This window comes from Globicephala melas, chromosome 5 (genome assembly GCF_963455315.2).
Source record: "Globicephala melas chromosome 5, mGloMel1.2, whole genome shotgun sequence".
Lineage (NCBI taxonomy): Eukaryota > Metazoa > Chordata > Mammalia > Artiodactyla > Delphinidae > Globicephala > Globicephala melas.
Window position 1 is genome coordinate 33,902,055 of NC_083318.1, and position 125,987 is coordinate 34,028,041.

Consider the following 125,987-nt stretch of genomic DNA (forward strand, 5'->3'; position numbering starts at 1 on the left):
ACCCAAGTTCCCAAAAAGATCTCTAGGAGATATCATCACTAGTTAGTTAGACTCCCTCCTTAGATCGTAGATCCTAAGATGTTTTTGTCAACAGTAGTGGCTTTGTAATGTGTCAACCTGATTAGGCTACAAACTATAAGGCAGACTCTCCCATAAAAAAGAGGGAAATTTCTTTTGTGCATATACCATGATGGTTGTATCATTTTATTGTTTCCTGACGTAGAAAAAAAGCTTAATTGTTCTTTTAACCTTTGAAATTCAGATGTTTCAACAAGACAAAATCCTATTAAGATAAAGTTGTGGGCTAATTTCTAATGATCTATATATTCTTAGGATGAGACCAAACATTCCAGGTGTCTGATTCTTAGACATATTATTGCTCCATAGCATTAAACACAATGACTTTCTTCTTTAAAATAAAAAAATTGAGGTATAGTTGATGTACAATATTATATAATTTTCAGTTGTACAACATAGTGATTCACAATCTTTAAAGGATATAGTCCATTTGTAGTTACTATGAACTATTGGCTATAGTCCCTGTGTTGTACAATACATCCTTGTAGCTTATTTATTTTATACATAGTAGTTTGCATCGCCTAATCCCCTACCCCTAACATGCCCTTCCCGCCTTCCCCCTTCCCGCTGGTAACGACAAATTTGTTTTCTAGATCTGTGAGTTTCTTTTTTGCTATATTCACTAGTTTGTTGTATATTTTAGACTCCACGTATAAGTGATATCATACAGTATTTGTCTTTCTCTGTCTGACTTATTTCACTTAGCGTAATGCCCTCCAAGTCCATCCATGTTGTTGCAAATGGCAAAATGTCATTCTTTTTTATGGCTGAGTAGTGTTAAACGATGGCTTTCTTTAGTAAATGATGAAGAGAAGAATTTTCCCCAGAGAATTCTTCCTCAAATTAACACCATAAAGTTTCCTAATACTTGTAGTTACCCATTGGGAGAATCCAGCATATAGTTCTAAGGGCCCTCTTGCCAATGGCTTTCCTTAACTCTGGCAACAGATTTATTCATAACTGCCAACAAGTTATGTGCATCCTGATTTGAGTAAACCGGCAAACGTATTAAGCCTTTTTAGAATACGAAATGTTTACTCAAAATGAAATATTGACACTCGTTATTTTGTAAATTACATTTTAGAGTGTTACCTAGTTTATCTTGCATTCAGAAAAGTAAGTAAGGCATTTTATTAAATAAGTTTTCACTTATTGTTAATCATTTAAATCCTCATCTTTCATTCCCTACAATTTACTGAAGTATTAAAGAATCAGAATTAAGAGTGTGTTATAGCAATAAGAAGAAATAATAGGTAAACCAGGTTAAAGTTCTTTAAAGATTTTCAATATGCATTTCTGAAGGTAATATTTATTACATAATATTTAATTATTTCTAATTTAGCCCAACGATGGGCTTGCATCATTGACATCCCCTGCTATTGTCAGGCAGCAAGTCTCAATTCTAGGAGTTTACAAGTTGGAGAGTAAAGACAAATACACACGAAACCATTAAATAACATTGCCAGAGTTTATATTGATAAAACACGCCAGAGGTTCTTGAATAGAGGATTGATTCTATAAACTGATGGTTTAGGAAAACGTTTAGAATAGCACGCAGGAGGAACCAGAATAGGAAGTAAAAGACAAGGGGTGTCTAGATATTGACAATGACGCAAATATCAGGTGATAAGGACCCAGACGTTCCTCCTGGCAGTGGATATAGAAAGGAATGTTGGATTCGAAAAAATTTACAAAATTTGATGCCTGATTGGAAGTAATGGAATAATGAGAGAAGAGTCAAAAAAATCACTCAATTTTCTCTACAGAAGAACAACAACAGCAACAAAAGAAAACAACATGTGATGTTATTCTCAGATAAAAGGAAAGAAAAGTGGGAGATTAACTTGGAGATAAAATGATAAATTTGCCTTGGGACATGTTGAGTTTGAAACAGTGCAGACAGCTCTTATTGAAGATGGAATGCTTTTCACTGGTTGGATTCTCTGAAGAGCAGACTTTGAGATCAAGTGTGGTATGTACAGTGTTTACTAGGTTGCACCCTTGGGACTGGTACGTGGAAGTGAAGGCAAGAAAGTGATACTGGGTAGAGGGAGAAGTTGAGCTGTGATGCAGGCCCAGCAACAAGTTCAGCTGACCCTGCAGGACACCCTAGAGCATAAAAGGCCAGTTAGATTCGCCCAGTGTAGGGTCAAAATCATCGAGCTTTATAACCCCAATGATTGGATGGGCTTCCCTGGAGAGGGGCATGACTTGGACAAAGCAGCTAAGGCTGTTCCTGGAGAGGCTGACAGCCAAAGCAAATAGCCCTTCATTAAAGGGGGCACATCCCAGTAACTCCCACAATTACAAAACTGTGGTGGAGATGAGAGTTGGAGCTAAAGCAAAGTTAGTTAATTAGTGAATCCAGTTCTGTTTCTGCTTCTAACGTTGGTAAACGTAACACAAAATCTACCATGGTTGTAGTTGTCATTTTCTGAAATGCTGGATTATCCTAGCAGGAAATAAAAGAATTTTAGAATTGTGGAGTAGTCATTCATGTGTTGACTTTTATAAAAGCACATATGTCTCTAAAATGAATGATTATCCTTACCTACAACATAATAAATAAGCAAATTTAAAAACTGCTAATTACCGTTGCTCATGCTTGCTAGCCAATAGCTAGCTTCGGGGGCTGGGCCATGAAATACAGCAGTAGTCAATAAAAGGAATGAGAATGTTAAAACAATTCTGAACATTTCCTAACTTATCTGTTTAGGGACACATAGACTGTGATATTTCACTGGTTTTTGAACACTTTATCTAAAGGGGTAACTTTAAAAATATTTTTATGTTACCAAATGTTTAAATTTTTGTCATATTAATGACAAATAAATGTTCACATATATTTCTAGATATTATCTAGAGTACATGTTCATCCACTATTTGTCAGCCACACTTTTTCCTTCTAAATACATGTCAAAGTTCTGTATCATTTCTCACTTAAATACTATTATTCTATTGAGAGACAAGGTTATCACCATGACAACACAGAAACTTTGTGGAGCAGAGCTGCCATACTTATCTAGTATACATACCTTTGGATCTTTACATGAGAGAGAAATAAGCATCTATTTTATTTAAGCCACTAATATTCTTGTTTCGGTTTTTGTTTTCTGGTTCTCCCAGCTGAACTTATTCTAATCTTAATTTTTTTCTTCTTGCATAAGAAAATATTTTAGGGTAAGTTTTGACTAACTTAAGGCCCCCTCTTTACTACCTATACAATTTTATTCAAAAATGCTGTAAAAATGTTACATGACCTATCATTATGATGTATTTAAAGTAAGAAGTTATTTGTACTTGAAAGAAAAAAAATGTAATATGTTCAACTCTAAAAACCGACTAAGATAATACTAAAATGGAAGTTAAGTTGAAATCTTAAGCAGACCGGCAGAAAATCTTTGCAAAACACACATCTAATATATGACTGGTATGTAAAATATGCAAAGAACTCTAAAACCTCAACAATAAGAAAATAAGCAACCCCATTAAAAAATGTGGAAAAGATCTGAACAGATGCCTGACCAAAGATATACAGATGGCAAATAAGCATATGAAAAGATGTTCAAAGTTCATATGTCATTAGGGTATTGCAAATTAAAACAACAATGAGATACCACTGCACACCTATTAGAATGGCTAAACTTCAAAGCACGGACAGCAACAAATTCTTCAAGAATGGAAAGCAACAGGAACTCTCATGAATTGCTGATGGGAGTGGAAAATGCTAAAGCCACTTTGGAAGACAGTTTGGTGGTTTCTTATAAGACTAAACTACTATTACCATATGATTCAGCAATCATGCTTCTTGGTACTTACCAAATGAATGAAAAACAGGTCCACACAAAAACCTGCACATGGATGTTTATAACAACTTTATTCAAAATTTCCAAAACTGAGAAGCAACCAAGATGTCCTTTAGCAGGTGAATGAACAAATAAATGGACTATTACTCAGTGCTCAAATGGAAAAGAGCCATCAAGGCATGAAAAGACATGGAGGAAACTTAATTGCATATTACTAAGTGAAAGAAGTCAATCTGAAAGGCTACATACTGTATATTCCAACTATATGAATTCAGGAAAAGATAAAACTGTGGAGAGAGTAAAAAGATGAGTGGTTGCCTTGGTTTGGGGATGAGGGAGGGTTGAATAGGATACCAGTCCTTTATTAGATGTGTGTTTTGCAAAGATTTTCTACCAGTCTACTTAAGATTTCTAAATAGAATAATAGTATTTAAGTGAGAAATGATACAGAACTTTGACATGTATTTAGAAGGAAAAAGTGTGGCTGACAAATAGTGGATGAACATGTACTCTAGATAATATCTAGAAATATATGTGAACATTTATTTGTCATTAATATGACAAAAATTTAAACATTTGGTAACATAAAAATATTTTTAAAGTTACCCCTTTAGATAAAGTGTTCAAAAACCAGTGAAATATCACAGTCTATGTGTCCCTAAACAGATAAGTTAGGAAATGTTCAGAATTGTTTTAACATTCTCATTCCTTTTATTGACTACTGCTGTATTTCATGGCCCAGCCCCCGAAGCTAGCTATTGGCTAGCAAGCATGAGCAACGGTAATTAGCAGTTTTTAAATTTGCTTATTTATTATGTTGTAGGTAAGGATAATCATTCATTTTAGAGACATATGTGCTTTTATAAAAGTCAACACATGAATGACTACTCCACAATTCTAAAATTCTTTTATTTCCTGCTAGGATAATCCAGCATTTCAGAAAATGACAACTACAACCATGGTAGATTTTGTGTTACGTTTACCAACGTTAGAAGCAGAAACAGAACTGGATTCACTAATTAACTAACTTTGCTTTAGCTCCAACTCTCATCTCCACCACAGTTTTGTAATTGTGGGAGTTACTGGGATGTGCCCCCTTTAATGAAGGGCTATTTGCTTTGGCTGTCAGCCTCTCCAGGAACAGCCTTAGCTGCTTTGTCCAAGTCATGCCCCTCTCCAGGGAAGCCCATCCAATCATTGGGGTTATAAAGCTCGATGATTTTGACCCTACACTGGGCGAATCTAACTGGCCTTTTATGCTCTAGGGTGTCCTGCAGGGTCAGCTGAACTTGTTGCTGGGCCTGCATCACAGCTCAACTTCTCCCTCTACCCAGTATCACTTTCTTGCCTTCACTTCCACGTACCAGTCCCAAGGGTGCAACCTAGTAAACACTGTACATACCACACTTGATCTCAAAGTCTGCTCTTCAGAGAATCCAACCAGTGAAAAGCATTCCATCTTCAATAAGAGCTGTCTGCACTGTTTCAAACTCAACATGTCCCAAGGCAAATTTATCATTTTATCTCCAAGTTAATCTCCCACTTTTCTTTCCTTTTATCTGAGAATAACATCACATGTTGTTTTCTTTTGTTGCTGTTGTTGTTCTTCTGTAGAGAAAATTGAGTGATTTTTTTGACTCTTCTCTCATTATTCCATTACTTCCAATCAGGCATCAAATTTTGTAAATTTTTTCGAATCCAACATTCCTTTCTATATCCACTGCCAGGAGGAACGTCTGGGTCCTTATCACCTGATATTTGCGTCATTGTCAATATCTAGACACCCCTTGTCTTTTACTTCCTATTCTGGTTCCTCCTGCGTGCTATTCTAAACGTTTTCCTAAACCATCAGTTTATAGAATCAATCCTCTATTCAAGAACCTCTGGCGTGTTTTATCAATATAAACTCTGGCAATGTTATTTAATGGTTTCGTGTGTATTTGTCTTTACTCTCCAACTTGTAAACTCCTAGAATTGAGACTTGCTGCCTGACAATAGCAGGGGATGTCAATGATGCAAGCCCATCGTTGGGCTAAATTAGAAATAATTAAATATTATGTAATAAATATTACCTTCAGAAATGCATATTGAAAATCTTTAAAGAACTTTAACCTGGTTTACCTATTATTTCTTCTTATTGCTATAACACACTCTTAATTCTGATTCTTTAATACTTCAGTAAATTGTAGGGAATGAAAGATGAGGATTTAAATGATTAACAATAAGTGAAAACTTATTTAATAAAATGCCTTACTTACTTTTCTGAATGCAAGATAAACTAGGTAACACTCTAAAATGTAATTTACAAAATAACGAGTGTCAATATTTCATTTTGAGTAAACATTTCGTATTCTAAAAAGGCTTAATACGTTTGCCGGTTTACTCAAATCAGGATGCACATAACTTGTTGGCAGTTATGAATAAATCTGTTGCCAGAGTTAAGGAAAGCCATTGGCAAGAGGGCCCTTAGAACTATATGCTGGATTCTCCCAATGGGTAACTACAAGTATTAGGAAACTTTATGGTGTTAATTTGAGGAAGAATTCTCTGGGGAAAATTCTTCTCTTCATCATTTACTAAAGAAAGCCATCGTTTAACACTACTCAGCCATAAAAAAGAATGACATTTTGCCATTTGCAACAACATGGATGGACTTGGAGGGCATTACGCTAAGTGAAATAAGTCAGACAGAGAAAGACAAATACTGTATGATATCACTTATACGTGGAGTCTAAAATATACAACAAACTAGTGAATATAGCAAAAAAGAAACTCACAGATCTAGAAAACAAATTTGTCGTTACCAGCGGGAAGGGGGAAGGCGGGAAGGGCATGTTAGGGGTAGGGGATTAGGCGATGCAAACTACTATGTATAAAATAAATAAGCTACAAGGATGTATTGTACAACACAGGGACTATAGCCAATAGTTCATAGTAACTACAAATGGACTATATCCTTTAAAGATTGTGAATCACTATGTTGTACAACTGAAAATTATATAATATTGTACATCAACTATACCTCAATTTTTTTATTTTAAAGAAGAAAGTCATTGTGTTTAATGCTATGGAGCAATAATATGTCTAAGAATCAGACACCTGGAATGTTTGGTCTCATCCTAAGAATATATAGATCATTAGAAATTAGCCCACAACTTTATCTTAATAGGATTTTGTCTTGTTGAAACATCTGAATTTCAAAGGTTAAAAGAACAATTAAGCTTTTTTTCTACGTCAGGAAACAATAAAATGATACAACCATCATGGTATATGCACAAAAGAAATTTCCCTCTTTTTTATGGGAGCGTCTGCCTTATAGTTTGTAGCCTAATCAGGTTGACACATTACAAAGCCACTACTGTTGACAAAAACATCTTAGGATCTACGATCTAAGGAGGGAGTCTAACTAACTAGTGATGATATCTCCTAGAGATCTTTTTGGGAACTTGGGTAGACCAGTCTCCTAATTTTAACTGTCATGAAATAATTGGAGATGCTGAAAGAACTCAGGTGCCCCACAATGTGAACCTTGTTCACAACTGGAGTAGAAATATGTAAACCTTTCACTGACATTTCCAGGGAAGTTGGATATAGGAAAAGAAAATGACATTTATGGCAGACTGCTGGTTATTCTCCAATATTCAGTTTCCATTTTTTCTGTAGTAGTATGGTTCCTAATATTCATCTGGGCTTATGACCACCCTGAAAAAAGACTGCTAGTTTATAGTTAGTTCTGGACAGTCAACTAAGTGCTGCTCAATGGGACGCAAGTATATGTGGTGTATGCAATTTCTGGGATGTGTTGTTAAGAGAAGGATACATCCTTCTTTTATTTCTTCTTTCTTGCTAGGTAGATTGAAGATGCCATGCTTGGAGCTGTAGCAGTCACTTTGAACTGTGAAGGTTACCTCAGCAATGGAGATCGAATACATCAGAGCAACAGGATAGAAATAAGGTGGCTCCCTCATACAGGAAAGCCCTGTATCACTTACCTCCAGACATTGGTGTTGATCAAAATCCTGACCACTGCCTAGGTAGGTGTAAGTACTATCCTCTCTAAATAAAGTTACATGATGACTATAGAGTCATCTTGGTAAGATTTCTGCTTTCAGATTTTTGTGAGTAAAAGCTTGTTTCCACCAATTGTTAAAAATCTTGTCTATCTTGTTAACATTAATAACCAGAGGATGTTGTTTGTAGCCATGGAACAGAGAGAGGTTAACTAGTTTGAATTGGATCAGATCTTGTAACTGTGACTTAATTACTATAAATTAATTGACATAATTTACATAAAGATGTTTGTCTTCTCTTGCAAGGGCCAGAATTTTAAGTTAGAATTATATTTTTCATGAATTTGTGTATTCATTGTGCTTTTAACATTTCATTTATTCGTTACTTTTTATTACCGTAGTTTATTATTTTAAAAATGGCTTCTCTTTTAATTAAAACTCTTTCACTTAGTTTTTGCAAAGATCATAAGTGAACTTTTTTGCCACTTCTTGTAAAATTGCTACTCTTCTCTTTTTATTTTTCAATCTATTTTTAATTAAAACATGTATTGAGGTATTGTTTCAGGTGTACAACATAAAATTACTACTCTTCTTGCTTGCACTTTTACAGATGAAACAACTGAAATATTTGATTTTCTTTAAAAGTTTTAATTTCTAATTAAAAAGTGTCTTATTTAATGCTCTCTTCTGGATTCTCTCATTCTGATTTGTTATGAGAATTGACCTTCATATTTGACAAGGAGGTCATCGACAACCCTGTGAAGGTGGAGGAAGCCGTTTGGAGTGAGATGAGGGAAGAATATGAAAAAGTGGAGATAGTGCCTGTAGAAGATGTTTTCATAAGTGTTTCGGAAAAGCCGATAAGTAGAATTTCATAGGCTCATGAGAAAGATCTGGTAGAGAAGGAGTTCCAGGAACAATTTAACTCAACACAAAGGAGCCATTATCTATGCAAGACATGATGGATGTTCCATTCTTCAAAAATCTCAAGTGCTTGGCACGTAGACAATCCAGTGGGCCGGTCAGGGTGAAATGGGGAATAAGATAAGCTCACAAACATATAGGCACAGTACCCAGTGCCATTGTAGGAATGAAAATGTAAGAAAAAGGAAGGATAAATCACCTCTACTTGGGTTAAACAGAAAAAGGCTTCGTGGAGGAGAAGGCATTTGAGGAAGTTACCGTTTTTTGGCTCTATAAGTCACGTCAAGGTCAATTCCTCACAAGGAGGCCTGATCATTATGTCTCAAAGTGATGTTTTCACGTGCGTGCATGCTTTTCTCCTACATTGGACAGGATCTAGAGCAGTGCTTGGCACAGAGTAACCATTCAATATTAAATCACTATAATAAAAACAATATTATGATAGTAAATACTGTCTGGATGAGTAAAGGAGTGAATGCATGTATGCATTAATAAGTGGCAGTGAGCTCCTCAGGGGCGGTGGACCTTGTTTTGATTATCTCTGAACCCCGATCTCGCTGCGTGTACCGTGTGTATTACTGGCAGTTCACCGGACGCTCTAATTTCAAAGAGCAGTCTCCAGGGCCAGCCTGGCTGGGGCGGGTTCCAAGCCCCGGGCCGGGAGCGACGACTCCGGGCGGTAGGGGGCGCCGGCGTGCGGCTGGGCCGGTCCCCCGGCACCACCCGCGCGAAACCGGACCCGGGTCTACGCCATGCGCGTGCGGCTACCACTGCTGCGCACCAGCTGGGCCTGGCGCTTGGGCGCCCCGGCTGCCGCTGCCGCCGCCCGCCTGCCGCGGGGAGCGAGCGCAGGGCCCGGGCCGCGCCGCGCCATGGCTTTTTACCGCACAGAGGAGCGCGGCCAGCCCCACTCTCCCGGTTACCGCCTCTTTTTCAGTAAGTAGCTCGAGGGGGTCCCACCGCGCGCCGCGCCGGAGGCTCGGGATGGGAGCGCGGCCTCCATCCCTCCCTCTTTCGGGCCCGCCGCGATCGCCGCGCGGTTCTGGTCACTTTCCCGCACGCGGGGGCCAGCGCCGAGCCATGGGAGCTGCCAGAGATGGGGGCGGCGGACTAAGTCCCCAAACGCGGAGCGCGAGACGCAGGGCGGCCGGCTGGGCCGCGCCCGGGTCACCCTGGGCGCGGCCAACCGCCCTCCCCGAGCCGCGGGCGGAGCGCGCGTGGGAGTGCGCCCGGTCACCTGGCCGGGTCGGCAGCCGTTAGCCCAGCCCGCGTCACTGTTCTGGGTTCGCGATAGCTCCCAACGCGAGGAGCAGAGTCCAGTGGTTAGCCGACCTCCCTTACCCTCCCCCTACCCTCCCGTCCCCCTCCCCTCCCCTCCTTTCCCCTCCCCTCCCCTCCCCTCCCCGTCCCCTCCCCTCCCCTCCCCGTCCCCTCCCCTCCCCGTCCCCTCCTTTCCCCTCCCCTCCCCTCCCCCTCCCAGTGGATGTAACAAAACTCCTGCTGAGGGCCGCCCATGAGGCGGGACTTCGGAGATGACAGGTCCAGTGGTTCTTTTTCAGGGCAGGGACTCTGATGAAGGGCCTCCCAGCAGCGTGAATTTATACTCACGAGTTTGCACCTTGAATGCGATCCACGATCAAGAGCCTCGCTGGTTGCAAAGTAGCTCATTCAACTCCGCAAATTGAGCAAACCCAGAGGGCGAAGCGACTTGGGGCACTGACCTGGCCGACTAAGATGGGAAAACACCCAGGTCTCCATTATTCTCATTTTTCTTTGCATCCCGATATTTCACTGTGTAGGTTAGCTATGATGTGAAATAGCCAGGTTGGTTGAGTTGCTTTCATGCCTCACTGATTTCAGAGCCCCGAGGGGAGTAGTACCTTTTTTTCTGTAAAGTCGACCTTGCCTTATCGCCCACCTGTTAGGAACACCAGCTCTAGAGAATTTCCCATCTCAGCTCGAATCCTGGATTCTTTAGCTCTTAGCTCTGGGACCCTGGACGAGTTTCCTAACTTGCTGAGCCTTAGTTCTTCTCATCTGTAAAATAGGGCTGTAAGACTTACATGGCATAGTGTATGCAAATGATTAGTCACCAGGTCTAGAATATAAATTCTATTGTTAATAATACTTGTGATCATTATTGATACCTGTAATTTATAAAATGTTTATATGTATGCTATCTGAGCTTAGGGTCGAGGAGTATTTTATGGAAGAGAAAGCTGAATTTGAATAGTTTTGTGGTTATAATGCAGTTGATACTAAAATTCCCATTTTCTTCAGAATTGACTCCATATTCTTTTCCATCCTAATTTGGTCAAGACTGGTCAGGTAGAAGGGGACCATTAACAAGAAGACCCAAATTTCTGAATGGATTGTTCCAAAAGGTTACAAAGCAATGGTTTGAGGAACAACTTTCCATAGAAACAGTGTTACAAAATGGCAGTTAGGTTTTTAAGTAGATAAAAGCTGTCTAACTCATAAAATGGTGAAAGTAATACAGTAATAAATGATTGACCAAAAAGTCAATAAATATTTATAAAATGTGCTGGACACTGTTAGATGTGGCACTGAGGAAATTTTAGTTATGGGCCCTGACCTCAAGAGATTGGTGATATCAATATAATTAATTAAGGAAAGTATAAAAACACTAAAAAATTCAAATAAAATTATTTGAATGTTGGCTGAGAAAAAATAGCCTTGAGGCTCCTAGAGCATATGGTGTAACCCACTGAGCACTGACTTTGGCATGGGGAGTCCTAGGCCTTGGTTCTCACTCTGCTGTAACTCACTGTGTGCTGATTGGCCAGGTGATGGCTTCATTTCTTACATGTTCAGTTTCTTTAGCTGTAAAATGAAGCAGTTGACCTACCAGTGATCTTAAAGGTCCTTCTTAGTGATGATAGTCCTTGGAGACATTGGATGAATAATAGATACTCTTAACATTATGTATTGGGGCCAGGCCTCTGTTAGGTATTTTTGAGGCTATATTGGCCTCTCGCTGTGGTTTGTTTCTTTAGCTGCAAGTGTATTTCAGACTCACGATTTTCTTTAACTGGAATGCCACAAATAAAATACATATATATTTTTTTCACTCAGTTGGAACAAATGACAGAAAAGAAGAAAAAAGGTTTTACTGAGGTAAATGGGCAAAAATTGGAAGAAAGGAGAATGTGGTTTGGGGGAGGGGCCAGGTGGTGAGATAGTCATTGGAAGGTATTGTTGGGTTGAACAATTCCTGAACTAAACGCCAGATGGCATCCTTGGCCCAAGACTGTTTACTGCCTGCTGGAAGGGGTAGGACAAAGTGAAAGGAAGCCCCTTTAGGATTAAGGGGTAAGGGGTAACAATGAACAATTTGCTCTTTATAAAGGTGGTCACAAATTGTATATTTTATACTCTGGCAGTATCTATGTGCAGTAGTATGGTGCAGTTCGCTCCCTTCAAAGAAGAACATGAATATAGCACTACTTGGCTGAAAAGTATTTAGCGTTATTACAGTGGAATCATTTCCCACATTTCCAAATATATCCCAAGCCTCTGAAATATGAGTGCAGTTGGGAGGTAGACTTTTTGGCATTTCATTTCTGTAAATGGTTCTCTTTACCATCATTCAGAAAAATTAGAATAAATGATAGATGCAGTACTTTTCTTTTCCTTTTAATTGGTGTTGAACTTTGTGGGAACAGTATTGAAGTGAGACAGGGTGATAGAGGAGAAAAAACATCCTGGTGGGAATCATGAGGCGTCCTGGCCCTGTAATGAACTTTTTGTGTGGCGTTGCATGAGTAATTGAACCTCTCTGTACCTCATTTTATTAAACCACGGAAAGAGGAGATTGGACTTGATCATTTCCAAACTGCTTAGTTGAGCACAAACATCCCATGGTATGTTACTAGGCTTTCTTTAAAGGAAGAGCTTCATGATTTAATAAATTAGCAAAACACTTCTCATTTTGTCACCTTGGGGAGTCACAATGTGCATATTAAAGTTGTTGGAAATTCTTATGTAAAGTAACTTGTCCCAACTTTTCAATCCAAGAGCCCCTGTTTCTCAGAACATTTGTTGACATCTAAGTAACTCTAGAGTTTGATGGAATTCTATTTGAGAAGCATTGGGTTCTACACTAATAGTCAAAACAGTTAGGTTGTAGCCCTGGCTTGACTATTTTAGGCATCGCTTGACATCCCCTAGCTCTGTTTCTCCATCTGTAAAACGGGGATAGCACTGATGATTTTATAGAATTGCTGTGGCAGTTAAATGAGACCATGTTTGTAAAGACTATCACTGTCTCACACATGGCACATGGTTAATGTTTAATATGAATTATTTCTTTTTCCCTTTTGACTTTAAGACCAAAATTCTTGTTACGTTTTGTGAAGGATGAGAACAATGGGATATGGATAGAATTGCATACTTTGAGTAAGTCCTGATTTATTAATTCCAAGTCTTACAGTTTTCATGGGTACCAACTTGCAGTCTTTTGAATTAGTTGTGAAATCATAACGAAGTAAGACTTGTTCATATGGGACCAAAGACATAGCACTGCATGCCAATATTCTTTGGTAGTCTACATGTTTTTGTTTTGTTAATAACTTGAAAATTCATTATTTTAGATTTTTTAACTTTTCCTAAAGGATGAGGAGAAGCTACACTTTGCATAGTTTGGATTTTTTTTTTTTACTATGGGATAGGTGACTGGTTCACTTAGAGAAATAGTGCTGTAGATAATTCAGATTGCTTTTATTTAGTGTGAGAACGAATCATGCAGTTCTTTAACAATGAATTTATCATTTTAGTAAGACTATGCTTATGTTGAAATTACTATATGTTTTGTTTTTTAAGTATGTCATTTGAGTAGAAGGAGGAATCTGCCATTGAATGTACCACACATTTGGACTTCATAAAATTTACTGAATTACATGAAACGTGTGTTTGAGTCTTAAATATGAGTTCCTGTAACTTTTTTTTTTATTTGGCCCATATCATAAAACTTGACACAGTAGATGATAATGGTTATTGTGTGGATATAGAAATGTGAGTTATATTTACTTGGTTTTTGCCATTGCTACAGCTTCCAATAAGAATCTCTATAAATGCTTTTAGTAATGATACGTAATAGTATGTTGGTACTTAGCATACATGTAACTATTTGATGTGTATAACATATATAATCAGGTATAAGTTTTGCAGTCCACTCAGTTTCCTCACTTGCTAATACAAGTAATAAACTTTCATCCTGATACAACTTGCTGTTATAAGAGAAAAACACATAGATTACTTACAAAATGATAGAATAAAATCTCATTTCGGTCCAGTTGAAGGGAAAGTTTTGACTCTGTTTGGCAATGTCTAATGTATATTGATGGGCCTGATAGAATTCATTAGCTTATGCCCAGTAGGTGTATAGTCTGATTTTCGACAAAGTGAAATACCAAAACAAGATGGTAGGGTGACTACAGTTGTTTGTCTTATCTCCCTCCTCATAAATATCCTATTAAAGTGATAGTAGGTGGATAAAAAAGGATAACCCTGAAACAACAAATAAGAAGGAGCCATCAGAGCTGGTGATTTCAAGATATTTATAAAGGAAGAAAAGCAGATGGAGATGTGGTTATTGATGAAGCAGCACGGAGGCAGTCCCAGCTGAAGTCTGTGTGCTGAGGGGGCTGTAGTTTCGGAAGAAGCTGAACTGCTTTGCAGAACCTTAGAGAGTTTGTGGACATGTTGATGTCAGACTGGAGAGAGAGTAAGAGACATGTGGAGCCTGACACAAGGGGGAGCAGTTTAAGTTTTATCATGGAATAGCACACAGATGTTTACCATGCAGGCCTGGGGCTTAGGCGATGTGCTGGTTCCTTCTGCAGAAATTGAAGAAGGTGTTTGGAGGTCAGTAGCCCAACCTGATGGTGTCGCTGCTCAGCGGAGCTCTGGGCTCTGTGACATTTAGGGAACGCCCCAGTGTCACAGCCAGCTTCTTACCCACACATCTCCGAGGGAAGCTGGCCGTTCAACAAGCCTCGCTGCATGCACATCAGTCTTTTCTAGCCTCTTATTAAATATAAGCCAAATTGTCAGGGATCACTTTCAGCCAGGGTTTCATCCTCTGTCTGCCAAACTGCTTTGCCAAAAGGTGTCCTCGGCCTGGTGCCATGGCGGCTCCTGATGCCTGCGGTCTCCGCGGAAGAGGGAAGATGGCGCTTGATGGACCAGAACAGATGGAGCTGGAAGAGAGGAAGGCAGGCAGTGGACTCCGCCAATATTATCTGTCCAAGATTGAAGAACTCCAGCTGATTGTGAATGATAAGAGCCAAAATCTCTGGAGGCTGCAGGCACAGAGGAATGAGATTAATGCAAAAGTTCGCCTGTTGCAGGAAGAGCTACAGCTGCTGCAGGAAAAGGGCTCCTATGTGGGGGAGGTAGTCGGGACCATGGATAAGAAGAAAGTGTTGGTTAAGGTACATCCTGAGGGCAAGTTTGTCGTCGACGTGGACAAGAACATCAACATCAGTGATGTGACACCCAGTTGCTGGGTGGCTCTCAGAAATGACAGCTACACTCTGCACAAGATCCTACCCAACAAGGTAGACCCACTGGTGTCACTGATGATGGTGGAAAAGGTGCCAGATTCAACTTAAGAGATGATTGGTGGACAGGCAGATCAAGGAGATCAAAGAAGTGATCGAGCTGCCCGTTAAGGGCATCGCGTAGCCCAAGGGAGTGCTGCCGTAGGGACCCGCAGGCACTGGGAAGACACTGTTGGCCCGGGCTGTGACTCATCATACAGACTATACCTTCATTCGTGTCTCTGGCTGTGAATTGGTATGGAAATTCCTTGCGGAAGGAGCAAGAATGGTGAGGGAGCTGTTTGTTATGGCCCGAGAACACGCTCCATCTATCACCTTCATGGATGAAATTGACTCCATCGGCTCCTCACGGCTGGAGGGAGGCTCCAGAGAGGACAGTGAAGTCCAGCGCACGAAGCTGGAGCTGCTCAACCAGCTGGATGGCTTCGAGGCCACCAAGAATATCAAGGTCATCATGGCAACTAATAGGATTGATATCCTGGGCTCGGCACTGCAACGCCCAGGGTGCATCTACAGAAAAATTGAATTCCCACCCCCAACGAGGAGGCCCGGCTGGATATTTTGAAGATCCATTCTTGGAAAATGAACCTGACCTGGGGGATCAACCTGAGAAAAATTGCTGAGCTCATGCCAGGAGCATCAGGGGCTGAAGTGAAGGGTGTGTGCACTGAAGCCAGCTTGTACTCACTACGGGAGTGGTGAGTCCATGTCACCCAGGAGGACTTTGAGATGGCAGTAGCCAAGGTCATGCAGAAGGAGAGTGAGCAAAGCATGCCCATCAAGAAGCTATGGAAGTGAGGCAGATACCCTTTGTGTGGATCCCTCAAAGCTCTGTAGGACAGGAAAAGAAAAAAAAGGTGACCTCTATGTGGCAAATTTAATGATCAATTTAAAATTCTCATCTCATGTGAATTCTCAACAGTATTTTCACAATAAAGCCCTCTTTCTTCCTTGAAATGTTTTCTTTTTCCTTCTGGGACAGTGCTTTTATCTTCTTTTGATGGCTTCTCCTTCAGCAGTCTCCCTTGCTGGATCCTCTGATCTGAACTCTAACCTTTGAAACGGCTCAGGACTCAGTTCTTAGCCCACTTATCTATCTGTTCTCTCTCTAGAGCAGGGGTTGGCAAGCCCTTTCTGAAAAGGGCCAGATAGTAAATAGTTTAGGCTTTGCAAAACCTGTGGTTTCTTACAACTACTTATCTCTGCGTTGCAGGGCAAAAGCAACCAGAGAGTAAAAGTATGGGTATGGCTTTTGTTCCAACAAAAGGTTATTTATAAAAATAACAACAGGCCATGTGCTGGCTTTGGCCCGTGGTCTGGAGTTTCTGTTATTGCTTTTGCTGTAGATGATCCCATCCAGTCCTGTAGCTTGAGATAGCATCTATGCCTCCCAGATGTGTAACATTAGCCCTAGTCTCTTCTTGAGCTCAAGATTTACAGATGCAGTAAATGTACTCTGTATTTCCACTGAAACGTCTAAGAAGCATCTAAAGGATAACGTATACAAAACAGAGCTCCTGGTCCCCTACCCCCACCCAACTATTTCTTTCTGTCTTCTCACCTATAAGCAGTAACTTAGGAATCACTGTTGTGGCCACCACTGCTCTTAGCCCATATCTAGTTCATTAGTTTCTCTTCAGTCCAGCTTTTTTTTTTTTTTTTTTTTTTTTTTGCGATATGCGGGCCTCTCACTGTCGTGGCCTCTCCCGTTGCGGAGCACAGGCTCCGGACGTGCAGGCCCAGTGGCCATGGCTCACGGGCCCAGCCGCTCTGCAGCACGTGGGATCTTCCCAGACCGGGGCACGAACCCATGTCCCCTGCATCGGCAGGTGGACTCTCAACCACTGCGCCACCAGGGAAGCCCCAGTCCAGCTTTTGAAATGTATGCAGAAGACAATTCTTTCCACTCCCACCCTTGCTACTATATCCATGTCACCATTGTCTTTCACTTGACCAATTGCAGTAACCTCCTGATTCTTCACCTTGCCTCCACCATTGTCCCCTGAAGTCTGCTTTCCACCAGAAGTCATCTTGATTCTTTAAGATGTCCGTCTGATCATGCCAGGTTCTGCTCCTCGTATACAAGTTCCTGTGTGGCCTGGTACTGGGCTTCCCCTCTGAATTCATTGCTTACCACTCTTCCTTTTGATCACTGTGCTCCAGCCATCCTGGCCTCCTGACTGTTTCTCAGACACGCCGTGCATATTCTTGCCTCTGAGCTTGCTCTGCATGCAGTGTTCCTGTCTAGATGTCTGCTTGACTCACGTCCTCACTTCATTCAGCTCTGTGCTGAAGTGTTACCTATCAGAGAGATCTTCCCTGGCATTTCCATATTTCTCTTTTTCCCTCCTTTCTTGCCCTGTACCTGCTAGAGTTAAAAACATCTTCATTGCTCCTATGCATCGCCTCCCCCACCGGAGTATAAGTTCCGTAAAAGCAAGGAATTTGTATACCTAGTACCTAAAACAGTGCTTGGGATACCGTATGTGTTCAGTAAATATTTACTGAATGAATGATTTTAAGAAAACCTCATAAGCTAAATGGGAAAAAAAGAAAGTAGAAAGAGAACTTGAATTTTTCAAAGTCGCATGGGTGTCCTCTGAGATTTCAGAAGCGATGGCGTCCATTAAGAAGGAAGAGGAGGCTGTGAAGAAAAGGCAATCAAAGAACAAGAACTCTTGGAAATTAAAACTGTGATTGTTAAGACAAAGAAGTCAGTGGACGGTGTAGTGGGTTGAATGGTGTTCTGTTGTTTTAAGCCACCAGGTGTGTGCTAATTTGGTATAGCAGTCCTAGAAGGCCGATACAGAGAAGTTAGAACATAAGGTACATAAATCTACCAGAAAGTAAACAAAATGTCTGAGACAGCAAAAAAATGAGGAAGAAAGAAGAGACATAGAGATTTAATCTAGGAAGCCTAACATTTGGCTAATATGAGTTCCAGAAAAAAAAGAACAGACAAAACGAAGAAGAATTTTCTAAGGAATAGTGGAAGAGATCTAAGAATTTAAGTACCCAAGTGTTCTGAGTCCCAGACACTTTCTTGTGAAATCTCTGAAAACTGACGCTTTTATAAAGAAGACGCTAAAAGTCCCTGGGGTTGGTGTCGGGGGTGGGGAGGGAGAACAGGTCACCTGCAGAGGACTGAGAATCAAACTGGTATCTGACTGACTCAGCAGTGCTGAAAACTCAGCAACTGGAGTAATGCCTTTGAAGTTCTGAGAAAATGATTTTCCTCCTAGAATTTACCCAGGCAACCATTAATCTAGGGTAAAGACTGAATCCAGACGTTTCAGACGTTTAAGGACTTGGGAAATTTACCTCCCATGCATCCTTTCTTACACAACACAAGTTAGGGATATGCTTCTGCAAAACATGTAAGTAAACCAAAAAAGGTGAATGCATGGGATCCAGAAAATAGATCTAAGCTGGAAACCAACAAAGCAGAGTCTAAGGGTGCCAAGAAAGCTTCCAATCCAGATTGCAACAGGAAGAATGAGATTTCCAAAGGGAGCCGCTTGGATAGAGAGAGAATTCCATAGTTTTTATGGAAGCTGTGAGACATTTGAATAATTGATAGATATGATTATGACTGACAATGGAAGGAAGAAAATTAGAAGCACAAGTCATAGAAGCTGAACAAGAAAGGAAATTTATTTATGACATTCTACCTGGCCAAAAAGTCAACACACAGACAGTGTTTCTTAAACTTGCCTGACTATATGAATTATTTGGGGGTGCTTGCTAATAATACAGATATCCAGATTTCTCTCCTTAAGATTTTGATTAGATATGGGGGTCCAGCGATCTGTTTAACAAGTAATTCAGATTTTTCTTAATCTTAGGAAATATACTAACAGGAAAAGCATAGAAAACTCAGTGTGATTATAGAACATTTCATGAGCCTTGAAAAAATAAAAGTGCAGAAGATAAAATTAGAAGAGAGAAGGATGAAGAAAGAGAGGTTAAAAAGCCAGTTAGCTGAGTCAAGAAATACTGTATATGTTTGGTGGAGCAAGGAGTAAAGCTGTGAAGTATTAAGATTGGCCAATAGAGAACTTAAAGGGAAAGGTTGGGGTCAAATAAACTAAACTTACCTCTCAGAGCTGAAATCAGTAGACAATATTCTAAAATTGTAAATTAAAAACTAACCATATAAATATATTATTTAGGGAGATGAAGATAACATCTAGATCTAAAGTAAGTTAAGGAGGCCTACGTGGGTTGCTCTAGAGTGGAGCTGGATTGGAGAGAGGTGGGGACTTTTTTTAACCATGCACACGCATTGCTTTGTTTAAACAACAACAAAATAGATATTTATAAAAGTAAGTTGGCAACGACTTGGTTTCAGTTGTAAAGAAGCAACCAGTCTGAGCTATAGATAATGAAGTTCAAACTTAAGATTTATTGCTAGTTTTCTCTGAGGCTCTAAGAAAGGGCTGTTTCTAATCTGTGCTTCAGTTGTATCTTTACAGGGTGATTACCACAGTGCTTGCTGCATGTACCGTGTCTCTCTGTCTATGCCTCATAGGTATAATGTGGATTACCCTGTTCATTTTATAGTTGATCAGCATAGGTAGTACAGGTTTCTCCACTATCCAGAAAGGGAGCAGTCCTGTGAAACCATTCGTAAGCCGAAATGGCATAAAGCAAAGAAGCAATACCTTAGGATACATCTTGCTAATGAATGCACAAAATAAATGGAGAGAAAGCACAGGTGCTCACAGACACAGTTCAAAGCTATGGCAGCTTGCTGCTGAGATGATGAGTGTATGGTTCCCAGGGAAGGAGCTTGGCTGGCCACTCTCACTGTTCAGGGGTGCTCGCTGCCTCTATAAGAGCTGCTGAAAAACACACCGAATGCTGTTTTCGATTTTTGCCTTTTTTTGTAAAAGTGAAAATCCTCTTAGGATTTCTTTCTGTTAGCAAAAACAGGTACTAATGTAGGTCTTTTGTAAAAGTGAAGTGGCATAGAGCAAACTTTTCAAAAAGCAGGGGATACCTGTACCTATCTTTAAATCCACCTTTAGAGAATCTTAATACCCTTTAAGTGGAGCCTAATAGCATCCTTATATCACTGACTCTAGAAAACTTTGAATGGGTTCTCAGCCTTCCTTTGTGTGTTAGGTCAATGGTTAGCTCTCTAATTGTGCCAAGAGGACTCCTTTATTTTTTAAATTTACAGGATGATGCTGATCCTGATAACATGTAGTACTCGCCCTGTCTTATCTGTGGGCATTGCTCACATTTTAGCACTTTTGTATCCTGGCATCTAGTATGTTGCCTTTTACATAGTACTAAATTGTATCTTGCTTAATTGAAGAAAATTGAGAAAATTAAGTTTCAGAGAAATCGAGTGACTTAATCAAGCTCAGCAAATAACGTGGCAGATTCTTGGCCTCTGTGTTCGTTGCTCCTGTGCCGATTTATTGGCATGTTGCTCATCAAAGCAGTATGATTATCAGATATCTAAGGCCCTATTTTATTTTCCCAGAAATTATTCTTTTTTTTCTTTATTATTATGTTTTTATTTAAACTATTTCATGATCCAAATGGCTTCTAGTAGGTTTGGTTATCTGAGTCAGACCATTCACTTACATTTATATATTTTTTACCTTCCAAAATGGCAGTTAGAAAACAATTTTAACGTATATATTGGCATTACCTTAGTGTTTGAATATATTTAGATCCCAATTTAAAGAAAGAGATATCTAAGCATGCTTCTCCCAGATCTTTAGATTTTAGTGATCACAGCCTAGTCTAGTCCTGTTTTTCCTCATACTTGAGTAGCATGTGCTCCTCTTAACATCTTAATAAGTTTGTTGGGGCTTGTCCCCAGTTAACGAGAGCTTTAGGGAAACTTAACACAAAATCAGTGTGCCAAAGGTATCATTTACCCTTAATTACAAAGGCAGCCTAGCTATTCTGTCAAGTTTCCTGTACTTCATTAATTTTAATAACAAACTTTCCTGGTTTGTACAACTTCCTGAATTCTTAGAGCTGAGATTATTGTCAATTTCCGTCACAATGATAGGTTCCAAATGTAACAACTGAAGTAATATGCTAAAGATTACATCTTTCTTCTCTTCAAAATTCTACCTTATCTTTGTGACTTAAAGTGGAGAAAAGGATCACAGATGGTTGATTGTTATTTGGAATAAGTGTTTCTATTTATATGTTAATATACTATATTTTTCTTAATTGCCATCTTTTTTTTATTTGCTCCATATATACTTATTTTAAAAATTACATAGGATAAAATACACTCTTCTTTTTGGTGAACAGTTCTGAGTTTTAGTAGAAATATAGATTCATTTAAATATCATCACAATCATGATACAGAACAGTCTATCACTCCCCAAAATTTCCTGTGGCCCCTCTTTCAAGTCAACTCCACCCTCTACCCTCATCCTCTGGCAACCACTGGTCTGGTCTTTATCCCTATAGTTTTGCCTTTTCCAGATGTCATCTAAATGGAGTTGTTTGAGTCTAGCTTCTTTCACTTAGCACGTTACATTTTAGATTTTTTCATTTTCTTGTGTGTATCAATAGTTCACTCCTTTTTATTATGGACTAATATACTATTCTGTAAAGTGCCATTGTGTGGGTGTAACAGTTTGTTTATCCATTTACCAGTTGGACATTGGGGTTACTTCCAGTTTTTGTGGTTATTGAGTAAAGCCACTATAAACATACACTTAGAAGATTTTGTGCAAACATAAGTTTTCATTTTTTCCTGGTTAAGTACTTAATAGTAGGATTTCTGGGTCATATGTTTAACTTTATAAGAAACTGCCAAACTCTTTTCCAAAGTTGCTGTACCATTTTCATTTCCTGCCACTACATTTTATTTTAATAAAAAATATGTAAATGTGACCCACTTAAGTACCATTGTTATTTATAGAAAAGTAAATAATCAAGCAACAAACTGATAATTTTGTTCTTTCTGTTCTTGTGTTGCTCATAGAAGACTTTAAAATCAGGCACAGAATTTGAAATTTGATGTGGTATGCAAAAGAGAAGATTTTTTTTTTTCGAGATGCATCCTTTTTAACTGATGGAAAAGAGCTTTACAGATCATAGTGAGTTTTATACCCTTTGCCACTTGTGTGCTTTTTCTCATCTTTATCCTGCTTTGTGCACCGGGGTCCTTCCTGAGTTAGCTTGTTGCTAGGGTGGGAAGAGAAAAATTACATTAACAGCTTGTACAGAAAAATGAAATAGTAATAGAGGTATTTGCTCAGCAAATATTTACTGAATGCCTACTAAGTGCTGGAAACTTTTCTGGATGCTGGGGATCTAGTAGAGAGCATAACAGAGCAAACAGCAACAAACAACAACAACAGAAATCTTCAAGAATTTAGTCTATTGATAAGTGCTAAGGAAAACTCACACAGCATGAGAAGAGGAAATAAAATTTTGGTGGAGTGGAGGCCATTATTAAGTTATATGCTTCTGATTTTATTGGACTGAAGCCATGGCTTATTTTCCGTTTGTTTATTTAAATAAACTTTATTTTGGAATAGTTTTAGATCTGGCAAGGTTGCAACAGTAGTACAGAATTCCAGTATATCTCTTACCACGTTTTCCCTAACGTTAACATCTTTCATTACCACTGTACATTTGTCAAAGCTAAGAAACCAACGTTGGTACATACTATTAACTCAACTCCACGTTCTATTTGGGTGTCACTGGTTTTTCCACTAATGTCACTTTTCTGTCCCATGATCCAATTCAGGGTACCACATTGCATTTAGTCATTATATTTCCTTAGTCTCCTCTAATCTGACAACTTCTCAGTCGTTCCTTGTTTTTTGTTTTCTAATGACCTTGAAATTTATGAACAGTATTGGTTAGGTATTTTGTAGAATGTCCCTCAGTTTGGGTGTGTCTGATGTCTTTCTCACGATGAGACTGGAGTTCTGGGTTTGGGGGAAGTGTGCGACAGAAGTGAAGTACCCTTCTCATCGTGGCATATCAGGAGGTACATGCTATGAACATGACTGGTGATATTAACCTTGATCACTTGGTTAAGGGTACTGCTTGTCAAGCGTTCTGCACTGAAATGTTTTTCCCCTTCCATACTCTATTCTTTGGAAGTGAGCCACTAAGTCCAGTCCACAATTGGGGGGGCAGGGTAAGCTTTACTTCTTGGAGGGGAGGACATCTACATATATTGTTTAGAATTTTTCTGAAAGTAAGATTTGTCTCTTACCCCTCATTTATTTATTTATACAATCATTTGTATTACTGTGGACTCACGTATATTTATTGTATACTTTGGGTTATGATTCAATACAGGCATACCTTATTTTATTGCACTTTGTTGTACTTCGAAGATATTGTGTTATTTACAAATAGTTTTGTGGCAACACTGTGTTGTACAAGTCTGTTGGTGCCACTTCCCAGTGGCATTTGCTCATTCGGTGTCTCTGTGTCACATTTTCATAGTTCTTGCAATATTTGTTATGGTGATATGTGATCAATGATCTTTGGTTTTACCAGTACGACTCACTGAAGGCTCAGATGATGGTTGGTGTTTTTTTAGCAATAAAGTATTTTTTAATTAAGGTATATATATTGTTTTTTAAGATATAATATTGTTGCACACTTAGAAGACTACAGTGTAATGTAAACATAACTTTTATATGCACTGTGAAACCAAAAATTTGTGTGACTTGCCTCATTGTGATATTCACTTTATTACAGTGGTCTGAAACCAAGCCCACAGTATCTCCAAGGTTTGCCCATACCCATTATTTATTTTGTCACTCAACTTGTTCCAGCTTTGGCCTTTGGGAACTCTTTCAGGTTGGCTCCATTTCCCTTTGACATACCTCCAGCCTTTTGTTTTGAGCACTTGGTTCGTTTCTGGTAGTACAGGATATTCCAGGCTCATCTTGTATATTCTTTGCCCCAGCCTTAGAATCAGCCCATTCTTCAAGAAGCCCTAGTTCTTTTCATTGGAGAATGGTATTTAGAAGCCAAGATTTGGGTGCTAGGTATACTCATTGCTACTGGAGTGTCAGCCAGTCCTCATTTTATTTATTAAGATATTTTTAAAGTCTGAATTTGAAAATTATACCAAAGAAGTAGCAGGCCAGAGGTAAAACATACCCTGACTTAAGAAATTGCAAGTGAAAATTTTCTATGGCTGTATTAAGCCCAGCTTTTAGAAACATTCATTCCAGCAAAAGTATGCATTGGGTTATTGTATTTTGTTTAAATAATATATACTTTTAAAGGTATTTTATATATACATTTCAGTATGCAATGAGGATAAAATAGTTTCTGTTATTGAAATTTTTGTTTTAAGCTTACCTTAATATTAGCATCCTTATCAATTTGAGTGGAACAAATGATTCGTTTCTTTTAATTTGGTAGGACCTTTAATCCTTTGTTCATGTAAATTGTAGGTGGAAATTAGGAATTCTATTGCTAAGTTTCTCTTGGGAAAATTGACATCAGTTTTAGTCCATTTCACTTATTAATCAGTCTCTTTTCGGAAGTAAGATTTTTCATATTTGGGGTTTTTGTCTAATTTAGACATATTTTGCTTTGGATGTTTAAGCCACAGGAATAAGTAAATGGTTTCAGCAACTCAAATATGGTTGATTTGGTGTGTACAGCAGTCCCACTTGTCTGTGGTTTTGCTTTTCACAGTTTCAATTACCCTTGGTCATATGTGGTCTGAATATATTAAATGGAAAATTCCAGAAGTAAATATTTCATAAGTTTTAAATTGTGTGCCACACTGTTCTGAGTAGTGGAAATCTGGTGCTGTTCTGTTTTGTCCTGCCTTGTCCCTGTCCTGGGCATGAGTCATACCTTTGTCCAGCCTTAGTAGATATCTCGGTTGTCAGACCCACTGCCCAGGTACCACAGAGCTTGTGTTCAGGTAACCCTTATTTTCCTTAATAATGGCCCCAAAGCGCAAGAGTAGTGATGCTGGCAATTCGGATATTCTCTTACTGTGCCTAATTTATAAATTAAACTTTATCATAGGTATGTGTGTATAGGAAAAAAAAAAAAAACATGTAGGGTTACTATCCACAGCTTCAGGCATCCATTGGGGTCTTGGAATGTATCCCCCGAAGATAAGGGGGGACTACTGTTTTTCTCTTTCGTCATCAGATTGGAGCAAGTTTTAAAAGTTGAATTAAACTTTAAATTGGGAGTTAAGGTTAATTTTGAAAAAAAACATTAAAAACGTGTTTAAAATTTAAAAGTGGGTAAGAGCATAATTGCTCTAAAGAACAAGGTAGTCCATTGCTTTAATTCTGTGTTTTTGTTTATTTTCCTTTGCAGAGAATGTAGCTGGTCACTACATTTCCCCCTTTCATGATATTCCTCTGAAGGCGGACTCTGAAGAGGTATTGTTTTAACTTGTTTGGGGCATGAAAATATGTACTTCTTGTATCACCATAAAATGCTTTTTGGAAGCATCTTGAAAGGAAAGAATGTGGTCGGAAGCTGAGAAGGGCAACAGAGTTATCATAACAGGATTATAAGCCTCCTTCGTGAATTCGAATTTGGATAAGAATAGGATTCTTCCAGGAGGACTTGAGGAGAAAGAGATGTTAGTAGTCGATAAAGCTTAGAATTTGGTCAGAAATAAAGATTTAAGGTATAGAATTTAAGAGGTTAACAAGAGGCTTATTTTAAGTAGTAGTAACAGTAGTAGTAGAAGTAATAACATTTGTGAATTATTTTGTTTGCTAGCCACCATGTGAACATATGACATTTTATTTAATCCTTATGAGTTGCTATTATCATCTCTAAGGACACCGGAGCCGAAGGCATGTTATTGACTTGTCTAAGGTCATGCAGCTGGTAAGTGCCAGAACCAGGTTTTGAACTAGCATTTCTGACCACAGAGTTCATGCTCTTTAACTACTCTACGAGACAGATGCTAGAAAGATAAAGTTGGGAAGATTGTAGTCTTTGAATAGTTATTCTTTTAGAACCTAAAATTACTTGACAGGTGTGAGGGTGGAAGGGATGTAAGTCAGGTCAGAGGGAGATCTGCTGCTGAAGGTGGAACTAAGAGGGGCTCGGAATATTGGAGCCTTCCGAGGACTCTCCTGACTAGCTGGCGAGATGGCATAATTGGCAGTGGATGTTAGTAGTCACCATGACGTTGGAAGTTCTTTTCTTGAAATCTGAGTAGTTACAACAATTGGCTGACTTCATCTGTTAAGTAAGTTAACCAGGACTATGTTCCTGGTTGAGATTATATGGGGCTAGTTAGTGGGGTGGAGTTTTCTAGAACTGTGGGGAGATGAGTGTGAGGGCAGAGGCCAGTGAAGAAGTGGGAAGCTGCTTCAGATGCAAGGCTGGTTTGACCTTTTTGGTGTTACCTCAGGGGCTGAATTTCAGGCATCATCCAAAGGTTCTGGAACTCTGGAGTAGGACTTATGCTGTCTTGCAGCCCTTCACAGGGCTGGACTGTCCATAACAGTGGCAGCGGGGAGAATAATAGCAAAGATTTATTGAGTGTTTGTAGTGCTTAGGCAAGCACTGTGCCCAGAGCTTGACTTGCATTATTTCAAAATGTGCCGGGCTACTATTATCATCCTTATTTTGTTAATGAGGTTAAGTACCTTGCGCATGGTCACAAATCTAGTTTGCTGTGGAGGTGAGATTTGAACTTAGGTGCTCTAACTCCACAGACTGTATCTTTTTTTTTTTTTTTTAAACATTTCTTCAGGCTTTATTTTAAATGATAGCAGGTTTGAGGTCAAGAAGACAATAGGTGATGGTGACTTGATATAGTAAAAAAAAAAAAAAAGCAAAAGGAAAGGTATTTTATTCTAAACTATTATTTACAAACACATTTAAAACTATAGTCATTTCCTATAATGTCTATAGAATTTTCTATAAATAATTTTCCCAGAAAGAGCGAGGAAAAGAATGCTCGGCAACAGGGGTACCCTTTTCTACAAAGCCTGTATCTTAACTGCTCTTGTGTAATTCTTCTAGCTCATTACTTCCGAGGAGAATTCAGCTACAGGACAAGGAGTCATGTAATCTGGAGAGAGAAAGAAACCAATGAGAGGGCAGAAAGAACTCCACAGTACTGTGTGTGTGTGTGAATGTGTGTATGTGTATGTGTGTGTGTCCATGTGTTTTGTTTTGTTGTGGCCAGTGAGCTGTCCAACCTAGATATCTCACGTCTCCCAAAAATTCTCTTTGATTTTGGCCAAAAGTGCGTGCATTCATCTATTTATTTATTCATAGACTTATTCATTCAGTAAACAGTTATTGCATGCTTATTAGGAGCCTGACAGTATTCCAAGCACTAGAGTTGCAGTGGTAAATAAGGTGAATATAGTTCCCACTCAGCCGGAGGAGACTAACAACCGGAAAATAAACAAGTCAATCCGATAATGTTATGTGCTCGAAAACTAGAATAGGGTAAGGAGGGTAGGAGTGACTGGTGGGTGCTGCTTCAGGTGTACTGTGACAAAATCTTTATACCTGATCACAGTAACAATGACAATAATAATATTTGGAGGAATCATGTAGTAGGTAGGGGTGGAGGTGGAACAAAGAGTGGGCTTTAAACATCCCAGTGGGCATAATATTCTGCCTAAGGAGGATGGGTTTTGGGGAACATGAGATTTGGGGTTATGAAAAATTGAGGATAGGGCAGGACAAAGTATAACAGGCTATACTGGTGAATTCTGGGCCTTTTGGAGACTGGTACACACAGTGGTTATGTAAATAGGTTTCCCTGGTTCCCAGTCCTAGTGGGTAGAATGGTTGCACCTTATACTTTGGGTGGTGGTATTTTAGGAACAGGAATAATGTTTCCGGGCCGGCTTGGAATAATTGTTTTTCTGTTAGTTTTTGTTTCCTCCACTAGTTGTTTTGGTGTGTAAAAGTTACATATAATGTGTGAGCATTTGTGACTGGCATAATTTTTCTTCTCAACCCACCATACACTCTTAATTTAAAAGTGCTTGATGGAGGCATAGTAATCACACCTTGGTGGAAATCACAGGCAGGAGGTGCAGCCGGGTACTTTCATGGCTTGTTAGTCGTACTCCCTGAAGTTTCATTTCAATAATGAAATGACTGTTTTAAGCATAGTCACTGGAAACTGCCAGTCTTTCCTTAAAGACTGAACAGAGCCTTTGCTTGTTTTATAAAAACTAGGAAAGTATACTTGAAAGAGATGTAGCTTTTCTGGTAATTTGTTTTGTGAAACACTCTGATGCTCATGCACTGGGGATGCAAATGCTGAGAGAAAAATGAAGTGGGCATTTGGTGGATTCTCTGTTGAATCAGGTTCCTGGAAGCCTCTGTAGTGGAGTGTTTATTCAATAGGCATATTTTCATTGCTCTGCAGTCAATGCAGCTGTATTCTTTCGTGAAATATCACAATCATAAATACTTTCTTTTTTAAATTGAAGTATAGTTAATTTACAGTGATTCAGGTGTACAGCAAAGTGATTCAGTTTTATATGTATACACACACACAAACACACAATATATATATATTCTTTTTCAGATTCTGTTCCATTATAGGTTATTACAAGATATTGAATATAGTTCCCTGTGCTATAGAGTAGGTCCTTGTTGTTTATCTATTTTATGTATAGTAGTGTGTATCTGTTAATCCCAAATTCCCAATTTATCCCTCCTCCTCTTTCCCTTGTGGTAGCCATAAGTTTGTTTTCTATCACTGTGAGTCTACTTCTGTTTTGTAAATAAGTTCTTTTGTATCATTTTTTTAGATGCCACATGTAAGTGATACCATATGGTATTTGTCTCTCTCTGTCTGTCTGTCTTCACTTAGTATCATGATCTCTCGTTCCATCCATGTTGCTGCAAATGGTATTATTTCATTCTTTTTTATGGCTGAGTAACATTCCATTATATGTATATACCACATCTTCTTTATCCATTCATCTGTTGATGAACATTTAGGTTGCTTCCATGTCTTGGCTATTGTAAATAGTGCCGCTATGAACATTGGGGTGCATGTATCTTTTCGAATTAGAGTTTTTGTCTTTTCTGTATATATGCCCAGGAATAGGATTGCTGGATCGTATGGCAGCTCTATTTTTAGTTTTTTAAGGCACCTCCATACTGTCCTCCATATTGGCTGCATCAATTTACATTCCCACCAACAGTGTAGGAGGGTTCCCATTTTTCCACACTCTCTCTAGCATTTATTATTTGTAGGCTTTATGATGATGGCCATTCTGACCAGTGTGAGGTGGTACCTCATTGTATTTTTGAATTGAATTTCTCTGATAACCATCTTTTCTTTTATAGGAAAATGGCATTCCTACAAAGAGAGCACGAAATGATGAATATGAGGTATATCTAAAGGTTTTTATTTGTGTGTCTCACATTGTCTTTTAAAGACCTTGATGATAGTTTGCATTTGTAAAATGATTCTGAATTATTCTCCCTTGCAAAACTTTTGTGTGCATTCTGATGTTTTTCTGCTTCTAGTAACTCTTTAAGGCAGCTAGGGACAATATTACCATTTTACTTTTTTTCCCTTGTGGTAAAATATACGTAACATAACACTTAGCATTTTATTTATTGTACACTTTTTAAGTATACTTTAAGTGACATTACACTTAGCATTTTATTTATTGTACACTTTTTAAGTATACTTTAAGTGACATTAAGTACTTTAGCATGTTGTGCAACCATCACCACCATCCATCTCCAGAACTTTTTCATCCTCCCAGACTGAAACTCTGTACCCATTACGCAAAAGCTCTCCATTCCCGCTTCCATGCAGCCCCTAACCACTATTCTACTTTATGTTTATGAATCTGACTATTCTAGGATCCAGGAACAACTCTTTTGGGGGTAGAGAAGAAAAAAAAAAAGTTATACCAACTATATGCTAAAATAAATACATTCTAAATCAATCTTTCAAGTATGTGACTGTCAAGCTTTTAATATTTCTGGGCTTAGGATCAGCACATTTGACATATTTCTTGACTTACGATCATCCCATTTCTTGCTGTTGATACCTTTATATCTTGCTGTTTCCAGGCAGCTTTTCCTGCCACTTCCTTAGCCTTCTTTTCCCTTTCCAACCTTACTGCTATCTAGTCTCTCATCTGGCTGAAACTTATGACCCCAGCCTTTGAATCCACTTCCAAACATAGCTGTGGGGCTGTTGAATTCCTGTCACCTTTGCCTGCCCTCCATCTTGTATTTTCCTAAACTGGCGTTTGTCAAAATGGTCCTAAGCCATCTGCATTGGAACTGCTTAGGGCCCTTGTTAAAATTTCTGATTCCTGGTGCATTCCATATCTACTAAATGAGAATCTCTGCTTGCTGGGGACTGGCTAGTCTACATGTTTAACAAGTGTTCCAGGGCATCCTATGCACCTGAAGTTTGAGAACCATTGCTCTAGATGTTGGGTGAATAGACATTCAGGGGCTCAAGTCTTTATAGATTCCTAGAGACTTCAAATGTTAAACTGGAAACAGTTGTTTCAGTGGGAGAAATGTATTCTGAGTACACACAGCCAACTTAACATTTAATTCTTAGTTACATAGTTTGTGTGTCAGAGACTACCTGATTTGAGGGTTTTTTTGTATTTTGTTTTTTTAAATTCTCTCGTATTTCCCCCACCCCCTAGGCCCTGGCAACCACTTTTCTACTCTCTTTATATGAATTCGGCTTTAAAAAATTTTTAAGATCCCACATATAAGTGATGCCATGCAGTATTTGTCTTTCTCCTTCTGGCTTATTTCAGTGAGCATAATACCTTCCAGGTTCATCCCTCCTGTCACAAAGGGCAAGATTTCCTTCTCATGGTTGAATAATATTCCCTTGTATGTATACAACATCTTTATTCATTCATTCGTTGACAGGCATTTAGGTTGTTTCCGTGTCTTGACTATTGTGAATAATGCTGTAATGGGCACAGGAGTGTAAATAGCTGCTCAGTATCCTGTTTTCATTTTTTTTTTGGATATATATCCCAAAGTGGGATTTCTGGGTTATATGGTAGTTCTATTTTCAATTTTTTGAGGAACCTCCATACTGTTTTCCATTGAGGCTGCACCAATTTACATTCCCACCAACAGTGCACAAGTGTTCCCTTTTCTCCACATCCTTGCCAATACTTGTTATTTCTTGTCTTTTTGATGATAGTCATTCTAACAGGCAATGAGCATCTATCTCATAGTGGGTTTGATTTGCATTTCCCTGATGGTTAGTGATGCTGGCCATCTGTATGTCTTCTTTGGAAAAGTGTCTATTCAAGACCTGTGCCCATTTTTTAATCGGATTGGTTTTTTGCTGTTGAGTTACATGATTTCTTTATGTATTTTGTATATTAACCCCTTAACAGATTTACGACTTATTTTCTTCCATTCCATTGGTTGCCTTTTCATTTTGTTGATGGTTTTCTTTGCTGTGCAGGATTTTTAGTTTAATGTATTCCCATTTATTTATTTTTGCTTTTGTTGCCTTTGCTTTTAGTGTCAAATCCAAAGTTTATTTGATATTTTAAGAGAAAGAGGATAGAAGGGTGATTTCCTCTCATTTTTGTCCCCAAGTATATAAAATCTACTGACTGCTTTTTCATCTTTTTTTTTTCCCCCTGCAATAAAAATAGAAGGGAATAATAGAAAGAAAAGAACTGAAGGAGGAAGTAAATGCCCCTGACCCATACTCAACTTTCTGAATTTGAAATGTGTCCCCTTGTATCCTTGTGATTTTCTAATAAATTGCAGCAGGCCATTTTTGGTTTGTAATTAACACTAATCCTAGGATAACCAGACTAACATTGGCTTTAAAAAATTACAGGTCGTATGCATTTTAGCCAGAGAGAAGAAAAACAGGCTGGAAATACACTCCTAGTGATCAGAAACAAATGATGAGGGAGAGTGTAGTTTGTAGGCGTAAAATTCAAACCTGATCCATTGTTCTTTTGGTGTAATTCAAGTCTCCGTGAGTGCTTTTGGTAGGTGTCCTTGTGTAAAAGGATTGTCACTAGCTTTGTCTTCTCTGTCACCTCTGAGTATTCATCTGCATGCATTTGTTCTCTTATAGCCAGACTTTCAGGGATGAATAAATTATGTGAACATCTGTCATTTCCTTAGGTTTTTCTTTTTAACAGCTACTTCAGACATATTTAAACAGGTGCTGGGGTACCTCATGAAAGAGCATAGAAAATGAAACATAACAGCAGGCCTGTGTATAAGGTTGCTAAGATAGGTATGAGACATACTTCTAAGGAGCAATTGTTGAGAATTCATTCTCAGCTTTGTTCCTTATCTCGTTATGAGTATGCAGTTTTGTCACTGGTAAACTTTAGTCTTATCTAGAAGAACTTAAAAACCATCATTATTTTTGTGGCTTGATTTATATTTAATTGTATAAATGGCATTCTTTGAATTAATAGCATTCATGTTTCACTAAGGAAGCTCCAGATATTGTTTACCAGTGCTTTAAACCAGAGGTTCTCAACTCTGGCTGCATATGAAAATTGCTTGGAATGCTTTTAAAAATAAGCAGTGCCCTGGCTCCACCTGCGAACCATTGAATTCAAATATGTAGGAGATGGGGCTCTAAAAATCTTTTTCTTTTTTTTTTACTCGGTTACAGCTCTCCAGGTGATTTTGCTGTGTGACACAGTTGAGAATAAGTATATTTAATCACTGCTTCTCAAATGATCTGTGGTGAAGGACAGTTTTTTTGTTTACTTCTAATCTGTTGTGAACTGATACTTTAAAAAAATACAATCAAAATGAATTATTAGAAAAGTGTAATTCAAGTGCCAAATTTTTATTATTAGGTTCAACAGTCATAAAAAGTACTCTGTCAGATTGTTATAAATGTTTCTAAATGAACCAGTAACAGTCAGATTACAGATTAGCCCTGGTCCGTGACCACACTTGGAGTAGGACTGTTTTAAACCATTGCTTTGATAAGTTGTTGGTTACTGATATCAGAATGGCATACAAGTCAACTTTACCTGTAAGACTTTCTCTTTGTGAGGCCGTTACTGTAGGAAATTATTTTTACCCATCACTGATGTAGAGTCTCCTTTGTTTTAAGTACTGTGCAAAGTTCAGAAATGCTAAAAAGAAGCAGTGGTCCTTTTATAACTTTAGGGAACCAGAGATCACTAGATATGCAAGCTAAGCTTTAAAACTCTTTGTAAGCTTTACAACTACCTATACCAGTAGCCTTAATTTTATATTATATCATAATAACTTGGATTTAAATATTGTTTTATAATTTTAAAAATACTTCATAATTGTCTGTATTTTCATTTAAAATATGTAATTCATCTTCACAACAACCTTGTGTGGGGTGAGGAAGGAGATTATCACACTTACTTTGTAGACTGGAAAAGTGACACATTCAGCTCTCACTCCTATTTTAGCTGGAAAATAAAAGTTTCCTGGCTCCATTCTGGTTCTTTCACTACCCTGCAAAGGTATTTCCAGAAATGTAGCAACTCCTAACACTGTACAGTAGTGGGCAAGTGACACGATCAGGTTTAAATTCTGTTGTGTTTTAAACAACTTCTATAATTTTTTAGAAGGAATTTAAGGCATAGGCAGACATATGATGCAGACGCTTGACATTTTTTGTGGGAAAAAGACTAAAGCATTCTCATGCAGGAGATAAGTGAAAAGATAAAGGAAGGCAAAATTTTAAATGTTTTTTCTTTGTTGTTTTTTTAAATTGCAGAATTTGTTTAATATGGTTGTAGAAGTACCTCGGTGGACAAATGCTAAAATGGAGGTATGGATATATCCTATTAATATCAAATGGAAATGATAATAATGATATAAAAACTTGGTTTCAAGTTGTTTGCCATAATATTTTGAAATTGGGATGGTTGACAAACTTCTTTATAATTAAAGCAATGGAAAACATTCTTGTGAACTTATTTTGAATCTAATTTCAAAAAGGAAAATATTATTCAAAGCTGAATTTATACTTTAAAGAAAATGTTTTCCATTTTTGCCTCCCTAGTTTGTTATACACGTATTTATTTAATTTTCCTTGACTCCTCTGTCTTTGAAAATGACAAATATTTTCAAGATTTTCTTAAATAGATTCTGAGATGTATTTTGTTCATAGACACAACTGAAACATATTATCTGGGGCTGATGATAATTTTGGTTTCTAAGGACTTAATTTTCCTTTAGATTTTATTTTAGTCTACTAGGAATGAAAGCATTTTGCTGGCCAACTTGGTTTCTGAGCACTTTCTAAGAGCATCTGCTCTTCCCCTGGTTAGCTTTTTTTTTTTTTTTTTTAAGTTTTTCCATGAGACATGAACCTATCAAGAACTTCCCTTTTGCTTTTCAGAATTTTATGATTTCATCTTCAGTTAGGTAAGATCCTTTATAGTTCCGAATGAAATTTGATTTATGGTACTTAGTTTGTTTAGTTATTTAAGCCTTCCCCTACAACTTTGGATGTGATGGCAAGTATTATTTCAAGTGTTTAAGGATTGTTACGTCAGTATATATTTCTGAGATTTTATATTTGGAGGATTGTCAGTAACTTCACCAAGTCCTGGTAGTATTTTGTTGTTGTTGTTAATATTTTAATAGGAAAAAGTAAAGATATTAGATTCTTCTTTTGTTCTTGCTTTAAATACAATGTTTTATCATTCTGGCTACTCTCTACCTCACTTGGGTATAGGATCAAGATTCTGTGAGATTCTGCCTAATTTAAGCAGTGTTTATTCATTCAAACATGGCTTCAGTTATTTTTTATTTACTTTATAGGATAGTTTTTTTTTTTCTTTTTGCATGGCAATTTGGATATGTTTGATTGAAAGGTAACTTTGAAATGAAATCACTTGGTGAAAATCTTTAGGTTAACTTTATTATAAGATTGATGGTAGAAAGTCCGAGATTAGTAACAAAGAGGAAGTTGATTAATCCTTATCCTCTTGCCGTTTCAATAAGCTTTCTTATTTGTGTTAGAAATAATGAGTTCATAAGTAATAGAGTGCCTAAAAATATAGTCTGATGTTTCTTTTCCAGACAGTTTTTTTTAATACAGAACAGTAAATTAGAAACAAGAACTGGCTTAATTTATTTTAAAGTGTCTTTGATCAGTAAGTTGGATTATGAATACTTAGTCTGATAATGGCAGATTTAAAAAATACTATTTGAATATAGGATTAATCGTTTCTTATTCCCCACCCCTCTTTTTTCCATGACCTGCTTAGATTGCCACGGAGGAGCCATTGAATCCCATTAAGCAAGATGTAAAGGATGGCAAGCTTCGCTACGTGGCAAATATCTTTCCTCACAAGGGTTATATATGGAATTACGGTGCCCTCCCTCAGGTAACATTTTTGTTATAATGGTAAAACTTCTCTGTCTTCTGAAAAAATTGCCTTGTAAATCCTGTGAACTACTAGAATTTAAATTGGTTCTGAGGACATGTCAGTGTGAGAGATTTGTGAATATAAATTTTTTTAATGTGGAGTTTTGTTGTATCAGTAAATTTTTTTTTCAAAGTATATATATGTCTGTACTCAAGTTCTTAGAGTTAGGTATATAGAACAATCACATTTGGCATTTTGAATGTTATTTCTTTTTCTGGGCTTGGCTATTAAGAGTCGTGAAAAATGTTTTATCTCCTTTATCTGCAGTCATTTCTTTGGATATGACAAGTTATGCTTTTATATGCATTCATATATGACAGCATGAATTTTGTTTTTTAAATTTTAACAGATGAACCTTTTAAATTGTTACCTCTTTCAGAACTCATTGTGAATTGAGTAAAGCAACTTAATTATATACTATTATGAATTTATAATTTTTAAGTGGGAAGCAATGGAAACAATGACTAAGTAATGGTAAAGCAGCATTCCTATTAGAGAGTAACACTATTTGCTTTTCTTCCTTTCTTCTCCCTTTTTGTTTTCTTCTCATGTTTCCTCACTCCTGGGAAGTGGTAACTCCTTCCAGATAATTTAGTGAGTAAAACTCAGAATATGCAGATTCAGAAGTCTAGGTTTGGGGACACAGAGAAGCATCTGCCTTTATGTTTATAAAAGCCATTAGAGCATCTGTCTATCTGAATGTTTAATTTTGATTATTTAAATTTTATTTATTAATTTTAATATTTTGCATGAAATTCCAAGATGCTTTTTGGAAATTATCTGAGAAAAGGAGGTCTTGCTTTATCCAACTCAGAAAAACAGCTGCCCATGTAGAATAAACATTCACAGGAAAAGAAAAAAGAAAAATGTTTTCTAAAGAGTCAGGCTGTCTTTGATGCAGTTAGACCACCCAAGTAGATACATTCTTGGTTAAAACAGGCATTTCTAACATGGTGTGCTAAGAATGAGGATGTCTGTTGAAACCAAGAAGGCAGGTTTTCTGACTCCCCAGGTGCCTAAGTAGAGACCCTGTTTGACCTAGCAGTGAAAGAGCAAGAATATTTTTGTTAAGCTTGGGGGATAGGTCTGTACGAGAAGACATAGATGAGGGGAAGGCCAAAGAAGCCGTTGAATTAGAGAAAGACAAAAACAGAGCCATAAAAAGTATGTATTTGTTTATTTCATTAAACATTTATTAAGGATTTATGTGCTATGCTGTGTATTAGGTGTTGGGAAAACAAAGAAAAATGAGAGATACGTATAAGGTCAAGGCAGCATAATCGGTGACTAAGAATGTTGATTTTGGAGCCAGCTTGCCACTTCCTAGTAATGTGACCTTGGGCAAGTTCCTTTGTCTTTCGGTACCTCACCCTCTTTATATGTAAAATAGAGATAATAAAGTACCTACTGCACATGGTCCTGTTGAGGGTAAATGAGTTATTGCACGTTTATGTTAGAATAGCGCCTAATAGATAGTGATCCCATTATTATTACTGTTGGTACTTTTATTATTATATGGTCTTTATATAGACTCTTGGGGGTGGGGTGATCATCAACCAACTAGTGGTTACAGTGGAGCATAATAGATGCTACTAACTCATCTTTTGTAGTTTATCTATTTAAAGTCCTGACAAATTTTTGTGCTCCTCTGCATGTGTTTGAATGTGCAAGATGCTCTTGCTGCTATTATATTGGTCTGTTAGGTGCAGTGGTTCTTATATTAGAGCAGAGTTCGACTGCCGCTGGCTCTTTGCCCCCTGCCTTCACCACTGCCTACCAAGATTTCATACTCCACCTAGTATCCAAAATACCATTTTGCCCATAAGAGAACCTTTTAATGGTCTCTTGTTGCTAAAAGGATAAAATAAAAAGTTCCTAATATGGCTCCCCAACCCTTCATGATGTGGCCCTGCTTCTCCAGCCTCGTTTTGCAGCCTTCGTCTTTCCTCACTTCCATCCCACCACAGCAGCTTCTTCAGTGTTTCGAGTGTCCCTTGGCGTTTCCACACCAGCCCTTCCTTCACAGAGCTGTTTATTCATTCTGTACACATTTTTTGAGTATCTAACGTTTGCCAGGCCATGTTCTAAGTACTGGAGGTAAAGCAGTGATAAAAGGGACAAAAATTCTTCTGGGACTTGTATTCTGGGCAGAGAGACAGACAAAAAAAAAAGTAAAAATGTACAGTACATCAGATAGTGGTAAGCGTGTTAGAGAAAATAAATGAGGGAATGGGGCAGGGGTGTGTTGGGATTGTTGCGGCTTACACGGGGAGAAGGCCTCAGTGAGGTGGTATTATCTGGGGGGAGACCTGAAGAAAATGGGAAGGTGTTTATCTTAGTAAAGACCTGAGGAAGTGAGGGCCATCTAGGGGAATTCATCAAGAAACAAGTATAAAGGTTCCGAGGTAGAAGGAGGCTTCTAGTGCCTGAGTAACAGAAAGGAGGCCAGTGTGGCTAGAATGGAAGTGAGGAAGAGGAAATCGACCTGTATTCTCTCTGCTGTTTTCAACCAGAGATCTTTAGTATCTTTTTATACCCAAACTGACGTTGTAGTGTGTGTGTGTATGTGTGTGAGAGTCTTCAGCAGAAGAATGTACTATAGACTGCGTAGAGGTGAAACACCAAACAAAAATAGCTACATAGATTCATGTTTATAAAAAGTTGAAATTAGGCCAGTTGATGGGCAAGGTACCGTACCCAGTATCTCTTTGCTTCAGGTTGATGTTAAGACAGAGTGAGCCTGTTAAAATGCAAGCCAGCCCCCGGTTCCATTTATGTTTTTGGTCTCGTGTCTAGCTTCTCTTCCTGCTCTCTCACCTCCACACTGGCCTTCTCACGACTGCTCTATGCTCCAGGCACACTCCTGCCTCAGGCCATCACACTTACTGTGTCCTCCAGCCCGGGACACTCTCTCCCAGTGGTCACATGTCCTGCCTTCTTAAATGTTTGCTGGTCGGTTACCTCCTTCACGGTGTCTGCCCAGAACATCCTTTACAGCTTTAACCCATGTACTCCCATTCCTCCTTCCATACTTGTTTTTTTTTTCCCTTTTCCATTACACCTACCAACTTCTGACATGCTACATAATTTAGTTATTTAGTATGTTTATTTTTAATATCTTTTAGCTAGAATGCAGTCTCCATAAGGGCAGGGATTCTGTCTGTTTTGTTCACTGATGTCTTCCAACTGCCCAGCTTAGTGTCTGGCACCAAGTAGGTGATCAGTAAATATTTGGGGATGAATGAATCCATGAATGCACGGTGTATGTTGCATTTGCTTCGTAGGCATGTGTGGGTAATTGGATTTTGCTGTTCTCTTACGATTTGTCTTGTAACAGCCGGAAGTTTGTCCAGAGCGGTTACCAAGCCAACCACGCTTGGAAGAACATTTAAGCAGCAGAATACTGTTGAAGTAGCAGCCTCTCCATTTAGCTTGTAATCCGTCTGTGTGCCCTCATTTCAGACCTTCATCTGCCTAGACTGTTTAACCTTAATAACTTCCCTTGCAACAGCAATAACGCCTTCCTCAGAGTTTGAGTTTGGACTGGGCAAGAATCATCTTTGTCTTCCCCCTTATTGTGCATATTTCCCACATATTATTCAAGTGTAATAACTTTCTGTGTAAATATTTAGAGGACCTGTCTGAATAATGTTAAAGGACTAGAATCACTAACTTCAAGATTTCTTCAGTCTTAATGTAATATCATCGTATTTATTACTTTGAACTTCATTATAAATTTGGTTCAGTGACCCCAAGTTTCATTTAGTACCGCTTCTTAGCTTTATAACGTGGGACCAGTGACTAAATGTCTCTAGGCCTATTTGTTCATCTGTATCATCCTGCCACCTACCCCACAAGGTTATTGTGGATATTGAATGAGATGATCAAAGCAAGTTTAGCCCCGTAGTGAGTGTTCAATAGTATTATCTCGATGATGACACTGTTGCCACTGATTGATATTAGCGGCTAATAGTAAATAGCTTTTGCTCCAGATTGAAGCTGGTGAACTTCAGGTAGTGGTTGAGTAGATCTTACTTCCTTTGACTTGATTATAGGAATTCTGATTGATCAGGAAGTAGTTCTCAAGAAGCATCTGTATACCCAGCTCTGTACCATTCAGTGATTTTTTTGAAGAGACTGAAGTACAAGATCATGGTGATTACAGATGTATTGGTTAATATTTATAAGATTGTAAGGTAATGATCTCAAAACCTTCATGAGGGTGAGTAAGGTTTGTTTTAGGCTAGATCAATAATCTATGTATTCTGATTTTTTTTCATAGCTTTATAGCCATCCTTTATATGAGTTTAGCATTATTTGTATTCTTCTTGATAGGTTTTTAAACTCTTTTTAAAGCTTTTCGTGGGTCCCTGCTAAAATTTTTCTATATACTTAACATATATACGTATATACTACTAAGTATATGCCTATGAGTCAGATTGCTAAGTTCTGAGTTACACACCTATTTACTTTACTAGGTATTCACAAGTTGTTTACAAAAGAAGTTGTGATAATATATACTCCTACCAGTAGTAGTAGGGTTCCAGGTTTCTTACATCATTACCAGTATTTAGCATTATCAGATTTTTAAGTTTTTGAAATAGCATCTCATTTTGGTTTTAATTTGTATTTCTCTGATCAGACTGGGTATCTTTTCATATATTTGTAAGTCATTCACGTTTCCTCTTTGAATTACCTGTTCCTGTCTTTGACCCATTTTGTATTGCATTGCTCTTTTTCTTATTTAACTGTAGAAGTTATTTCTAAATTCTGGATCTAATCTTTTGTCACTTTTGTGAAACAATTATTAAGATTTGGAATTTCCTCTTCTGGATATTTCTTTTCTAGCCTGACTGTGCTTTTCTAGTTGTTTCTCTGCCTAGTTAGATACTTAAAGCTACACTCGAGGGCATAAAGTTTTAAATTTGTCAAGATTTCCTCTCCTAGTGATTGTTTGAAATTATACTGTATTTTCAAGTTAAGTTAGAAGTCATTTAGTATGACTCTCTTTTTGTAGTAAAAAACTGAGCCCTGAAGGTATAGAGTGTTAAAGGCAGGACTAGAGATAGAAAGAACTCGTATGGTCTTTTTTTCTGGTGAGGGAAATCATGAACCACTCACTCGCCCTAAAATTGACAGCATTGTTATAGCTTAAGAATTTTGCCTGTATGTACTTATTTTCTCAAGAGAAGGAACTAAATTGATAGGTAATGTTGAAAGTGGAGTTTCTGAAGGGAATGTAGACCAATGAACCAATCAACAAACAGAAACACTCACAAAAACCAAATGGAATACCACTTATATGAAGACAGTTTTTGTGTCAGTACCAGAAAGGACTTTTGTAAATATTAAATCCGACCAAAATGGGCTAAGTTATCTCATGAATTTGTGAGCTTCCTGTTCACTGGTAGTATTTATGTAGATTATGAATGACCACTAACAACCATAGAATTCGGGGCTGGGATGTATCTAGCAATTGTCTTATTTAAGCCATTCTTTTTGTAGGTGAGGAAACTGAGGTCTGGATGTTTTGGCCAAGGTAGTTTGTGGCTAAAGTAGGACTAGAATCTAGGTATCTTCCTTCAGGCCGGAGTGACTTCTAGCTTATCACGTTTGTTCCCTTCTGAGAGTGGGAGTGAGGTTAAGGAAGGTTCAAGAAAGGATTCCTGCATTAGGAAGGAAGAACCTCTCAGATATTTTCTGATTCTGCCTCTGGGTTTTCTAATTCCACTTATACTTCACTTCCATCTTGGCTTCTCCAGCACATTAAGATTAATTTTGTAGCATTTGTGACAAATGCTACACCATTTATCAGCATGGTGTTCTTCAGGGTGTTGACTGTGTCCTGTTGGTTTCTGTTCCTAACTCCTGGTCAAGAGTAGGTAATCAATAAATATTAACTCAATGAATGGATGCCTGGTAATAGAAAACAAGAAGCAGTAAGGTCAACCGTAGGAAAATATACTTAGGAGATTCTGAGAGTAAGAGAACTTAAAAGAAGAGAGTCATGAATAAGGTTATATCTGAAAGTAATTGCCATTCAATTACCAAATATTTGTTATCAAAATCTGGGCATCATAACATAATTTTTAATAGCATGTGTTCTAATCTCATTGCCACCATTTAGAATCTGAGCTTGGCAAGTTTAAACTCTGTGCTGCAGTTTACTTATCTGTACAATGGGGTTAATAGTGGTACATTCTTCATGGGATACATGTATGTATATGTGTGTGTATATCACTGGGAAGGTATCTCTCACCTATAACCAATATGTAAGGTTAACAGTTATTTTTATTATCCTTATATTTTATTAGTAATGCTAGTATTGGGGGTAGTGAAATGTTAGTCGTGGTTTACTGATTTTGCTTTCTGGTAAGGGTGGGTCAGTTTATTCCTGAATATGCTATAATTATGATCAGAAGGGAAATACTAGAGTTTATCTAGGGTTTAGCTGTAAATAGGGTTCATTTTAAATTATCTACATAAAATTAGAGGAGCCAGTCTTGGATAATCTGAAGTTCTAGGTAACATTCTTGAGATGACACAGTCTCTGCACATCTTATAAATCTGAGAGAAATAATTTCACGGAACTTCTCCAGTTCCGCTTAGAATCAGCTGATTATGGAGCTTTTGGGGAAGGATGGTGCCTAAGGGATATTGAAGCTTGATAACAAATTTCCGTTATGCTGTTCATTTATAAAAATACTCAGTGTGTATAGTTTATAGCCGACGGGGTATAATCTTTTCAGTAAACTGAAGAGTTGACACCTTTTCCTGGTTTTGTCAAATTTTCAAGATTTGATGACAAATGTAGAGGATTTTTAAAATGGAATGAAATGGGACAAAAATGGGTTTTTCTTTCGTAGATACTTGCTCTTTGGTTTATGAAGGGAAAACTGGGTTTGTTCTAGTAGAAGTTACTTAGAGTATAGGAAGTTTATTTTCAAACCTGGAAAGCCAGACCCAATGCTGTTCCATGTCAAAGGAAGCAGTGAGTAGTGGAAACAGCAGTCCAGACAGTTAGTGGAAACAAGGGCACAGACAACGGGAACACCTGAACTGAAGCTCTAAATAAAAGTGAGCGTGATTTTAGACACTGACTAAACTTGGAAGAAGAGTGTATTTGTAAATACCACCCACTTTCAGATGTGATTATACAGACAAATGAAAGACAGAAGGGAGGAAATAGTATGAATCTGTTTTAATTATTATGATGCTTAAGGATGTACTGGCATGTTGGCATTGAGCCTACTTAATTTCTGAGAATTTTCCCCTCGGATTATGGCTATCTGTAAAACTTCATGGACATGTGGAAAGATTAAGATACATTATAGAGAGTATTAACCCATATTCCACCCCCGCCCTTCTGTTTTTTAGACTTGGGAAGATCCCCATCGAAAAGATAAGAGCACAGACTGCTGTGGAGATAATGATCCTATTGATGTTTGTGAAATAGGCTCAAAGGTTTGTTGCATAGACTGTTATTCTAACATATGTTCAACTTTATTCATGCCATAAAATTTCAGTTCTCTTTGGAAGGCACCGATTCTTCAACTCTTCAAAGTTCTAGCCTATTCATCCCTCTGATATCAGTGTTTTTTTGTATCTTTACTTCCTTCTCTTAAACTAGGGGTTGGTAAACTACAGCTGGTGGCCGGTCAGATCCAGCTCGCCACCTGTTTTTATAAATGACACAACTCCAGCCGTTCATTTACATATGGTCTACGGCTGCTTTTGCACCACAGCAGCAGTTGAGGAGTGTAGCAGAGACCGTACAGTCTGCGATGTCTAAATATTTGCTATCTGACCTTTTACAGAATAAGTTTGCTGAGTCCTGTCTTCATCGTCCTTGCCCATTATCCAGACAGGAAGTTCAACACTGATGAAAGCCAGCTGGTACTCTTTTTTTTTTGTGCCTGTTTCCAGGGTGCAGGGTCCCACTGGGGACAAACAAAACCTGAGCTTTCATAGGTTACTGCTACCCATAGAATACTGTGTGTCTTTGTGCACATTCTTCCTTTCTCCTATTTTCTACTGCATTTATTGCCAATATTTATTGTTCTCTGCAGACATTAAACTCCTTGTACTTTGTTCTCACTCCCAGCAGAACATGTTGTCTTTAATTTTGTAGAGCTCGTAGAAACCAGCATGTAGGAACCCCCTAACTTTCCCCGTTAGAGCACCAGACACCTGTGCCTGCAGACACTCCTTCTTCCCTTCCTTCTGTTACTCTGAGACCAGGGCTTCCCCCTGTGCTCTAGATCATGTCCCTTCTTGCCTCTTGAGTGACACTATTTTCTTAGCTCTTCTCTGTCCTGTATTTACAACTTCTCTTTCTTTATTGGCTTCCTCCCATATGCCTCCTGTCTTTTTCCTTTTCATAGGAAGACTTGTAAAAAGAGTCAACACTGACCTCTATCTCCTCCTTCCCGCTTAATCTTCAACCTATTTCAAAATTGTTTCCGTCCCCCCATTATTTCAGTGAAACTGCTCTTACTAAGGTTACTGGTAACTTTCTTTTAGCCAAATCCAACTGGCCTGTTTCACAGGTTTTGTCTAACTTGAATTTACCTTAGTATTTTATACCTTTAACCTCATCTTCCTTCTTCAAACAGTCTCTTTGCTTGGCTTTGATTATATCATAGTATCTTGGATAGCCTCTAGTTCTCATTCCTCCTGGGTTTCTTTTGCAAGCTCCTTTCTGCTACCTGCTCCTTAAGCATTGCTTCGCTTGAGGGTTGTGCCCTGGTTCACCACTTCTTCACTTGGTGTCGCGACTCCCTTGGTGATCCAGTCCCAAGCATTCATGGTTTTGCTCTCAAATTAATGTCCAGCTCAGACCTACATTCTCAACTACTACACCTACACTTGAGTGTCTCCCAGGCGCCTCAAACTCATTGTGTCCGAAACTGAACTCATTGTTTCCTCCTGTCCACATGAAGGACGTCTCTCCTCCTTCCCTCCTCACCTCCAGGTTCTTGAGCCAGAAACTGACGGGACATCCTTGATCGTCCTTTGCTTCTCTTTATCCTATTAGTCATGAAATACTGATTCTATTGTTCTAAATGGCCTTTAAATCTCTTTCTTTCCATTATCACTGCAGCCAGCTTTGTCTAGTCCTCAATTATATTGCACTTGAATTATTCCTACTACTGACCAGTTTCCTTGCCGAGTCTTATTTTCCCTCCCGATTCCAGATTCTTTTCCGGCTCTACTCTTTTTGAGTCCCTGTCCCCTCCTTTTCTGACTTCCTCTCCGGCCACTGTTCGTCTGCAGCTGTACCGAACTTCCAATTCCTATAATGTATCTGCCGTCACTCGTGTACAGGCCTTCACACAAACTGTTCCCTTTATGTAGAATGGAATATTCTCTTCCTTCACTTTATTTGACTTTCCCCTTCTTTTCACTTTACCTCCCCCTGCTCATCCTTCGGATCTCAGCTGTAATATCACTTCCTCTCAGAAGTCTCCCTTTGCCCTCTGTACACTAACATACTTGCTCTCTGGTCTGTGCTTCCTCAGTACCAATAGTGCTGTGTTTTTGGTCTAATTGTCTCCTCCGAGATGGCAGTGAGCTCTGTGAGGATGGGACTCACCGTTACAGCGTGTAACTCAGTGCCTGGCACAGGGCATATGCTTAATGTAAGATGTTCCAAATGCAATAATTACTTGAGTCATATTCTTCTAGCTGAGGTTAAATCGGTTTTCTTTGGAAACTCATATTAGCACTTTTAGGCTTCCAGAATGTTATTCAGTGAATAGTGTCCTCTGATTCTTTGTCACTTTGTTTATTTACTGTATTCTTCTGTTACTCTTCTTTTTTCTTTCTCGTCTTCTTCCTCATTCTCCTTTCTTATTCCTCCTCCTTTCCTCCTCTTCTTCATCCTCTTCTTTGACTTTCTATTCCTTCTCTTTTTGCTTTTTCTCCTTCTATTCTTCTACTTCCTTCTTTTTTTCTTCCTTGTACTTTTATTCTCTTCCACCACCCCGCCCTTCCCCCACCCCTCCCCCAGCTTCTTTTCCTTCCCTCTGTCTCTTACTCCTTTCCTGCAGGGGAGATTCCCATCCAACTTAGATTTCTAGTTTACACTAGAGTTCATGCTTATGTTACTCTATAATTCCTTTATCTCTCCAGCAGAAATATGGCCAAATTGTTTGTTTTATTTCAAATTTAAGCTATAGTTTACAAATTTATTTTTTGGCCTTTTTTCTCCAGAGGGGGTAGTGAAGTGTGTATAAAATGAATAGATTAGAAGGAAGAATATAAATATTTCAATGAGTACCTCCTTTGTTCCAGATGCTATGCTATATACATTGGGTCAGTTTCCTGTGTCTTATTTTATGATAAGAAGAGTCACTAAATTAAATAACATTACATCGATGGAAAGGTTATATAGTAGAAAACCCTAATTGTTTTTATTTTATTGAAGTATAGTTGATTTACAATATTTTGTGTTAGTTTCTGCTGTACAGCAAAGTGATTCAGCTATACACATATACACATTCTTTTTCATATTCTTTTCCATTATGGTTTATCACGTATATTGAATATAGTTCCCAATGCTATGCAGTAGGACCTTGTTGTTTATCCATTCTATATATAATAGCTTACATCTGCTAATCCCCAAATCCCTATCCATCCCTCCCTACCACCCCTACCCCTTGGCAACCACAAGTATGTTCTCTGTGTCTGTGAGTCTGTTTCTGTTTCGTAGGTAAGTTCATTTGTGTCATATTTTAGATCCCACATATAATAGATCATATGGTATTTGTCTTTCTCTTTCTGACTTACTTCATTTAGTATGATAATCTCTAAGTCCATCCATGTTGTTGCAAATGACATTATTTTGTTCTTTTTTATGGCTGAGTAATATTCCATTGTATATATGTGCCACATCTTCTTTATCCATTCATCTGTCAGTAGACATTTTGGTTGCTTCCATGTCTTGGCTATTGTAAATAGTGCTGCCATGAACATAAGGGTGCATGTATCTTTTGGAAATTACAGTTTCGTCTGGGTATATGCCCAGGAGTGGGATTGCTGGATCATGTGGCAACTCTATTTTTAGCTTTTTGAGGAACCTGTGTACTGTTTTCCATAGTAGCTGCATCAACGAACATTCCCACCAACAATGTAGGAAGGTTCCTTAGAAAACTCTTACTCTGAAGGTGTAATCCTTGGGGCCACTCAGTTTATATTAAGTGCAGATTATTAAGTTAATTTAAATCCTTGTGCCAGATATTAAGTGTAAGCAAAAAGATTAAATGAAAGTATCTTATTTTCACTGATGTAAAAATTCGTCAGTGAGCACGTAATTAATGAGATTGGTAACTGGAAATCATGAAAATCTCCGTACCTGATAAACTGATTTGACTTAGTAACACTAAGTCATTATTGACAAAACAAGGAAATCTAAGAAAACTTGATATACAGGCTTTTAAATAAACGTATCAAAGTCACTAAATATGTGGAATAAAATTAAAGGTTTTAAATGTAAGTGATTTGTAACAAGGTATACATCATTAATCTTGAAAGCATACTTTTGTATGCAGAGAGCAGTCCCTGGTTGACAGCCAGCAAATTTAGGGGGACCTCAGTCCTACAATTGCAAAGAATTGCATTTAAATGGGTTCTTTCTTAGAACCTTCAGATCAGAGCCTAGCCTGGCCAACACCTTGATTTTGGCCTTGTCAGGCCATGAGCAGAGAATCTAGCTGTGTTGTGCCTAAACTCCTGACCCATGGAAACTGTGAGATAATGTACACTATTTTACGCCTTTTGATTTATAATAACTTGTTACACTACAGTAAAAACCTAATACACAGGATAACAGGCTTTAAGCAGTTTTACTTTCCATAGTTTTTTATATTGATTGGGTCCAGTTGAAGTTTCACCCCTCATTCTTCAAATTCTAAATCAGCACAGAAGTTTTGTTGTAGACCACTATTACATTTTGCCCATTCCAGGTTCCCAGGAGTTAGCAGTTGACAGGTGTGAGCGGATAAGTACAGGTAGAGCCCAGAGAGAAAAAATATTAATATCTGCGGAAGACCTCTTGTGTTCTAGTTCATGCATCTGTTGTTTCCTTTGCTCTTTATCTTTACATCAAGGAGTAAGTCATGTGATCTCCATTTTACTGTGGCGAAACCAAGTCCTAAAATATTGTGTGAAGTAGTTGGCCTCAGTCACCTCTAGGAATGGTGGAGGAAGAATTTGACCCCATATATTTGTGACTTAAAAATCCTGTCTTTTGAAGTATTGTTATAATAGCTAGAAAAGTCTGTAATAACCCTAGTCTGATTCTGCCTGAAATCTTTGAGGCATACCTACATTCTTGTTTCGTAGTGTCGACTCATTTTTGAAACATGGTCAACTGTATGATTCCCAAGGAATTAGTAACAGAATCTTCTGTGTACATTAATTTCCTCGCAGGGTAGACTGAGAGTTTTATAATGGAACTGAGGCAATAGGATTTATCTTATATCCAAAGCAATTTATTCTTTTAGTTAATGAGGCGCGAAAAAATATTTAGTAAACATGAAGTAAGTACTTAATTGCCATCTAAACAATAGGCCTTTGTTGGGACTACAGCTCCTTTATCTTGCTTCGGGCTATGCCTGGCTAGTCCTTAAATCATCTATAAGGAACATCATAGAAGAAGGCCTCTTTTAACACCACATATGTAAATGGGCAAAGGAAAAGGAGCAGAGTCCTGGAAGTTGTTAATAGACTTAGAATCACAGATACAGAAATTTTTAAGTTAAGTTCTTTGAGAAGTGTTATTCATTTGGTATCTAACATTATGTGTTCTGCAAAATTTGTTGAATTGCTTTAGACTGAATTGAATTGTGGGGTATTCAGAAGAATTTTACCATCTGTTTTTAAGCATCTTATCCTGAGTTTTTGGTTTGATTGAGAGAATTTCCTCTCCAGTTTTTAAAGTGTTATTGCAAGGCAGTGGTTTGTCTAATCCCTTTCTGTTGCTTATGAGATCAGAGGGCATTTATCATTCTGATGAAACTTGGTAATTCCCAGACATGCTTCCTGCTTGCCCTTGTAACCATAGAAGTCTCAAATCTGCTCTTACGTTGTATGAAATTTCAAAGTAAATTAATTCTTGTGAATAAAAATAAAACAATTTAGAAGGTGCCTTTAAAAACTATATATGATTCCCAGTAATTCTGATAGACACCCCTGTCACCAAAGTCTGCTGCAGGCTCCTCAGCTTTGGCACTATTGACATTTTGGGTGGATGATACTGTAATAGGAGACTGTCCTGTGCAGCATCCCTGGCCTCTTCCCCGCTAATGTGCTAATAATACCCCCCCCAGTTGTGACAACCCCAAATGTCCCCAGCATTGCCACATGTCCTCTAGAGGGCAAAATTGCCTCTGGCTGAGAAGCAGGGATGCAGTTCATCACTGAGTTAACCAATGGAGCCACCTTTCATTGATGATTATGTGATAACTTTGAACATTTTTGTTTTATAAAGGACCTCCTGGCATGAGGTGTGTAAGTCTCCCCAACAAGATTGTAAACCTTTAAGAAAGGGGATGCTTTCTTTTTGTATACATAGTGTCTAATGTAGTGCTGGGCACTAAATAGAGCCCAAACATGTGAGAGTCTGGCTAATATAATTGTGCATATTCTCCTAAAAGTGGTATTTCAGTTTAGTTTATACAGTCACATTAATCTGTTGGATAAACTAATTTCACTTTCATGCAGATTTATATTAAGATTTCAGATTCATTTCGCAAATGTTCTGAAAGGATTTATTTGACTTTTTGGTTTAAGATCTGTTTTTTTCTCTCAAATAATTTCAAGATACAACAGTGACTTTCCTTTGCATACCTTGATTTCCAGATGTAAAGCTGAATTTTGAAACATGAAGGAATTATTCTGAAGCATGTGTTCAGATTTCAGCTTACAGTGAAATTCTATAGCCGACTAAACCTTTAAAAATAAAAGGCTATAGAAAGAATGCATGCATATAAACTTGGCATTGGCAACTTGAGGGAACCACTGAAATAACTTTCTTTAGTACAAGGAACATCTGCTTCAACATCATGCTGTTTCTTGGTTTCACTTAAAATCTTTTTAAAGCATTTTATGAAACCTGCTTTGTCTCTGTCTTTAACATTTTAATAATTCTTTCATTGTCATTCATTATCTTAAGGCTGTATTCAGATATGATAAAAATTTACTTTTCACTAGTAACTGATAAATACAGTTTTCAAAAAAGGTACTATAAAGCAGTTTCAAAGGATTCTCATGTCTTTTTACCCCCAAGTTTCAAAGGATTCTCATGTCTTTTTACCCCCAAGCAGCAGAAGCCAGATTTATATTATAACATGATATACATGACTTTATTTTCTGCTTATTAGTATGAGTTTCTAGGCCTAGTACATTAAATTTTAAGATCTATAAATAATTTCAGTTTCCAGAAAGGGATCAAGACATCTATTCTAAGAAGGATATCATAAAAGGCTTTAGGACCGTGTTTACAATAATTTTAATTATTAAGTTTCAGTCTATAGTGCTTTTAATCTTTCATATAGATTTTTATGATATATGAGTAAATTTCTCCAAAGCCTGGTCAATGCTGAATTTCTTTTCTCTTTAAAGGTTCTTTCTCGTGGAGATGTTGTTCATGTGAAGATCCTTGGAATTTTGGCTCTTATTGATCAGGGTGAAACAGATTGGAAATTAATTGCTATCAATGTGAATGATCCTGAAGCCTCGAAGTTTCATGGTAAGTCTGTAACTTTCCAGAAACAGAAGTAAATCAGTGTGTCCTTGGAATTCTTAGAATTTAAAAGAGGCTCATGTAGAACACAGTGTATATTTTGGGAGTTAAACTCATACGTTTTGTTTTCTAATTCTCTCTCCATGGACTATAAAGGGCAATTCAATGTGATTGTGTCTGAGTTATGTCGTACTGCTGGGAGGAGCAAGAGAACGAAAAGGAGTGCAGACAGACAGACGATACTTCAGATTAAGAAAGTACAATCTATGGGTTCCCTTCCCCCTCACCTCCGTCCCTCTCGCCCTTCATTCTTTTCTTTCTTAAGTCTCTCTTTTATTCATTTGAGTAACAGGAAAAATAAAAAAACAAAAAGGGGAGTGTTCATCAAAGACATAAGCTGTCTTTGTGGTACCCGGGCCTCTCACTGTTGTGGCCTCTCCCCTTGCAGAGCACAGGCTCCGGACGTGCAGGTTCAGCGGCCATGGCTCACGGGCCCAGCCGCTCCGCGGCATGTGGGATCTTCCCGGACCGGGGCACGAACCCACGTCCCCTGCATCGGCAGGCGGACTCTCAACCACTGCACCACCAGGGAAGCCCCATAAGCTGGTTTTATACCTAGTTTTTTTTCTGTCTTGTACAGGTGAAGGGAAAGATAACGGCCCTCTAACAAAATTTTGATGTCCCAGAAATTTAAGTTCCAGAAGTTTGGTATGATAAAGAGTTAACTTTCTTTGGTGTCGGACGGACTTCAGTTTGCGTTCTGGCTGTGCTACTTTCTACTTGAGTGACTTTGGATAGATCATTTAACCTTTCTGAATTTCAGTTTGCTCATCTAATAATGTAGGTAATTATACCTACTTGTGAGCTTGTTGGCAGTATAAGAGATGATTTACTTAAGCATCTGGCTGTCATATGAAGTGTTGGGTATATGGCCACTATTATTATTCTGGGACCAATTTTTTCCCCTAGTTTTCTAACCTTTTTCCTTTCAGTTTCATCCTTATTTGGGATCCTGGTCTTTTCTAGACCTCAATTCTTATCTCAATTTGAAAATATACCATTTCTGAATTGACTGAAACTCGTTAACACTTACATTTTAAACTGTCTTAATTTATGTGCATTTAAAACCTTTTCTTCACCATGGAGCAGGAAGAAGTACAGAGAGGGAAACTCCTGATGCAGAAAACATACTTTGCAGACTTTCTAGTTTTTACACAGAGCTGCACTAGCGAGAGGGATGTGTAAAAGCTGTTCTTAGGGATTTTTTTCCATTATAATTGTGCATGCTCAATTTAACATAAGCATTACCACTGATCAACATTGCTTTTTGAAATGCACCAAAATGTAAACATAGCTGCATTTAATAAAGGAAGTGTTTTCTTAAAAAAAACAAAAAAACAAAAAACTTTTCTTGCACATGGAACAACAAGAGAGATTTATGCCATTCTTGCTTGTAATTGAGAAAGGGAGGGGTCTGATCGGGTGAAGTACATATAACCTCAAGGTCAAAGCTAAAACATGAAAACTACAATTAAAATATGAGACTCAAGCCCATAAACCATATATTTTTCTTACCTATTTCATTATTTTGCACTGGATTTCTTTATTATTGTATTTCTCACATATATATGTATGCGTGTATATATGTATACATATGTAACAAGAGTAAATCAATACCCAGTTTAAAAGTTTTTTAATACATAAGCTGCTCCTCAGATGAGAACTGATAATATAATGATACAACAGCCAGCAAAAGCAAACTGTTCAACTAATTCATTTGTGATGCGGCACACTAAAGTCACGAAACTCTACTGAGGGATGTCCCTTTAAACTGGAGAGGCTGAGAGTCTAAGGAAACTAGTCTTTAGCTCAGTACTGTTGGAGATGTGATTTAACACCTCAAATTCCCTAACATATGTCAAACACTGGTTGCCTGTCCTAGTACATATTATTATTCTTAATTTAGAAGAATCTCAAAGGATTTAAATAAATTGCCTAGGGACTTCCCTGGTGGCACAGTGGTTAAGAATCCACCTGCCAGTGCAGGGGACACGGGTTCGATCCCTGGTCCGGGAAGATCCCATGTGCCGCGGAGCAGCTAAGCCCGTGCGCCACAACTAACTGAGCCTGCGCTCTAGAGCCCGCGAGCCACGACTACTGAAGCCCGCGCGCCCAGAGCCTGTGCTCCGCAAGAAGAGAAGCCGCCACCATGAGAAGCCCGCGTACCGCGAAGAAGAGTAGCCCCTGCTCGCCGCAACCAGAGAAAGCCTGTGCAGCAACGAAGACCCAACGCAGCCAAAAATAAATAAATTTTAAAATAAATAAATAAATAACTTGTCTAAGTTTGCACATTTAGTAAATAGTGGAACCATGATTTGAACTCATTTCAGTCTGATGAGAAAGTCCATTGTCCCATCTACCATGCTGTACTGCACAATTCATATTTGTGTAATTTACAGTATTTGTAACTAGCAGTATTGAAACCAGATTACACAGTATAAAATACCTTACTCCTACAGTTTCCTAAGGGTTAGAATGAAAAAATATAACTGTATTTTCACTTTTTTTCTGTTTATACCCCAAATGGAGACGGCTTGCACTTTGGGCATCCTCTTCTAAATTCTTGTTGTGTATGCTTATACAGAGAGACATGCAGAAATACTGAAACCATGACATGCAGAAATATTGAAGCTTATTTTGGTTGAGATGAAATTATCAGACTAGAATAATTAAAATTATTGTTTTGAAAGGCAAAAAGTACTTTTTTTTCCGTTACACTAAAAGGGAACACATACATTATCTTCATCTTAAGAAATACAGCAGTGCTTCTTTATAATAACTTTTTTAAATCTTAAAAGACTAGATGAGTAATTATTGATATATTTTGCTCTGAAATGGTAGCTGACATTGTGCTTTGTGTTTATTTCCAGAATGAATAAGGTATACAGGGGAAAATGGATTATTTAAGGATATTTGCATATTATTTACACTGAGTAGTTCCAATACTTAAGTACTCTTATATATCTAGATTTTGTAAGATAAGTTCTGTAGTTTTAAGAGTTATAAGTGTTTTCTTTTGTGACTTCTCATTTCTTTTACCTCCACGTTACTGTACATACTCCACATATTCCACGTTTCTTCTCTCCTCTTTTATTCGATAGAGACTCAAGAAAAAGAATAGATGTAGGCGCAAATTGAAAGGCTGAAGAGTCTGCAGTATAAATTTTTTTTTTTAATCCTAAATCATGGAATACTAGGTAACCCTATGTAGCAGCTTTTATTTTTCATTGAAACTGAAGTTTGGTTTATATTTATCATATCTAACATCATCCAGCTCTCCTCTGAAACGATTTCAGACAAAAGACAGAGTTTCTGTTGTCCTGCTGCTCAAGCAAATATTAATGGACAGAAATCATTCCTAACCTTACTTTTTTTCTTCACTACTTAGCCTGGTGTGTTGTTTGTGTTTTCATTAGCACCTGTAAACGGGGGAATTGGAGGGGATGAGAACTGAAAGATGCTCACTAATCACAGGGGTTGAAAGCTTCCTAAATGTGTGAAGGAAATTTTACAAAATTAGTTTCTATGAAAAGTTTGGTACTATTCTCTATCTACTATAAATCTTTAAAAATTAATCAACAGTATTTAATCTGAAACCAAGCAACTTTTAAACGTTTTATTGTGTCCCTCCCACGTGTACCTTCTGAAATCACAAACAGAAGACTTTGGATGGCATTTTTTTAATTATAAAAAATAGTCATATATTTGGAAATAAAAACTCAGAAGTATAAAAAGCGTATATTAAAAAAAAAAAAAAAGCGTATATAAAATGAAAAGTAATGTTCTCCTTCCTACTTTTTCATCCCCAGCCCCCTAGTCTTACTTCTCATATCTTCTTCCCCATATGTTTTTAGTTCTCAAGTGGTTGCTTCTGTTCTGTAATCAGTGTGCTCACACCTCTGTTTCTTTTCCCTGTTAACTTAAGTTGCTGCTTTCAAAGATTAGGAATTTAACATCTTATACATCTCTCAATTTTGTTGCCATATTTCTTCTTCTGTTATCTTAATAACTCTAGGTATTACACTTTGAGCTGTATTTATTGCTTCATTAATTTTGAACGGTAACTCGTGGCTGCCCAGTGTAAAACCAGGGCATTCAGGTTTCTGTACTTCTTTCCTTCTCTGCCCCTTACAACCCAGCTTCCCTCAGCTACACTATGAGTTCTACAGTGTAAACATTTGTATTGCATAGGTTCTGTTCTTTAACCATAACTGTTTTTCATGTTTTGTCTCTTGAATCTGAAAGTTGAAAACTAATAAATAACATTTACAGTATTTATGTAACTATCATTCACTTCATTTATCATACTGTTTATCGAATGACTGGTTTTAGACAGGCTGTACCCTTGAGCCTGCTGCATAGCTATTATCATGGGGTTTCTTTTCATTGCCTTTCTGGGTTATTAGTTCATTGCCTTTCTGGGTTATTAGTTCTATTCTTTCTTAGATTCTTTGATGCCCTCTACTTTCCTTTCCTTTCCTTTTTCATTGTTGGCTGGTGTACATTTTCCAAAAATTTTTACAGAAAATGCATGGGAGATTGATTTCATATGTGTCAGAGTCCATACATGTCAGAAATGGTTTGTTTTGGTGGTCAACTTCTCCTTAAATAACTTTAAAATATCGAATGCAGTAACTTTAAATATAAATTACTGTATATCAGTTGAAATTTCTATCACAACGGAGTGATTTTTTAACAGTTTAAACATTTGTCATCTATACTTGACATTTTTATTCAATGGGAAGAAGAATTAAAAACATGTAGGGAAGGGTAACTATCTGGACATTCTTTAAAATTCTGTAGTTTTCTGAGGATGTGTGTAATACAGAAATTTATAGAGAATTTTTTTATTATTTCCTATATATAATTGTTATTTAGACATTTAAAAAATAAGTCCCTCCTATTAATTTCTACTGCCTTAAGAAAAAGAAGCTGTTTTTGACATGGTCAGTACCTGTTTCTTCTTTTCTGAAAACAAAAAAGTGTGTTTTAATTTATAGACAGTATGTTTTATCTATCTATCTATATATTTTTTGGTGTATTCAGACACATTTGTATTTCTGTAAGGAAGTTCTGGGGTTGTGGGGTTTTTTTAAGCAATTTTTATTACTCTTTAATTTTTATACATGTAGTTCTAGATGTATCATGCTTGAAGCGTGATACCAATATTTTAAAATTTATTTATTTATTTTTGGTTGTGTTGGGTCTTTGTTGCTGTGTGCAGGCTTTCTCTAGTTGCGTGAGCGGGGGCTACTCTTCCTTGCTGTGAGTGAGCTTCTCATTGAGGTGGCTTCTCTTGTTGCAGAGCACAGGCTCTAGGCACGCGGGCTCAGCAGTTGTGGCACGTGGGCTCAGTAGTTGTGGTGCGCGGGCTGTAGGGTACACGGGCTCAGTAGTTGTGACTCGCGGGCTCTAGAGCGCAGGCTCACTAGTTGTGGTGCACGGGCTTAGTTGCTCCGCGGCATGTGGGATCTTCCTGCACCAGGGCTCGAACCCGTGTCCCCTGCATTGGCGGTTGGATTCTTAACCACTGCGCCACCAGGGAAGCCCTGTGGTTGTTTTATTTGTTAGGAAATAACTTCTTTGATCCTAATGAACATGTACAGACTTTGGTAGACTGTAATATCCTGTTTTAATGTTTATAGTTTTTTAAACTTTGACTTGACTGAACTAAAACTAGCCATTGCATCAGAGAATACATTTCAGTTGGAAGGAAACTGTGGTTGCTGGCTATATTTCTGTAATTTTAACATTATTATTTAAATATTCAAGTTTTGCCTTCTGAAAGTTGAGTAGCAACTTTGAAAATCTAAAAAATGTCTAAACAGCATTTGAAAACAAATTCCTCATACGCCCTGATAGAAAATTGGTCACTTTGGCTGGCTCATTAACACTTGGTGAGCACTAAGACCATTTAATGCACTGTAATTAGGTTCCAGCCCCTAATGCTCTTAATGGTACCTTAATGACCTGAAAGAGTTAATAAGACTCCCAGGGCACCTAAATTGTTACTAGAGAATGCCTTGGCTGTTCGGGATAATAGCGCTTGGTTCTGAAATAACCAAGTTCAGAGCTTTTTAAGAAGATGGAAATGCTAGGGCATATGTAATTTCTCTCTTGGTTAAACTAACCACCTTCTATAATATCGAGCTTCAGATATTCACCAAACAGATGTTTGAGCCTCTTCAGGACCACCAACGATGCCTAAGGCCCTTATGTCAGGAGAAGTAATGTCATGAGGTAATTTAAGCCTAGAAGCTATGTCAACTTGCAGAGCAATAAAGATTTCTTTTGATTGGTATTAAATAAATGAAAACTCTTGTCTGATGTCCTGTAATAAATATTGCCTGTGCAGTGATGTTAAAGTTTTCAAAAATTGAAAATCAGAACAAGTATATTGATGTAGATACATTCTGGGATGAATAACTTACATGAGTAATAAGGGAATTATTTTAAATGAGGCAGTTGGGACTTTTTCAAAGGCCAGCATTGCACTTGTCCTGAAATTATCAGAATTTATATGTATTTCATATTTGTAGAATTTCAACTTACATTTAAAGAAATTTGAAAGTCAAATAAAACTATGTAGTTTCTTTTATTTTCTTTCAAGGCAGGAACAAACACATGGAAACCAAATCTATTTGACTTAAATTTTCATGTGCTAAATAAACAATTCTAGTGCCCCTGCAATTATTATTTTAAAAATAAGCCAAATTAATAAGGTATTTAATTTCCTTACTTCCTAAAACACAAGTTAACCTTATCATTTAGGGAAAAAATAGGGCACAGTATATTAATCTTAAGGGAAAATATTCACATTAACCTTTGTAACAGGAAAGAATGGTGTTCTCTTTGCTTTCCTTTGCGTGTATTCTTTGGCACAGAAAGGGGCCGGCATGTCACCATTGTTGTCCTAAAAGCTATAACATTTCTGGAACAATTACTGTATGTCGAGGAACTATGCTGAGTGCTTCTTTTGGAATATCTGTTGAATGTTTACCTAAGTTCAAGCAAGATGTGCTAGTGTTCCCTTTTTTGTTTCAGATTGGGAACCTGAGGCACTGGTGGTTGAGGGTGGGCATTGGTCAGTGACTTCCCTAAAGGCTGTGGGAGCCACTGCATCGCATTGATGCTCGGAAAAGTATTTGTGGCCTTGGACTATCTTGCTTTCTGGGAGCGCTGACCACTTGCTCTTCAATAGTTGAGGCATCAGTGGGATAATTATGATTAGAAGTCCCAGTAAAAGATGGCTCTTTTGATCTTCGTTCCTTTAATTTCATTAATAGGTATGGCTTAATAGGCGTGGGTGGGTAGGGATGGGATGTGGGAGGAGGCAGTTGAGGGACGGGGACAAATCAAGTAAAATGTACTATAATTAAGAATAGAATTAAATTACTGGGAATCATTTGCCTCTTTTTTTAACAAAATTTATTTATTTATTTATGGCTGTGTTGGGTCTTCGTTTCTGTGCGTGGGCTTTCTCTAGTTGTGGCAAGCGGGGGCCACTCTTCATCACAGTGCGTGGGCCTCTCACTATCACGGCCTCTGTTGTTGCGGAGCACAGGCTCCAGATGCGCAGGCTCAGTAATTGTGGCTCACGGGCCCAGTTGCTCTGCATCATGTGGGATCCTCCCGGACCAGGGCTCGAACCCGTGTCCCCTGCATTGGCAGGCAAGCTTTCAATCACCGCGCCACCAGGGAAGGCCCATTTGCCTCTTTTTTGAACCTTGACCTCTTCCAGTGTTTTTTCAGGCTTCAGTCATATTCCTACGATGTGAAGAGTAGGGGAGGCCTAAATTCTAAAATCCTCTCTTGTATGTATTAGTTATCTGACCTTGGGAAAGTCACGTAACCTCCTTTTTTTTTTTTTTAATTTCCTTTTTCCCTCCAGCACATGTTCCCAATACATGAATAAGCTTTTTCTTTTTTTTTACAAATGTATTTTTAATTTTTTTATTATTTATTTATTTATTTTCAGCTGAGTTGGGTCTTTGTTACTGCACGCGGGCTGTCTCTAGTTGCTGCGCACGGGCTTCTCATTGTGGTGGCTTCTCTTGTTGCAGAGCACAGGCTCTAGGGCGTGCGGGCTTCAGTAGTTGTGGCTCGCGGGCTCAGTAGTTGTGGTTCGCAGGCTCTAGAGTGCAGGCTTAGTAGTTGTGGCTCACGGGCTTAATTGCTCCGTGGCATGTGGGATCTTCCCGGACCAGGGATTGAACCTGTGTCCCCTGCATTGGCAGGCGGATTCTTAACCACTGCGCCACCAGGGAAGTCCCTCACATAACCTCTTGAAGCTTTCTTCATTTCTAAAGTTGTGGGATTGATCTTCTAATCAGTAAATGACCCCTAGAGCTTTTCTTCTCTAACTTTTGGTTGTTTTAGGAATATTTCAATCCATTATTTAGACAGGCTAAAGCCTGTCTTCTTCTAAAATAGAAAGACCTAAATTATCTTCAGAGTTAGTGCTGAATGAAACACAGTTTAAGTTAAAGATCATGAGATAGATTTCTTGGGGACATTGGCACATTTTTAGGTACTTTAGGGAAGCTGTTCAGTGGTGGAGCTGAAACTTCAGTGAAAGTCTGGCTGATCCAAAGCCTTAGCTTTTAGCTACTTGGTTACATGGTTCTAGTTAAAATTAGATTAGAAAACCATTTGGATTTCTGTGTTACAAGGCACCTGGATGGTTTTCATTTTACTGGTCATGTAAAATTTCTTGTGAAATGGTAAAAAATATTTATATTTTGGGAAAGAAATCTACCAAGTCTTTTCCAAGAAGTTTTTCTGATACAATACAAATAGGCTTCTATCTTTGTTTGGTTTTAACTTATTTTGAAGTATATTTCCATTTTTCATGATGTTAACATATATTTTTAGTATAGATGTTGATAAGAGTAGAATTTGTGGAAAAGGAGAATAGAGAAAGAAAAGACAACTAAAATGAAGGATACTATTCATTAGTCTGTGTGCTATTAAGCATAGATATGCAGAACAGCGTGGAAAACATGAGAACCTTTTAGGGATCCCACGTAAGTGTAGCTATTAAAGCATTTCTCTGAGCTGGAACCTCTATTTGTGATGATACAGTAAATATTATGGAACAGAACTGTTACTTCTTGTGAATGTTTATAAAATGTCATTAAAAACGTATGTTCTCACTTCCCACAGACTTTGTTTGGAGGCTGGTCTTGCACACATTTAGCTCTGTGAGAGCAGCATCTACAGCATTGGAACGAGAGCTTTGTGCATTTATGTCACTTCCTTTGGTGGCATCCCTTAGAATTGGAAACTCCTTTTTTACTTTTTTTTTACTCTCTTTGGACAGAATTTCAAACATGAGCACATTTTCTAGTATCTTTTTTTTTCTTTTAAATAATATGGGCAAGGAGATATGGCACTACATTTGTGTTACTGCTTTTTATCTAAAAATAAAAACAAAAATCCTCAGCTGATTATATGCTTTCCTTACTTCCTGTTGTGGTCTGGTGGAGATAATGCCAGTGAAAACAGCATTTTCATTTTTTTTTTCCCCCTCTGGATCATTTTCATGGAAGTACAGGTGGTTCTCTATATGGGGATGTGGATGGGAAGTTAATGATGTGACTGTATATATAGTTTGATAAATATCCCTGGGTGACCCTGATGGGTTCCTCCAAGTTGAGAACCATTCTGTTAATCTATTCTTCTTTGCTGGTTGGATAATCCAGTCTTGGAACTAGAATAATTGATAACAATTTTGATATATGTTCAGTTAGGAGATGTAATCACCTAATCAAATTTGATGATGTTCTTCTCCCCACACATACCCCTGCCACCCCATATTTAAAGGTAGCACAGGTGACCCTTGAACAACGTGGTGGTTAGGGGCGCCAACCTGGCACAGTCAGAAATCCACATGTAACTTTACAGTTGGCCCTCCATATCTGCAGTGCAGGCATCCTCAGATTCAGCCATCCATGGATCACTAGTACTGCAGTACACACATTGGAACGAATCCATGGATAAGTGGACCTGCACAGTTCAAACCCATGTTGTTCAAGGGTCAACTCTACATTGAGGTTACTCTATTCCCTTTAAGATCTTGAGCCAATTACTTAACCTCATGGAGTCCCAGTTTCCTAATTTACATAAAGGAAATAAATAATGCCTAATTTACAGGTTTTGAAGCTTCAATGACATACTATTACTGAGCCTTTAAAAGGTTTTTTTTTGCCAATCTAATAGATGAAAATGGTATTTTGTTTTAATTTTACATTTTTCTGCTTAATGCTTGGATGGAGCATCTTTTTCATATATTTATTGGCTAGTTGTATCTTCCCTTCTGTGAATTGCCTATGCATGGTGCCCTCCATTCTTCTATTGAGTTGCCATATTCTTTTGATATTTGGGAGTTGCTTAGATATTCTTTATTATTTAGGTTGCAGATATTTTCTCCCTATCTTCAGAGAAGCTGTGTTGCCTTTTGTCTTACAGGCATTTTAAATTCTGACGTATTGCATTTTGTCAATCATTTTTATATGTGACTTTAGCATTTTGATTCTTATGTAAGGATTTCTTACCCCATAGTCACAAAGTTGTTTTTCCTTATTTTTTTTATTCTTTTATGTTTTAATTTTTTTACACTTGGATCTTTAATCCATGTGGAATTTATTTTTTCCATATAAATAATTTTTTCATCACCTCTTAACAGAAAAATCTTTTCTCTTCCCCCTTTTTTGAAATGTCTCCTTTATCGTATATTGCATTCTTATTTATACAGATAGTCTGCTTCTGGATTCTCTTTGGTGTCAGTGATCTATTTCTGTGCTAGTGCCACATTATTTTAATTACAACAGCCTCATAATAAAACATATAGAAGGCAAATCCTCCTTTTGTTCTACATTTTCCAAGTTGTTTGGTTTTTTTCTAATGCATATATTCTTCTGGGCAAATTTTTGGAATTAATTGTCAGGGATTTCTGCTCTCTTTAAAATATTAAATTTTGCAATAATGAGCATGATATGTTTATATATTTCTCCAGTTATTCAGGTTTTCTTGTTTATCTTTTAGAAAATTGATGTAGATTTACTAATGAAGGTTTTACATTTTATGTTCGGTTTGTTTCTAGGTATTTAATTTTTCCACTACAAAAGCTTTGTTCAGTGTCTGGCATGTTATAGGTGCTTGGTAATTTTTTTTAAATTGATGAATAAATGAATGTATGCATATATATATTGATAAAAACTGAATGTTTTGAGCAAAGTTTGAAAATACCTTCAAAATGGTGCATTTTCACTTATTTTAAAGTGAGAAAACATTTGTACTTAAATTTTTGGCATTTTTAACAATTGTAGTTATGTTTCTTTGGAGTTACCTGTACATTGCTAAGGACAGGTATTTTTTGGTATTTGCAGTGCTGTAGGGATTCATGCATATTGTGTGTGATCAGTGTAGTTTGTTCTATTTTGTCGCTGAATAGTTTCCATTGTGTAGATACACTGCAGTTTATCCATCCACCTGTTGACAGAAATTTGGGTTTTGAGTTTGGGGCTAATACAAATAAAGCTGCTATGAACATTCAAATATATAGGTCTTTGTGTGAACCTATGTTTTCATTTCTCTTGAGGAAATACCTGAGAATAGGGTTATAGGTCAGTGGGTAATTATATGCTTAACATTGTAAGAAACTGTCAAACTTTACTAAAGTGACTTTATATACCATTTTGCATTTCCACCAGCAAGTTGTATGAGAGATCCAGTTGGTCCCAGAACCTCCATCCATTGTGCTTTGGTTTCATATTGTCTTAAACAATAAAATGCCTTTTAAAAAAATTAAGAGGAAAAACACACACACACATGTATTCTATTATATTTACCCATGTTTTGCCATTTTTTTACCCATATATTTTATTACCTCCTGAAGATCTGTAGTTTCCATCTGGTGTTATTTCCCTTCAACTTCAGCATTTTTTGTAGTGCAGTTCTTTTGGTGATGAATTCTCTCCATTTTCATTGATCTGTCTTTTCTTGTCTTTTCTTGCCTTTGTTTTGGAAGTATACTTTCACTGGATATAGAATTTTGAGTTACAGGGGTTTTTTGTAAAGATTTTCCATTTTCTTTTGGCCTGCATTGTTTTTGATAAGTCAACAGTGTGTTGTTAAGTTAGTGTATAATATATTGTTTTTATTAGACTGTTTTAAAGGTTTTCTCCTCATTTTTGGATTTCAGCAATTTTTCTGTGATATGCTAAGGTGGTCTTTCCTTTATATTTATTTGTCCTCCTTAGGATATCCTGAACTTTGCAGATCTGTAAGTTCATGTTTTTGCCACATTTGGGAAATTATTTACCGTTATATTTTCACATTGTTTTCAGGCCATATTTTCTACCTTCATTCTGAGACTTATAACATATTTTAGACCACTTTAAAAATTATTATTATATAAATTTCAGGTGTACATCATTATAATTTGACATCTGTATTCACTACAAAGTGATCACCATGACAAGTCCAGTTGCCATCCACCACCAAACCATTGACCCCCTTCACCCACTTCAGTCACCCCTCAACCCCTTCCCCTCTGGTAACCGTTAACCTAATCTCTGTATCTATGAGTTTGTTTTTGTTTTATTTGTTTTGTTTTGTTTTGTTTAGATTCCACATGTCAGTGAAATTATACAGTATTTGTCTTTCTCCCTCTGACTTATTTACTTAGCATAATACCTTTGAGGTCCATCCATGTTGTTGCAAATGGCAGGATTTCATTCATTTTTATTTACAAGTAGTATTATGTTTATGTTTATATATGACATCTTCTTTATCCATTCATCTGTTGATGGACACTTGAGTTGTTTCCATATCTTGGCTATTGTAAATAATGCTGCAGTGAACGTAGGGGTGTATATGTCTCTTCAAATTAGTGTTTTCATATTTTTGGGGTAAATACCCATAAGTGGATTAGCTAGATCATATGGCTTTTCTATTCTTAATTTTTTCAGAAATCTCCATACTGTTTTCCATAGTGCCTACACCAAATTACAGTCCTACCAACAGTGCACAAGGGCTCCCTTTTCTCTACATTCTCTCCAACATTTGTTATTTCTTGTCTTTTTGAGAATAGCCATTCTAACAGGTGTGAGGTGATATCTCATTGTGGCTTTGATTTGCATTTCCCTGATAATTAGTGATGTTGAACATGTTTTCATGTGCCTGTTGACCATCTGTATGTCTTCTTTGGGAAAATGTCTATTCAGATCCTCTGTCCAGTTTTGAATTGGGTTTGTTGTTGTTGTTGAGTTTTATGAGTTATTGATATATTTTGGATATTAGCCCATTATCAGATATATGACTAGCAAATATCTTCTCCCATTCTTTAGGTTGCCTTTTCATTTTGATGATGGTTTCCTTTGCTGCACAAAAAAGCTTTTTAGTTTGATGTAGTCCCATTTATTTATTTTTGCTTTTGTTTCCCTTGCCTTTGGAGTTAAATCCACAAAAACATCATTAAGGCTGATGTCAGTGAGGTTACAGCCTATGTTTTCCTCTAGGAAGTTTAAGATTTCAGATGTTATATTCAAGTATTTAATCCATTTCGAGTTAATTTTTGTGTATGCTGTATTTAGACCACTCTTAATTGTCTCACAGGTCACTGAAACTCTCATGTCTTTTCAGTCTTTCTTCCTTACTGTTCTTTAGACTCCATGATTTCTATTGATCTGACTTCTACTTACCTGATTTCTGCCATATCCAAGTTCTGCTATTAAATTCATGATTTTTCATTTCAGATACTCCCTCATTTGTTTTTTGTTGTTGTTGTTTTTGATAGTTCCATAGTTTTTATTCCTCAACTGAGATTTCCACATGTTCATGCATTGTGACCATATTTTCCTGAACGTCCTTGAACATATTCATAATAACTACTTTAAAATCCTTGTTTGTAGGGGTCCTCTCAGGATTGATTTCTTTTGATTTTCTTTTGTACCAAGAAGTTATTTATTAATAAGTAAGAGTGCGTTTTTCCTTTATTGTTTGTTTTTAATATCCAATATTTAATTATATCAAAAGTTGGGGGGACTTGGCATGGTTCTTTCTGGGTAGGCAAGAGAGTAATTTAAAATATTTAATATTAATTAATTAGAATATTAATATATATTATTAATATATAATATAATAATATCAATAAATATCTTAAAGGTATTTATTATAGAATGTGTTAAGATTTTCTCATGATTAAAATTTCTTATTTTTTTTTGTTTTTGGTAAATAATTACTTTTAAAGTTCATTGTGTCTTTGATAAGTCTCCAGAGTAAAAATATGTCATAGGTTAGATTTGTCTCTCTCTCTCTCTCTCTTTCTCTCTCATATTGTTCATGGGCTGTATGTATAAAATGAGCCTTATCAACTGAATTTTTTACCTCATTTACATCATTACTGTTTGCTTATTTGGCAAAAATAGAGTATTAAAGTGTGTTTAAGTCTGAAATCTGGGTAAAATGGAAGTCTTGACAAATACCTGTGATTAGAAGCTACTCCTGGCATAAGAGAATGTATTTTTTTATAATAAATATTAGAAAGAAAGTCAATTATCAAACCTTTTTTTTTTCTTAATAGATTACAGTTTGTGATATTCAGTTACGTTTTAGAAACAAGTGAATTGGTTTATACTGAAAAGAAACTTGATTACATGTTGAAAGGTATACAGTATCTCTAAAGAAAGAAAAAGATAAGTCATAAAGATTGCTTTTAAAAAGTGAAAAGTGTTATGATCCTCTCACATCTACAGAGATAAAGTGGTAGGTTTTGACTAAGATATTTTAGCTTAATTTCTCTGCTTTTATAAATTTCTAAATCAAAATTAGTTAAGACAAACTAAATTAAAATGGAGAGCTCTGGATTTTGAAAAGCCAAATTGAACTTTAAATTTTGTTATATTGCATCATTATTTTCTGTTTTGCTTTTTACCTAGCATTTAATAAAGAAATTTACAAAATTTCCAGTGGTTTTATATAGAACTATGGTTATTTATAAATCATGTATTTTTAGTTTTAATATAAAAATTCCCTTAAGGATACTGTATATAATCTTTGTTAATTAAACTTTCAAATTTGGAAGCAGCTCTTTTATAAAGTAAATCATGGCTGTACACTATTTGTCAGAAGTTATGACACCTTTTATGAAACTAAAAAAATAGGGTAATATAAGGTGACTGCATTTAGTTGTATTATAATTTAAACTGCTACTTAATGTTACAGACTAGTCCTTTTTAGCTCTTTGATACTTTAAATTTTACGTAAGTCTGATCTTTACTGGGTTTTGTTGTTTTTAATTTTTTCTTTAACTGGTAATTCGTCTCAGTTCTGCTTTCTAATAATATCCAAAACTGACCATTTGTCACCACGTCCATACAACTACAATAATCAAAGCCCTCATCACATTTCGCCTCATATTGGATTTCCTGCTTCCACTTCTTCCTCTCCACGGTCTTTTCCCTACACGGCAGCTAGAATTCTTCATGCAACACATACTCTGCCCAGAATCCTGTAGTGGCTTCTCATCGCAAAGCCAAGTCCCTAGTCTGGCCCTTAGACTCCTATGTGACTGCTTCTATAATCTCATCTCCTAATACTCTTACTTCATCCTGCTCTAAACGCAGGGTTTTCTTGTCTTCCTCAAACGTTTGATGCACACTCGTACCTCAGAGTATTGATTGGCACAGTCTTCCTCCCAGAACTCCTCTTCTGCCTATGTGAATGAGCTGCTCCCACACTTCATCTGAGAATTTACTAAAATACTTTTTGTCAGAGGCTGTCCCTGATCTCTCATATCTAAAATCCTCTTCCCCACCTCATTTGCAGATCAAGCAACATGTTTAATTGTAAATTTTTACATCTTTATCTCATCTTTAACTGACCCAGGCCTACTTTGACAGCAGATTTTTTTTTTTTTTTTTTTTTTTTGCGGTACGCGGGCCTCTCACTGTTGTGGCCTCTCCCGTTGCGGAGCACAGGCTCCAGACGCGCAGCCTCAGTGGCCATGGCTCACGGGCCCAGCCGCTCCGTGGCATGTGGGATCTTCCCTGACTGGGGCACAAACCCGTGTCCCCTGCATCGGCAGGAGGACTCTTAACCACTGCGCAACCAGGGAAGCCCCGACAGCAGATATTTTTAGCAGTCTCTTTTATTGAATTCTTTTAAAAACATTCAAGTTACTTTCATAGAAACAAAATCTCATTTTTTTGTACTGATAAAGTCACTGCCTTATATAATTTTTATTAAATCTCATAATTATAACAACAGATGCAGTTGGCATGAATGTTTTGGGAATAAACATACCTGCTTGCTAAGGCTAAAACTTAACTGGTGGGAGCCAAGTGTGGGCTTCATTCTAGAGCTGTCTATAAGACTCAGCAGACAGACCACTGTGGACATCAGGCAGAATATTTACAGAAGTGGAGAGTGTTTGTTAATCGTCTGGCTAATTGATCAAGTAGATCTCGATTAAGAGAGTTTAATTGTAGTTAAAAACTGAAACTGAAATAAGCTTAGCTTGATTATATAAAAGAGCTCTTCTAGATTATTCTGACTTTTATTGTTGGATTAGTTCATCTTGAAAATAAATTATATAATTATCTCTAGTAGAAACTTTCGTATAAAATTAATTCCAAGAGTGGAAATAAATGACTACTAGAGAATCGCTGCTTTTCTTAAAATAACATATATTATAAAAAATATATCTAATGAAAAAATTCTGGAGTTAGGTAATAATGATGGTTGTGCAACATTGTGGAGGTACTTAATGCCCTTGAATCAAACACTTAAAAATGGTAAATTTTATGTTATGTATATTTTCCCGCAATAAAACCAAAATAAAAATACATCTACACATAAAAACTAATATAAATAAACCTGTGGCAAATTATTAATGTGCAATATAGAAGAAAAGTCAGAATTCATGGAATTAGAGGACTTGTATTTATATAATACTAGTTCTACCATGAATGAGTTGGCAACATTTTGACAAATCTTTTACATTTTCTTTTTTTAAAAATTAATTAATTAATTTTTGGCTGCATTGGGTCTTCGTTGCTGCACATGGGCTTTCTCAAGTTGCGGCGAGCAGGGACTACTCTTCGTTGTGGTGTGCGGGCTTCTCATTGCAGTGGCTTCTCTTGTTGCGAAGCATGAGCTCTAGGTGTGCGGGCTTCAATTGTGGCACGCAGGCTCAGTAGTTGTGGCTCACAGGCTCTAGAGCGCAGGTCAGTAGTTGTGACTCACCGGCTTAGTTGCTCCGTGGCTTGTGGGATCTTCCTGGACCAGGGCTTGAACCCATGTCACCTGCATCGGCAGGTGGATTCTTAACCACTGCGCCACCAGGGAAGTCCCTTTTACCTTTCCTTAGCTGTAGTTTTCTTAAGTTTAATGTGAATTTACTTACTCCTCACAACTCTCAGGAGTTTTATGAGGAAGAAATGAGGTTATTTATATAAAAATCTTTTATGAACTGTGTAAGTCAGTTTATAGACTTCAGGTGGAATTTTTCATATTTTTGGTAATTCATTGAACTGACTGTTGGTATTGCATATAAGGTTTTGGCTTGAGGCATTTGCTACTGAGGTTTTAAAAATATTTAAATTGCGTATTTAAAATGTTTTTTTTTGTGAAAATGCAGCTGTTTATTCCCCAGGGTTTAATTAATTGAGAATGGAAAAGTTTAGCTTATATTTGTAGAGTTACACTTCTTATTGGCATTGTTAAATGTTCAGGTTTTTTATTATTGATGTCTTTTCTTAACAGGTTCCCTTCATAACTTCTGAAGGGAAAACCTTGCCAGCTGAGGTAGATACTGGATAACTTAGTTTTTCCTTTCTTATTTGAAATCAGTGTGTTAAAAAGCAATTATCAAAAAAAAAAAAAGGTTTATGCAGTGGAACAGGAAATGGTAGACTGGGCAAATATAATGATGTCATAAATCAGATTTAAGTAATAGAAAATTATTTATTTTGGACATTGATTAAAGTGCATTTCTGGTTGCTCACCTTCAGTGGACTAAGAGATATTTTTTTCCTCTGAGTAAGAAAACAGTGAATTGGATGAACTCAGTTAATTTCAGAGATTTATTTTTGTAAAAATGAGATAAGATGTCAGAAGATGGTCAATAGAAAGCTCACTTTAGAAGGAAGCTCTTTTTATAAGGTAAAGAGGAAAAATAATCAGAATTTAATTAGCTGAAATCTTTATTGAATGTTCCATTTGGGGCGTAACAAAGAACTCTGTACTGAGGATACAGTGTATAATATTAAAAAGATGTGATCTTAATCTTTAGAATTCACTGTTTTAAACATCTTCCATCACTTACTTAACCTGTGTTCAGTTTCAAGTGATTCTTTTTTCTTAGTTAGTTGTAACATTTCTGCAGTTTGCTCCAGAATTACTTTAGATAGATGTGTGGCCCATTGACATATTTTAAAATTTTAGATTTGCGTGCCTTTAGGCCGCATACTCAGTCTTTTATTTGCCATAGTCTCTGCCATTTCTATGGTCTCTGCCTTACCACACTTATTTCACTTATGTGAAACACCTGGCCTTTGGAGACATCTGTCACTCTTGCTAAACCTTTACCTAACAGGCACAAGGCAAGGATAAAAAGGAAAAGGATAATTCCTGTCTGTTCAACCCATGCCTGCAAAGTTCTTACCTTTTCCTGTCATGCCTAGTGAGTGGGGATTCCCACAAGGCTTGCATGAGCATGTCTGAAACCAAGTGATCTTTAAATTATCCCTATGCTTGGTGTCATCTCCTGGTTTTAGTTATAGCTTTCTAATGCTCCAAGTGGTGCTAAGTCTGTTTGTCATTTGCCGTAATATACTGTGAATAAAGGACTATGCTAAATTTCCCTTAAGCCACAGTCTAGTGGAGAGTAAAGACTTCTAGTTTTATCTAGTTATTTCTCATACTTTTTGAAATGATATTTTTGGAAATGATACATTCGTTGGGGACCTCTTTGGGGGGAGGGGCCTATTACTAATACAGTAGTATTTCCAATTATATTTAAATGAATGTCTTCAAAATGTAATGGTTAAGGTGTTTACGTGGTAATAGAACTTAAAAGTAAATCCTATAAATCATTACTAATTTGAAATGAAAAACTCTGAACCATCCAGTTAACACTGTTTAAAATTGCCCTGACCACATTCTCTGTCTTCCTTACTCTGATTTATTTTTCTTCATCAGACTTTTCACCGCTTAAATTGTGTATTTGTGTCTTTGTTTGTTGTCTGTCTCTTCCTACTATGTAAGCATGTGAGCAGGGACTTGTTTCTGATTCCTGTTCTATTTCACTGCTTACAACAGTGTCGGATACATAATGAGAAACTTACTAAATATTTGGTCTAGGAGTGCATGAAACCCTTCTCATCCACCTGTAGTGTGTTCTCTTCTGGGTGCTGCCCTCTCCATTCTACTGTCAGCATCCTTTGGCTTAGTACATATAAAACACGGATCCTGATGCTGTAACTCTCCCTACTCGAAGCCCCCCATTGTCCTCAGAATGACATCAGTCCTTAAGTATATCTCACTTAATCTTCTCACTTCAATACAATTTGTTGTCTATCTGCCTGTTGTTTTGTATGTTTGTTTTTTTGATTAAACCTTTGAGCTCCTTGAGGAAAAGAACTTTGTTGTCTTCATCGACTCATCCCCTACTCCTTACATGGTATCTGAAGGTGCTCAAGAAATGTTTGTAGAATGAAGGAGTAACATTTTACATGGGGAAGAAAAGGCAAGTCCGGAGGTGATACGGTACATGCTGACGAGTATGCAGCTAGTGAGCAGCAGGGTTGGACTGACTCCCTCAGGCCAGTGCTCTACCACTAATAGGAGTAGGTTTTGATTTTTAACAAAAAGTATTTTTGTTTCTTCACTTACAGATATTGAAGATGTTAAGAAGTACAAACCTGGTTACTTAGAAGCTACGCTTAATTGGTTTAGATTTTATAAGATACCAGAGGGAAAACCAGAAAACCAGTTTGCTTTTAATGGAGAATTCAAGAACAAGGTGAAGTTCATAATCTTTATTTTAAAATATGCCTGTGATACCTGTACAATATTTCTTTCACTTTGGGGGATTTCATATGTGAACATTTGTATATAGTATGATAACAAAAGTGCTTTTTACTGACTTTCATATTTAAGGACATTATTTTATCATTTTTGTTTTTAAAAAAGTTTTAGGAGATCTCTCTAAGTAAATCAGTAAGGCTGATAAATACCTATATGCATCTGTTTATCTGTCAATAAATCCTTCGTCTCAGAAAATGAAGGATTTCCATGATCAGTCTAAGTCTGCACATTGTATATGAAGAAAAGCCTTCCATTTACTTACTCCAGAGAAGGGAAAGTTACTTACCATTAATGCAGATCCAAAGGGGCTTCCCTCCTAAGTGTTCATCCTACCATGGCTGAATTAAGCTGCTTAACAATTAAGACAGCACTTGAATTCTCTTACTGTCAGAGGATTTTTCTATTAGAAAACCACAAAGTTACCAGAAAGTGGCTCTAATATGACACATATGGAGGAAATAGACCAAAGAGTTAAAGTCAAAAACATGGACTATGTCTTTTAAACTTACTGCCACTATATAAACTTCACATAATAAACCAACCTTTAAGTGGTACTAATAAATAAAGTATGTTTTGCAGGTAAAGTAAGCCATGGTCGTGAAAACTTTAAAATTATAATAAGTATTTTGTTATACAAGAGTTTATTTCTGAACCCAGTATTTTTTAAAAGTACATTAAAAGAACACTTAAGATCTTGAGGGCTTTGTCTAGGATTTTTAAATATAAAACTATTATTTTAGACTGTAATCTCTCACAAGGAAAATTAGGAACATTTGGGGGGAAAAATATAAAGAATTTTCTGCTTTGGAAAAATAAAGCAAGTTTTCCTTAGATGGTATTACTAGATCTATATCTATTGTTGATTTTGCATTTTTAGACGCTATATGAATTCATACTAAGAAAAAAAATTAGAAGATGTTGAGGTTTACTACCTTCAGACAGTGGATAATCTAAAACGACTATGCAGTTGGACTACTTACGCCTTTGATGAGGTGAAATTAATAGGTATATGCTTATTTACAAGCAAGATACTGATAGTAGGCTAACCGCTTTACATTCAACATCTTATTTATTCTTTCAACAACTCTATGATTTAAATCAGGGGTTGGCAAACTTTTTTGTGTAAAGGACCAGAAAGTAAATATTACAGACTTTGTAGGCCATATGGTCTCTGTCACAACTACTCAACTCTTACATTGTAGCACTAACGCAGTCAGAGGCCATGCACAGATGAATGGGCATGACTGTGCTCAGTAAAAACTTTATTTACAAAAACACATGGTGAGCTGGATTTGGCCCACAGGCCCAAGTTTGCCAACCCTTGATTTAGATGATCTTCATTACATTTCATATTATAGATGAAGAAATTAATACAATGAGATGAAGTAATCTGCATAAAGTCACACAGCTGGTAAATAAGGATGTGAGAATTTATACTCAGGTTTGCCTGACTACAGAGCTCATGTTCTTAATAATTAACTGTCATACTATGACTAGTTCCATGTTAGTATAATGATGTGATTTCTGTGTCTGTTTTTGGTTTTTAACTAGGCTTTTGCTCTTGAAGTTATTAAATCTACTCATGAATGTTGGAAAGCATTGCTTATGGAGAAGTGTGCTGGAGGGGCTATAAATTGGTAAGGACTTGTCTTTTCTATGTAGAGTTATTTTATTTTATTACTAACTGGTACTAAAGAGCCATATGATACTGCTCAGATCTGATTTTTTTTTTAAGAGAATTGAAATGTTTTTTCATTTAAAAAATGTTTGCAGAGCACCTATTTGGAAGACATTACCAAGTGCTGGGCACTATGAAATTAGGAATTGACATGACCCCTTTTCCCAAGGAATTTATAATTTAGTGCGGTATACTGTCAAGTAAAGAGGCATTTCATTATAATGCACTGTGAATATATGCAAAGGTGGATTTTCAGCGACTTTTCAACATGCAGACATATGATTAATTTATGTAATAAATACCACATCATTTCTTGGTAAGAACCTTTAAAAGCCTTCTTATCCAACATGATCTGGGTCACCAGCTAATTGTTTAAGGGGAATCAAACAATAGTAATATATAACTCAAGCGTTTTAATTTTTACTTTAAAACATTTAAATGTACATTCATTTATCAATCTGTGGATATAGGGCTAAGACATTTTCTGTATAGATTACATATAGATTATATATAGCCTAACAATATATAACAGAAAGTAAAGATCAAATCCTGTAATCTTTAAACTCCTTACACTTAAAAACCCTTATAAATTTTTAGGGTTCTTTTTTTCTAACCTTTTACAGTTGTCTTACCACACCTAATTTGATACCAAGTTTTTATAGTGATTCACCTTTATGGAGGCTTTTTAGAGCCTCGATAGTGTGTACAGCCTCAGTGGTTTTAGAGCCTACTTGGTGTTCATAGAAACAGTTCTCTTTCCATACTCCCTTCATTGATGGGCATAATTACAGCTTTAATTATGAAATTGTAATACCAAAGACCACTGACATAAAAAAAGTTTGGAAACAAAAACAACTGACTCTTGGTAAGCCTAACTAGGAAGCAAAAGTACACAGTCTTTCTGGAGAGCAGAGTCCTACCCATCTTCATTGTCCTCTTTGAATCAGGAGAAAGTGGGAAGCCATTTACTCTTCAGCAAATACTGATTGAGGGTCTACTGCCAAGTACTGTGCTGATGGGACGGTTGCTGCCGTGAATACAATAAATAGAGTCCCTGTCCTTCTGGGGCATAAAGTCTGGGCATCAAGAGAGACATTAAAGAAATCATTAGAATAAAGTAATATGGAGTAAAGAATTAGGCAGTCTCAAGGAATATTTTATCCAAGTCATCAGAGGCTCATCTTGGAAATGCTTGGGCATTATAGCTTCCGATTCTGTTTCTCCTGAGTCTAGAGTAACACTGTGGACTCCATCTTCTCCTCCCGTTTTTCTTACCTCTTATGTATTGATAGAATACTCTGTTTTTTCAGCATAGTCTTAAAATTTAGGTAATTGTTTCTAACATAAATAGTACAACTTACTAACAAGAAAACTGGGTGTAATGAAATGTCATCTAGCCCTCACTATCCTAGTAACTAATAGACTGAATTCTTCTTTATGGTCAGATATTCTAAGTCAGATATTAATGTGGTGGGCTCCTCTAAAAAGAGGGGCCTCTGATTGTCCAAAGAGGTATTTGCTTGCTGTTTGCTTTCCTCTCCTTCCTAATGGTACTTTCAGAAAAGCTTTTGCCGTCTTTAACGGGACTTGTATGGTTCCCAGGTTTCCTGAGCTGCACAGCTAGAGAGCATCTCTGGTTAGATTTTCTATAGCTTGATAGCATTCCTTCTATGTTGATTCTAATTATCTTTACTGTGAAGGTAGCTTTATTTCTATGCTCTGTGGAGTCATTTTGCTGTAGCCTCCTAGGTAATGATAAGGATTACATTAGCAATAAGAATTGACATTTATTGAACTCTAGTAGTTTTCAGGTTCTAAGAGTTTTATATGTATTATCTAATTAATATTCACCAGAACCCTATAAGATGTGTATCATTACTATATCCATTTTACATATGAGGAAATTGAGGCCACGTAGAGATTGTGACCTATCGAAGGTCTCACTGTGTGATGGATTTAAGCCAGACTTCAAACCTACTCTCTCAACAGCTTTACTCTTCCTCTGTGTTTTCAAAGAATACAACAAAATTAATTTTTTTAGCTTGAAAATTTTTAGGATATAAGTTTCTGGTTATGAATTTTACACATCTAGATAATTTCAAGTCAAAATATTCCAAATTTTAACTCATTTTTGTCCATATTTTCTTTATTTTTTGTCACTACTTGATTTATAAAATATATTTATATTAATAAAATTTTTCTTTCCTTTGTCTTTACCTAATGAATTGCTTCTCTCTCTCAGTTCCTTACAGTGTACTCTGTTATTGATTACCAAACCATCCCCCCCTTCCTTTTTAACCTGTTCTCCCCACGCAAATCAGTTTAGGTCTGACCTGAAGACATTATCACAGCAGTTCTCTCAAACAACGTATAGTACAGCACAATTACCCAGGGAAACCATTAGAAAATTCAAATGTGTTGTCCTTTTCTTTAAACCTGGCGAATTAGGATCTCTGAGGAGTAGGGTCTAAGCATCTGTATGTTTTAAAAGCTCCCTGGCTTCTGATGAGCTTCTCTGCTTAGAACCATTAAATCCAAACTTCTCTTAGAAGAACAAACAGGGCCTTCCAGGATTTGACACTTGCTACCCGTCCAGCCTCATTTTCCGTCACTTCTCGCCTCTTTTTTCATGTTCCAACAACTTAGAACCACTTGTCACTCCTCACAAACACCATGTTCTTATTGACCTCTGGGCCATACTCATTTTGTTTTCCTTTGCCATGATTTTCTTCTCACTTCTTGAAATGGATGACTTACTTATCTTTTAGGACTTGGTTTTGACTTTGCTTTCTCTAGGAAACTTTCCCTCATCCTAGCCTTGTGCTTGCTAAGGTGCCATTACACTCTATTCCTTGCCCCCCTGTGTAGTCCTATCACTGCATTTATTAATTAACTGCTTGTTTTATGAGTTTGTCTTCTCCTCTAGAGTATAAGTTCCTCAAAAGTAGATGAATAGGGCTTCCCTGGTGGTGCAGTGGTTGAGAGTCCGCCTGCCGATGCAGGGGACACGGGTTCGTGCCCTGGTCCGGGAAGATCCCGTGAGCCATGGCCGCTGAGCCTGCGCGTCCGGAGCCTGTGCTTGCAACGGGAGAGGCCACAACAGTCAGAGGCCAGTGTACCGCAAAAAAAAAAAAAAAAAGTAGATGAATAAAGATGTTGTGTTCATCTTTATATTCCTTATCCCTGACATGTAGTAGTCACTCAATAAATACTTGTTGGAGTAATTGCTGAATAATATTTTCAAGCCAACAAATAGATGTTTCTTTTTAAATAAATTTATTTATTTATTTATTTATTTATTGACTGCCTTGGGTCTTTGTTGCCGCGCGCGGGCTTTCTCTAGTTGTGACGAGTGGGGGCTACTCTTTGTTGCAGTGTGCGGGCTTCTCATTACAGTGGCTTCTCTTGTTGCGGAGCACGGGCTCTAGGCGCATGGGTTTCAGTAGTTGTGGCACACGGGCTCGGTAGTTGTGGTGCACAGGCTTAGTTGCTCCGCGGTACGTGGAATCTTCCTGGACCAGGGCTCGAACCCATGTCCCCTTCATTGGCAGGCGGATTCTTAACTCCTACTGTGCCACCTGGCAAGTCCCTAGATGTTGTTTTTTAAATCCAGTAGTGACTCTACTGTTTCCAGGAACCCTGCATTTATTAAATTATTTAATTGATAATCCTCTTTATCACAATAAGTTTTGTCATTGTTATTTTTATTCCTTTTCCCCACTGCTTAATGTTTACTCTGGAAGCTACGTATTTTTTTTAGCAGGGATAATTTTGTTATTTCTGTTTTTACCAAAAACAACTTTAAATTCCTTGTAGGAGAAATACAACTTCAACTCCTCTTCAACTCCTCTCACCCTTTCTTCATCATGGTTTATTTCAAATATATATATATATTTCCATATATATATTCTTCCAAACTGTTTATGTCTTGAAGTTGTTTCCTTTACCTTTCTAGAGGAAGGTGTATCTGATCCATATATGGATAGCTCCAGTTCTTTTAGCTTTGTATAGATTTACTTCAAAGTCAGTTTTCTTTGACAAACTCTGGAGGTTATGGACCCAAATCATCATTCTTACCTCTTTAAATTTTCTCTCTCCTTTTCTCTTGAGTACTTTGCTTTAGAATGAAAAGCCTTGAGCAATCTGAATCCTGAGCACTGTCTTTGAGGATTCTCATGAGTGTGGGCCTTTGTCTGATTTGAAATTGTCTTGAAGAAAATAATCTTCTCTTTACTAAAATTTCATATTGCTGGCCCTGTAACTTTCATCTTTTAGGTATATGTTTATTATTTGCAGGTAATTTTCTATTTCTGTTTCTTTTTTTTTTTTTTTTTTGCGGTACGCGAGCCTCTCACTGTTGTGGCCTCTCCCGTTGTGGAGCACAGGCTCCGGACGCGCAGGCTCAGCGGCCATGGCTCACGGGCCCAGCTGCTCCGCGGCATGTGGGATCTTCCCGGACCGGGGCACGAACCCGTGTCCCCTGCATTGGCAGGCGGACTCTCAGCCACTGTGCCACCAGGGAAGCCCCTGTTTCTTTTTATTTAATCACTTATTTTGCTCTTTATATAGCTATTAATATATCTTTATTATTTGTAAATGAAATTTGGTTTGTTGTGCATAGAAATTTTGGTATTGTTGATCTTTTGTTCTAATGTCGTATCTGCTTATTTTGATCATCAAGATTGTGTGTAGGGTACACAATGTTTATAAATTTAGAACAAAATATTTAATATCTTATTATAAAAAGGAAAGCAGCACATTCTTCCCAGTCAGTATTTTTAATCTCATTTATAGTAGGCACCATCATCTTTAAGTGGTTATACTGCTTCTCCTTTTGTATGCTATAGTCATAGTTTGAAAGCTAGAAAGAACCCTAAATATTACAATGTTCATGGGGGCTCCATGGTTCAACATTGTATCCCCAGCATCTAGAAATGTCCCTAACACATGGCATAAGAATAATTTTTTTGAATCAATAAATAATATGAGTCAGTGTTAACTATTTTTGTATAAGGGACAATTCAGATAAAATTAAAATGTTTCTTGATAACATGCCTTTTATTACACCTTCAAACATTCAAAGTAAAAATCACTTCCTTAAATCCTGAGGAAAGTATATTGCAACCCAGATTGCATTCTTTAATAACTAAAAGAATATTAGTGAGGAGGATGGCACTGTTTGTAGAAATAAAATGCTATAAAAAAGGGGGGGGCTACTGGAGAAATAGTAATAAGGGGTTTTGTAATCTCTCCTCTTTTATATTTTATATATCATTCAAGAATCTCCTAAGTCCATTTGTATATACCTTTCATTTAATTCTTGAAACAGCCATACTAATAATTTGTCCAAGGTGAAAAATGGTAGAGCTTGTTGGCTTCCTAGATTCTAGCTGGTTACTTGTCAAGATATTTTATTGGGGATATTTTAAAAGTTACTCAGTTTTTTTAAATTCACAGAATATTTTAAAAGTTATTAGTTTTTGAAATTTACAGTGCTGGCTTTAATATTTTCTTTCTTTTCTAATATTTCTGCTGATGGTTTTGCTTTGTTGTGGAAATAGAGGATTACTTTAGAGATAGTTTATTAGATTTAACAGGTAAAAATAGAGAACACCCCCTTAAATCTAAATTTCAGATTTTAATGTAAATGTCTCGTGGCACGTACTTATACTAAAAAAAATAGTTTGCTTGGGACATACTTATACTAAAAAATAATTTGCTGTTTATCTGAAGTTCAAATTTAACTGGGTGTTCTATGTTTTATCTGACAACCCTATTTACAGGACTCCCTGTTCTCTCATCACCATTTTCCTAGAATTCCCAAGGAATGTTTCACTTTGGTGTAGTTTTAATGTTAAAAACATTGTGTGTAGCAGGGGCCCCCAACCCCCAGGCCACGGACCAGTACCTGTCCGTGGCCAGTTAGGAACTGGGCCGCACAGCAGGAGGTGAGCGGTGGGCGAGTGAGCGAAGCTTCATCTGTATTTACAGCCACTCCCCATCGCTCGCATTACTGTCTGAGCTCCGCCTCCTGTCAGCATTATGGTGAGTTGTATAATTATTTCATTATATATTACAAAGTAATAATAATAGAAATAAAGTGCACAATAAATGTAATGTGCTTGAATCATCCCCAAACCATCCACCCCCACCCCCCATCTCCAGTCCATGGAAAGACTGTCTTCCACAAAACTGGTCCCTGGTGCCAAAAAGGTTGGGGACCGCTGGTGTATAGCATATTTAGTATTATACACCATGTTTGCTTCAGAAGAGTAGCACTTAAGACTTTTCAGTATCTGTTTTTTTGCCTTGTTCCTTTTAAATTTAGTTTTGACTTTCTTTAGAGAAACATCTAACTTATAAAGCCTTACCTTTTTCAGTTTTTAGCTTACTTAAACGTGGAGTATGAAGAAGAGAGTATAACATAGTTTAGTCTTAAAGATGATAATGCCACCTTTCATCAAACATCATCACTTATGCCAAGAATGAAAACAAATTCCACATTTTGAGTCTGGATAGAGAGCAAAATGACCACTTTCATAATGCTATGTACCCAGTGTCTGATTACGGGCAGATGTAGCTGAAAAGATAAATAAATAACTACAGATCTTTTTATCATATATATCCCAGCATATTTCACAAAGCCATTGCCAAAATAAATTTGATAATGTACATCCCTTAGAACCACTTGGAGAGCACACATGCGTGTGTGTGGGTGTGTGTGTGCATGTGTGTGTTTCATCTGTTAATTATCTCCTTTAGAGATCTGCTAATCAATTATTTCTTCAATTCTGAAAAATTAATTTGGCTTTAATGCCCTTCTCTACTACCTTTTTCTATATCCATTTTAATCTGATTTCTTTGATGAAATTTTTAAAAATCAGACTTAATACATTTGAGGGGAATGATGCATTTGCTTTCATCTAGGAGGTGAGAACTACGTGGTGGGCAGCATGTTTGTGGAGATGGCATGTTAGTCCCCACTGTGTGGGAAGACTTTGGACTTTATAGAGCCTTTACTGGTCATGGGAGGAGCTGCTGTCTATGCCTTGCTAAACTTCCTTAGTTGTACAAAAACTGAGCTTTCATGTTGCTGTGGTTTCCTCTCACCACTGTTAGCTTAGTTCCATACCTGTCTGAGAAAGAGATTGTACAGCATCTTTCAGCAGCCAATTACAGTGTTTATCACCTCACTTGGAGGAAAATTCTTCCTCGTGGTCGTTGTTCTATGGGTCAAATTTGTTTTTTCTTTTCTTCAGTAAAGGTGAAGAGTAGTGGAATAGCCTTTTATGTACCAGGAGATTATTTAAATTTGTATACTATCATTTGATTTTTTTTTTTTTTAATTCTGGAGGGTGCAATGCTATGGAGCACTTTATATTTATAACTTTGCCTGAAAGAATGTACAAGACCCCAGTTGTTCTAATTTATATTCATCCAGGTCCTTTTTCAGGGTATCTTAATCACATTTCTGCAGTGCTCTAGCATTCTGCATTAGAAGGTCTCTTGTCTCCTTTTGAGTGAGTGAGTGAGAGAGAGAGAGTGTGTGTGTATGTGTTATTATCCACTGAGATCCAAAGACTCAGCAACTGTTGGTTGGGATCATACACTCAAATGTAAAGCATTTGAGAGCTGGTTTTCTTTTTGGTAATTGCTCCTTTTTTATCCTGTTTAATAATAATGTTCTGTTTTCCTTTCCAGCACAAATGTGCAGGTATGTGATAGCCCTTTCCATTGCTCTCAAGAGGAAGCAAGATCATTAGTTGAATCGGTAAGGAACAAATGTCCAAGGCATCCTTTATTCTTATAAATGTCATGGGGAAGTCTAGCAGAAATTCTGAAAAATCTAGCAGTGAAATGTATCAAGACTTTTGGGGAGCATAAAGTTTAAAAACAACATTAAAATTATTTTTTCATGCAGGGAATTTAGATTAAAAACCTTAAAACCTTTTAGTTGTATTTCTGTTTTCTAAAGTACATTAACCACTTAACTTGATTTCATATGATACTATTTTTCACCAGTTTATTGTTGTGTGAATGCATTTGCCATCCTCTGTACTGACCTGTTCCCATGAGTTATACACAATCCAGTGTCTAAATTGTGACTGGCTGCTGGCACAGGTGCATTTCGGCTCAAAAAAAATGAAATAAATACATCTCTTTTCCTTTTTTTTTTTTTTTCCATTTAGTTTGGTTACCTCACAAGCTTTCCTTCTCTTAACTAAGAAGATACCCTCAGATTTTTACATGTCTTAGTGATAATACTGCCTGGAGGCAACTGAATTTATTAGCAAAGTAATGCTTGATTTGGAAACCACTAAATAAGGAAATTCACATTCAGATAATCAAGTAATGCTGCTGTGTAAAGTGTGTTCAGGAGTGATCTTAGGCTAGAAATCCCATTTATAAATTGAGGGGTTTGGGTTTTTTTTTCTCTTAATTATCGGATAGAAACTAGTGAATTTAGATCTTAAGGAACAACAAAAATGTTTGCTCACAATGGCTGCTTTGAATTTTTTTTCCATTAATTAATCAGTTATTTAATTATTGCCTGCTGCGTGTGGTTAGAATCTAGGTGCTGGGGATGCAGTATTAAAAGACACAAAAACCTCTTTCCTCGTATAGCTAACATTCTAGTTGGGGTGATGGATAATAAATACACAAGTGAAATATATAGTGTTTGTGAATGCGATAAATGCTATGATGAAAAATGAATGAGGGAAGAGGGGGTAAAGTGCCAGGAGTGGGATGGGAGTTGTAGTGATTGAAAAGTAGTAGGGAACAGCCCCACTGAGGGGAGAACGGACCTGAGTCAAGATTTGTAGAAGGTAAGGGACTGAGCCAAGTGACTTGTAAAGGAAGAGAATTCCATGCTGCAACCCAAAGGCCATGAGGCAAGTGGGTACCTGACATGTTGAAGAAATAACCGAGGAGCCACGGTGGCTGGTGGAGTAGAAAGAGTCTAAGGGAGAAAGGAGGAGATGAGATCAGAAATGCATGGATCTGGGGGTGAAAATGGAGGCAAATTATTATGAAAGACACTGTAAAATACCCTTAGAGACTATTTTAAGAATTTCATTTCTTATTCTGAATAAGAAGGAACCATTGAGGGAGTGATATGATCTGACTTAGATTTTAACAAGATCATTCTGGCTGCGTTGGTGAGAACGGGCTAGGGAAGCAAGGGAAGATGCAGGGGAGCCATGACAGTAATGCAGGCTACAATATCGGTGTATTTTCTTCAAGTTTTCAGTTTTATATCTGTGTCATTACATTCTGAACTTAGTTCTCATCAATATTTATTATTAATTCTTTAAGAAAAAAATTAAGGAAAACAAATTAAAAACTTTATTCACGTAGTCTCCCACTAATCTCAGATTAAGACTATTTCATTCATTTTAGTTTGGGTTTTATAAATGATAGATATAATAGATACTTGTCTTAAAATTAGCTGTAAGAATAAAGTTTCAATCTTACATCTTTTTTAAAAAGTTTTTTCCTAGCATATTAGTAGGAAAAGTCCTCTTGGAAAAAAATAATAATTGGAGAACATGGATATGATCTGGATAGTTTGATTTGGGAAACAAGATTAGAATTCAGAAACATTAACATCCAGCTTTAATTACATGGTTTGGTAGCTTTGTTGTGTTTCGTAATAATGAAGAGGGTGCTATACTGATTTTTCACTGAGGAAACTATGGTAGAAAATCAAAATGCATAGAAAGCAGTCCCTATCATCACCTCTAGTGGAACTTACTGTATATGGAATTTCAGCATTAAAAATTTGTAAATCAAAGAATTGCTCTATTAGCAGCCTCATTAGTGATTCAGAAGCTCAGATTAGGTAACAATTTCTCCTGAAAATTTTATCAACTTGTAATAATGAAATTCTTTGTAGTCAGAGCATTTTGACTTGGCATTTTATCTCTTCACAACCACATTGAGATGTTTGAATCAGCATTACTTAGGTATATATTCCCAGATCTCTCTATTTTGCTATATATTGAATGTTGCACTGACTTCAAAGTACTGTCAGCTTTCGTTTGTCCTTTGCTTGCTCAGAATAACTTAAGACATTAAAGTCATCTATCAAACTTGATCATATTCAGACCACATCAATCCTGGGCCTGTATGGAAACAAATTATAACCCCAAGGTTTATTAGTGGACGTAGAATAAGTGAACTCATTCTAACAAGTTAATCAACTTAGGTAATATTATCTTAAGACAGATGTGTAGATGTTAAATGAATCTGGGGACTTCCCTGGTGGTCCAGTGGTTAAGACTTTGCCTTCCAGTGCAGTGGTTGTGGGTTCGATCCCTGATCGGGGAGCTAAGATCCCACATGCCTTGTGGCCAAAAAACCCAAAAAAGTAAATAAAACAGAAGCAATATTGTGTCAAATTCAATAAAGACTTTAAAAATGGTCCACATCAAAAAAATCTTTAAAAAATAATAAAAAAAAAATAGATAAATAAATGAGCCGGAAGTTATGCTTAAAACAGGGCCAGATAGTAATACAGGTTTTCACTTTATAGATGTGTATTCACAGAATATTCAGAATGATCGTTAATTAGGTGAGATTTTAGGATCAAGTAATTGGTTTTGGTGAACATATACTTTTAAAGTATACAAAGAAAAGAAATGGACTAAACTCTTGAGGGATAAGGAGAACTGTTGCAGGAAGCATATACTGGTGAACATATATTTGATCAAAATACAATTAAGTGTAGTAGCATTGAGGCCTCCCCCCAAAATCATTAAGTGGTCACCCAACAATATGTGCAGATCAATTAAATTAGGAAAAATAGTGTCACCATAACCAAGAAAAAATAAAAGCCAACACCCTGATGACTATTATTTGGATGCATTTTAGAAACAAAAGAGAAAATATCTACAGAAGTAACTTATCAGACGTAGGTTAGAGATCTTCAGAAGGATAGCTGATCTGAGGAGGATAAGGAGAACTGAAATGGTCAGAAAGGTTATTGGATTTTGTTTATAAATACAGATGTTTGAATTATATACAACCATGAAAGGCATGGCTGTGTCAAAAACAAGGTTTGCTACTTAGATCTGAACACACTAGGGATCCACAGAGGCAGTTGGTTACTCTGGGCTACAGTGTGTGGCCACCAGCAACAGGAGTAACTCTCAGTGGTAGTTCAACCACAGGACGACCCAATTACATTTTTTTGGGTAGTGTGTCTTTTTTATAGCCAAAAAGCTAGGACTCTTTCCCAGTTTTTGAAGACTGTATGACCAGAAGTTGGAGCTTTATTTCAGGGAACAAGGTTCAGAGCCTTTATAGGGAACAAGGAATGTATGTTTGTGTATGTGTGTGCACACGTGAGTGTGCGTGTGTGTACACACATGTAGTTTTCCTTTAAGATCTAATATCAGTTGATACTTAATGACAATCGATTCTGGGATTTAAGATGCTAGTTTTAGGATCCTTTACTGTATATAAAGTGTTATTTGGAAAATACATTGAGAAGATGGGAGCAAAATTTACAAGCTTTATCAATATATATAATTAGAGAATACATTGTTTTTTCTAGTACATGTGGACACTTCCAAAAATTGAGGATATGTTAGGCCACAAAGAGTTGGAAAACAAATACCAAAGAGTTGAGGTAATGCAGACCACTTTCTTTGTCAACCAGTATAACAAGGTTGCTAATCAGCTATAAAAATATTAAAAGAAAAAAACCCCAAATCTGTGTTGTTTGGAAACTAAAAATACATCTCAAGTCATGCCTCAAAAAAATGAATTATGAAAAATTATAAAATATTTTAAATTGAGTGACAACTAAATCACTCTATGTCAAAACTTGCATGATGCAGCAAAAATAATTTTTGAGAGAAATTAACTGTACAGCAGAAATGAAGAAAGAAAATTGAGATGCTGAACATTCAACTCAACAAGCACTCTGTTTTTTTCTATCTTTTTACATTATAAGAGAGACAATTATAAAGAGTAGAGCAAATATTTAATGAAATGGAAAACAAGGAGATAATGAAAAGGATCAATTAAAATAAAAGCTGGGTTTTCTTCTTTTAAGGCTAATAATATAGACAAACTTATTACAGGAAAGACAGTGAAATAGAGAAGCCATAAATAAAAATATCAAAAATTAAAATTAAGACATTATTACAGACACAGGAGATATATAAGTAATCAGAAAGGAATACTCGGGACTTCCCTGGTAGTCCAGTGGTTAAGACTCCATGCTTCCACTACAGGGGGGACAGGGGGCATGGGTTCGATCCCTTTTCAGGAACTAAGATCCCACGTGCCACACGGTGTGGCCCAAAAAAAAAAGAAAGAAAGGAACATTCTAAATTGCTTTTGGCAATACCTTTCTAAACATAGATGAATTGACAATTTTGTAAAAATATAAATTACAATGTCAAATCAAGAATAAACAGAAAACCCAAATAGACTTATCAGCAGTTTAAAGGAATACTTAATTATGAAAATGACAATTTCTCCCATATTAATTAATGAAGTCAATCTATTTTTAATCAGAATTTCAATAGGGTTTTCACTGAACTTGGTAAGATAATCCTAAAATGTATATGGAATATTAAAGGGCCAGGAATAACCTAGAAAAGACTGACAAATTTAAAGTTTTTTTTCAAGCTGTAAACAATTAAAGATACCACAAAATAAGTTAAAAGGTAAGCCATTGATTGGGAGAAGGTACTTGTGTATAAGTGACAAAAGGATTAACAACTTATTCAAATCAACAAGAAAAAAATAACCAGTAGGGAAAAAAATGGGCAAAAGTATGAATGGGCAACTCACAAGAGAGAATATTTAAATTGCCAGTAAATATGTGAAAATCTGCTGTATTTCCCCAGTGATCAATGAAATCAAATTAAGACATAGTACAATTTCATAGTTATCATATAGGCAAACATTTACAAGTGTTTTTAAGCAAGTGGAGAAGGGAGACCACTCGTACTTGTTGATATGCTTTATAGGAGTATAAATTAGTACAGCTACCTTGAAGAGCAATTACGTGATTTCTAGTATAGTTGAAGATGCTTATAACCCACTACTCTGAAGTTACCTTTCTAGATGTACATTCTACAGAGACACTAATACATACGTTTTTATGATCAGACATGGGAAAGTTGGAAACTGGACAAATGTCTGTCAATAGAAAACTGGGTAAATAAATTGTAGTATATTTGTACAGTGGAATACGATACCACAGGTAAAATATGTGAATTAGAACTACATGACTCTACATGGATAAAACCTGAAAGTGCAGTATTGGGTGAAAAAAGCATTTGCAGCAGGATATAGTATGCATCGTTGAAGTAAATTTTAAAACACCCACAGCAGCACCATATATTTTTAATGAATACAAACAGATACGTTGCTCACATTTTAGAAACATAAATAAGAACAATAAACACCAGTTTCAGCATAGTGGTTAGGAGAAGTTACTTCTGAGAGGGAATAAAAATAAATAAGGTCTTTATTTTTGATGAGTTGGGAGAAAAAGAGACTTCACTTGTAACTTTTCTGAAATAACAATGTTAACTCTAAAAAAATCTAGAGAGTAGATATTTGTTATAATGGTCTCTTCATTTTCTGTGTGTTTGAAGTATTGATATTTCATAATTAAGAGAATTTGTATGCCCAGAAAAACAACACAGAAAATTAATGAAACCAAAAACTGACTCTTTGAGACCAGCAAAACTGATAAACCCTTTAGCCAGAATGTTCAGGAAAGAAAAGAGAGAAGACAAATCTTTAATGTCAGGAATGAGACAAGTGGCATCACTACTGTTTTAGGAGCTATTAGGAGAACAATAGAGAAATATTGTGAAAAAACTGTATACCAGTTAATTTCACAAGCTGGATGAAATGGGCAGATTCCTTGAAATACATAAACTACCAAAACTCACTGAAGAAGAAATAGGCATAAACAACTTAAATTTGCACTTAAAAACCTTTCTGTAAATACAACTCTACAACTCTAGACCTCGGATCCCACTGCTTTTATTAAGCATTGTACTGAAGCTTCTAGCCGTGCAGGAAGGCATTAAAAAGAAGGAAAAAGCATCCAGGTTATAAAGGAAGACGGCATGAATGTCTATATTAAATATTCCATAAAATCTAAAGATACTAGAATAAGTGATTTTAGCAAGGTTGCAAGATATAAGCTCAATATACAATTAGCAATTGTATTTTTATAAGGAACAAAAATTAATGAAAAATAAATACATTATTTATAATTGCTTCAAAAATATGAAACACTTAGGAATAAATCTGGAAAAAAAAATGTGAAGAACCTGTACCCTGAAAACTGTAAAACATTGCCCATAGATATCAGAGAACTAAATAAATGGGAAGATGTATCATGTTCGTGGGTTGGAAGACTCAATATTGTTATGATGTCAATTCTCAAATTGACCTATAGATCAATTAGATCAATTAGAATACCAACTTTGTTCTTTACAGACGTTTTATACAGCTACAGTAATCAAAATAATATAGTAATGGTATAAAACTAGAGAAAGATCAGTTAAAACAAATCCAGAAATAGACCTACATATATGTGGACAACTGATTTTCAGAGTAATAAGTTTTCAACAAATAGCGCCTGAACAGTTGGTTATTCCGTACGGGGGCAGTTAACATCAGTATATACTGTGGCGACCTCTTTCATCCCTAAACTTTACCAGCAATCTCATAAACGCATGTTGGCGTTTACATAACCAGGCGAAGGACTTTAGGTGAATCCATCATCAAAAGTGTCTGATGTGAGTCTGAGGCATTGTTATCGCTTAAAAGCAATAGCACTTAAAAAAATTCACACCAAAGCCATAGTAACATTTTTTTAGAGCCCCACAACAAAGATAATCAATAAAGCAGCTAGTTTAGAAGTGCACACTTTGGGGTTCTGTGCTCTAATGGGAAACTACCAACTAATGAATATTTTTAAATAGTTTCAAATATGAAAAGTAATGACCAGAAGAATAATGTTACAGCTCATTACAGTTGTTGGATAGGACTTTTAACAGCATGCTTCTCAGATCGTTTCCTTTGGGCATGTACTTCATCTCTGCTTAAAGCTATTGATGACATCAAGAATAGTTTCCTTGCACATCTCAGAACAAGATGACAATCCTTGGCTTCTGGTTTTTTAAATCAAGCCAACTCAAAACTAAGTTCTGAAATCACTCTGTCTGGGATGCCGTCTTATTACCAGGGTTGCTTGGACCTCTTGGACTGCCTAGGCAAGAGACCCTTCCCTCTGTGGGCACTCACTTTACATCTCCATCAAAGAGGACTGTGTTTCCCCTTAGAGTGGAACCTTTCTGTGGATGTGATTTTTCTAATGAGGTCATGCTACAATATTTATGCCATACAGATTTGTTTTATTTGTGACTCTGAAAATGAACATCTTTGTGGCAGTTTACTACTAAAAAATTTAAATAATGTATTTTCTTGGTAAATCAGGATCTGATTCTAGTATATCTCCCTCTTCCTTTCCCTTTCTTTCCTCTTAAAAGCTTCACTGCATTACCACTCAAAGATGAACAAAGGAGATGAAAGTAAAATAATTTTTTTCAGCTACTAGCCAATTGTATACATTCTTGAAAGGAAGAGGAAGTAGATTAAACTAACATAAACCTAAAATACTCTTACAGGGACTTCCCTGATGGTCCAGTGGTTAAGACTTCACACTCCCAGAGCAGGGGGCTGGGGTTCAACCCCTGGTCGGGGAACTAGATCCCACGTGCCGCAACGAAGACCCAGTGCAGCCAAATAAATAAACAAAAAAATGTTAAAAAACAAAAACAAAAACAAAAAAAACTCTTACATTTTGTTTATGGATAACTAAGAATTGGTCACGTTTTGTTGATTTATAAAGCAGAAATCAGAAAAGAAATGTGAAAATAAAATGAATATAGATGAGGGAGATTAAGAGGTACAAACTTCGTTACAAAATAGATGAATCATGGGGATGAAGTGTACAGCAAGGGGAATATAGTCAATAATACTGTAAAATCTTTGTATGGTGACAGATGGTAACTAGATTAATCATGGTGATTATTTTGTAACGCATAGAAATGCCGAATCACTATATTGTGCACCAGGAACTAACCTAGTGTGGTAGGTCATTTATACTGCAACAAACAAACACACTCAGAAAAAGAGATCAGATTTGCTGTTACCAGAGCGGTGGGTGGGGGGAGGAAGAATTGAATGAAGGCAGTCAAAAGGTGCAAACTCCCAGTCATAAGATAAGTAACTACTAGAGATACACGGTAGAGTAGGATAAATAGCATTCATGCCACTGTATTTTACATGTGAGAGTTGTTAAGAGAGTAAAGCCTGAGTGCTCATCACAAGGAAAAATGTGTTTTCTGTTTCTTTAATTTTGTATCTATATGAGATGATGGCTGTTCACTAAACATATTGAGGTCATCATTTCATGATGTAAGTTAAATCATTATGCTGTACACCCTAAACTTATACAGTGCTGTATGTCAATTATATCTCAGTAAAACTGGAAGAAGAAGAAAAATGAATATAGAGTAACTGCCTTATGAACCATGGAAATATAATGTAGGGAGAGAATACCCAAGGTAATTTAATTCAACTAAAACCCTACTGCACCTGAATGAAAAATCAGGAACTTTTTTTCTCTTTAATTTTGAATCCTTATAATAAAGTAAAAGAACATCAATCTTCATATCATGTAGTAAAGCAAGCTTTTATGTTGGTTGAGTGTGTCATGTTTGTTAATTAATTTGAACACATGTAACCTGCAGGTGAAAATGCTTATAGGGACCTGGTGGGGTTATCTGAAGGAGTACGAAACAGTTGTTTAATAGTTCATATTCATTTAAAATACAGTTTCTACATGAGTAGGGACAGAAAAGAGTAAGCCTTCTTTGGTTGATAAAAGAGGAATACTTTGGTAATAAGAACACTAAATTTGTTTGAAAGAAATTAAAGATATGAATATTCATGAGAAGTTTTTTGGAGTGGGAGAGGAAAGGAGATAGCATTTTTAGAATGAGAGTATAAAGTAATACAATTTCCTGGAGAATTTATCTTAGATGAGTAGAGGGTGCCCACATTCATCCCCTACTGAGAAATTAGGAGAAGTAAGTAACTGAAAATCCTTCTGTTTCTTACAAGGAAAATGTAATGATGGTGACTTCTGAGAGTGAGGGTTGGGATTAGGTCACTTTAAAATGCTGCTCTGTGCATTTCTTTGTTCTTCCATTTTCTGTAAGCAAGTGTAATGTTTAAGAATCGGGAAGTCATTGACAGTAGGTGAAGAGTTAAATAGCTGATGTGTATCATGAACCCATTGTTGTTTTCAAATTTAAATGTTGGTCTCTTTTGACATATGTTAATATGGAAAAGTGTAAAAAACAAAAAAAAAAACTTCCAGACTTTCATAGTTATTTTATCTCTGTTAGATTTACCTGTGATGTTTGTTTTCTTTTATATGAGGCTTTGTACAGTCTGAATATATTCTACCAACCAAGAAATAGATTTTAGGAATAAAGAAATAAAGCATTCTGGGAATTATTTTTAAAATAAAATGTAATGATAAATGTTTTAGCTAGAGTAGTTTGTCCATTTCTTTTCTGTAATGCTTTTTAGGTTAATGAGAAGCTGCTCGATTATTCTATTTCATATATCACACATTTTCTTCCCCTGAAATGTTTGACAGCTCCAGCAAGAAGCAGCTGCTAATTTTAAGCAGGAAACCTAAACAGCTACCTTTCCAACAAACTCTGTAATAGGCGTCCTGCACAATTTAAAGAGCATAAGAATTTCAAAGAATAAGCAAGTTATTCTGTTTTATAGTCTATATAGAAAAACAGAGCCATTAAATCCCAAAGGCCTAATCTCAGTTTTTATGTTGTAGTGTTACTTTCACACCCAGAATGATTTAAGTTCTGCCATCCTCAAAACCAACCATGGTTAAGCATTTTCTCTGTGCTAGGAAGCTGAATAGAATTTTCTTTCGGTTTTTTTTTTTTTTTTGAAAGTACTTGGAAAAATCTCAAGGATGTTTTACATAAAATTTGTACAGAGGTTTTCTTTATTTACATTGTTATATCATCATTTTGTATGATAGAAAATAAAACAAAGCATATTTGATTAACCTTTTTCTTAAAGAGTAGAAGGAAAACTAACTTTAACCCATTTATGATTCAGGGGAATGTATTAGCCAGTGTTTTTTTCAGAGAAACAATCAATAAGAGATACATATGAAGAAATTGTTAAGGCTTAGTGATTCCAAAATCTGCAGAAGGGGATGGCCGGCTGGAGACCCAGGAAAGCCAGGGATTCAGATGAAGTCCAAAGGCGGTCTGCTGGAGAATTCCCTCATGCTTGGGGAGGCTGGTCTTTTTGTTCTGTTCAGGCCTTCAGCTGATTGAATGGGGCCCACTCACATTATGGAGGGCAGTCTACTTTACCCAGAGTTCATCAGTTTAAAAGTTAATCTCAGCCAAAACCAACCTCCAAGTTGGCACATTAACTATCATGGAGAATCTTTTAATATTGCTGACATTTATATTTTCCTGCTGAGTTGTTCTTCAGGACTGTCCTTAGACCTAAGGAGGGCCCTGCTTTGGGTCCTTCCTTTTAGAGGGTCCTGCTTTGGCCCTCATCCAATCACGTCCCTCCTCACAGGGCAAGACCGAGGGACCAAAGTTGTGCGTTCACCAGGAGCCCAAGCCCCCATTCTAGACCACCTTTTAGTTACTCAAGTCCCTGGAATTCCTTACCCAGATAGCTGCAAGCCTGTTTCCAGGGCCTACGTGGGCATCTCCCCCCAAGTGTACGTTCGTGACTGTGTGGACTCCGCTCACCATTACTTCTACAGCGGCCTGTGGGTGGCTGTTAGGAGGCAGGGGATACCTAGATGTGTGAGCTACCCTTGTGCATGTGAGGCCCTCAACACAGAATGGAGCCTGGGGTAGCAGAAGCGGGGTGGCATGAAGGCCATGTGCCTCTTTTCCGTACTTTGCCATGTTCAGGCAGTCTCTAAGGTGTCCAGAATGCTAAACGAGAGCTTCCAAGCCAGTGCAAAGGTATATTTATCAAGATAGTAGGATGCAACAGTTTTTATAGTCACTTTGTTAGCTTGATTTATAACCTTTAAATACTCAGGTGTATGATATATGGGTCTCCATTTGTACATTTGCCCCAGACCTCAAATATCAGAGGCAGATCCCACTAAGGCTGAGCAAATTCAGAGAATTAGAAGTTGATTATTAAATTTGAAATCTGAAAAGTGTGTTATAAAATCAGGGTGGTGGTTATACCTCAGGGAGAAGAGGTTATGATTGGGGAAGTGCCTGGCATGTTCCATTTCTCGACTTGGGTGTTGGTTACATAGATGCTTATTCTGGTTATCTTGGGCTTTGTGCATTCTCTGTGGAGAATGGATCTCTCTTTAAATTTCTTTTTAAACCTTTAAAAATGTATTGTTCTTAATTAGGAAGAAATCTTATATCTCAGAAAAACTTTTCAATCTTGTCTACCACAGGTTATGTCTGTTCTAGGAATCTTGGCCCAGTCATCAAAATAGAAAAATTAATTTAAACACTTTAGAAGACAGCTAGATACATTATATAATGTCTCTCTGTGTGTTGTACCTACGTCCATGTGTGTGCATGTATCTATGAATATGTGTTTTGGATTTTTGTTCTCAAGGTCTCAGCCAAAGAAGAAACTGAAAGAAAACCCCTCTCCTCTCTTCACATTCTCAGTAGTTCCCATGGGTTAATGACAGAAAATTTTTTCAAGAATGTTTTTTTTTCTTATTTGACTCTTAAGTCTGTGGTTTGTTTATCTGAAAGAACAGGCAATAACAATAAAAGGCAAAGAGGAGTATTCCCTTTGTTCTATAATTTCATGTTAAAAGAAAACCATTCTGGATATAGTTTCCACATCTAAACGTTCATTATAACAGAGACTCTATTCTTATCTTTCAGGTGTCATTTTCACTGAATAAAGGAAGTAATGAAGAAGGTATGGTATATGCTGGTTCTTGAGGAGCTAGATATGTAAATGTATTCATTTATAGTAGTGGAGACCCCAAAAAATACAATAGATTAATTTAAAAATTATATAAACTAAGTAAAGTACTTTTTTAGTCATTATAATTTTCAGATGAAATCAATTATTTCCTAATTTCAGAAAATAAGGAACATGTTTATTACTTTTAGGCTAGAAAGTAGTTTGATTGTGCAGTGACGGTTGGTGAAGTACTGAGGTTCCAGCTAGTCCTGATAAATTTTAAGCCTCCAAATGTCTGCATTTAGGAGACTTTATTTATTATCTATCATCATTTTAATGAATCACTCATTTTAACTAAAGATCTTAAAATCAAAATTTATAGTAGGATTAAAAATAGCATTTTTTAAAATTACCATTATTTGAAGCTGTTTTGAGAAACAAGTAAAAATGTTCTGTAGTAAAAATTTCAAAATACAAGCATGTGCGTGTATCATTTGCCTTTTAAAATATTGCAAGGCTTTTTTGCCTTTTTGTTTTAATATGAAACTTTAGAAGAATATTCAACTTGCAAGTTTGGAGGAAAAATGAGAACTATTTACTATGAATCGAGTTGTAAGATGTTTAGAAAGGAGCAAATGTATAGACATGATTTTGTGGGAAAGCAAACGATATTCCTTATATGGGAAACTAACAGATTGTTTCTTTGCAATACTATCCCATTTGGGGTATTTGACAGACAGTCAGATTTTACAGTACAGGGTTTTCCTAGACCTTTCATGCCGTAGCTAGGACACTAGCTTCAGTACTATTCGATAAAGACTAAAGTGACCCAGTAAGATGTAGGAAATAAGGTGGGAAGGCTCTAGAATATAAGACCTTAGCCAAATGAGAGAACTTAGGCTGAGAGTTTAAAGGTGAGTGGCTTTAAATATAGAAATGTGTCATACTGAGTTCTGATTGTTTTTATCTGCCTAAATCTTTCCGAAAGGTCTAAATTAAATTTGTCTTATCCTCCTTTCCTCCCCCACCTCCCTCTCCACCCCTTCCCTAACACCCTGCTTCCCCCATTTTTAAACACAGATCAAGTATGGCACTTCCTTGGCAAGTGATGAGAACATTTGAAGTTCTGCCATCAGGATTCCAGTCTCTAAAAACTCCAAGACTCCATCTCCCCCAAGTGCTAGAAACAAGCAGATCTATGAGAATTTGCTAACTTCCTTTTGAAACTTCTTTTTTTTTCTTCAAACTTTTTGAGATATGCAAAGTGTAAATAAACATTGAAATTTTTGAATTAGTCTCCTTTGGATATTTATTGATGTGGAAAGATGTTGTTGAATTTCATAGCAAAAATTTAGAAGCATTGAGTTTCACCAGTTGCAATTTGCATGCCTGAAGGAACCCAATGATTTTATTAACTTTTTTTTTTTTTTTTTTGCGGTACGCGGGCCTCTCACTGTTGTGGCCTCTCCTGTTGCGGAGCACAGGCTCCGGACGCACAGGCTCAGCGGCCATGGCTCACGGGCCCAGCCGCTCCGCGGCATGTGGGATCTTCCCGGACCGGGTCACGAACCCGCGTCCCCTGCATCAGCAGGCGGACTCTCAACCATTGCGCCACCAGGGAAGCCCTATTAACTTTTATTTCTGTGAGTTAATATAAAAATGATAAATTTAGTAAGTTAATAAGATTTTTATAGATATTATTGCTCTCATTTTCGTACCATATTATGTTTTTTGCGTCCATTGCTGGTGGAGACTTCATTTAGGCAACCTTTGTCCTCTTAATAGTCCTGTGTAAGTGTGTTTACATTTATTCAGGCTCTTTCCTACCATTTATTTTGTACGTCCTAAACTCCATTTGATTCTCATCAGGTCCTCTTAGTTTTACTTCTCATCTCTATGGTGATCACTCCCAAGTCTACATAAGAAGCCCAGGTCTCTCTCCTGGGGTCTGTCTAGCGGACATCTCTTTAAATGCCTTGAATCCGTCTTGTCCAGAACTGAACTCATCATCTTCCCTTTTTCTTGAACAGCGGAATTAACATTCTCCTAGTTCCCCTGTCAGACCCTTGAAGCCATATTGAATCTCCCTTCTCCTCTCTTTACTCATGAAGGTCATCTAAATGTTTCTTTGCCCCCTCCATTCCTTTGCACCCTTACTATGCAGGTTTTCCCCCTTATTTCTCCCAGACTCTTGTAACAGCCTCCTAGCTCTTCTCCATGCCTCCAGATCCCTCCCTCTGCCTCATTCCCATTGCTCCAGCCCAATTTCATGCCCTCTTGCCTCCTAACCAAGTTGATATCCTACCTCTGGCTTTCCTTCCTGCACATCATCTTCCACATTTCCAAATAGTTATGTTCCTAAAGCATGGATAGTGCCGTGTTAGATTTTTCTCAAAATGCCTTCAATGGCTTTTCATATTCTTGAGAACAGAAATCAGGAATGCCGTCTTTCAGCCATATCATGTTACCCCTTCTCCAAGCACATCTTGTGTTTTTCACGTTCCTAGTACTGTGCTTCTGTGGCCAGTTCTGTTCATATATTTTTTCTCCCCTTTTCTTTCTGTTATCGTAATGAACACATTGCATTTACATAATACGTTTTGTGGTTTACAAAGCACTGCTATAATAGCATTTCTTGAGCGTCTATTGCATGTTGTGCCGTGTTTTAGACGTCGTGCATGCATATACCCTATAAGGTGGAAATTGCCCACTTCACGTTGAGGCTTTGAGAAGTTTAATAGCTTGCCAGAGGTCACAGAGATAGTAAGTTTCAGAGCCAGAATTAGGACTCATGACTACATGGCTCTAAATGCTATGGTTTTTTCACCCTGCTATGCATGCTGCTTCCCTCCTCCAGCCACCTTGTGATGTGGGCAAAGCTCAGAGCAGGCCTATTTTACAGATGAGGAAACAGGCACAGAGTTTGTCATTAGCCCAAGTGAAATAATAATGTTCACTTGAGATGTCTTTGGGAATGTGTGAACCTCTTTGAGGGACATCAAAGAATGTAAGGAGAGAATCTATTTTTAATTTTATATATTGATAGCTTAAGCTGTGAAAACAATAAAACTTATAGCAAGATATGAAATAGAGAACAACTATTATTTCAATTCCGTTGGCCCTTGAACAACGTGGGTTTGAACTGTGTGGGTCCATTTATATGCAGGCTTTTGTCAATGATAAATACTGCAGCACTGCACGATCTGCTCTGCTACTTGGTTTAATGCATGGATGCGAACCACAGGTACGGAGGAACCGCATATACAGAGGACGAACTGTAAGTCATACACAAATTTTCGACTTTGGGGAGGGTCTGCACTAAACAATAAGCAAATTATCAAAGGATGGCTTAACGGTTTATGGCATGTGGCATATTAATCTCCTGTGAGTTGGAGAAGAAGCCATGTCTGGTGGGCCTCGTGTGGGGTAACTCACACCTCGTAGATGGCTCCCCTCCTCCTAGCAGTCAGTGATACTTAGATGCTACCTAGTTAGTGAGCCTTGCTCACTACGGTACAGTTAGTCACAGTTGTCTTCATAGTATATGATTTTACATAGTTATAATCTTAAATACATCATTTTGAATTTTAACTCATAAGCATCTTTCTACATTGCTACGTAGTCATCAGTATTATTATGGTGACAGTTGTATTTCAGGGCTTCCCTGGTGGCTCAGTGGTTGAGAGTCCGCCTGCCGATGCAGGGGACACAGATTCGTTCCCTGGTCCGGGAAGATCCCACATGCCACGGAGCGGCTGGGCCCGTGAGCCATGGCCGCTGAGCCTGTGCGTCCGGAGCCTGTGCTCCGCAACGGGAGAGGCCACAGCAGTGAGAGGCCCGCGTATCGCAAAACAAAAACAAAAACAATTGTATTTCAGCATCTATTTCATAATTGTTTCAGAATGTCTTCCAGACTAGCTAATCTGATCTTTGCTAGCTCATTCCCATGGAACAATTAACTGGAACACATACTTAGAAAGGAAAAATCCTGCGAAAGAATAAAAATGAATCTTTGTTAAAAATCGCCTAAAACAAATTAGGAAACCAAAAGTGATCCATGGATGGGATTTTAGGTAACACCCACAGCTAGGTCCCATGGATATGAAAAAGGGGTAGACTGTCCAAGATTTATTTTTTCTCAAATGTCCTGTCTGAAATTTTTGTGAGCTTTTCTATATTTTTCACATACAGACCAAATCATTTCTTACATGATACATTTAGTATCACTCCGTTGTTCTGCAGAAGAAACACACTGAATTTCATAAAATGCAGTTCTCCATCAAGGACTACATGCATTTTTAGCAGTTTGTGTACTCACTAATAGCAACATTTGATGATTTATTCCCAGGAGGGGGTTCACTGCCTTGTCATGACTAAAGATGTTTCTTGTGACCGCTGCTTAATCTTTATTACTTACTGCTTGATTATACAGTGGATCACATCTTTAAGTTCTGGGTCAGGTATGTTCTTTTCATCCTTCTTTCTATATTCTGTCCAAGGTGATATCAGTGTTTGCCGGTGGGGTCTATGAAACACCTGCTCCAGAATCACTTAGAATGCTTCTTAACATACAGATTTCTGGCTTTCCCTAAAATCTACTAACTCAGAATTTCCGGGCTTGGGGCCATAAACTTGTTTTCCTCCCACCCCCATAAAGTTTTAAAACCATTGGTTTAGATAGTTGAGGGGTAGATCCTATTGAGAATTTCTTCATGTTAATATTCTGTTTGCGGTTATCTTCCCCCTTAAAAGAGAAGAAAGAAAACCAGATGTCTGCCTTTGTAGTGGACTTGTATATAATATTATCACTACTTCCTGTTAGAAAAAAAATGAAAGGCAATAAAAGTTATATGAAGTTTAGTGTTAAATATTAAAACTGTTCTTCTGCATTTCAAATCAGAGAAAAATGTACACCTGATGAGAATCACTTGTGATTTCTAAGTTATCAAACGTACTAGGTAAAGTGAGCCCATAATAATTGGTCACCCCCGCAGACCCACCCCTGGCTTCTGTCTTCCTAAGGCACCTTGAGAGAGAAGTGGCTGCTTCTCAAGCGACAGCCTCGAGGTGTCGAAACAATGAAGAGATGGCTCTACTCCGACGGGGTGGGGAAGACAGCAGTGAAAGCAGAAGATGGAAGAGCTCTGAGGAACGTGTGAGCCCTTGTCACGCACAGGCCAGGATCTCTGTGGCTGACCTGACCTTTACCCTACTTAGATCACCTGTTGGGAACAAACTCCACTTCACAGATCATTCCCCACCTAAAAAGGAGCCAGGAACCCAGTGCAGCCAGGACAGAGGCATAAGCTCTTCTTTCCTTCAGTCAAAAAATATTCATTGAGCTCTCTTATGTCAGGCCAAACAATGCAGCTGTCAGTCCTTTCCTGAAGACCAGGACTCTCAAGGTATCCTGGTACCCCAAGAGGGAAGCTGCCGGTGCTTCATCTTCTCTGTTCAGATTCCCCAATGCAGAAAGGGGTCTTTCCCCTTTTTAAAGTACCTGGTTGCAAAGGGTTGAATCACGCAGAAAGATTAAGAGGTTTGACTACATCAGTCTAGAATGCATTCCATTACCATGATTTTAATCAGCCAACCCTCTGTTTTTAGACATGCTTCCTCCTTTTTGCTATTTTAAACTTCATTCATTCAACAGTTATTTACTGACTGCCTGTGTGTAAGTGCCAGGTACTAGTCCAAGTTTTTAGGATACATCAGTGCAAAACTGACAAAAATCCCTGCCCTTGTGGACCTCGTATTTTGTGTGGGGAAGACAGATCATAGACATTGTAAGTAATTTCTATAGTACGTAGGAGAGAGAGCAGGGAAAGGGGAAATCAGCAATCCCGCTTTTATTCAGGGGTAGGAATGTGAATTGGAGTTTTAAACTGCGTAGGTCAAGACAGGCCTCTTGGGAAGATGACAGCTGGGCAAAAGGTTGAGAGAAGCAGAGTGGGACCTCGTGGGTCTCTGGGGGAAGAGAACTGAGGCAAAGGAAATACTCAGAACAAAGGCCCTAAGGTAGGAGTATGACCAGTTTGGAGGAACAGCAAGGAGCCTGTGTGGCTGGAGGGGAAAGAGCGAAAGAAGCGTGACAGAGATGAGGTCCCAGAGGCAGAAGGGAGGGCATAGGTGGCCTTGTCAGCCAACCTAAGGCTTGGCCTTATACCTTGGTCAAGTGAGGGTATAAGGGAGGGTGCTGAGCAGAGGGCTGCGGTGATGAAAATAGATTGTGCTGGGGCTGAGTGTGCGGGGGGGACAGTGTAGGGCAAGGATGGAAACAGGAAGATTCCTTATGAGGTTTCCACAGTCATCAGATAAACTGTCAGAGTTTTTCCTTCTTTGAGATCATTTTCTCAGTACAAATTCCATAAGAGGGCATCACAGAATAAGAACAATTTATGGCCAAATAAATTCCAATTATATTGCCACCCGTAATATGTGAGACTTAGTTTCTTCTTTCCTATCCTTCCTAGGATAGGATATTTTGTTGTTATTACTATAATAGTTAATTATGTATATACATAACAGTTAATTGTATTATTAACTGTTTCCCTACATTTTTACTAGTTATAGTATCTTTTATGAATGTTCTCTTTATTTTCTTTGCCTCTTTATCTACTGGATCTTGATGTTTTTATCAATTTATATAATATCCTTATTTTCAGATGCAAAATTTGGATCCTGGAGGCTGGATCCAAGTTTCAAGAGATTAGCCCACATTCAAAACTCGAAACCTGGGCCCTAAAAATATTCACGCAGAGCTAACCAGGGATGCATGGGGTAGTTCTACTAATTTTCCTGGTTTGAGGCAGGACTAGCTATAGGACTATCCTTGTTATGCTCCCTTATTCCTGCTTCCTGTTCTCTGTTAAAAGTAGAAAATGAAAGATACATTTTTTAAAGTTAACACCTTAAATGAAAAATGGATAAAATAGTACAACCAGTACAGTTTTAAAAGAAATCATGGAAGAATGCCAAACAATGAGTTTATCCAATTAAAGCGGCTAAAACTGGATGGTAGATGTGCGTCTGTGGTCCTTGACTAGGAGGATTTAGCAGTTGGCAAGATCAGGGATTACCATCCTAAAGCAAGGGTTCTCACCATCCGGGGAGTAGAACATGAACACTAGGATTCAGGCCAGAAGAGCACTGCTATGCACAGGTGGACAAAAACAGCTCAGCCCCCAGTGAAATCTGCAAGTAGACTTTGCTGTTCTTTCCTGCCTAAACAAACAGCAAGGCAGGCAGAGCCCCGTGCTCGGGGCCCTCCTTGGGCCGGAGATGCCTGCAGGCTTGCAGTGAGTGATGCAGGCAGGTGTGGAGCAGAACTCGGGCTGTCGGCTCCAAGACTGATGCCCTTTCCACTGTATCTCATTGCTTCTTGCACTCTTTCTTATCCTCCAAGTTCAGCTCAAATGCTGCCTAGTCTGTGAAACCTTTCCCACTCTTCACGTTGAAATCAATCATTTTCTCCTCGGGGAGAGGGTATAGCACTATTGATTTATTCCTCCATTACAGAATTTCGGTCACTACAGCTGATATTAGAATTGTTCATATTGCCTCTACTACTGGATTATAAACTCACTGAGAGCGGAGACTGTGTCATGACAATTTTAGCATTATTGTTTTACACATTAACAATTCATGTTGGTTGTATTAAATTGATACTACATCCTGTGAGGAAGAAGATATTCTTTGTATTTTACTTATTACATTAACTGAAGTTTAGAGGTTCCTGGAAATCACAGGACTTCTGCATCTGAAGACAGTGTCCTATCACTGCATGGGAAGCATTTTGAGGGTATCTTTGCTCTATTCCAAAGCCATGTAAGATCTTTGAAATATAAGAATCTATTCCTTTTAGGGATATCCAAAAGAGGAGTTTTAACGTATCTAGCCTACATACCAGTGCTTTTAATTTAACTTACTTTATTTTTAATGTGTATGGACCTGATCACTGTACTCAGAAAACTCCTCATAAATCTTAAGGAATAAAATTAAGCATTAAATATCTTCTTTTCTTTCTTTCTTTTTTTTTTTTTTGCAAGCTGCGTAATTCTTGCTTCTTAAAATTCTACTCATCGTTGATATTTTTCTTGAAAACCCTTCTATTTTACTGGGTTGTTTTTTGTTTGCTGTGGAGCCCTCAAATGAATCTAGTGAACATCTCTCTAGTGTAAAAAAACGAAACAAAACAACAAAAAACTGATACTTCACTTGTTATGAATTCCATATACTTTTTATTGCAGCCTAGAATAGTTTGTGCTTTCCAAAGAAATGATTAGTGTTACCCATTTTTATGTTCCCAAGTGAATCTAAAGGATATCCAGGAAGTAAGATTCTCTGGGAAGGATATTATCTATTATTTGTATTTAAGGCATCTTGAGAGTTCTTACATGAGATTCCTCTGATGTCCCAGGGGAAAAAAGTTCAACTTATATAAAAAACAATACCTTAATTGTGAAAATACTAAGGCTGATCATCACATGTTTACTGCTGCTCTTTTATGGAGTACGAGGCAAAAATAAACGTGGAATAGTTCAAAATAAAAATAGACTCATTGCTCAAAGGCCAAAATTCTTGTCCCACAGTGGCTTCTTCATGGGTTTTTGGTTTAATTATTGATAATAACTTCCATGTTTGAAACTTGATCTTCTGAACTTGAAAGTAGACGTAACCTATTTTGGTTTTCAGATTAGGAACACCACAAGAAGCACCAGGATAGAAAACCTGAATAATCTCAAGAGTGGTAGAACAAATAAGATTAATATGCAGTGAGAAAGGAGAAAAATGTAATCCATGTTGATCTAATATAAATAGTTCAGTTGATAAACTCATTGAAAAAAAAAAAAAACCTAAAACTCCACTTACTCTAAAATACTGTATTTCAGGGAATATTTTCTCACAGAAAAGTTAGCTTTTCCTACTCTTCCCACAATATCAAATGTCACTCCTCTGATTTCTCCTTTTATTTCATTTTTAAGAACAATTTGAAGATTTTAGAAGTTCTTGGTAGGCTTTCAAACTATAATTTGATTTTTACCAGTATCCACCCCAGCCTCGATCCTTCTGCCCCTCAAAAGTCCTATAAATATAATTTACAGTAGTAGTCATATTATCTGTAGAATATACCTAACCACTTACAAATAGATTTTCTGTAATCCAGAAATCAACCAAAAGCACAATAGGTATAGACTGTAGGTTGCTTTTCTGAATCTCAAGGGGGATTTAGAATATAGAACGTTTTGAACTGGAAAGAACCTTGCATGTAAGTTGAGGCAAGGAGGGCCCAGAGAGGTTAATTGCTAAAGCCACGCAGCTACTGAGTAAGGGAGACTGACCTGAAACTAGATCTTCTGAATCCAAACTTGTTGTTTTGTTTTTGCTTTTGTTTTTTGTCATGCTTTCCTGTGTACTTTGTGGTCTTTAGAGTAGAAAGGTAATTTTTGCCCCTTTTCTGTGGTATGCATTGGAAAATAATTGTGTGACTGTGGAAATGAAGATACTGTCAACTGAAAAAAAACAAAAAGCTTAATGTGAGAGTTGTGAGTTAAGTTTTGTCTGGAGCAAAATGAGGACTATAGCCCAAGAGACAGCATTTCAGATGGCTCTGGGAAATTGCTCCAAAGAGGCAGGGGGGAAGGTCAGCATTATCTATGATTTTAGTGAAGGGGAGGGTACGTGCAGTCAAGCACACATGTTGGCAGAGCCTTGCTGCTAGCTGCGAGGAGCAGATGTCACCGTTAATGATTTTGCTGCTTTTCTAGATACGAGGAGATGCAAGAACTGGGCTCATAAAATCTTCTCCTGAAACTACCTAACTCTCTGAAGACTTGTTCTACCAGTTCTTCCCAGAGCACAGAAGGCCTCATTCCTGATCTCCACCCTGAACTCCTCTCAGGGGGTGTTGAAGGTCAGTGGCTGCAGCAGCTCATGCTTTGATCCTTGTAGAGGTAGATGGCAGGTGCCAATTTGTAGTTGGCAATATGCATCATTGTGCAATTCTTTGGTGTAAATTTTTCCCCAACTATTAGCTCTTTAAAGTGTTTATGGTTATAATACAAAACAGTATTCTTTATATGGAGATTTCCTTTTTGTAATAGAACTTCTTGGCAGGCTCTCCATCCACAATTTGATATTTACCACTGCCCAACCTGGTAATATTTCTTGTAAGTATAACTATGAATTAAAGATCAAATGTAAGTCCTAGAATACAGTGTATGGCTTAACATTTTACTTGTGATTGACTTACAACAACTTTTTTGGGCAAAATTGTGTTTAACTTTTGTGTGTGGGTCTGACAATATACTTTTTGCTCATCTTTGGCGTGTTTCAATGCTGCGGCTCTCAGCATCCCATGCTGGGAACAGGAAGGAGATGAATGCAAATCTGTGGCTGTCTTCCCCTTAATGCTTATGTTAGACAATGAAAATGTGGATCAATCTTAAGTTTTTCATGACTTGTTAGTATGTTGAGCAAGTGGGAAGAATACAAACCAGCTATGCTATTAAAAATACTGTCTTTGTATTTGCTAGCATCTGTTTGGGTGGATGTTTTCGCCGTGGTGGAAAACAAAAAGTGCAACAAATTAGGTTTGCCACTCCTTAGTGCTTTTTTCCAATGTGCACTGAATGAAAGATTTAAAACAGAGACAGAATTCCAGAGAAAACAGGTGGTGTTAGAGCTGGACTTGATGTTGGCCAAATCCTCTGTGGCAGGGATTCACCCTCTCTAAGCAACTGTCCATCCCATGAAAGCTTTTTGCAATTGATTACAAGGAACATATTATGTGAGGAGCGTTGAGAGTTGGCCTCTGGGTTGGACACTTGGGAGGACTGTGACAAAGGATTATGTGCTGATACCTACGTGTACATGAAAAATTATCCATTTTATAATGTAATTTCAAGTTAGATTAGTACTTATTTCTTGGGAAAAGGAGGTACTGTTTATACTCAGATGGCATTTGGCTTTCTACCTTCTTTTCTCCCCTTGGAGGGACGATCTAACTGGCAAACATGATTATACTTGACTGTGTGTGTGCATCCATGAGTAGGGTTTAGGCAGTGCCTCTTGGAGAAAAAAGGGAGAAAAAATGAGTCTTTGTTTATGGTCTTCACAAGCGGAAATTTGGCAATTGCTTTACATAGGACATAAATCTTTGATGATAGGATCAGTGTAAAAATTCTGTTCCCAAGAAAATAGTTCACAAAAACAATTATCTTGGCTTCCCTGGTGGCGCAGTGGTTGAGAGTCCGCCTGCCGATGCAGGGGACATGGGTTCGTGCCCCGGTCCGGGAAGATCCCACATAACGCGGAGCGGCTGGGCCCGTGAGCCATGGCCGCTGAGCCTGCGCGTCCGGAGCCTGTGCTCCGTAACGGGAGAGGCCACAACAGTGAGAGGCCCACGTACCACAAAAAAACAAGCAAACAAAAAAAAACATCTTCCTGTAATTTGTGAAAATAGGAGTAAAACAACTTCACATACAAAGAAATAAGGTTATCATCAGGTGATGGGTGCCCCTGTGGCTTTGTACTGTCACAGAGAATATGGTCAGTTTCTTGCTGGCTATTGGCATGGGGCCTCTCCAACATGGCAGCCTTCTTCATCAAAGTGCCCAAGCCAAGAAGGAAATAGAGTCTCCCAGCAAGATGGCAGTCACAATATTCCATGAGCTAATCATGGGAGTGACATTGCATCATCATGCTGTATTCTGTTGGTTAGAAATAAGTCACCAGGTTTAGCCTACACGTGAGGGAAGGGACTAAACATAAGAGTGGATACCAGGAGGCAAGGATTATTAGGTACCATTTTAAAGTCTGCCTACCATAAGTAGTGGAAATTCAACATTGGACAATAGAAGGTTGTGTGTGAAGGGAGATCAATATTGCCTGTTCCAAGGGAAATGGACTTGCACAAGATTTGTGAGGTTTACCTGAGTCACATTTCCAGAAAAGTGGTGTTCTAGAAAATTGAGGCACAGTATGGGGAAAACTTTCCCCTAGAAATAGTAACAGAAGTCTTAAGGTGAGGGACATCCAGTCAAGGAGAAGGTGACATCCATAGCTTAGGCCAACAATCAGTAGTTAGTTATGTCCATCAGAAGCATTTTATGCTTTGGAATTTTTGTAGGTGTCTAGTGAGTCATGAAAAACACAGAAGATACAAAGGAATGCATGATTTAAAGGGAAAATAAAACAAGCTAATACACTTAACTGCTAAAAAACAAAACAAACTGAACAACTACAGAGATTTTAAAATACAACTGTCAAGGAACGTAACCCTGGAAGCGCTGATAGTGTGGGTTTCTCACACGTGACTCCAGATTCCCAGGGGAGTTTCAGAACCCTGGGCAGCTGAAGGGGAAGGGAAGTGCGAGGGCTGTTCGTGTGGATGCACAAAGTGACTGGAGAGGAATTTGCAGGATATGAGGTATCAGGGATATTAAGTAACAAACATGTTTCAGAAGCAATCAGATAGTATGGCCTGGTTGTTAAAAGCTCTGAAATCAAACAGAAACTTGCTTCCTACGGCCATTACTTGGTTCACTGTGTGATCTTGGGCAAGTTACTTAAGTTTTTTGAGCCTCTGTCTCCTTTTTCTATGAAATGGTTTTATCAATAGCATCTACCTCATGGGTTTGAGAATTAAATGCAATAATGTAGATGCCATTTAGTGGCACACAGTAAATGCCCACTAAATATTAACTATTACTATTATATAAATTGGTGACTGCACACAGAAGAGAAAGAGTTGAGAAAGGATGATACAAGGTTTCGGCTAAGGATGCTGAAAGAATGCTGGTACCATGCACTCACCCAGAGTAAAGGTTGAGGTGAGGGTGTCATATCATTTGGGTGGGGTATGATGAGTTTGGGGCTTGTTAAATTTGAGGTGGCAGCATGTGACGATATTGAGCAAATCTTTATGTGCTCAGGTAAGAGGTTAAGTCTGGAGGTGACGATTAGAGCTAACATGTTCTTACGACCACTTAGTCATAGTCGATCAACCCTAGGTGAGCACTTGACCCTTTCCCTTGACTGGACCCACAGTCAAAATTGATTTATTCAAGACCCAAGCCTAAGCTGAGCCAATCAAGATCCTTTCTTAGAGATTTGGGACGGAGACCGAGACATTACAGCTCAGTCTTCCTGGTCTCTGCAATGAAAGAGATGTAAATTCAGTCTGCACAAAGGAAAATGAGATAGAAAAAGAAAACAAAATAGGCAAAAGAAACAAAAAAGCCACATGTTTTGAGTCCCTAATACCAGGTGTTCCTGAGGCTCAGCTTCATTGTTGCCTGGGATCCTTAAATATATTTTACATTTTTATGCTAGTTCAAGTTAGGTTTCTAATATTTGCTACTCCCACCAATCCCAAGAAGCCACATGTAGGTGATAATTGCAGGTATTTATAGTGAATGAACTCCCTGAGGAAATGGGAAGAAACCATGAAGGGAACAGTAAAGGTGCAGTGCAAGAAATGAGTGCAAAGCTAACCTGGTATTGTGGTAGCCACGGGAACCAGGGCAGGGATGGGGAGGGATAGATGGACAGCCTCATCAAAGGCTACAGAGTGGTCAAGGAGAATGAGATTGGAGGAGTGCTCACTGACCTTAGTTTTTAATTTTAAGTTTTTAATTAAAATTTAATTTTTCTGAGTTACCACTGGTAACTTTAAAGATGTCTACCATTCTCAACAGATTATCTATAATGAAATCTCTAAGTTCAAACCTTTTTGAAGCTCGGCAAATAATGTTTCCTCCTTTATAAATCTTCTTAGCACACATGTTGAGTATGTCCGTATTTAATTTAGAATTGTTGGGTAAATGGATTGACTGAATTAAATCTACGTTGGTTATGGTTCAAAATGATCTGATCTTTAATGGCAAGGTTACTGATTAGGGCTGAGTTACTTAGTCTTGAGCTTAGGAATCAGCTCAGAAACAGCTGACAGGGACATCACTGTGGCCACTATAAAAGGCAGGAGAAGAGGGGTATTTCAGCCTGCTTCAGGATGGAGAGCTTCACGGAAGGGAGCAGTTCCCAGGTGGAAGAAATTATGACCCAGAAGAGTGGAGCTGATCAGAGACAGGCTTCTCTGAGAATCAAGAAAGACTCAGCACAGGTGCATTGAGTACACTGGCGCTTTTGGCAACTGAGTAACCGAGGAGCAAATTTTCTACCTTTTTAAACACTGAGACTTGACTTAAAATAAGTGTGAATCCCCTTATAAACGTAAGGCCAAGGGATGATCAGCTTAAGCACATTGAGAAGCATAGGATACCTCTTTTTTTCCTCCTTTTGTTTTTCGTGCTATTATGTGGTTCTATGTCTGTGTGTTTGACAAGGAGGTTAACTGATTTGTTTTGAAAAGTGTGTGTGTGTGTGTGTGTGTGTGTGTGTGTGTGTGTGTTAGGATAATTAGTAGGGCTTTGCTTGCCCATATTTACATTTCTACAGGCCTAAATCACTGTGTTTTTTCCACTAGCCGAAAGAGGCACACAAGCCTTCTAGCAACACTGAGTGATGGTCTAGATGAGAAAAATTCAAGGATGTCCACTAATAGTTCCAGAGGTATCTCAGATCTCTCTGAGTCTTAGCTGTGGGCAGAAGGGAGAAAGCTCCATCTTAGATTTCTCTGTAACACATCTGGGACCTATCTGGACAGAAGACAGGGGCACACAACTTTAAGTGCGCATGGAAATTATGAGTTACCATTGGAACTGCATGTCTCCTACTGATCTGCATTGCCCTCGGGACAAAAGGCCTCATTGCCTTCATCCCCAGCTTCTTTATCTGTTGTTTTGGGACCCTAAATTAAGTATGAAGAAAACTCCCAAAATCCTTTGCCAAGGAAGTGATGGGTGCATATTTACCCCCTACCAGGCAAATGAAAAGCTGATAATATCCTGGAATCGGCTCTCCTGCTTTCAGTTGGGTTTTTGCTTGCATATGATCAGTGCTTGTCAGCACTCATGTTAAGGGGGGTGACCCTGAGCTTGTCACCTAAAAGCTAAGTAGTTACCAGATTGAGAATTGTTTAAAGAAGTAACTGAAAAAACTAAAAGTTTTTACCATCTAACACAGGTGATGTGGCCTCTCAAATGATAGTTTTACAAATTAGCAGTACAGAAAAGTGCTTCCTGACAAGTTAGGTGAAAGGAAACTAAATACAAAGTAGCATCTGTTATGATTAAAACTAGGTAAAAAGTATCCATGTGTACAAACAGAACACATTTTTTGTACTTTTTTTTTTTTTTTTACGTAGACAAACTGAGGAGGGTGATTTACTAGAGTGGTGGGCATCTGGATGATTTTTTAAAATTCTTGTTGACGTTATAATATTATGAGTGTAACAAATTTAAAGTAACCAAATTTGATGGATTTGTAGCAAGTGATGGTTTTCTGCTTGAACAACAATAAAAACGTCTTAACCTAAACCATGCACGTAATCACTGAATCAAAGAGTGGCAGAAATCCAGATTCTTGCGAGCCAAGCAGTTATATGGGGTGATAGAGTGGGGAGGCCTCTCATCCCAGGAAGGGAGCAGAGGGAGCTCAGAAAGGGTTATAGGATCCCTTAAGTGAGATTTCTTTCTCCATAAAGGAGGGCTAATAGCTAAACTCTGAAGCCGGGCTGTGCAGAAGTTACACAAGTAACTCTGGGTTCATGGCTAGTTAAGAAGAGAAAAAATACATGTCAATATCTTCTGGGGAATAGTCCACGAAGCTAAACAATAAGGATGTCTAGTGGTGATAAATTGTGCATAGAAAATTGACCAGACCAGAAAACGAAACCTTTTCTTGAGAAGAGATGGATCTAACTTACTGGAGATATATATGTTCTGCAAAAGCAATTAGAATTAGAGTGCTTGAGAGATGGCCAATTCAGCTAGAAAGCAGGAAGTTTCACTTCCCTTGACTTAATGATGTAGATGAAAATATGGGCCCTCTATGCCTGTCCGTCTCCAATGAGCATTTGTTTTTGCATATTAAACTTTAAGAAGACACAGCGATAACTCCTGAAATCACAAAGATTCTAGCTTAGTAGATTCAGATTCAGATTCAGTCCACAATGTATGCTGAAATGGTTAGATCTAAATTAATCTAGTGGTGAAAAGCACAAACTTTGGAGTCACATGGACTTAGGCTTGAATTCCACTTTTTACTATCTGCATCATCATGGGCAACATCTTGCTTAAACTCTCTGAGTCTCAACAAAATGGGGATAAGAATACTCTCTTAGAGAGACCCCTGTGTTGCATGGAATGAAATCTACTCAAGGTAATTTAAGAAAGCAGAAATAATTGTAAGGATCCAGGCTGCCTCATGAACCAAAGACAGGACAGGAAGTATGGCGGACCTCATAAGCAAGTGAATCCAGGAACTGAAACATAGCCAGGCACCACGGGAGTTCTGAGTCAGTCAGTCTCTCTCAAGACCAAACAGTCTTCATCTGCATCATTCTTCATTCTCCCCAAAGACTTGCAAATGGATCCAGCATGGCCTCTCCATCAGACATTTGTCTGTTCCAATATTCAACAGAGACCAACCTCGTTTATCTATATCCAACTGCAAATTTCTAACAGTATGAATTAGATTGGCACAGTCTACCTACTGTCAGGTGTTGGGCTCTGGTCTAGTCCAGTGTGACCTAGTGGATCAGGATCTTGTCATATGAAAACCAACCCCTTCCTGAAATGTGATGATAAGTGTGTAGGAGTAAAGAGAAAATGATAGACATCTCTAGAAATGAAACTTGAGGATCAAATGAGATAATGTATGTGAAGGATATAGAACAGTGCCTGACAAGTAGCTCAATAAATGGAGTCTGTGAAATAAACACAGCTGATAGGCAAGGGCCGTAAAATCTCCTCCACTTAATCTTTGAAATCGTATTTTGCTGCACCTGTCATCAGAGAAGGAAGCTCACAGAATCATTAATTATGTGAGATCTATGAAAAGTTTCTTTCTTGACCAAAGTGGCCACTATGAGAAAGAGCTGCCCGAGCAGCTGGTGTTATTGTGATCAAGTTCTTCCAGCCTGGTGAATGTTCACATCCCACCTCCCATCTCTCTGGTCTCATTTGAGTTTCCCATATATGTTTACTATAAGTATATGGCTACTTAAAAGCTACCTGGCAGAATGACTAAATTATGTGGATACTTTCCTTGAGTTTATGTAAAAGACATGTAGCCACTGACTAAATTTTTTGTTAAATTGTTTTCTCCTCCCGCATTGATTCTGATGAAATTATAGAGCATCTGAGGCAAGACATTGGGCCCAAATGAAAGCTCCTTGCTTTAACACTGAAATGGTATTTACCTTTCACAAGCACCTCTTCTCTGACTCTGAGAAAAGTATCCCCCATGCAGAAACAAGCATTCAGTCTCCCAGATAGCCAAGCTCAGCTGAAACACAAGCTCCTACCTGAGATGTGCTATTTCATTCCTGCTTAAATCAGGTTGCCTCTTTTTAGAATTTAAATATCCCCTTCAGTTAAAGAAACATTATGAAGTGGGTATGAATGCACTTTTTCTTCTGCACCTGCAGCAGTTGTTTTGTCCAGAGGTGGTGCTATTTATAAAAGAAAAATTATCCCAATAAACTTGAGTTCTGTACTTGATATTGTATATAAGGGAACTTTTTGAAAAATTCAAAAACCCAAACACACTGAATAGTTTCTCTTTGAAATGATTTGAATTTATTATTGTACCAAATTAAAGCAATGCCTTTCCTTGCAGGTTTTAGAAACCAAAAAATATAATTAAATGAAGAAAAAAGTTAACTTCTCTCTGAAAGATATTTTAATGATTTCATACTCGTGGAAGACATTACTTAATACATTTCCTCCTTTTCTCACTAGCAGCTTTCATACTTTACCTTCCAGGGCTAAATTCTGCTTTAGTCTAAGGTCGGTATTTATTTCAGAAACAAGGGTACCAGTGCAGTTGTCAGGAAATGTCTCAAAGAAAACCATGATGCACAAGTTATGAGAAATGTACATCTTGCACATGTCAGTGAAGTGGCTGTGGCCACCTCTGGTTTTAGGCTGCAGAATCTCGGAGGGGGGAGAAGTCCAGTCTTCAACCTGGTTTAGGATCACATCAGGAACCTGTACTTGTCCTGCCTGGATCCAGTCTACTCTGGTGCAGACTTCCTAAAATTGCCCCAGATAGCCTTCATAAGATGAACTTAGAGGTCCCTCCACTGCTGAGGAGTAAAGATAATATGGTTTCATGGTGGATACATCACATCTCACTGACATGTTCAGGATTACACAAACATTGTGTAGGATATCAGAGGTCACCCTGGTTATTAAATGGATAGCATTGGGTAGAGATAGAGTGAAGGTACCAGACCTTAATCCTGATGCTGGAGGACACTGCCCTGGGCCTTGCCTAAGTGGCCCACTACCTTATCAACTCACACTTTTATCCTGAGCCTGACTTGTGTATCCAGCTCCCTCTTAGACATCTCCAACTGGAAAAAGCACAAAGCCCAGCATGTCCAGAAATTGAACACATGGGTTTTTTCTTCCAAAACTATACATCTTCCATTGGTGAACAGGTTCCAGCCTCCATCCACTTGCCCAAGCTAGAAATCCAGGGGCTACTCTTTGAAATTCCTCTCCACTCACCTCCATAACTAGTTTCACTCAGTCATGTCAACTCTGCCTCCCAGTAAGTCTTTGATTTTGTGGTTTGTACTACTCTTGGGTTCCTTTTAAAGTCCATCAATTACAGTATTTTCTTCTCTCAATTGAAGTGATGATTACTTTCCTAAAAGTGGGCCATTAAAAAAAATACAAATGAATTTTTTGTAAGAAAAACAACAGCATCAGAATTATATATTCAAGTCATTAAGATAGAATAGTTATGCTGGTGTAATATGAATAATAAAAACAATTTATAGAAAAATGAATATATAAAGTGTTTTTTCATGAAAAAGAACGTTAATGACAATGACCAAACAAAAGTAACTGATTTAAGCTCAGTCCTCCTCAAAGGCTAATGTGCTTACAAATCACCTGGTGATCTTGTTAAAATGCAGATTCTGATTCAGTTGGTCTGGGGTAGGGCCTGAGATTCTGTGTCTTACAAGCTCCAAAATGATGCTGCTGCTGCTGTTCAGAAGCCCATGTTTTCAGTAGCAAGACCTTAGCTGTACCACTCTCAGTTATGTTCATTTGTATCTTAAGGAATTCTTGCCCCAAATCATCTCTGTCTTACTGAGGGCTGTTTCAAACTTGGCTTTTAAATATTAACAACATTGTTCTGATGCTTTTCCTCTGGTGAAGCAGCTCCTCAGAGAGATGACCCATTCACATTTTTTCATTGTATGTGATAACCTCTGTTTTTATACCAGGTGTAAAGGCTTCAATTTGCATGAATTCCAGTGACATTAAATGTCATTTGACAGACACATAAACTCTTAAAAGATTACAAAATAAGAAACAAGACCAGCATTAGATAAATACATGTGTTTATAGAACATGGACCTGAAAACACCTCAATAGCAACTGAGAAATCACTTCACATCATCCTTAGCCACTCTCAGCATGAGAACTTGTATTGCCAGCAAAAGTCTCCAAAAATGTTGTAGGGCAATATAAACCATGTTATCTTGAAAATAACACATGAGTATTTTGCCTAAAACAATTTTGAACTTTTTCATCACTTTATTCTGAAAATGTAAGGAGATATTTTAGGAGTTGCAAAATTTGATATTTTCTGGAGATAAAATTTTTATATTTTTTTACACAAATAAGATCATGCTATATATTCAATTCACTTTCTCCACTTAACAATGATCTTGGGCATCCTTATTTACTGGTACACTATATTATTTTTAACATATGCTTTTTGGTGCCGGTGTATCAAAACCCTTATTTTTGTTCATTTGCATGTATTCTGAAATTGAATTTAAAATCTGTCTGGCCTGAGGTAGAGGTTCATACCCATTAACTGAAAAAAATTAATTAGTTGCATGACTTTAGATTAAATTGTTTTTCTAAACACTTTCTGAATGCTTCCTCTGTCCCAGATACTGTACCAACTGCTTTACAAGCATTATTTCATTACACCCCGGGGCAAAATTTAATGGAAGGTGTTGTGAACCTAATACGTAGATGTGAGTCACTGCTCCTATCCCCAAACCTATTCTGCTTTCATCCTCAGCTTCGTGATTTCTTATTTGTCCTAGCAGATGCAGTAACAAAAACAAAACTTTATTTTTTATGAAATATGATTCTGTCAGAACTTTATACTTACTAGTTATTGCTAATGAGTAGATAGAGGTGAAGAAAAAGAGAAAATAGTCTAAGAAAATCATTTGGATAAAGAGTAGAATGTCATATTTGGCAGCGGTTCAGATAAACTAACTTTATCATTGTGAAAGGATTGCTATGGGCATTCCAGTTGGAGTGCAGAAACTGCTCAACTGGAAGGGAAAGATTCAATAAAAAATTAAAAGTCATTATGGTATTTAGACTGGCACAGGACAAGAATCTTGAAATGGAAATGGAAAGTTATTTGGGAGAAAGCCAGGCACTTCTGTAGACACCGCCATATTCATTCATTGGGAATTTGCAGGGACAATTTCTTTGTGAATGTCCAAGACCTGCTGTAGTGAATCTTTTGAATTGGCCTATTTCTCTCTGTCCCCTTGAGTGCTAACCTAGTTCAAAGCCTTTGTGATTCCTCATCTGGACTATTGCAGTAGACTCCGATTTGGTCTCACTGCCTCCAATCTTGCTGCTCACCCCTGCCCCAGCCCAACTAGTATTCCACACTGGCAACAGAATCACCTTTGTAAAATGCAGATCTGACTCTGTCATTCCTCTCCAAACCCTTCAGTGATCCTCCATCAAGTACAGGGTAAAGTCTCTGCAGCCCATTTGGTGTACAAGTTCCCCCCAGCCTGACGTTTCTTTTCACTCCCTCTACTCTAGTCCTTGACTCTATGCTCCTGAAATACCATGCTACACTTAGGTCCCCAAATATATGTGGCTACTTCATCCTTTGTGGGCCATTGCCTACACCACCCTTTTCACCTGGAATCATTAGGCACCGTGGAAACAGTAAGCATTATGAGTACAGGGACCATCTGTCTTACTCTCAGAACCTGGCACAGACTTCCAATCTGTATGAAATAAATCCCCCTTTATTTCTTCTATCTCCTCTCTGTTACTACCATAGCTGGCACACATCACAGGCAATGTGTCTTCCCCCACTAGGAGTGAAGGGGTTGAACCTTGTAACTGAAGACAGTTATTCATCTCTGTGGGATAACTATTCAGTACAGGGCCTAACAGGGCTCAGTAATTGTTTTTTTTTTATTATTCCGAATTATTTTTTTTATTCCGGATTGAGTCGGAGGTTTGTTACATATGAGGTTAACCTGGAGGAGATTTATCCTTAATTAGGATGAACAATTGAGGCAAAATCTCTTCTCAAGTTTTCCTGATCTCATCAAGTGGCTTCTCAGTGTTTTCTCATGTTCATGGATGATTTCTGACTTTAAGACATTTTAGTTTGCTTAACTGATGCTTTTTTAGTAATATTTAAGTCTTCTGGGTCTACTTTCCTCATTGTCACCTACTTTGTGAGCCACTGGGGTAGGAAATACGTCTGAGTGACTTAATCTCACACACACACTGAAAACGCACCTTTTGAGTAATGGATTGAGGCGGGAGTCTCTATAAATGGAGCCTCTCGCTGGTTATTTCCACACAAATCCTGTAATGGTAATAAAGTGTATAGGAGGCAGGTGGGAAGCAAGACGCACCGGGAAGGGGCAAAGGAAGCGTGTGTCAGCTATTCCAATCCTCATCGTACTTTCTGTGTGGACAGCACATCACATTTGGCTGGGGCTGAAAAGCAAAATCCTATGTTTAATGAGCCAGTAAAATGCCTGGAGCACCAGTGGGCTTGGGGAGGCTTGACTTCTCACTAAGCTAAAAGCTGGTAATTGAGCCTGTGCGCCAGCTGAGACATGGAGGTTCCCGCCGAAAGAGCTGTGGCTTTCACAATTTTTTTCTTTCTCCCCTCTCACGTGCAGCCAGCTTCTGATGCGGACCCCAATTCTCCTGGGAGTCCTATCACGTAAATTATTTTGATTAACCCTTACTCTGAGAGTCTCAGTTTACTGACATGCCACATTAACGGCAATGCTCCTTTGTAAATGCCTGAGGGGGGAGGTGATAAACCAGGTCTAATGCCAGGGGATGAGGTTGAGCCTTCTTTGTTGTTTGTTTTGCTTTTTTTAAGCTTGAAATAGAATTGTAATGGTTTCTCCTTCACCAACACACAAGGAAGAGGAAAAGTGTAGCACCAAAGACCATTTTATATAATTTTAGGCTCATCTTCCCCCTTCAGGTGATAAGTTTAGCTGTGAGATTGCCTTAGTGGGGATATTTTTTAAAACACTGCTTGATCATGTCTTTAAACAATTTTCATCATATATCTGGACCCTCATTCCCATAGTTCTCGTTGTGTGCGTCCTGAATTAGAGTTGATTCTTCTGGGAGTTTTACAGGAATGCTTTCTTGAGCTTTTGAGGCTGGTGGTAGAGAGATGTTTTGGGCATTTAAGAAACTTAAAACCCAACAAAACAAACATGATTGTCTTAGTCCATTCAGACTGCTATGAACGTAGACCACGGGCTGGTGGCTTATAAACAACAGAAATTTATTTCTGAGTTCTGGGGTCTTGGGTAGTCAAAGATCAAGACGCCTGCAGATTCAGCAACTATTGAGAGCTTGATTCCTGGTTCATAGATGACTGTCTTCTTAATGTCCTCATATTAGGGGTCTCTTTTATCCCATTCATGAGGGCTCCACCCTCTTGACCTAATCACATCCCAAAGGCCCCACCTCCAAAACCCATCACATTAGACATTAGGGATTAATATATGAATTTGAGGGGACAAAAACCTCCAGTCTCTAGCAATCATGATAGATTAGTTCAACTAGTCACTAGCCATTATGAAAAGCTAGTTCAACTACATTTGTGGACATAGAAGGCTAGTAATGTGATGACTTTTGAGCTTGATCCAGAACCTGGATCCTATGTTGTGAGATATGATAAAAGAAATCAAATGGGTGTGGCAGGAGGTGGTGGTGGTGGGATGAGTTGGGAGATTGGGACTGACATGTATACACTAATATGTATAAAATAGATAACGGATAAGAACCTGCTGTATAAAAAAATGAAATAAAATTCAATTATATATATATAACCTGACATTATTCTACATTCAGTGAGATTCATCTTTTGAAATATCCAATAATATAATGGCTTGACATAGGAAAGTGGATACTTAATGTAGTGTAAATGAATATAATTATAACTTAGTCAAACAGCCAATGAAATAACAACAAGAAGAAAGAAACAAGAAATCAGTTATATGACCAAAGTCTCCTGAGATTCTGGTAGAATTTTTTCAAGGTGTATAAAATGAAGTTCAAGGAAACATTTTATAATGAGTCATCTGTCAAGTTTAATATATAACTGTGATTGCACACCCCCAAATTTTACGGACAGTAGGCAAATTTAAGTGAAGATGGGCCATTACAACTTAGGCAAGTGTATTTTATTATAGGCTAGAGCAGCTATGTCAATCTTGTGCCATTTCATTTGCAAAGAGGTTTTATGCCACATTCTTCTTTCACTTAAAAACGTCTGTAGAGCATTTAATATAGTTATGTAAGATAAAAGGGTTTGTTTAGCATATTTTCATCAGGAAATAATTCCCCTCTGGCCTACATTTTTCAGACTGTATGTACACACTATTGGAAAACGAACTTAAAAACTCATTTTCTAGAGCCAGCTTTTGTTTTCTCTTGCCCCTGGTACCCCATTTCTCCTGCATAAACTTCACTTGAGAGTTAGAATTGAGATTTCAGGAGAAGTTAGAAGAAATGAAAAAATTGCAGATCAAGGAGGCAAATAATGCTTACGAGATGAGTGGAGGCTGCAAAATTCTTGTCAGATCCTCCTAACTATCCAGAGTTAGAGGAGTTTCTAGGCTCCTGTATGGAGTTCCTCATGTGTTCTCAATTACACATTATCCTCTGTGATTAAGAACTTTTCCCCTTAAACTAGACTCTTTTTCAGGAAGATACAAAAAAACTCTTTTGTTTAGGGAGGCAAAAATTTCATTCATATCCATTAAAAATTAAATTGATACATATGTATAACTGAATCACTTTGCTGTACACCTAAAACACAACATTGTAAATCAACTATACTTCAATTTAAAAATAAAAAATAAAAAGGGGTTAAAAAATAGTCTTATCATCATTGAATATAACTGGAATCAGTAATAGTTGATGTAATTAACATAATCATTTATTATAAAAAAATTTATTAAAGTAATTTCCTCCCAGAGATTCACTTTAAAACTGAGAACAGATTTCACTGGCTTAACTTTAAATTTTGAAATCAAAACATGTGCTTGCTTTATTTTTTTTCATAAATTAGAAAAAATCTTTATTGGAGTATAATTGCTTTACACTGTTGTGTTAGTTACTGCTGTATAACAAAGTGAATCAGCTATATGTATACATATATCCCCATATCCCCACCCTCTTGCATCTTCCTCCCATCCTCCCTATCTCACCCCTCCAGGTGGTCACAGGCAGCAAGCTGATCTCGCCATGTGATGCAGCTGCTTCCCACTAGCTATCTATTTTACATTGGTAGTGTATAAATGTTAATGCTTCTCTCTTACTTCATCCCAGCTTTCCCTTCCCCCTCCCCGTGTCCTCAAGTCCATTCTCTACGTCTGCATCTTTATTCCTGTCCTGGCCCTAGGTTCTTCAGAACCTTTTTTTTTTTTTTTTAGATTCCATATATATGTGTTAGCATACAGTATTTGTTTTTCTCTTTCTGACTTACTTCACTCTGTATGACAGACTCTAGGTCCACCCACCTCACTACAAATAACTCAATTTCATTTCTTTTTATGGCTGAGTAATATTCAATTGTATATGTGTGCCACATCTTCTTTATCCATTCATCTGTCGATGGACACTTAGATTGCTTCCATGTCCTGGCTATTGTAAATAGTGTTGCAATGAACATTGTGGTACATGACTCTTTTTGAATTATGGTTTTTTCAGGGTATATGCCCAGTAGAGGGATTGCTGGGTCATATGGTAGTTCTATTTTTAGTTTTTTAAGGAAACTCCATACTGTTCTCCATAGTGGCTGTATCAGTTTACATTCCCACCAACAGTACAAGAGGATTCCCTTTTCTCCACACCCACTCTAGCATTTACTGCTTGTAGATTTTTTGATGATGGCCATTCTGACTGGTGTGAGGTGATATGAAAGTAGAACACTCCCTAACACCATATACAAAAATAAGCTCAAAATGGATTAAAGGCCTAAATGTAAGGCCAGACACTATAAAACTCTTAGAGGAAAACATAGGCAGAACACTCTATGACATAAATCACAGCAGGATCCTTTTTGACCCACCTCCTAGAGAAATGGAAATAAAAACAAAAATAAACACATGGGACCTAATGAAACTTAAAAGCTTTTGCACAGCAAAGGAAACCATAAAAAAGATGAAAAGACAGCCCTCAGAATGGAAGAAAATATTTGCAAATGAAGCAACTGACAAAGGATTAATCTCCAAAATATACAAGCAGCTCACGCAGCTCAATATCAAGAAAACAACCCAATCCAAAAGTGGGCAGAAGACCTAAACAGACATTTCTCCAAAGAAGATATACAGATTGCCAACAAACACATGAAAGGATGCTCAACATCACTGATCATTAGAGAAATGCAAATGAAAACCATGTGCTTTAAACCTAACACTTGTCACACTTGTCACAATTGTTCTCAAACGTAAGTGTGTATGAATCAGAATCAGCTGACGGGCTTGCTAAAACACAGATTGCTGGGCCCCATTCCGAGAGTTCCTGATTCAGCAAATCTGGGGTGAGGCCAGAGAATTTGAATTTCTAAAAGTTCCCAGGTATAATAGGCAGAATTCTAAAGCTGTCTCACCTGTAATCCCATGCCCTGGTTACTCAATCAAACACCAATCTAGAAACCCCTGTGAAGGGACTTTGCTGATGGAATTCAGGTTACTAATCAACTGATTATAAGATAGGAGATTATCCTGGAGTATGTGGGTGGGCCTAACGTAATCACATGAGCCCTTAAAATAGAAGGAGAGGTCAGATCAGAGAGAGTTGAAGCGTAAGAAACACTCACTCCACCCTTCCTAGCTTTGAAGACGGAGGAAGGAGGCTGCAAGTCAAGGTTGTGGTTGGCCTCTAGAAACTGAGAACAGCCCCAAACAGCTCAAGGAAACAGGGGCTTTGATCCTACAAGGAACTGAATTCTGACAGCAACCTGAATAAGCTTGAAAGCAGATTCATCCCCAGAGCTTCTAGAGAAAGCGCAGCCTTCATGACACCTTGATTTTTTTGCCTTGTGAGACTCTAAGCGGAGAACCACTTGAGCCACGCTGAGCCCAGACATCTGACCTACAAAAACTGTGAGATAATACATTTGTGTTATTTTAATTATTAAATTTGTGGTAACAAATTACAGAGGCAATAGAAAATTAATACACATGGTAATACTGATGCTGCTGGTCCCAGGAACACAATTTGAGAATCATTGGTTCATCTTTTGTATTAACAATTTAGAGACTTCTGAAAAAGTTAAATCACTTTCCTTGTTTTCCTTATTTCAGAGAATAGGTACAAAGCGGAGGGCTGCTATTTTATTATTTAAACTGAAAATAACATTTTAAATGTTTAGGAGAGTGCTTAGCCTTTGCTGAGTGTTCAAAAAAGAGTAGCTATAATAATAACTTTTATTAGTGGGTAGCATTTATTAAAATGCTCTATGCCAGGCACTGTGCTAATTATTTACTACAAATTTACCGGATTTATCCTCATATTAACTCTGAAGCAGCATCATTGTTCTCATTTTATAGATGTGCAAACTGAGGCTAAGAGGAAACTTGCCCAGAATCAGGCAGTCAGAAAAACATGGGGGTGAGATGTGAACCCAGACGGTATGACTCTAGAACCTAAACTTTTAATTGCTATTGAGTTCTTATATGTTATTTCACATCGGCTTATGTCTTCATGTCTTGTTTGCCACTTGAACTAAGCATCCTTACATAGTTTTACAAAACAATAAAACTTAAGCTATATGCTTTTGTCTTTATTAAACTTGGCTAACTAACATAATAAAGCATATCTATATCATTTATTCAGCCAGTATCTATTAAACACATATTATATACCAGGTACTGGGCTGGGCTTGAGTTTACAAATTTGTGAGTGGTTTCTACCCCTGTTGAACTTACAATATCAAAATCAGCAGTCATTAAAGTACTAAGAGAAACACTATAGCACAATTCTTAGTAAAATCAGAAATAATACAGTGATGCTATGATCAGTATTATTTGGCATGATTCATGTAGTGCTAGCAATGCAACTAACCTTGCCAGGTTGAGAAAATAAAAATATAGGCTATCCAGCTACTTGTGAATTTCAGAAAAACAAAAATGTTTTTTAGGATTGGTATGTCTTAAATATTGCATGGGAAATACTTAAAGAGTTATCTGTTATTTAAATGAACAAAAAATTTTTGATCTTTTATTTTATCTGGTTACCTTAAATACAGTTTTGGTGCCAGAACTTCACAGACAAGACTGATGTCAAGGGGTTTACTGCCTATGTTTTCTTCTAGAAGTTTTATGGATTTAGGTCTTATGTTGAAGTTTTAACCCATTTTCAGTTGATTTTTGTGTATGGTGTAAGGTAGTAGTCCAGTTTCATTCTTTTGCCTGTGGCTGTCCAGTTTTCCCAACACCATATTTTGAAGAGACTAACATTTCCCCATTGTATATTCTGGACTCCTTTGTTGTAAATTTATTGACCATATATGTGTGAGTTTATTTCTGGGCTTTCTATTCTTTTCCATTGATCTATGTGTCTGTTTTTATGGCAATACCATACTGTTACGATTACTATAGTTTTGTCACATAGATAGATTGAAATCAGGAAGTCTAATGCCTTCAGCTTTATTCTTCTCTCTCAAGATTGCTTTGGCTATTTGTGTCTTCTGTGGTTTCATACAAATTTAAGGATTATTTATTCTATTCCTGTGAAAAATGCCATTGGAATTTTGATAGGGTTTGAGTGAATCTGTATATTGTTTTGAGTTGTATGGACATTTTAATATTCTTCCAGTCTATAAGCATGGAATATCTTTCCATTTATTTGTGTCTTCTTTAATTTCTTTCATTATGTCTTATAGTTTTGGTGTACAGGTCTATCATCTCCTATCTCCATGGTTAAATTTATTCCTAGGTATTTTATTATTTTTGATGCAATTGTAAATGGCAGTTTTTTTCCTTGATTTTGTTTTTGGTAATTTGTTATTGGTGTATAGAAATGCAACAGATTGTATATGTTGATTTTTGTATCCTGCAACTTTACTGAATTTGTATATTATTTCCAACAGTGTTTTGGTGGAGTCTTTAGGGTTTTCTATATATAATATCATGTTATGTACAAATAATGACAGTTTAACTTCTCCTTTCCAATTTGGATGCCTTTTATCTATTTTTCTTGCCTAATTGCTCTGGCTTGAACTTCCAGTACTATGTTAAATAAAAGTGGCTAGTGGACATCCTTGTCTTATTCCTGATTTTAGAAGAAAAGCTTTCAGTTTTTCGCTGTTGAGTATGATGTTAGCTGTGGGTTTGTTGTGTGTTGTTTCATGTAGGGGATGAACTTTATTGTTCAACCTTGCACTAGCTCTTGGTTGTCTCTCAAATCTTTTGATTGTCGAAGTCTTCTTTGTTCTTCGTGGCTCCCAGTAGTTGAGGGTGTGCCAAGACCTGACAGTGTCCCAGATGAAGGAGCTCTGTCAGCATCTAGATGCAGGCTGATTGGAAGCTGGACCCTCAGGCCAGACTGAGGCCTGCTGATTGGAGGCCAGACCCTCAGCTTTTAGAGTACGCAAATATACCTCTTTCAGGTGTGACTGGGAGATGGGTGTTTCTGTCTGCTCCTTCTGCATTGAGCCCTGGGAGGGAGGCAGGGGGAGATAGCCAGTTAATAACTGTTGTTTTTGTTTGCTACTGTTGTGTTGAAACTGTGAAACCAAACCCCACTGGCAATCATCCAGGTGATCAGGAGTGCATCCCCTGGGTGGCAGCCATAAAAACCAGGTTGCCAGTCATGTGCACAAGCTCCTTTCCAGTAGAATGCTGGCAATCTTAAGTGAGGTAGTGGGAGAGCATGAATATGGTGCCTGCCAGCATTGGCAGTCTTTGGAGAGTATTACAGTCACCCCTAGATGTGTGTTAAATTAGAAGCCTGCCCCTAGGGGCTTCTAAAGGTTTTAAGATGAGCAAATAGGCCTGTGTCAGAGAATGACTTGGCCTATTTCATTCTGCTGCTTCTATGCTGGCCCTAGGGAGATAACTACACTAGGTTCATGCAAGCATTTTAAGGTCCGTTTTGCAGATAACTATAGCCTTGTGGACCTTGTGGACTCAGGCCCCATTGGCTTTCAAGGGTTGATGTTTTGGGACCCCATCTCTCAGGGTGAAGTCGGGTCACCAGATATGGGGTCCAAACCCTTCACTCCATGGGGAGAAGCTGGGATTTGTGAGTTCCCTCCTGGTTGTGTGTTGCCATGTTGGATGTGAGGTTTACAGATTGTGTCTTAGTCTCTCCTTCCTATTTTATATGGGTTTTTTCTTGTTCACCCAATGCGTAGGAGTCAGTTAGTTTCTGGATCTCTTTTGGAGGATTTTGTTCTGTGCATAGCCGTAGATTTGGTGTGTCATTGGAGGAGGTGAGTTCAGGGGCCTCCTAAATCACCCTCTTGAACCAGAACCAATAATACCACTTAAATTAACACTCAACAATGAAAAGTAAAGAGCAAAGTTACCAAGAAGAGTATGGAATAATATGAAGGAAACTGTAAAATGTAAGGGGCATAAAAAATTCTTGAAAAAAATGTATAGTTATGTGTAATATGTTCAGATGTCATTTCTCCTTAAATAATATATTTAACGCAATTGTAATTAAAATACTAGTGGCGTGAGGGGTGGGAAGTGAGATGGGGAACTTTGAGAAGTGAATCTAAGGTTTTCTTGACAGGTAAAAGTGTAACAATAGCTTAATTCTGCCTAAAGGGATTAAAAGTTATGAAGGTGTGGCCAAAAATTTTGGTGTAAGAGAGCTGGTTTAGTAAATAGTCTCTTAAATAGAATTAAGCTCAGGAATTGTTTGTGTAACTTCTCCTGAATAGGGATGTAAGTTCCAAGTATAAAAGGATTGTGGTATAGCATGGTGAAGCCCCAGCATGGACAGGAGACTGTCACTGGGCTATATGCCCCCTGCCACTGACATATTGGGGTGTGGGCAAAGGAAGCCACGTTAAGGTATGAAACATTTGCCTCAGCTTTGTACAGCTACCTCACTTTCACCAAACTGGGTAAATAAATCAAGAAGTGTGTGTGTATGTGTGTGTGTGTATATCATGTACTCTTCCTGTTAACCTGTGGCCCACCTGACTTTCTACAAGGGTGCAAGTCAATATTCACTTATTTTGAAGAGGAGAAGGCATGACACCAAGACAAAAACCCATAAGCCAAAAGATTTTTAGATTTGACTTTACAAAAAATAAAACTTACACTTAGATGTTTATAAAAGAGTTTCTTTGAACCTAACAGACAAAATGCCAATATTCTTACAATGCCAAATAACTTTTCAATTTTATACAAATAACATGACACATATTAGAAACATAGGTATTTACAAAAAAGCAATAGAAATGGCCAATAAGCCTATAAAAATTACAAACAGTTTTTAAGATTCTATGTTTTAAAACCTATGAGCCTGATGTGGTTTGGGGTAGATAATTGGCAAGAGGTAATGAACATTATCATAAATTGTGGTGAAAATGTGTCAAGAGTTGGGAAGCATCTGAAATTTTACCCTATGGGCAAAACCAACAGGTTAGGCTGTCACAGTTCATGGATGCCTAGGTCAGAGACAAAAGACTTTATTACTCAAGCAGTAACAATAGCTAGAATAGCAGCATCTTTTTTTGCCTCTCCTGTTGCGGAGCACAGGCTCCGGACGCGCAGGCTCAGCGGCCATGGCTCACGGACCTAGCCACTCCGCGGCACGTGGGATCTTCCCGGACCGGGGCACGAACCCGTGTCCCCTGCAACGGCATGTGGACTCTCAACCACTGCGCCACCAGGGAAGCCCCCAGAGATAATTTTTTAAATTTTTAGTTAGTATTTTGGGGTAGGTATAAAAGCAAATGCAGTCTCACTTATCAAGTTAAGGCAAGTTATTTTTTAGTCATTGTATAGAAGAGGCTTGTTTTCATGAGTTGTATCATTAGGAATTGTGCCTTATTCAAAGAAGTATTTCCATTATGATTGGTGTTGGCTTAATTTTGACACCCTGTCTTTTGTATTTCATTTTGATATATTAACCCCTTATAGTTCATCACATTTATTTTATAGCAGACCAGTGATGCATTTGTGGCCCATTATTGACAAGGAAACAAATGTGTAACCCAGATGTTATCTGGGGCTTCTATTTCCTAAAGGTCCAGGTGAATTTTGTTCAAACCCTCAATATCCTAGTTTTTCTGACTACTGAATTCTCCACAGAATTTCCGTGACTTGCCACATTTATCTTATAATGGTCATTCCTACACATCATCAATCCTAGCATATTCATACTGTTATAATCCAGCCTCAACGAGCCAGTTGAAGACCTTTGCTATTTCATTTTATTTTCCATGAAAAAAATCCCATCAGTGATGATTTTGCAAGTTTAGTAACATGATTGAAGACTTGGGGTGTTGTAAGGAGAGATCAAATCACATCACACAGCCTTCAGCCAGTTTACTTGCCCCACTTGTCAGATCTTGCCACCTTCTAAATCTGTCCCTAATAAAACACCCTTCTCATGATTTGCAGACCCCTGGAAAGTATAATCTTGTCCTTTTCGTTTGAATCCTTCTTTTACAGGGAACATTCTTTTCGGGGTTTTCTGCCTACCTCTGACACCTGGGAATTATGCAGAATAGACATTTTTCCATTCACTGTATTGATGACATGGAAATGTAATGTTACTGACGCTCATGCAACAAATCAGTGGCAGAGATGATACGCTCACTCAGCAAACAGGGGTTTATTAGATACCCTCCAAGTACCCAATACTGTGCTAAGTACTGAGGACACAGAGACATAGTAATTAGGTAAATGTTTTTAAAAGTCTTTTCCAATTGCAGAGACATGGATGGACCTCGAGACTGTCATACAGAGTGAAGTCAGAAAGAAAACCAAATATCGTTATTTTAATGCATATATGTGGAATTTAGAAAAATGGTACAGATGAACCAATTTGCAAAGCAGAAATAGAGACACAGACATAGAGAACAAACATATGGACACCAAGGGGGGCTGGAGGTCGGATGGATTGGGAGATTGGGATTGACATATGTACACTACTATGTATGAAGTAGATGGCTGGTGAGGGCCTACTGTATAGCACAGGAAAAAAAGAAGATATAATCTATTTGCAGGACATATATTAGGTTAACCTTAAAAGTGTATTTCAATATACCTTAGGTACAGACAAGTACTGTTTGATTCTACTTATACAAGGTACCTAGAATAGTCAAATTCATAGTGTCAGAAACTACATTGGTAGATGCCAGTGGCCAGTGGGTGGGGAGGGGGAATGGGGAGTTAGTGTTCAATGGGGACAGAGTTTCCGTTTAGGAAGGTGAAAAATTTGGGACATGGATGACGGTGAGTGTTGCACAACAATGTGAATGCACTTAGTGCCACTTAGTTCCACTCAACTGTACAGTGAAATGTACATAAAATAGTATGTTTTATATTATGTGACTTTTACCACAGTGAAAAAAACATTAAAAAAAAGTCTTTTCCATATGAAGAAAAAAACATTATAAAGTTAAAGAATTTGACAACTAGGAAGGCTCTTGGAGGTCAGCTGTTTGAACTCTTCATCATTACACAGATGAAAAACTAAGGAATACAGTTGCCCAACTGATTGATGGCAGAGCTGGGAATGGTACCTTTGTCTTCAGTCTCTTAGTCTAGTTCTTTATCCTGGATATCTTGGATATGGAGGATGTGGACTGAGTGAGGGGCAGGTGAGATGTGTTAGAAAAACATGGGGGGGGGATGTAAGAAATATACAGGGAAGGAAGAAATGAAACAAGCAGGGCATCCTGATGAGAAAAAGTACAAGAGGACATACCAAGTCCCAGGACAGTAGTGGGCTCATGCAGATAGGAGTGGTTCATGAGCAGACTGAAGTTATGTAGCAAAGGGAATGACACAGTTGTATATGCATTAGTAGGTGGGATAGGAGAGAAAAATGTAAAACCAGTGCTTCCTTTTACTTTTTTTAACGTCTTTATTGGAGTATAATTGTTTTACAATGTTGTGTTAGTTTTTCCTGTATAACAAAGTGAATCAGCTCTTTTTGTACATATATCCCCATATCCCCTCCCTCTTGTGCCTCCCTCCCACCCTCCTTATCCCACCCCTCTAGACGGTCACAGA

The 125,987-nt window shown here is 37.6% G+C and overlaps 1 protein-coding gene and 1 pseudogene across 8 annotated transcripts; both read left to right on the forward strand.

The window, feature by feature from the left end:
• Window positions 1–9,539: 9,539 nt before the first annotated feature.
• PPA2 (inorganic pyrophosphatase 2) lies at window positions 9,540–93,654 on the forward strand. 8 transcript variants are annotated; one of them, XM_030864147.3, is made up of 13 exons: window positions 9,624–9,754; window positions 10,378–10,568; window positions 25,711–25,775; window positions 29,689–29,733; window positions 34,097–34,150; window positions 35,598–35,717; window positions 43,137–43,223; window positions 50,385–50,511; window positions 70,467–70,594; window positions 72,211–72,296; window positions 80,039–80,108; window positions 92,335–92,371; window positions 93,440–93,654. In XM_030864147.3, exons 2-13 carry the CDS (start codon window positions 10,442–10,444, stop codon window positions 93,466–93,468), a joined length of 975 nt encoding a protein of 324 aa, XP_030720007.1. In that variant the 5' UTR covers window positions 9,624–9,754; window positions 10,378–10,441; the 3' UTR covers window positions 93,469–93,654. The 8 variants fall into 8 exon arrangements, with proteins under 8 accessions (XP_060155107.1, XP_030720005.1, XP_030720006.1 ...); XM_030864145.3 differs by lacking the exon at window positions 10,378–10,568 and having other exon boundaries at window positions 9,548–9,754; XM_030864148.3 differs by lacking the exon at window positions 29,689–29,733.
• LOC115857254 (26S proteasome regulatory subunit 8 pseudogene) lies at window positions 15,000–16,200 on the forward strand (annotated as a pseudogene).
• Window positions 93,655–125,987: the final 32,333 nt, after the last annotated feature.

Bases quoted from the DNA above. Each gene is read 5' to 3' on its own strand.
- PPA2 (XM_030864145.3), top strand. From the start codon at position 9,571: ATGCGCGTGCGGCTACCACTGCTGCGCACCAGCTGGGCCTGGCGCTTG. The intron at 35,718-43,136 runs GTAACATTTTTG...TCTGTTTTTTAG, and splicing joins ATTACGGTGCCCTCCCTCAG to ACTTGGGAAGATCCCCATCG. The intron at 80,109-92,334 runs GTAAGGAACAAA...CTTATCTTTCAG, and splicing joins CAAGATCATTAGTTGAATCG to GTGTCATTTTCACTGAATAA.